Source organism: Silene latifolia, chromosome 11 (genome assembly GCF_048544455.1).
Source record: "Silene latifolia isolate original U9 population chromosome 11, ASM4854445v1, whole genome shotgun sequence".
NCBI lineage: Eukaryota > Viridiplantae > Streptophyta > Magnoliopsida > Caryophyllales > Caryophyllaceae > Silene > Silene latifolia.
In genome coordinates this window covers 18,394,187-18,538,365 of record NC_133536.1, presented here as the reverse complement: position 1 = coordinate 18,538,365, position 144,179 = coordinate 18,394,187, and the positions used below count along the sequence as shown (strand labels likewise).

The 144,179-nt window shown below is 39.1% G+C and overlaps 7 protein-coding genes, 12 non-coding genes and 6 pseudogenes across 20 annotated transcripts; 7 read left to right on the top strand and 18 right to left on the bottom strand.

The window, feature by feature from the left end:
- Window positions 1-13,253: 13,253 nt before the first annotated feature.
- On the bottom strand, window positions 13,254-13,360 carry LOC141615459 (small nucleolar RNA R71). Its single transcript, XR_012529881.1, has one exon. It is a non-coding gene; the product is annotated as a small nucleolar RNA R71 (small nucleolar RNA).
- Window positions 13,361-35,013: 21,653 nt separating this feature from the next.
- On the top strand, window positions 35,014-38,483 carry LOC141611281 (SNW/SKI-interacting protein A-like). Of its 2 annotated transcripts, XM_074429786.1 has the most exons (3): window positions 35,015-35,148; window positions 35,737-37,357; window positions 38,187-38,483. In XM_074429786.1, the coding sequence occupies exons 2-3, from the start codon at window positions 35,767-35,769 to the stop codon at window positions 38,324-38,326; spliced, it is 1,731 nt and encodes a 576-aa protein (XP_074285887.1). In that variant the 5' UTR covers window positions 35,015-35,148; window positions 35,737-35,766; the 3' UTR covers window positions 38,327-38,483. The 2 variants fall into 2 exon arrangements, with proteins under 2 accessions (XP_074285888.1, XP_074285887.1); XM_074429787.1 differs by lacking the exon at window positions 38,187-38,483 and having other exon boundaries at window positions 35,014-35,144; window positions 35,715-37,638.
- A 3,282-nt stretch (window positions 38,484-41,765) lies between these two features.
- LOC141611279 (uncharacterized) lies at window positions 41,766-43,758 on the top strand. Its single transcript, XM_074429785.1, has 3 exons — window positions 41,766-42,269; window positions 42,505-42,638; window positions 43,364-43,758. Exons 1-3 carry the CDS (start codon window positions 42,060-42,062, stop codon window positions 43,527-43,529), a joined length of 510 nt encoding a protein of 169 aa, XP_074285886.1. The 5' UTR covers window positions 41,766-42,059; the 3' UTR covers window positions 43,530-43,758.
- A 356-nt stretch (window positions 43,759-44,114) lies between these two features.
- LOC141616440 (U1 spliceosomal RNA) lies at window positions 44,115-44,275 on the top strand. The gene has a single exon (XR_012530788.1). It is a non-coding gene; the product is annotated as a U1 spliceosomal RNA (small nuclear RNA).
- Window positions 44,276-48,290: 4,015 nt separating this feature from the next.
- LOC141616463 (U1 spliceosomal RNA) lies at window positions 48,291-48,452 on the top strand. The gene has a single exon (XR_012530810.1). It is a non-coding gene; the product is annotated as a U1 spliceosomal RNA (small nuclear RNA).
- A 3,085-nt stretch (window positions 48,453-51,537) lies between these two features.
- On the bottom strand, window positions 51,538-52,651 carry LOC141611278 (stress-response A/B barrel domain-containing protein UP3-like). The gene has a single exon (XM_074429784.1). The coding sequence runs from the start codon at window positions 52,489-52,491 to the stop codon at window positions 51,760-51,762; it is 732 nt and encodes a 243-aa protein (XP_074285885.1). The 5' UTR covers window positions 52,492-52,651; the 3' UTR covers window positions 51,538-51,759.
- Window positions 52,652-62,717: 10,066 nt separating this feature from the next.
- On the top strand, window positions 62,718-66,136 carry LOC141611277 (uncharacterized). Its single transcript, XM_074429783.1, has 6 exons — window positions 62,718-62,726; window positions 64,380-64,436; window positions 64,531-64,610; window positions 64,820-64,965; window positions 65,064-65,145; window positions 65,642-66,136. The coding sequence occupies exons 2-6, from the start codon at window positions 64,400-64,402 to the stop codon at window positions 65,753-65,755; spliced, it is 459 nt and encodes a 152-aa protein (XP_074285884.1). The 5' UTR covers window positions 62,718-62,726; window positions 64,380-64,399; the 3' UTR covers window positions 65,756-66,136.
- A 1,682-nt stretch (window positions 66,137-67,818) lies between these two features.
- Window positions 67,819-70,935, bottom strand: LOC141611276 (protein EIN6 ENHANCER). Its single transcript, XM_074429782.1, has 3 exons — window positions 70,691-70,935; window positions 70,048-70,115; window positions 67,819-68,461 (listed from the first exon to the last, which is right to left on the bottom strand). The coding sequence occupies exons 1-3, from the start codon at window positions 70,860-70,862 to the stop codon at window positions 68,330-68,332; spliced, it is 372 nt and encodes a 123-aa protein (XP_074285883.1). The 5' UTR covers window positions 70,863-70,935; the 3' UTR covers window positions 67,819-68,329.
- Window positions 70,936-74,158: 3,223 nt separating this feature from the next.
- LOC141615492 (U5 spliceosomal RNA) lies at window positions 74,159-74,276 on the bottom strand. The gene has a single exon (XR_012529912.1). It is a non-coding gene; the product is annotated as a U5 spliceosomal RNA (small nuclear RNA).
- Window positions 74,277-75,889: 1,613 nt separating this feature from the next.
- Window positions 75,890-76,031, bottom strand: LOC141616588 (U4 spliceosomal RNA). Its single transcript, XR_012530925.1, has one exon. It is a non-coding gene; the product is annotated as a U4 spliceosomal RNA (small nuclear RNA).
- Window positions 76,032-78,772: 2,741 nt separating this feature from the next.
- LOC141616623 (U4 spliceosomal RNA) lies at window positions 78,773-78,914 on the bottom strand. The gene has a single exon (XR_012530957.1). It is a non-coding gene; the product is annotated as a U4 spliceosomal RNA (small nuclear RNA).
- Window positions 78,915-79,822: 908 nt separating this feature from the next.
- LOC141616657 (U5 spliceosomal RNA) lies at window positions 79,823-79,940 on the bottom strand. The gene has a single exon (XR_012530989.1). It is a non-coding gene; the product is annotated as a U5 spliceosomal RNA (small nuclear RNA).
- A 1,766-nt stretch (window positions 79,941-81,706) lies between these two features.
- LOC141616519 (U4 spliceosomal RNA) lies at window positions 81,707-81,861 on the bottom strand (annotated as a pseudogene).
- A 7,657-nt stretch (window positions 81,862-89,518) lies between these two features.
- On the top strand, window positions 89,519-91,788 carry LOC141613021 (uncharacterized). The gene is made up of 5 exons (XM_074431762.1): window positions 89,519-89,666; window positions 89,814-90,304; window positions 90,365-90,661; window positions 90,722-91,411; window positions 91,606-91,788. The coding sequence occupies exons 1-5, from the start codon at window positions 89,519-89,521 to the stop codon at window positions 91,786-91,788; spliced, it is 1,809 nt and encodes a 602-aa protein (XP_074287863.1).
- Window positions 91,789-91,839: 51 nt separating this feature from the next.
- Window positions 91,840-92,775, top strand: LOC141613020 (uncharacterized). The gene has a single exon (XM_074431761.1). The coding sequence runs from the start codon at window positions 91,840-91,842 to the stop codon at window positions 92,773-92,775; it is 936 nt and encodes a 311-aa protein (XP_074287862.1).
- Window positions 92,776-96,356: 3,581 nt separating this feature from the next.
- LOC141616577 (U4 spliceosomal RNA) lies at window positions 96,357-96,510 on the bottom strand (annotated as a pseudogene).
- Window positions 96,511-97,334: 824 nt separating this feature from the next.
- LOC141615669 (U5 spliceosomal RNA) lies at window positions 97,335-97,452 on the bottom strand. Its single transcript, XR_012530077.1, has one exon. It is a non-coding gene; the product is annotated as a U5 spliceosomal RNA (small nuclear RNA).
- A 1,276-nt stretch (window positions 97,453-98,728) lies between these two features.
- On the bottom strand, window positions 98,729-98,883 carry LOC141616553 (U4 spliceosomal RNA; annotated as a pseudogene).
- A 2,489-nt stretch (window positions 98,884-101,372) lies between these two features.
- On the bottom strand, window positions 101,373-101,488 carry LOC141615704 (U5 spliceosomal RNA). The gene has a single exon (XR_012530109.1). It is a non-coding gene; the product is annotated as a U5 spliceosomal RNA (small nuclear RNA).
- Window positions 101,489-130,163: 28,675 nt separating this feature from the next.
- Window positions 130,164-130,318, bottom strand: LOC141616530 (U4 spliceosomal RNA; annotated as a pseudogene).
- A 765-nt stretch (window positions 130,319-131,083) lies between these two features.
- On the bottom strand, window positions 131,084-131,201 carry LOC141615727 (U5 spliceosomal RNA). Its single transcript, XR_012530130.1, has one exon. It is a non-coding gene; the product is annotated as a U5 spliceosomal RNA (small nuclear RNA).
- An 818-nt stretch (window positions 131,202-132,019) lies between these two features.
- Window positions 132,020-132,173, bottom strand: LOC141616635 (U4 spliceosomal RNA; annotated as a pseudogene).
- Window positions 132,174-133,264: 1,091 nt separating this feature from the next.
- LOC141615796 (U5 spliceosomal RNA) lies at window positions 133,265-133,445 on the bottom strand (annotated as a pseudogene).
- Window positions 133,446-138,312: 4,867 nt separating this feature from the next.
- On the bottom strand, window positions 138,313-138,454 carry LOC141616612 (U4 spliceosomal RNA). The gene has a single exon (XR_012530946.1). It is a non-coding gene; the product is annotated as a U4 spliceosomal RNA (small nuclear RNA).
- A 2,489-nt stretch (window positions 138,455-140,943) lies between these two features.
- On the bottom strand, window positions 140,944-141,059 carry LOC141615457 (U5 spliceosomal RNA). Its single transcript, XR_012529879.1, has one exon. It is a non-coding gene; the product is annotated as a U5 spliceosomal RNA (small nuclear RNA).
- Window positions 141,060-144,179: the final 3,120 nt, after the last annotated feature.

Sequence of the window (144,179 nt, the reverse complement as noted above, 5' to 3'; positions counted from 1 at the left end):
TCATGCATCATTGATAGTTTGATACTATGTGATCTAGAAGATTTGATTCAGTAACACCGGTATACCTAAAATTTCTACTAACAACAAGATCAAGTATCATGATCCGCATAAAAGATCATGCTATCAATAACTTTGGAATTAAGTTTGATCTTCATTCAAACTGCATGCACTAGCACTACTAGAAATGTTTTAATTTAGGGTTAATCATTATAATTAGGTAAACAGTCCATTCTTAATCATTCATTCACATCAATCTCATGATTAATTCCACCAAATCATCCTCTCTAACAATAATAATACACAACTGTATGTACAACAAGTTAAGGTAGTTACAACAAAATAAAGTCCATTATAAGCAAGGAAGACTAAGTATGTAATCTATTTTAGGGTGCTATGCCCTAATCATTAATCTTAATCATAAGGGTTGAATTTGTACACTTTTATCCTGGAAATGAATTAAATTTGCCAGCCATATATTTTGAGACAAATTCTGGTTCAAGATAGGTGTATCCGTTTATGATTAAAACGGGTCAAACAGCAATGGATAAGACAAAAGCAGGAGGCATAGGAAAAACAAAAAAAATGTCTTAAATTCTCAAATCGAATAATATTTGACCCGTTTTAATGTTAAGATGAAATCTCAGTCGTAAGGGAGACTACTGATTATTTCTTAGAAGCAATGATTCAATTTAATTTGCCATGTATTTTGAGCAAATTTTCATTTCAGAGGAGTGGTATTCTTCTGAAATTAGGACGGATAAATGTGACCATTTTAACATTTCCTGATAAATAGTTATCTTCAGCTACAATTTTACTTATAACTTTTTAACATTAAATGATCACTTTTTACTATAAAATGATGACATTTTTCTTGATGTTAAGACTGTCATAAGAGAGACTTTTTTATTATTTCTTAGAAGCAATGATTAATATAGGGTATCTGATATGAACATGAAATAAGGACACAAGTCGTAGTCTATACAGATTGCACCATGTTACCTGGAACTACTAGTTTATAAAAATGTCAAGCTAAAGTCGTATGACTTGAAATCTTGAATTGCGTGTGAGGACTTATTGTATTGTACCAGCTTGTTATTGAAATTAGAAAATCTAATGTTTACATCAATTGGTATAGCCTATAGCTAGGGTTGTTATAACTACAACAAATATTATTTCGAGTTTAAGGCATTGAGTAATAAAATAATCGAAGGGGTGCCTTGTGTGGTTGTGCCTCATCTTACACCAAAAAAATAAGACGTTGAATTAGATAATAATAAGTCGTATGTATGAGATAACTGTATAAATAAAAAGTACTCTGTAATTCAAGTAAACATACAACGTAATATTATAGTGTCTCGTTTAATTAATAACATGGTTAATTCGGTATTGACTACTACTGAGTAATAAATATTGTAATATACGGAGTAACATTTTTCATGTAAGATTTACCAATGATAAATGGTTGATATTAGATACACTAATAGTTTCTTATTTGTCTTGAAATCAAACTTTGATGTGGGTAGCTTTGCTCCTTCAACCCGAATTTTGAGCTATTTCCGCCTCACTAGTCAAAAAATTCGAGCTAAGTTATTGATAATCATACTTAATTAACTCGATCTATTATACTTAACTCTATGACGGGAAATGTCACACACATTGTTAATCGCATGAATCGACTAAAATTCAAAATAAATCAAGTTGTGCAACAAAAAATATGAAGGAGAAAAATTGAAATAACTACTCCGTATATAATAAAGTTTTAATCATTGTTCATAAAAGTCATACCTTACGCGTTCAATTCAAGTGTACCTTGCTATAACATGTGAGAATGGCGTTCATAATAAGTCATGTGCAAGTGCAACAGAGCAAGAATCTAAGAACATGGAAACATGCAGCTATACTTAGACAACTTTATCTTTATTGTGTATAATTGATTAATTATGAGTGTAATTATCAACCTCGAGTGATCACAAGGATAACATAGATGCTCATTTCAGATGGTCTAAACTTAAATCGAGAAAAATATCACTATTTTACATAATATAATAAAAAGTGATCATTGAATAATAAATAGTCATAGCTGATGATGGGGCATATTCTGCACCGCCGACCAAGTCAACATATTGAGCAAGGTCAAGGATATCCACAGCAAAGTCAACGACTTAGGCACTCTAGCTGATGCAACCCATCGGCATGTCACCTGGGTCTCGGCCTGGCAATCAGCCAGCCGGGACACATATCCGCGTACTCATATCCAAGACCATCGGCCGGCCTGCCATGGGTCCGTCGGCCGAGGGTAGAACGGTCTTTCCACTTGCTAGCCACTTGGCCACTTGGCCACTACGTGACAAAAGGTGAAAGCCTATAAATACTCCTCAACCTTCATTGAGGAAAGGATCCATAAATTAACCTAAGAATCACTATTCATCTGGTAATATCTTCCTTATCCCTCTATAATACATCCTTGGCCAAGGATTAACAACTTATCCCTCTAAGTTTACTGACTTGAGCGTCGGAGTGAGTACGCTTGGCACAAAGCCAAGCCCTCAGTTCGTTCATTGTTGCAGGAGGGGCCGAGAGGAACGATAGAGACGAGGAATCCAACTCAAGACATCATTCTACAAGCCACGGGTGGTAACAATACTTGCTCTGGAATTACACCCGGAACAATTGGCGCCGTCTGTGGGGAAAGACACTAGAAGCTAGTCACATTCATTCCCAAACAAAATATACACACAAAAAACCCACCCCAAAAGCCAAGAAGATGTCGAAACAACAAGAGGCATTCGTGACTGACGAAACCGAATTCTACCAAGATGATACCGTCCACAAATCTGGAGTTGTGCAACCCTCCGTCGGTCAAGTGATTCAACCGGAGTACGGGATGCCAATAATACCAGACACTCCGCTGCCTGCCGACCAGGTCACCATCATGGGACATGTGGTTGACGCAGCGAAACTGAAGATGCTCCTGGACCTAATTGGGAGTACGTCGGCTCACACTGTCACACCGACAAGAGCGGCGGAAACCGTCCAGGAGACCAGGGCCCAAAACGTGACCCCAAGAAACTTAAACGGAGCATTAGGAGAAGCTGACCCTGTCAAGACACCGGAGGAGCCCAAAGTGGTCGTGGTAGACCTAAGTCCTTCTCGCACTCGTGAGAAGACTGCGTCGCCGCGACACGAACGAGGCACACCCCGGAGGAGTGAAAGAAGCCCAACTCGTCAGAGTTGGAGAAGAAGCCCGACTCACCAGAGTCGGAGGAGAAGTCCTTCTCACTACGAGGAGAGAAGCCGGACTAGGAATGCGAGGAGCCGATCGCCGCGTGTCGTTCGACATGTGGTCAGACAGCCCCCTCGGCGCCTACGTCCTAGATACCCGGTCCGACTAAAGTGAAGTTACCACCCATAGCATACAAAGGGGAAGGAGACCCGACCGACCACGTCGAGGCTTACGAGTCTCACATGTCGGTATGGGAGCAACCTGATGAGGTTTGGTGCCGAATCTTCCCAACGACACTGCATGGGATGGCACAGAGTTGGTACAAGGGGCTACCCGACGGGTCGTTATACTGTTACGCCGACCTAAAGGACGCATTCCTAGCCCAGTATTCCTGCAACAAGAGGAGGGCCGTGGAGACATCGGACCTCCTGACTATCAGACAGGAGGGAGGCGAGTCTCTCCGAAATTATGTGAAGAGGTTCGACGCCAAGGTTCAGCAAATTCGTGAGCTGAACAGCGAACTGGCAGCCTTCGCGCTGATGAAAGGCCTCCCAAGGGGAGACCTAAAAAACGAGCTCATCAAATGCGGCGGCCTGACCTTTGATGCCGCTTTAAAATGGCCGATCAAGCCATTAAAGTGGAGGACTACCACAAAACCTGGGTAGGCCCCAGCGAGGCCGACCACTCAGAGAAGAAGAGCCACCGGGAGAACAACCCGAATGAAGAACGTCGTGACAATAATAGGTCACGGTCTGGCCAGCCTGCCAGGAAACAGAACTCGGCGGGCGCCCGGGGGAGTTCGGCATCATACTACCGGAAGCAGTACAATAATCACACCCCTCTGGTCGTATCTGCCGCCGAGGTCTTCGCCCTGAGCAAAAGCGAAGGTCAAAAGTGGGAAAGGCCCCCTAGGGCGAGGAGTGACGGTGACACGAGTCGATCGTGAGTACCACGGCCACGCCGGCCACTTAACAAACGACTGCCGGCATTTGAAAAACGCCATTGAAGATCTAATCCGAACGGGAAGTCTCGGCAAATACGTCGCCGGAGGCCAAAAAACAGATGCCGACAGGTCAAATAAGAAATCCGTTTCTGAGCGAGTAGGAGTAGTCAATGTCGTCATCAGGGACAACGAGAACGGTGGGTCCGCTCATGGGCATAAACGGCACCTGAATGAACTATGTCAGGCCATCAACTTTGTGCCCAACACAGCAACCCCCGCTTCCAACATCCCCGATATGACCATTGGGAAGAAAGATTACGAGGGAGTCATCGCTTCTCACAGCGACCCACTTGTGGTCCACCTGGATGTAGCCAACCACTTGATGAAGAGATGCCTGATTGACACGGGCGCCTACACAAACATTATGTACAGAGAATGTTTCCTCAGCCTCGGTCTGAAAGTTGAAGACTTGAGCCCCTACACCAAACCGTTGTACAGTTTTTCTGGGGCCGGCCTGGTACCCCTGGGATCAATCAAGCTGCCAGTAATGTTCGGCGAGGGAAGTGCGGCCAAGAATGTTATGTCCGAGTTCGTGGTTATTGACGGCTCGTCTGCCTACAACGTCCTCATAGGCCGGGTCACTTTGAGCGAAGCCGACGCTGTGATGTCCATCCGGGCCCTGACATTAATGTATGTCTCGGACCGGGGGGAAGCGCATAAACTCGTCTCGAAGAACGAGGAGTATCCTGGCGTATGGGAGGTTCACACTAACGGCCCTTCCACGACGAATAGCTCGAAGGCCGGCATCGTTATTATCAGCCCAAACGGAGACGTGTTTGAGCACGCCTTGAAGCTTACCTCATTGGCCCCAAACAATGAATCCAAGTACGAGGCGGTGATAACCGGAGTTGAGCTAGCTAAAGCCGCCAGGGCAGAGCGTGTCATGGTGAAAACAGATTCACTCTTAGTGGCCAACCAGATCAGAGGAGAGTACGAGGCTCGGGACTACGGGACGATAAAGTATCTAGAGAGGGTGAGAGCTGGCGCTTCAAAATTAAGATCCTTCCAGATACAGTACACCCCCAGATCCGGAAACGACCGGACAATCGGCATGGTCGAAGGAGCAGAGACCGAGGAGGTAGAGATTGATCCGGCCGCACCGAAATCGCGTCGGTGTCAACTGGAACCAAAATTGAGCCGACCTCCTAGACCGCTAAGGAAGAATAAAGATGTTTTCGCCTACTCGGCGGCCGAGATGCCAGGCGTAAGCCGGGAGGTGATTGTTCACAAGTCGAACGTACTCTCCACCGCTCGCCCGATCAAGCGAGAGAATGAGGAACTCCTCGGCCGAGAAGGATGAGGCCATCAAAGCCGAAGTAGATAAATTACTAGCGGCGGGTTTCATCATGCCTTGTACTTATCCTGAGTGGTTAGCCAATGTTGTAATGGTGAAGAAGTCATCGGGGGCATGGAGAATGTGTGTAGACTTTACCAACCTTAATAAAGCATGCCCCAAAGATTGTTATCCCTTGCCTCGAATAGATAGTTTAATTGACGCCACGGCAGCTACACCATCGAGCCTGCTGGACGCCTTCTCAGGGTATCACCAGGTATTCATGGCCGAGGAAGACATGCCTAAATGCGCATTTATCACTGCTAACGGCACATACATGTACAAAATGATGCCGTTTGGTTTGAAGAACGCCGGAGCAACGTACACAAGGCTGGTGGACAAAGTGTTCCAAAATCAAAAAGGACGGAACATTGAGGCTTACGTCGACGATGCTATTGTAAAAAGCAAGTCTGACAGCGAGCACTTAGCCGATTTACACGAAACATTTTGTTCACTAAGGAAATACAAGATGAAGCTCAACCCAATGAAATGCAACTTCGGTGTCCGGGCAGGTAAATTCCTGGGTGTACTTGTCAGTGCCAGAGGCATAGATGCCAATCCAGACAAAGTCCGAGCAATCCTAGATCTGCCGGAACCAAGGAATCGAAAAGAGGTTATGATGCTGACCGGGAGAATGGCGGCTCTCGCCCGCTTCATCTCTCGGTCAGCCGACAAAAGCACCTCATTCTTCAAAGTGTTGAAGGGGAACAAAGACTTCAGCTGGGGGGAGGAACAGAGCACAACTTTCAAACAACTGAAAGCTCATCTTCAGACTCTCCCAACTCGTCTGTGCCGATCATGGGGAGACGCTATACCTATATATATAGCAGATTACCTCGGCCACGGTCGATCTTTGTGATTATCGGGAAGAGGACAAACAAAGAACACCCAATCTACTTTGTCAGCCATACGCTGTTGCCCGCCGAGAGAAATTACCCACTAATTGAAAAAGCAGCTTTCGCCGTCGTCGTTGCCGCGAGGAAGTTAAAACCCTACTTCAACGCACATCCCGTGACGGTCCTAACCGGTCAGCCATTGGAGAAAGCTTTGGAAAAATTCGAACAATCCGGTAGGCTCATCAAATGGGCAGTGGAACTCTCTGCCTTCGGCATTCAGTACAAACCAAGGCCTTCGATAAAAGGGCAAGCACTTGCAGATTTCCTGGCCGAATGCACATATCAAGAAAAGCCAAACCCAGGTGTATGGGAGGTTTACACCGACGGCTCCTCCACGACGAACAACTCAGGAGCCGGCATCCTTATCATCAGCCCAAACGGGGACGAGTTTGAGTATGCCTTGAAATTCACCTTCTCGGCCTCAAACAACGAATCCGAATACGAGGCGGTGATAACCGGAGTCGAACTAGCTAGGGCTGCTGGAGCAGAACACATTGTGTTGAAGACAGACTCACTGTTGGTTACTAACCAAATCAGAGGGGAGTTTGAGGCTCGGGACGACGGAATGGTAAGGTACCTAGAAAGGGTAAAAGCCGACATAGCGAAGTTGAAATCTTTCCAAATCCAATGCGTTCCCAGATCTGAGAACAACCGGGCCGACGCTCTCTCAAAACTTGCCAGTTCGACCATCAAGAATATCAGCCGAACCGTGCTAGTGGATATCAGGACCGCTAAAAGCATCACTGACGCACTCTGCACGGTGGGCAACATCGAGGCCGTGACAACGTGGATGACTCCCATAATGAAATACAAACTTGCAAATGAGTTGCCGGAGGACCGCAATCTCTCGGCCAAGATAAAGAGGATCGCCGCCAGGTACTTGTTGTTTGAAGGAGAATTATACAGAAGGTCCGTAATAAGACCACTCTTGAAATGCGTCGGCCCAGTCGACGCAGAGCTAATTTTGACAGAAATTCACGAAGGCATCTGTGGTCATCACATGGGGGCAAGAACGCTGGCCCACAAAGCTCTCCGAGCCGGCTACTTTTGGCCCACCATGCTTGCGGATTCCAAGGCTAAAACCAAGAAGTGCACGAACTGTCAAATGCATGCTCCGGTGATACACGCTCCTTCCCGGGACCTACAACAGGTGCTTAATCCCCTCCCTTTCGCACAGTGGGGGATGGATATGCTAGGGCCATTTCCAACGGCCTCCGGAGGAAGGAAGTTCTTGATCGTCGCCGTTGACTACTTCACCAAATGGGTTGAAGTCAGCGATGCGGCGAAAACCACGGTGGCCGTCGAAAGGTAATCTGGGAAAATGTTATAACTCGTTTGGATTACCCCAAGTTATGGTATTTGACCACGGCCGAGAGTTTTGGAGTGACCTGATAATGAACTGGTTAGAAGAGCTTGGCATCAAGTTTGCATACTCCTCCGTCTCTGTCACCCACCCAGAGCAACGGGCGGCGGAGGCGGCCAACAAAACAATCCTCAACGGTTTGAAAAAGACAGTTGAAGACCTTAAGGAAGGTGGGCGATGAACTACCCGGTGTCTGTGGTCCCGGACCACGGAGAAAGAAGCAACGGGTACACCCCTTCCACTTAGTCTACGGTTCCGGCGATCCCCGCTAATTAATCGATTGAAGCGCGGTGCCAACATTCGTAACGGCTACCTTTAACCCTTGATTGAAAACGAGGAAGGCCCGAGAGCCTCCCTAGACCTGGTCGAAGAAAGCCGAGATACGGCACGCCTCAACTTGGCAGTATACCAAAACCGGATGAAAAGAGCCTACAACCGAAGAGTCCACAAAAGGGACTTAAAAATAGGAGATCTAGTCCTAAGAAAGCCACGCCACCAACAAAGGAAATATTCATGGTAAATTAACGGCCAATTGGGAGGGACCCTACAAAGTAGTTGAAGAGATGAGGCCGGGCACATACCGGCTGACAGACATGGGGGGCGTGCCTCTGATGAGCCACTGGAACACTGACAACCTAAGAAAGTACTTTGTATAAGCGGCGGAGGTGTCCAAAACCATTGTCGGCACCCCGACGCGTGTTTTATCTAATGAAGAAACATCCAAGTTTTCCATCAAAATGTTTATCCCCTCCGTGGTTGAGACGCAAGAAGAAACGTATACTCAGTGCAGTTGAGACGCAAATCTAGCGATCAATATGCCTACACGCGATTCTGACGCTGTCGAGCCGCAACCCCGATTACCTCGGCCAAAGCCGAGAGCGACGGGGATACGTCGGTCGATACGCTAGAAGAAACGTATACTCAGTGCAGTTGAGACGCAAATCTAGCAATCAATATGCCTACACGATTCTTTAACGAATTTGTCGAGCCGCAACCCCGATTACCTCGGCCAAAGCCGAGAGCGACGGGGATACGTCGGTCGATACGCTAGAAGAAACGTATACTCAGTGCAGTTGAGACGCAAATCTAGCGATCAATATGCCTACACAGTTACGAACGCTGTCGAGCCGCAACCCCGATTACCTCGGCCAAAGCCGAGAGCGACGGGGATACGTCGGTCGATACGCTAGAAGAAACGTATACTCAATATAGTTGAGACGCAAATCTAGCGATCAATATGCCTACACGATTCTGACATTTGTCGAGCCGCAACCCCGATTACCTCGGCCAAAGCCGAGAGCGACGGGAATACGTCGGTCGATACGCTAGAAGAAACGTATACTCGGTGCAATTGAGACGCAAATCTAGCGATCAATATGCCTACACGATTCTGATTTAACGTCGAGCCGAGCCGCAACCCGATTACCTCGGCCAAAGCCGAGAGCGACGGGGATACGTCGGTCGATACGCTAGAAGAAACGTATACTCAGTGCAGTTGAGACGCAAATCTAGCGACCAATATGCCTACACAGTTACGAACGCCGTCGAAACCGCAAAGCCGAGAGCGACGGGGACACGCCGGTCGACACACTAAAGACGTTAAACACAGTTGGGACATGCATTCAAACTGCCTCGGTCATACCGAAGGTAAAAACAAAGGCACTCAATTAATAACGCAAAAAGACAAGTGAGGGATTGTGATCAAAGCCCCGGCCAAGCCAAAGGCCAATAAAGACGAACTTTATTGAAAACAATTACAAAGAGAGTACAAACGACGGCCGTCCCCATAGGGATAAGCCTAAACACAACCTACCAAGAGTTTTACTAACAAAACACGGGAAAGAAAAGCAAAAGATTACAAACATATCATTTGAAGCGCCAAAAGTGGCAGGGAGGAAAGGCTCAATAGTTGGCCCCCGAACAGCTAAAGCTATCCGAGATGCCGGGTGAGTCTGGTGACAACCGCCCGTCTCCCTATGCCCTGTTCTTTGCCCTCCATCCCGCAAAGAAGCATCTTCGGTGGCCGGCTCGAGAAGAGGGCTCGACATTTTCAAGTGACTTTAGCCTCTCACCCTCCTTCACCTTTGCATCGTAGGCCGCCTTGGCCTCGCCTATCTCGAGCCGCCTTCGCCGCCTCCGCTTCTCCGCAGCCGGCGCTTCCGCCGCAGCATCAGCCATCTCATCCAGAAGCTGGTCAAATTTATCCCACGGGAAGGAGCCGTCAGGGATGAGCTTTTTGATTGCCTCCCTGGTCGCCTCCTCGGCCTGGTCCCGGAATTGGGCGCACATTTTAGGGAGGAGATCATCTTGAAGCATTTCAATATCCTTCTCCTTTTGAGCAAGGGAGGCCTGCGTGTCCCTGAGCGCCTCCGCCTGGTTATGGAACAGATCCTTCCACTCTTCCCTCTTGGCAACCACGGCGTCATAAGCGCCCTTATACCTGTCCCGCTCCTCCATCATCTTGGCAATGGCGACATCAGCATCCTCAACTTTGGCCCTCTCGGCCGCCAGCAGCTTCTCAGCTTCCTCCACACGCTTCTTGGCAGCAAAGAGGTCCAGCTTAGCCTTCCCGGCTTCCCCCCTTGCAGCGGAGAGATCAAGCTTAAGCTTTGCGATCAGCGGCGCAGTCTGGGCCGCGGCTTTTTCCTGCTCCATGATGTGGGAGCCGGCTAGACGGGTCCTGATATACGATTAATTTACCTCTAATTCCCTCTTTCTTTTATGCATACCGACTCTTATCGAGTCGGTTTCGGGTGTTTTTCCTTGCATATTGTGCCCAATACCCGTACTTGTTACCGTGTGTGTCCTTTTGTAGGAAACGACCTAAGTATGGAGAAATTGGGGCAAGAAATACACCCCATTGCCTTTACATGAAGAAGAGGGGAAGAAATGGTGAAGAGTGTGTTTTCGGCAGAGGCCGGCGGCCCGGCCCGGCCACCGCAAAAACACACCCAGAGAATCACTTAAGATTTTGAAGAAAAGCTGAGGAATGTGCTTTTGCGGCAGCCGGCAACCGGTCCACCGGTAAAGCACGCGAATGGAATTAATTGAAGATTTTGGTGAAAAACAAGCTTGGCCTCGCGCTGGTAGGAGCACCGGCGTGGGGTCAACCGGCATTACGCACCATAAAGAAGAAGTAGAAGTCTGAAAGAGTGTTTTTTTGCGGCAGCGCAAGAACCGCCCACCACCAAAAACACAGATGCCAGCTATTTTTAAATCTTTGCACGGTTTTGCCGGTAGGATCACCGGCTGCCGGTGCACCGGCAAAACGCAGCAGACGGGATTTGGGCTTTTCTTCCTTTTTTCTTCCTAATCTTGTACAAGCCTATAAATACCCCCTCCTAAAACCCTTTGACACACAACCCTAGATCCAGAATTTTTACCCTTTCAAGCTTTAAACTTTCTTAATCTCTTTGTTAATCTTTCCTTAATTAGAGAAGTTCTTCAATCAATTAGTGATTGAATTTGGGTTTGTAAGAAGATTGAAGGATTTCCTTCTTTATTATTTCTATCCAAATTCCTCTTTCACTATTTTGTTGGTATTAATTCTCTCCCTATTTTCATTTGTTTACATTTTTATTCTTCTTTTATGTTTGTTTGATTGTTTATGTTAAGATTGTTGGTGTTGTTTGTTTGTTGTTGTTAATTTCATCATTGTTTATCTTTTCATTGTTCATCTTTCCTTTGTTTCTCTTTCATTTGTTCTTCCTTGGGTAGTTGTCCTCAAAGACTTAATCTTTGAGTTGATTTGGTTAAATATTGTGTCTTTAGGTTTAATCACTCTTGTTATTAGATTAAATCATCTTTCCTTTACACCTATTGTTAGATTGTTGCATGTTTAGAAGTGAATTTCATCTTCCCACCATGTTTGTGACCAAAGTTTCCATCTTTATTGTCTATTTTACAATTAGGACCATGATTAGTGAGTAGTCTCCCACTAGGGCTCGGTTTGACCCAACATGAGTAATTTCACTAATTGAATTTCATATAGGCTAATTATTTGGGGAAATTGGTGAGGGTAGGTTAGAGGATTGACTTTGTTTAAGGGTTGACTTTTGGGTAGTGTTGACTTACGACCCTTGACCACCAACGAGAGTTGGTTAGGTTGTGATTTGGATACCCGTGATTTGACCCTATTGTTAACCTTGGTTGAGACCGAAAGGGAGAACCGGGGTAGAACACCTCTATTCTAGCGTTTGAAATCGACCCTCGAGAGAGGGAGTGGGATGACCCGGGAATTGACGGGGCTTAATGACCTTAGCAAATATTGGAATACCTTGGGAATAATGCATGTTTTTGGGGTAGTCGGGTATTGAGTTAGGGATTCCGACCTTCGAACCCGAGAGGGGGGTTGGTGGGTAGTGCTAGTGTCCTATTTCGAACCCGAGAGGGGGGTCTTAGGCGAATTAGAGCCGTCACCTCCTCACCTAACTACCCTTGTGATTAGCCTAGAGATTTAACTATGTGGAATTGCGAATTGTTGGGGAAGAACCGAGTCTTAGGCCGTTTAATCATTTGAATTACAACTTGTCCCTCGTTCTTGCTTATTTTCCTTGCTTTTGTTAAGTTTGCATTTCATTTTGTCTTAGGTAGCATTAGTACAACAACCATCATCTTTTATTTTCGACTTAGCTAAACGATCGGATTAGAACAATTAGTAATCTTTTCAACTCCTTGTGGGATCGACCCTTAATAGTGTACAACGATAAAATCGTGCACTTGCGAGGTATAGCTTGATACCATCAAGTTTTTGGCGCCGTTGCTGGGGAGTTTGGCTAGATATTAATTGTTTTCGTTCTTGTTTAGACTAAGTCTTTTGTTTCTAATCCCTCTCTTGAGTGTGTAGGATTTCTTGCATGGTTAGGAGAGCTCGAAGAGGTCAACCAATACGTCCGATTGACCACGAGATCGAAGCAACCGCGAGAAGACTAAATTCACTCCGTAGAAGAGGGCTTATAGAAACACCGATTCCTCAAGAAAATCCAGTAATTGAGAACCTTCAAGAAGGACCACGGGTCTTTGAAACTTTCGAAAATCCTTTTGCAACACCGGAAACGGAAGTAACAATGGCCGCGGTTCCTATGAGAGATAACTTGGCTCCGAAAAAGGTGGTGAATCCAAGTATTGTGAAGCCACCCATTCAAGCCAACAATTTTGATGTGAAAGCCACCTTGCTACAACTTGTCCAAGGGAACCAATTCGGAGGGGGAGCCACCGAAAACCCCAACGAGCATCTCAACGAGTTCTTGGATAGTTGTGACATGTTCAAGGCCAATGGAGTGACGGAGGATGCCGTACGCCTTAGGCTTTTCCCTTACTCTTTGAGGGGAAGTGCCAAGGAATGGCTTAAAAGTTGTGAACCCGACTCTCTTCGGACTTGGGATGATGTCTCTAAGGCTTTTCTCAACAAGTATTTCCCACCCCAACGAACCGCAAGAATCAAGAGTGAGCTCCAAGGGTTCACCCAACAAGAAGATGAGACCCTTTATGAAGCATGGGAGAGGTACAAGGGCCTCCAAAGGCTATGTCCTCACCACGGTATTGGAGATGATGAGCTCATCAACAATTTCTATGAAGGGTTAAACAATGAGATGAAGATGAACCTTGATTCCGGCTCGGGGAAGGGAGCTTTGGATAAGATAGACCACAAGACGGCGAAAGAGCTTATTGAAGAAATGGCTTCTCGTACCTTTCATTGGAACAATGATAGGCACAAGAGAAAGGGGAAGTCAACGGTCGAGTCGGCCAACAATGTGGAAGTGAAAGAGATGATAGAAGAGCTTAAGCAACAAGTAGCCTTGATGAGCTCAAGCAAGACATCTAGCAATTCTTCTATGAGGAACCAAGTCTATAGTTGTGAGCTTTGTGGAGACCAAGGACACCCACCCAATGAGTGTCCTTTGGTGGTTGGAGATGGAAGTTGTATGGAGCAAGTGAACGGGATATGGGAGTCTAGTCCGGCCAAGCAAGCATTTAACAACAACCAATATCACCCCGGATTGAGAGCCCACCCAAACTTCTCCTATGGCTCTCAAAATGTCCAAAACCCAACCTTCCAACAAAAGTCACAACAACCAAACTTCCAAACTCAAAAACAAAACACAACATTCAATCAAGGTCCACCGGGTTTCCAAGGAAGAACTTTCCAACCTAGACAACAATTCCAATCACTTAACCCACCAACCATCCAACCATTTCAACAAACCACCCAACCTTTCCAACAAAATTTCCAACCATTCCAACAACCCACCCAACCAAAGTCAAACATGGAACTCATGATGGAGCAAATGATGAATCATCAAACACAATTCATCAACCATACCACCCAAAAACAAGAAGAGACAACCACATCCATCAACCAACTTAGAACCCAAATGCAAGCCTCTCAACGAATGACGGACAACCAAATCTCCCAATTGGCTACCCAAATGAGCCAACTACAAGCCTCCCAAGGTAAATTCCCGGGTAAAACCGAGGAAAATCCGAAAACCATGAATGCTATTCATTTGAGGAGTGGTAGAGATTTGGAAGACAGGGAATTTGTCAAGAAAAGGAAGAGTAGTAGACCGGGTAATGTCATTGAACCTCAAATTTTGGTTGAACCTCCTAAGGTAATTGAAGAAAAGGAGGGAAAAGATGAGCTTGTGGAAATTGTTGTGGAAACTCCAAGAGTGATTGATGAACCAACAAGGGTAGTTGAAGAGCCTCAACAACAAGTGGTACGAACTTATGTACCACCGGTTCCCTTTCCACAAAGGTTGGCAAGAGCCAAACTTGAACAAAAGTATGGGAAGTTCATGGATATGATGAAGGGTATCAACATTACTATGCCTTTCATTGATGCCGTAAAGGAGATTCCAAGCTATGGCAAGTTCTTGAAGGAGCTCATCTCTAACAAAAACTCCTTGAGCCCGACAACCACGGTGAACTTATCCAAGGAGTGTAGTGCAATTCTCATGAATGAGGCTCCTCAAAAGCTTGAAGACCCGGGGAGTTTCTCCATTCCTTGTAAGATTGGGACCGTGCACATTGAGAGGGCTTTGTGTGATTTGGGGGCTAGCATTAGTCTTATGCCCCTCAAAATTTTCAAGAAGTTGAAAGGTTATGAGCTTTCACCAACAAGGGTTTCTCTCCAACTTGCCGATAGGTCGGTAAGATACCCGATTGGTCTTGTGGAGGATGTCCCGCTCAAGGTGGGGAAACTTGCATTTCCATGTGATTTCTATGTTATGGACATCCCCGAAGACTCAAATATTCCCATCATATTGGGGCGCCCATGCCTTGCTACGGGGGTGCCATGATTGATGTGAAGAATGGGAAGCTTTCTTTGCAAGTGGGTGAAGATAAGGTTGAATTCTCCTTGAACAAGGCTATGAAAGAGCCTTCGGAAGAAAAGTCTTGTTATATGATTGATGTGGTCGAAGAATGGGTTGATATGAAGAAGTTTGATGAAGACAAGGGTTTGCAAGGGTTCCTTGAGGGCAAGGTAAAGGATTGCAAGGAGCACCGGGAGTATGCTTTAGCTATGGAAGCAACAATTGAAGAAGACCCGGACAAAGAATTTGAAAGCTTGAGAGGAGATGGTAAAAAGGAGGAGAGATCCACGCCTCCTCAAGTGGAGTTGAAACCTCTTCCCTCTACTCTTAAACATGCTTTCCTTGGCCCTAATGATACTTACCCTATTATTGTCAATAGTGCACTCAATGACACCGAACTTCAAAAATTACTTGATGTTGTGAGAAAGTACAAGGATGTCATTGGGTACTCAATTGATGATATTAAGGGGATTAGCCCTTCTTTTTGCACCCATCGCATTCACTTGGAGGATGAGAGTGCATCTTCCATTGAGCCTCAACGCCGCCTTAACCCCGCTATGAAAGAAGTGGTTAGGAAGGAGGTGTTGAAGCTCTATGATGCAAGCATAATTTACCCTATCTCCGATAGTGCATGGGTGAGCCCGGTGCATGTTGTGCCAAAGAAGGGCGGGGTCACGGTAGTCACCAATGATAAGAATGAACTAATTCCAACAAGAGTCACAACCGGGTGGAGAATGTGTATAGACTATAGGCGCCTCAACAAGGCAACTAGGAAAGACCATTTCCCCCTCCCTTTCCTTGACCAAATGTTGGAAAGACTTGCCCAACATTCTCATTTTTGCTACCTTGATGGGTTTTCGGGGTTTTTCCAAATCCCGATTCACCCTAATGACCAAGAAAAGACCACATTCACGTGCCCATTTGGCACCTTTGCTTATAGGCGCATGCCCTTTGGGCTTTGCAATGCGCCGGCCACATTTCAAAGATGCATGCTAGCTATATTTTCCGAATATGTTGAGAATATCATGGAGGTGTTTATGGACGACTTCTCGGTCGTAGGCACCTCATTTGATGGATGTCTAGCTAATTTGGGTAAGGTCTTGAAGAGATGTCAAGAGAGTGGTCTAGTCTTGAATTGGGAGAAATGTCACTTCATGGTGACATCCGGGGTTGTTTTGGGTCATGTAGTGTCAAGTAAGGGCTTGGAAGTTGATCAAGCCAAGATTGAAGTGATCAAAACTCTACCCCCTCCCACTAATGTTAAAGGAATTAGGAGTTTTCTTGGGCATGCCGGTTTTTACCGGAGATTCATTAAGGATTTTTCTTTGATTGCCCGTCCCTTAACATTGTTGCTTGGAAAAGATGTGCCATTTGAATTTACTAATGAGTGTTTGGATGCTTTCAATAGGTTGAAGGAAGCTCTCATCACCGCTCCAATTATGCAACCTCCCACTTGGGGAGAACCTTTTGAATTGATGTGCGATGCTAGTGATGTAGCGGTGGGAGCGGTGCTTGGACAAAAGAAGAATGGTAAACTCCATGCCATATATTATGCAAGCAAGACTTTGGATGAAGCTCAATCACACTACACCACCACCGAAAAGGAGCTTTTGGCGGTCATATATGCCATGAACAAGTTTCGTTCCTATTTGGTGGGTTCTAAGGTAATTGTGCACACCGATCACACGGCGTTGAGGCACTTGCTAATCAAGAAGGAGTCAAAACCACGCTTGATTCGGTGGATTCTATTGTTACAAGAGTTCGATATCGAGATTAGAGACAAGAAAGGTGTAGAAAATGTGGTAGCCGATCATCTTTCTCGGCTACTCCATGTCAAGGATAAAGATGGATTGCCAATTGATGACACATTACCGGATGATCAACTATTTGCACTTGCTTTGATGGATACCCCGTGGTACGCGGACTATGTAAATTATTTGGTATCCGGGGTCATCCCACACGGTTATGATTCCCATAAGAAAAAGAGATTCTTCCATGACCTTAAGCAATATTTTTGGGAAGAACCGTGCCTCTACAAAGCTTGTGCCGACGGGATAATTAGAAGATGCATCCCCAATGAAGAAGTCCAACCCATAATCTCTCATTGCCATGACATGCCAAGTGGAGGGCATGGTAGTTCACGGAAAACCGCCGCGAGGGTGCTCCAATGTGGATTCTTTTGGCCTTCCCTATTTCACGATGTGGCCACCTACGTCAAGAAGTGTGACAAATGCCAAAGAAGTGGCAACATTTCAAAGAGGCATGAAATGCCAATGAACTACATACTTGAAGTGGAAGTATTCGATGTATGGGGCATTGACTATCAAGGCCCTTTTCCCTCATCAAATGGGAATGAGTATATCCTTGTAGCGGTGGACTACGTGAGCAAATGGGTTGAAGCAATTCCAACAAAGACTTGTGACGCAAAATCGGTGACCAAACTCATGGAGACAATCATATTCCCACGGTTTGGAGTTCCACGAATTGTGATTAGTGACCGTGGAACTCATTTCTGGGAAAGGACTCTTGATGCTCTACTCAAGAAGCATGGGGTGCAACATAGGCGGAGCCTTGCCTATCACCCACAAGCTAACGGCCAAGCCGAAATCTCTAACCGTGAAATCAAGATGATCCTTGAAAAGACCGTGAGCCGGTCAAGGAAAGATTGGTCTACCAAGCTCAATGATGCATTGTGGGCTTACCGGACCGCTTTCAAAACACCAATAGGAACTTCACCATTCCGGTTGGTGTATGGGAAGCCTTGCCATTTGCCGGTTGAGTTGGAGCACAAGGCTCATTGGGCCATCCGACTCCTTAACTTTGACTTGAAAAGCGCCGGGGAGAAGCGGCTACTTGACCTCAATGAGCTTGAAGAATTTAGACTAGAGGCTTATGAGAGCTCTAGGTTGTATAAGGAAAGGACCAAGCGATTCCATGACAAGGCTATTATAAGGAGGGAATTCAAGGAGGGGGATTTGGTTCTCCTCTTTAACTCGAGGTTCAAGCTATTTTCGGGAAAACTAAAGTCAAAGTGGTCGGGGCCTTTCACCGTGGTCCGAGCTTTTCCCCATGGAGCGGTTGAAGTATCCGATGGAGACCAAACATTCAAAGTAAATGGACAACGGCTAAAGCACTACATCGCCGGAACCCCTATCATCAAGAACATGAGCTCCATTGCTACCTACCTTCAAAATTATTGATTGTCGTTCATAACTCCGTCGAGCCTACGACATAAAACAAGGGCGCTTCATGGGAGGCAACCCATGCATCTTTGTATATAACTTGCATTCTAGACTAGTAGTGAGAGATTTGGAGTCGTATTTTGTCTATTTGGATTGGTGACGGAGGTCACTTTTGAAGAACACAAGCATTATTTTCATTGACCCGAAATCCCGACATCATGCGTCGAAGTAATTGAGGAAAACAAGAATCCCGTGGTCAATGAAAAAGCTCAAAGTTGAGTTGAAGAAAAATTGAGCAAATTTGAAGAACACAACGAAAAATAGCTGTGTATTGTGTTTTGCCGGTGGACCGGCAGCCGGTTGGTCCACCGGCAGCGAGGCCAAAACAAAATCTTTGGAAATTGAAGAAGCGGTGTGTTTTGCCGGTAGGCCGGCAGCCGGCTCACCGGCATAACACACCTGGCAAGTTGAAAACACGAAGAATTGATGATTGGGAGTGTTTTTTGCCGGCAGGCCGGCAGCCGGCTCACCGGCAGAACACACATGGTTTATAGGAAAAATTCTTGAGGAGAGTGTTTTGCCGGTGGACCGGCAGCCGGTTGGTCCACCGGCAGCGAGGCCAAAAATTTTGGGGGAAAAATTCGAAAATAGGAGATTTGGGAAGTGCGTTTTACCGGCAGACCGGCTGCCGGTTCGCCAACCGGCAAAACGCACAAGCAGAACGCAAAATATAATCCGTGATTCCCCCTTTCTTCATTTCATTTCATCTTCCTTCCTCCTTCACTCCTCCATTATTTTTCCCCCTTTTCAACCCTAACTCCATTAAAACTCAATCAAACTTCCTCCTACCTTCACCAATCTCCTCCAATCATCAAAATGGCCGGAAGAAGAACAAGGGCCGATATAGCAAGGGACCAAGCGGCATTGATTGCTCAAGCGGCGACCGATACATACCCCGATCCGGACTTCCCTACAGTCGAGTTTGCCACACCAACTCAGAAGGGTAAGTTTATTCTCTTTAAAAATCGCCCCCTCACCCCTACTAAGTTTCTTCATCATCCATCTTTGTCTACCCTTGGGATTGCTAGGGAGACGGAAGCTTTATTTACGGGGTGTGGTATGAGGGGGATATTTACCATGCATGAGTATACTTACCCTCGGATCACATGGGAATTTTTGAGTAGTCTTAAGATTACCAAACACCGGCAAACAAACATGGTGGCTACCCTTAGCTTTAGACTCATGAACCGGGAACATAACATCACTTTGGGTCGGTTGGCTCAAATCTTTGGGCTGGAAAATGCGACATCGCACACCCCGCCCATTGACTTTCACTATTCCCGTGTATGGAATGCGATTTCGGGCCTTGATGATCATCTCGGGGTAAAAAGGCCCGCGATGAGTTGCCACAATCCCGTCATTCGGGTGTGGCATAGATGTATGGGGTGCACCGTTCTTGCGGTAGATGAGCCATGGGTGTTTAGGACCCACGAGCTTGAAATTTTGGGGTCCTACTTGTTCACGAAACCCACCCCCTTCCGAATTAATGTGGCTCACTACCTAGCCCTTAATCTATCCAAGATTGCTAGTCCTCCGGGGCATAGAACCCCGATACATGTGGGTGGCATGATCACCCGAATTGCCCGCAACATGGACCGTCCGGTTGACCTTTCCACGATGAATTGGATACCCGGGGACACTCACTTGACAAAGCACTACTTAACTACAAAGCTTGAGTGGCTCAAAGAGAACCCCAATGACGGCCTTGAATATTGGCAAATCAATCACAAAAACTCCATCCGGCTTCCAAATGTTACCGCGGTAAAAATTGAAAAGGACAAGGAGTCCTATCTCCTTGATATTGAAGAAGACCCTCCCGCCGACCAACCTCCTCCCAATATTCCACGGGTTTATTCTAGGGACCGTAGACGCGACACTCCCTCCTCCTTACGATACGCCGCGCCTCAAACTCACCAACCACCACCATGGCAATTTCAACAAGGGGAGGCCTCCTCCTCGGGTCAACCTACTTATCCACCCTTACCTCCGTCTCTCACCGAATGGATGGAGAGGATGGACATTGCCACGGCGAAGGCCGCTAGTGAGAGGGACGTGTTGGGGAGAAAGTTGGACCGGATATACTATGATCAAGCTACCGGTACTTATCCCATCTATGATGATTTTTGTCGACGGGAATACGTGGGTTATGAGCACCCTCACCCCTCCTACTTCACTTGGCCCGATGGGAACTACTCGAGAGAGGATGGGAGTATGGTCCGCGGAGGTCTTAACCTCCAACCGGACTACTTTGCGCGACCCGTTTTCCCGCCTATGCCCGAGTCTAGACCGGAGGGGCATGAGGCCCAATGGTTTGGGGGAGTTCGGCCCTATTTTGCTAGTGATGCGGGTGCGTCGGGATCCGGTGGTGGTTTCACGGGAGGTGATGGAGGTGTGATGAACATGAGTGGAGACTTCACGGGAGGTCTTATGGGTGCCGGCGGTAGTGGAGGTAACTTCACCTTCAACCCCGAGGATTTAGTCCAAGGCTCCGATTTAAATACCGGAGATGATATCAATGATGAAGATTTTGATGATGTGATGGGGTCTTAGTCCCAAGAGGCCGAGTTGATGGCCTATTATTACTCCCTTTTCAAATCCAAAGCCTTTGGTATGCTCCTTACAATCAATCCAAATGACAAGTATGATCTCTCCCTTTTATCCAAATTTCTCATTCATGTTTAAATTTTTCGCATGCATTTAGTTGATAATTCATTTAGTTGCATCATCATATAGGATTGCATTAGATTTCAATTTTGTAATATATCGTCACATTTAGTAATTGCATTCACTTAGCATAATTTGCATTGTCATTTCAATTTTGCATATAGAATAGAGCATGCATTGCATTTTCAAAATAAAATAAAAAAAAAAGGAAAAAAAGACAAAAACCACCAAAAACATGTTATTTTATTTCACTAAAATGCCCTCCCATGTCTATAAATAAGTGTGGGGAGGGCCTAAAAAAAAGAAACAAAAACATGCTTTTAATTTGAATTCCCTCCACACATTTATTTCCATTTGGAAGTAATGTAAATAAATAAGTGTGGGGAGGGAGTTCTCATATCAAAAACCCAAAAATATGTCCTTTTAATTTTTCAAAACCAAAAATCACAAAAATATGTTATTTTCCCTTTGAAAAATCAAAAATCAAAAAAAAATATGTTCGTTTCTTTTTCCTATTCACTCCCTATGCTTTTGTCCATTGAGGACAATGTACATCTCAAGTGTGGGGAGGGAAATATCACTCTTGTGAATATTAGTATATATATGTGAATGCTTGTAAATTTAAGAGAATTCAAGAAAATGCCTAAAAATTGAAAAATTTCTGAAAAATTCAAAAAAAAATTGCATTGTATATATATGTTTTGTCTAATCTTTTGGCTTGGCGCATTGACCACTTGAGGCAAAAGGGAGCTAGAAGACCGCTTGGTATAATCCTTCCTATCTCTTGCTCCTTTTACTATTCTTTCTTTTTGGTATCTTGCATACTTTGAAGGAGAATGGGAATTTTGTTGCTTTGGGTGTCTCCTTGGGAGACCGTTTGGAATTTTGGTGTTGATGTCTTTGCTAGCTTTAGCCAATTTGTTGCACGTTTCATTTCATGTTTGTTTAAATTTCCGCATGCATTTGTTCACATGTAAATACTTGTTGCATTTCTTTCTTTTGCATTTGAGTTTGTAAATAAGCTTTTAAGGAAGAGCATGGTCAAAGGAAGGGAACCAAGTACCCCCATGATGAACTAATGTGCCCAATTGTGCCTTTCCCCTCCTCGTGACTCGCGCCCGTGGCCTCTTAGTTAGCCGAGGAAGGAGGGCTTGACCAACGAGTTTAGACCGATCTTGTGAGACCTAGGGCCGTAGACTAGACCTTTGGCTCGACTCAGCTACTCAAAGGTAAGGGTAGAGCCTCCTAGGGCGGGTACATTCATACCCCGCCCTCATCTAGGTTCGAGAGTAGGTCTCCTCGCAAGGCGTGTCACATCATTACGCATAAGTGTGTCGCATCGTCCTTAGATCATGAAATTGCATTACATTTTTGTGTATATGATATGAAGCAAAAATCAGTTTATATGAACCTCACATAGCCAAATAGCCTTGTTTTATTCCCTACATTGTTTCCGTTTTTGATTCACCCCCTTGAGCTTAGCCCTTTTCATTTGGCAAACCCACCTAGATAACTACATTCCCATAACCACCCTTCCTTAATCGAGAATTGGTCGGTTTTTGTAGTTGTGTTGTAGGAGGTGATTTGGGACATAGTGATGGATAGTATACATATCCATTTGGGTCGGAATTTGGTATGATTTGGCTTTATATACAAATAAGAGGTTTTGAAAAAAAAAAAAAAAAAAAAAAAAAAAAAAAAAAAAAAAAAAAAAAAGAAATGAAAAAAAAAAAAATAGAAAAGTGAAAAAGTCATGAAAAATCAAAAAATGAGTTATGTTGTATATATTTGTTTGTTGTCAAGAAAAGGAAAAAGGCAAGCAACACCCCTACTCATCATTTAAAGAGGTAGAAAAAGCCGTTGCTAAATAAAAAGGGGCAAATTGATGTTTTTCCAAAGATGAGTCGGGTTTACACATTTTTTGCATGGCTTGGAAACCGAGTCGGTGTTACGGTGTAGACGTTACCATTTGTTGAAATAAAAGGAGTTTTAGCGAATTTTTCCTACTTGAGTTGGGTTTATGCAATTTTTGCATAGTTTTGGTCATCATTGCTATGTTAGGGCATAGACGTGTCTCATGTGTTGCAATAAGAGATGGGATGTGATGTGTCGACGATTCTTGATTTGAGCCCCACATATCCAAACGGTGCTTGCACCAATCCCATTTCGACCTTCTCCTTAGCCCCGTTGTAACCCTTGCTTCATGTTTTGTGCATTTTCCCGTTGTTTGCATTTCATAGGACATAGGACGGTGTTACACATTAGATTGCGGGCACGTTTTCGCTAGCCGAGTTAGTTGAGTGATTTTGGTTACTTTTGGTCACAAAAATCACCTTGTTCTTTCATTGAGTGACGAGTGAAAACCGTGAGGATGTCGTTGCCTTGGTCTCCTTAGTCATGGGTCCTTTGGTTGAATCTTGTGTCGGTTTTGTAATTCTCGGCGGACTTGTCATTTCTTCCCTTTCCCCGCTCTTGAATTAGTTTCTTGAGCATTGGCCACACAAGGGTTGCTTTTGTCACAATTAGGGGGTTGGCACCTCAATTGGCACTTCTGAGACGGTACTCCCGACTGAGACCATGTTTTGTTGTTTGAAAAATCCGACCACTTAGATGAGGAAAGTGGATCATTTTGTTAGATGCATTCTATTTGTTGATTACGTGCTTTCATGATGAATGTGTCGAAAGTTTTGTAGCAAGACCCAACTTGCCTTGCAATAGGGCGCTCTCCCCTCATGAGTGTCAAATTGTGAGTTGAAGGGGCGTTGAGTGCGCTAATACTCGATCGGCTTAAGTAGTAGTTTAGTTGGGTGATGCTTATATTGTGCATCCACTCTTCATATCCATCATAATAATGCTTTGTACATTTGGTTTTGGGACTTACTCGGGGACGAGTAAGGCTTAAGTGTGGGGAGGTTTGATATACGATTAATTTACCTCTAATTCCCTCTTTCTTTTATGCATACCGACTCTTATCGAGTCGGTGCGGTTTCGGTGTTTTTCCTTGCATATTGTGCCCAATACCCGTACTTGTTACCGTGTGTGTCCTTTTGTAGGAAACGACCTAAGTATGGAGAAATTGGGGCAAGAAATACACCCCATTGCCTTTACATGAAGAAGAGGGGAAGAAATGGTGAAGAGTGTGTTTTTTGACGAGACCGGCCGGTCCTGCCACCCGCAAAACACACCCCAGAGAATCACTTAAGATTTTGAAGAAAAGCTGAGGAATGTGCTTTGCCGGCAGGCCGGCAACCGGTCCACCGGTAAAGCACAGCGAATGGAAATAATTGAAGATTTTGGTGAAAAACAAGCTTGGCCTCGCTGCCGGTAGGAGCACCGGCAGCCGGTCAACCGGCATTACGCACCATAAAGAAGAAGTAGAAGTCCTGAAGAGTGTGTTTTGCCGGCAGGCCAGCAACCGGCCCACCGGCAAAACACAGATGCCAGCTATTTTTAAATCTTTGCACGGTTTTGCCGGTAGGATCACCGGCTGCCGGTGCACCGGCAAAACGCAGCAGACGGGATTTGGGCTTTTCTTCCTTTTTTCTTCCTAATCTTGTACAAGCCTATAAATACCCCCTCCTAAAACCCTTTGACACACAACCCTAGATCCAGAATTTTTACCCTTTCAAGCTTTAAACTTTCTTATTCTCTTTGTTAATCTTTCCTTAATTAGAGAAGTTCTTCAATCAATTAGTGATTGAATTTGGGTTTGTAAGAAGATTGAAGGATTTCCTTCTTTATTATTTCTATCCAAATTCCTCTTTCACTATTTTGTTGGTATTAATTCTCTCCCTATTTTCATTTGTTTACATTTTTATTCTTCTTTTATGTTTGTTTGATTGTTTATGTTAAGATTGTTGGTGTTGTTTGTTTGTTGTTGTTAATTTCATCATTGTTTATCTTTTCATTGTTCATCTTTCCTTTGTTTCTCTTTCATTTGTTCTTCCTTGGGTAGTTGTCCTCAAAGACTTAATCTTTGAGTTGATTTGGTTAAAGATTGTGTCTTTAGGTTTAATCACTCTTGTTATTAGATTAAATCATCTTTCCTTTACACCTATTGTTAGATTGTTGCATGTTTAGAAGTGAATTTCATCTTCCCACCATGTTTGTGACCAAAGTTTCCATCTTTATTGTCTATTTTACAATTAGGACCATGATTAGTGAGTAGTCTCCCACTGGGGCTCGGTTTGACCCAACATGAGTAATTTCACTAATTGAATTTCATATAGGCTAATTATTTGGGGAAATTGGTGAGGGTAGGTTAGAGGATTGACTTTGTTTAAGGGTTGACTTTTGGGTAGTGTTGACTTACGACCCTTGACCACCAACGAGAGTTGGTTAGGTTGTGATTTGGATACCCGTGATTTGACCCTATTGTTAACCTTGGTTGAGACCGAAAGGGAGAACCGGGGTAGAACACCTCTATTCTAGCGTTTGAAATCGACCCTCGAGAGAGGGAGTGGGATGACCCGGGAATTGACGGGGCTTAATGACCTTAGCAAATATTGGACTACCTTGGGATTAATGCATGTTTTTGGGGTAGTCGGGTATTGAGTTAGGGATTCCGACCTTCGAACCCGAGAGGGGGGTTGGTGGGTAGTGCTAGTGTCCTATTTCGAACCCGAGAGGGGGGTCTTAGGCGAATTAGAGCCGTCACCTCCTCACCTAACTACCCTTGTGATTAGCCTAGAGATTTAACTATGTGGAATTGCGAATTGTTGGGGAAGAACCGAGTCTTAGGCCGTTTAATCATTTGAATTACAACTTGTCCCTCGTTATTGCTTATTTTCCTTGCTTTTGTTAAGTTTGCATTTCATTTTGTCTTAGGTAGCATTAGTACAACAACCATCATCTTTTATTTTCGACTTAGCTAAACGATCGGATTAGAACAATTAGTAATCTTTTCAACTCCTTGTGGGATCGACCCTTAATAGTGTACAACGATAAAATCGTGCACTTGCGAGGTATAGCTTGATACCATCAGGTCCACTTGGCCAGCCTCTTATATATCTTCTCACCCTCCGCCACGAGCTCGGTGGAAGAAATCTTCTGAACTGAGGAGTCAACGGTGACATTTCTATCACCCATCTTCTCAGGCTGCTTCTCGAGCTGCCGCTCAGTGAGAACGACAGCTGCCGACGGCGGATCTACAAAAAATTTACACAGAGCATCCACATCAACATGCATCGACACATCAGAAAGTCGGTCATCGGGAATGTCCAACGAACCAGCTAGGTCTGAACCGCAAGTTAGGTCCGTACCAGTCTGGACCCTCTTAGTCGGAGGGTCGGTTGGGGCAGTCTTCTCCCCGGCGACGGTGGAAGCAGACGGTGGCACTTTTCTCTTCTTCGGAGGAGAAAGGACCTTAGCAACGGTCACCACCCCGTCAGTAGTATCGATGACCTCCAAATGATCCTTCTGGACCACTGGGGTCGAAGAGGGGGTTAGCACTGACGCCGCCGCCATTTTGGACGCTGCCTTCTTCGTTCTCTTCGGCACGCCTCCGAGAACCCGTGCCTGGGTCGCCTCCGGATCCAAAGCCTTCAGCTGCTTGTCCATCAGCTCGTTGGGAGCCAGTCTGCGATCAAGCTTGTTAGCCGTAGGATGCCGTTCAACAACCTCCCCGTCCTTGTCAAGCCCCAACCTCTTTAAGGTCCTCTCGGACAGATCCTGGCCAAACCGGTCTGCAAGAAATCAAACAAGAGTTACGTAAAGGAAGCAAAACAAAGCTCTAAAACAGGAATGCAACAGGCAAAGATGGGCCTCACACCGACCCCACTCACCCTGATTGAGGGCCGGTATGAGGCCGACGCGGCAAAGTACTCATCCCCGAAGGATAATCGAGTCGGGGCAGCCATCCCTTCTCAAAGATCAAACAACTGCAGACGCCCGTTTCTCCTCCGCAGAAGAGGGACCATCGAAGCGTCCATCTTAACCTTACCCCGGAAGATACATTTCTCATACTCTTCCGGTTCTCACACCGCAAGTAAACGTGGCTCTGGAAGGACCGAGGCAATGGGTAGTCCTCCAAGCACTTGGACGTACACCCACCGTTGCGGTCCTTACAAGAAGTAAGCTTGACACGGAGACGAAGCCTCGGCTCCGTCTCGCACGCCGTACCACCCCACTTTACCGGCGATTGATTACCGTAGATGATGAAGGCGGCGGAATAAGTTAACGTTGGGATCTCCCCTAAAGAGACAGAGAGCCACACAAAGCCGACTATCGTCCTCATGGCCAACGGATGCGGTTGGGCCCGGCGACGTTCATAGTTTTGATGATAGCCATGACGTATTCATTCAAAGGAAACCGAGAGCCCATACTCCGGTGCTCGATATACACGCCCGATGTGACCGGGGGAGGGCAACAGACCGCCGACCCTCCTTAGGGATAACGATCTTGTACCCATTACCGAAGGAGAAATGGCCTTCGAAAAGAGTCCCACCGAACATTTGGCGAATTTATTAGTCCAGGCACGATCAAGACCGGTTGTGCAGCAGCCTCGCCATGATCCGGGATAGACGGCCTCTCAACAAATGAAGGAGTCCTCTCACCATCGAAGGAGTCCTCTCATCATCGTCGACATCATCATCCTCATCCTCCCACTCCTCCAAAATTGGTGGATCAACTACGGGAGAGGGAGACCTAGGACCCCCAAACCTTATCGGGATGGCATCTAGTATCCCCTCCCCATCAAGACGCGACGGGAACCCCGGCGCCGAAGCGCTAGTCCCAGTCGTCAAAGCAGAAGACATGATAGCAATGTATTTAACAAAATAAGAAAGGAAATTTGTTTGTTTACCTTGAAGAAAAACACTCACGGAGTAACAACTCGAAAATTAGAAGACAAAGAAGCCCTTGAAAGATTAGAGAGAAGAAAATTTTGGTGAAAGAAGTTGGTGGCCAATTTCACGGAATAATCGCCTATTTATAGGGAAAAGCCCATGAAGAAGGACCAATCGGAGAATGACCCCCATGAAGCACCAGCCAATCAAAGAAACAGACACGTGTCGGACATGCAACCATGGAAAGTCAATCGTCGCAAATCAAACGTCAATCAACGCAAGCGGTGATCAAGCGTCTTCAACACGCCCTTTCATATCTCGCCTTTTCATCTTCCTCAACAAATTCCTAGGTATCGCGCTCGCCCGCCACGTGATCAACCATGCTAGAGAGCACCTACTGGGGCAATCAAAAACAACCAAGCACTCTCAACCCTGGTCTCGGCCGGCGTCACTTTCTCTTCCACATCGGATGCCCTTTACACATCCATGCGGAGGGGGATATATATGGTACGGCCTAATAAGAACCAGGCCGAGATAGAAGAAGCCGTCTGGGGAAAAGTTTGTAAATTACTTTCGCAGAATATACGCTCGCAAAGATACATCGGAGCCCATACCACGGCATAGACTACGCTGGGGGCAAATTGATGGGGCATATTCTGCACCGCCGACCAAGTCAACATATTGAGCAAGGTCAAGGATATCCACAGCAAAGTCAACGACTTAGGCACTCTAGCTGATGCAACCCATCGGCATGTCACCTGGGTCTCGGCCTGGCAATCAGCCAGCCGGGACACATATCCGCGTACTCATATCCAAGACCATCGGCCGGCCTGCCATGGGTCCGTCGGCCGAGGGTAGAACGGTCTTTCCACTTGCTAGCCACTTGGCCACTTGGCCACTACGTGACAAAAGGTGAAAGCCTATAAATACTCCTCAACCTTCATTGAGGAAAGGATCCATAAATTAACCTAAGAATCACTATTCATCTGGTAATATCTTCCTTATCCCTCTATAATACATCCTTGGCCAAGGATTAACAACTTATCCCTCTAAGTTTACTGACTTGAGCGTCGGAGTGAGTACGCTTGGCACAAAGCCAAGCCCTCAGTTCGTTCATTGTTGCAGGAGGGGCCGAGAGGAACGATAGAGACGAGGAATCCAACTCAAGACATCATTCTACAAGCCACGGGTGGTAACAATACTTGCTCTGGAATTACACCCGGAACAGCTGAAATTGTCACTTTTTTTAATAATAAACTTCTGGTAATGTTTTATCAAAAATATTCACATTTTATCATAAAACAATCGCATTTTATCGAAAAGTGATCACATTTTCTCCGTCGTAATTTAAAACGGATACCACCCTTTGAAATGAGTCTTGATGTAAGTATAATGATCAATTAAGGAGCTAGGCATTATGTACATAAAATGTACGTACGTACATACATAATGATACGTGTATATGCGGGAGGCCAGATTATTATTCTCAAAGTACATAAATGATGATTATCCAAAAAAAAAAGTACATACTGACATACAGATATAATAAATAAGATAAGTAGTGCATACAAGATAAATTATTAAGCTAATTACGTTGTTAATTAATGATTTAAATTATTATTATTATTGCTCCGAATAATTTCCCTATAGCCAATCTTAGTTCTGAGAATAATTTCAAAGACGAATATAGGTTTCGTGATGAACGACAACCAAAACCGTGTTCTTATACAAGTTTTTCCACTCTATATTCTTATATATCACGTCATATCAATCGTATACTAAATAGGAACATACATCGGATGTAGTACTTCATACCTCATTTGTTGTTGAGCTTATGTGTATTTTTTCTGAGCTTTATAAAGTTTATAAGTTACATTTTTATTATTTGCCATCAAAACTCAAATTTAACTGATCTTAAATATAATGTTTTTGAGTTATATTGTAATTTTTTGAGCTTAATGTTTAAGTGAATGAACTGATCATAACTCGAAAACTTTATTATATTGCTCAAAAACTACAAAATTGGTGGTAATAAATCGGATGTATAATCCACTTACTGGTAAAATACGAGTAGGTTTTTATTTGATTCTCGTATTTATAACTTATGTTATGTTGGTTTAATTTTACGTCCTATACTATGCGAAAAAAGTTATTTTAAATAATTTGAAAAATATGAAAATTTTAATTTTTGAAATTACTGTGTTTAGATTTGTATAAAAAAAAAACATTCACAAATTTATATTTTTAACCCAGAAAAAAAGTCGTGCAATAATGAAGAAATGATTATTTTACATCAATTTATAGTTTGACTCACTCATTATCCGAAAACCAATTAAATGATCCTATTGGCAATAATAAAGATAAACAAATTATTCGAATAAATTAGTTGTTTTTAAGGTCAAGATCGCCATGTGGAATGTTAGAACCATTTGACAATCTAATGGTGATGAAATGGAAAGAGTAACTAATTTGGGACCAAATTAATTAGTTATGTACCTTTAAAAAATACGGTAATGATAAATACAGCCCTTAGGGCTGTATTTAAGAACTAAATTACTTTCCAAAATAGAATTAAATTAGGAATTTATGACACAATTACGCGTAAATTGATGTCATTAATGCTTGATTTAAAGTTTTCATTCCTTTTTTGGCACCTTAAATACAGCCTTTAGGACTGTATTTATCATTTTCCTAAAAAATATTATAAAATAGGATTAAGGAATAAATAAATGGATTTATGAGCCGGAGATACGAAAGGAAGAATAAAATGTGGTGTCCTTCACTTCTACAAAAGTCTTTTGGCTGCTAATAATATGATACGAGTATGATACTACATTACTACCTATCCTTTTCATACGAGATAGCGTGGTGGAGGTTAAGTTAGTTGAAACACATCTATTGCGGCAGAGAAACTAAGCTGTGCAATGAAATTTAGCTGACAGGCTGTATACCTAATTAGCTAATTGTCATAATATAACACTACAAAATAACATGGGTTTGGTTGACAATTTTCAAATATTTAGTAGTAGTTCTAGCGGTGAATCGGGTTGGATTAGTTCGTGACGGGTTAATTTCGAACTTGCAAAAGTTCCGGTCGAGACGGATTATTTGGGATTCGGGTCATTTTAAGGTCAATTATTATCAAACAATTTATAGATAATACACAGTATACAACAATAACATTTAGGTCTGCCTATGTTGGGTCAGGTCAAACTCGAGTCTTGAGTTCGATTGTTAGGTCAGATTATTTAGATCAAGTTATTCAATTCGGGTCAGTCAGTTTTGCCAAGTCTATGTAGGAGTAGAGCATTTTACACAAGCATTTTATTTAGCATTTTACGCTGGAGAAAGATATCCGTAGAAAAGGAGAATCACCCACTTATTATAAATTGAAAAGTTGCACCATTTATTACGATTTATTTCAAAATATAATCCTTTTGCGTTACTGAAATTCCTCTCCCAGTTAATGTAGTGGCCTATGCAACTTTTTTGTAATTAATTATTTCCTTATTAATTCACTAATTGAAACTCCGTATAACCCTCATATACAATACTTATACTTACGGTTCATGCAAATGATGAATCTCACATAAGGACATTTGTGAGGGCGAGTGGGTATTAGTAATATTCATAACCTGGATGCAAACCCGTCAACATCACATTCGACTCCCCTTACACCAAGAAAACTAATATAAGAACGAACATTAAAAAACAACGTATTTGATGAGTAGTTAACACTTGAAGTAATTAAGTTAGCAACTAATATAGGTACATAGATAGCGAAGATAGGTTTTGCAAGTCACCAAAAACGCACTAATAACAACAAATATACCCGATTCTCATAATTTAGCTGGACGTACGCGTCCTTGCATTTCTTTTTCTTTCCTTTTTGCGAGACAATCGCCCTATTTCATGTGAGGAGTCGCCGTGTTTTTTACGTTAACGTATAATTCCAAGCAAAGGAATTAAGGAAGTCAGTTGACTTGGTTAATTACAAAAGGATGTCTTAAATATTATTTAAATACACTATTTATTTATTTGTAGATGGTATTTAATTTAGTTTGTAAAATTATAAGACGTATAATTTATAATTCGAGTTTAAATATTCCGTCAACAATGTTGTAGTTGTCTTGTAGCGTATCTTACACAAAACATTATATATACGGGTATTCGTTTATGGTTCATCTTTTTATGAGCATGGATCCTCAATGGCTATATATGTCAATTATGAAAAAAAAAAAAAAAAAACCCGATTCAAACTCTTTTCAGACGACAAAACACTTTATAAATGGTGGCAAACACAAGAGAGTGTTAGGCTCGACAAACGACGAGGAAGAGAGATAGAAAAGGTGGAAACTGCCCTGTTAGCCATAACTCTAAGGAGAGGGCCGACCATTGACCTCTTTAAGGTTTTACAACAATATTTACAGATTGCCTACCAACTTAGTTACATTTTAAATTTTAATACTGTAGGAGTCGAACTTCTAAATTCAAAGCCAGAAATTGAACTCTTTACAGACTTGCGAAAGTAGAATCCGATTCACTCAATTTGGTAGAGCCATATGCTTGGCTCTAAAAATAGTGTATTTGTTGTATAAACCATTTGGTCCATTTGTTTGTATTATTGATGGTGTTACGGTTACAACTAGTTGCATTATTTATATTCACCCACTCTAGTTTAATTTAATACCCAAGATTAGGTACCACCCATCACCGTCTCTATATATAAGGGTATATGATCATTAACATTCACATAACAAAACCAAAATCATACAATCATACACACCTCACTAAACCATTATTACTATTATTCCTATTTCTTTCGAAAAAAGAAGAGGGCTAAAATGGCTGTTATGGTTGAAGAAATAAAATCATGTCCTAAGAAAGATATCCGTCGTTCTTCAAAGAATAATAAGAACAATCACCAACAAAAAATTACCAAAAATACCCTTTTCGAGGCGATTTCTCAAGGAGGAAATATAACTTCCTACAAAGCTGAAGATGGTTCAGTAAGGATGAAAATCTTGGTGAAAAAACAAGATTTGAAACAAATTCTAGGTGCTATGAATAATGCCGGGATACGAGACCGGCCTAGGGTTTCCTCGGTTCCAATATCGGCTTCTTCGGCCATTGAAAGGCGGTTATTCGAGCTCATGAGAAAGAAGAAGGCAAATGCTCAAGCAAAGGGTGTTAACTTGAGTTCTTGGAGACCACATCTTCAAAGCATTCCAGAGGAGCATTGATATTTATTTGAAATACGGTGCAAACTATCCTGTTTAGACCGAATTTGAGTTAGGTAGGAGAATTCTGAGTTTTAACACCGTTGCATTCTCGGATTCTCGATCATTTCCCCAAGTGATATTATTGAGCTTGGAGTTTGTACCATATATATTATATGGCTTAACATAATTTGGTAGGTTATGCGACAAGATTAATTGATTAAACATAGTAATCATTATTATAGATTACTAATCAAGTTCTTTTGATGATTGTTTTTCTTCTAATTCTATGTGAGGCTGTAATACTAATTTTTTATTTTTCTGGAACATGTCAACTTGGGGTCCTTGCCCTGTTTTTTCTTAATGTAAATTAAACTTCTCATTTTTTTAATAGATAATAATTATTATAAATAATAGGGAGGAAGTATTTGATTACATCGAATTACAAGTTTTTTAATGATTAGAAGAGAACAATCCTTTGGCATGATCACCCCAGATACTTCGGTTAATACAGATGTCAACTAACTTAATAGGTAAAGTCATGAATGGTGGTATTTATGATTTGGATTCGAACCCATCAATATAATAATCGCCCTTTATGACTCCCTTTACCCATCAATATAATAATCGCCTTTATGACTCCCTTTACCCAAAAAATACTTTAATTAGTTATTTTTTTAAAATTTTAAGCCATTTGATTTAGCCGTAATTTAGTGGTGTTATTATAGCTTAGAGGAATCCATACTTTTGCATACAAGTTAACTTCACCACCCAATTGTATTGCCGGTTGTCCTTAATAGTTTTTAACTCGGGTCATAAACACCGATAACAAATAATTTTCCATGCTAAACTAATTGATATGAAAGTTTAGAACATATTATTAGCAAATTTTAAATATTGCTTTACAAGTTGTTATTAGAAGTACAAAGGAAGCTTTACAGAAGACAAAGCACTCTATAATTTAAAGTACATGGGTCTATCTGTCCGATGTGGGATTAGTTCCCTTCCAGAGTTCCAGTCATGTTCCGATGCATACATCCAATTGTTGTCGTCCATTCCTGAGCTATAACATTCAAACATTGGATTAATTGATTAGATCATTAGACAATAACAGAACCAAACTAAAACTATAAACTGTAATCAAGTATTAATTCGAGTCCAAACCAGGATAGCACGGATTACCTTTCTTGTTTAGCGGTACTTCTTTACACGAAAGTGGTAAATAACAACGTTAATAATCACACACGATGAATATATGAAGTTTGGTATATCTAGAATGTATGCATATTTTTTTTGTATACAAAGTAGAATGGTTACGCCTCTTATTTATAGAACATAAAAGTGTAAGAGGGAAGAGTCATGAGTGAAAATCACGATGATTTACTTAGTATATGGCGCCAAAACACGACTTTGCAATGCAATAATAATACACTTAATTGAATTGGATAACCCGATCCATTACATATCCTAAAACATCTCCGTCGCATATACCTATGTACTCCAAATTCTAAAGCTCCCTTAGCGGCTTAGCCACCCTCCCCGTATTTCGCTTTACCAGATTATATCTTCATCTTTGTTAATATACGACACAAAATTGTTATATGAACACAATGCGATATACGTTTCTTATCATACGGAGTTCCGTATATACAATACGTTTTTAGAAAAGTTGTATATTGTTTTCGACTCTATTTATTCAATTAAAAAAACCTAAACTGATGAGACGAAGCTCTCAAATCTGAAATACACATTACCCTCAAATCCTCAAAAACATGTGGGAGATAATTCCTAAATTAAGTCGGTTTTCGTCTTGTTAATTAAACTCTCCTAATGTCTTACACTTTTTAATGGTGAATATTTATATTGAATTAGAAAAACGATTATTATGTGAATATTGTATGAATATTTCCTTAAGATAGATTAGGAAACTAAAACGCATATAAATAGACATCTTATGCCATACGATTATTATTCATGCAATTTATCGGTTAAACCTAACTTTCCAATACAACGAACAAACCTAATTCCGAAATCAATAAACCCTAATTTCGAAACAACCCAATTCCCGCGACTGCAATTTGATTGCTTTTCATATCAATTGTAAGTTCTTCATGGCATCCCCTTTCCGATTTCCTTATTTCTGTTGCTATACAATTATACATATGTTCAATTATTTGTTTTCCTGCGTTTAATTTTTAGTTTCTTGTACCCAGAAAAGTAAAGCCATTAAAATTTATGTTGGGTTTTGCTTAAATTGGTTGAGGATTAAACATACTCCCTATTTCCTAGATTATTATCAAAAAAATTGTATTCGTTGAATACCCAATTAGGTTTGCTTCATGATTTTCCTTTTCAATTGATTTTGTTTTACTGTTACTGCAATCTATTGGAAATTATATGGTAAATTGGTAATTTCTGCATGATATTATGCCCTAGTTTAACAACAATATACTCGTGCAACGCGGTTTTACACAAAATCGTAAGACGGGATCTTTTAGTAACCACTTTTACCCATTATTAAGGTTTTGTTTGAATCTGTTTTACAATTATATTACTGTAATAAAACCACCTTACAAAAACTAACTCAAATACATCAGCTAATTTTTTGTTTTCAAGGTTATTGCTTTTAATATTTTGGTTATTTATTTTTTTGTTTGTGTTTTTTGGCAGGCAAAGTTTAATCTGAGGTTAGGGAGTTGGAGATTGCTGTATTTTGTGAGCTATGGTGGCTCCTCTGAGAGAACTATTACCGCCTGCAAAATCGTCGAAATCTACTCAGTATGATCACACAAATGATCCCTGGTTTAAGAATCGTTTTACTGCTGAAGAGGTAGAAAAGGTCTCAGTTAGTTCTGTAGACATACCATCTTATTTGAATAGACATCGTGTTATTCCTCGTAAGCCTGAGGATTTTGGTGATGGAGGTGCGTTTCCAGAGATTCATGTGGCCCAATATCCGCTGGGGATGGGAACGAAAGACTCTAAACCAGGTTCAGAGATATTGCCTGTGACGGTGGATAGTAATGGGAATGTTGCTTTTGATGCTGTAGTTAGGCAGAATGAGAACGCGTCTAAGATTGTGTTTTCTCAATATCGGGATCTTGTCCCCAAGATTTTGAAGGGTGAGGAGGCGGAGGAGGAAGAATTGCAAACGAAGATTGAAGAGACGAGGGAAGCTACTCAAGCGGCTGTTGAGGAGATCGTTAATGTAAAATTGAGTGTTGCTCAACCTAAAAATGTGCCCAAACAATCAACCGACTCCAAATTCATCAAGTACCAACCATCCCAACAATCGGCTGCCTTTAATTCCGGGGCAAAACAGAGAATTATTAGATTGGTAGAGATGCCGGTAGATCCTCTTGAGCCGCCTAAGTTCAAGCATAAGAAAGTTCCAAAGGCTTATGGCTCACCACCTGTTCCGGTTATGCATTCTCCGCCTCGACCTGTGACGGTCAAAGATCAACAGGATTGGAAAATTCCACCTTGCATATCAAACTGGAAGAACTCGAAAGGGTACACCATTCCTCTTGATAAGAGGCTTGCAGCTGACGGAAGAGGTCTTCAGGAAGTTCAGATCAATGATAACTTTGCGGAACTGTCTGAGTCTCTCTATGTGGCAGAGCAAAAGGCTAGAGAAGCTGTGTCAATGCGATCCAAGGTTCAAAAGGAAATGTTCAAGAAAGACAAGGAGAAGAAAGAGGCCGAGCTTCGTGCTTTGGCTGCTAAAGCACGCTCTGAGAGGACATGTGTTACTGCCTCGGTGGCTATAGATGATTCAAGAGCGGATATATTGCAGCGTGAGAAAATTCGTGAGGATAGAGGAAAGGAGAGGAAGCGAGAGAGGCGGTTGGAAGCAAAGAGTGAGTCAATGAGGAAGAAGAGTAAGATTACACGAGATAGAGATCGGGACATTAGTGAGAAAGTTGCTCTCGGCATGGCATCAGTTGGGGACGGAAGAGGAGAGGTTATGTATGATCAGAGGTTGTTCAACCAGGAGAAAGGGATGGACTCGGGTTTTGCAACAGATGATCAATACAATGTATATGACAAGAGCTTGTTCACTGCTCAAGCTACTCTTTCAACACTCTACCAGCCTAAAAAAGATGTGGATTCTGACGTGTATGGTGCGGCTGATAAACAGCTTGAGAAAATTAAAAATACGGAAAGGTTCAAACCCAACAAGGCGTTCACTGGAACATCAGAGAGAGCTGCTACGAGGGGTAGGCCTCTCGAGTTTGAGCAAGAGGAAGAGGCTCCTGCTGTGGAGACTGATCTATTTGGGCTTGACCGAATTCAGGCAGAAATGACGAAGGGTCTGCAAGCCATGGATGGAGTTGGTGGTGGTTCCTCGAGAGAAGGTTACGACGGATCTTCCAGTAGGAGCCGGATCAAATTCGAAAGAGGGAGCTAAACCCTGTGCTTTTCAGGTTTTTGTTAAGAGGTTTTACCCTTGATGGATTTTTTTTTTTAAATTCGGTACCATTAGAGATACCGGTTCCTCGAGCGAACTTTATCATGAATATTTATTTCTGTAGGTTTTTTTTGTAATGATGTAAATATTTAGAGCGATTTGAATAAAAGACGTTCTTAAAAACTGAAGCTTAAAAAACATCATTGCTCTTTCGTAATTTGCTTAATCATGGAGAGTTTTTCATAATGTTTCCTTACACTACCCTTCCCTCGACAAAGAGAGAAAAACCAAAATTTCCTCTTCTCCTCCCCAACACATAATCTAATTTCTTCTGCAACTTGTAATTATTAATCTCGATTATCATATTGAACAATAAATTACTTCCTTTTATTTATTAACTACTTTAATGTTTAGATTAATTGATTTACAAGTTATATTTTCCGATTAATTTTGATTTTTTTTAATTAGGATTTGTGAGAAAAGGGTGGTGGTAGGCAAGAGGTGGTCGTGGCGCGGGGAAATGCGCGACTTCTGGGCGGTAGACGGTGGTGACACGGGGGTGGGAGACACGGGAGGGGCGTCAAGAGAGAGCATAATTCGTATAATTCGACAATTTTTTTTCGTTTTATTCATCATAGACAGTACAATGGTGGGTGAGGATCTAACGAGGAGAGGCGGGTAGAGGGGATGCGGTGGCAGTGGTTGTCCGGCGAGGGAAGGGGCGGTGGTAGCAGAGGTAGGCTGGCGTGGGTTCTCAGATGGTAGTCGTGTCAAGCAAGGAGCGGGAGTCCGAGACATCCAAAATAGATCGATGGACCACCTAATGCCACCGCCGTCATGGTGGTCGGCCTGCAGTGCAGTGATCATTTAGGTCAAGGGAGGGCGGTTGGTCGCGGCAAGCAGAGGCGGGGAAGGGTGGTGGCAGAGGTGGAAAAGGGAGGGTGGTGGCATTCAAAAGGGAAAATTAAACATGAGAAAACTGAAAATTTAAGAGTTGTAATGAAAAGGGTAAATAACTGAGATTATGAGACCATCCCCAAGCAAGGTCACGAGGGGGGTCGCGACCTTGTTAGGTCGCCTTAACCAACAATTAAGCATGAGATTAGCGTGACCTTTTGGTTGCTCTTGACCTTATAAGGTCAATTTGTGACCTCTTTGGTTGCTCTTGACCTTATTAGGTCAATTGGTGACCCAATAGGTGTCAAATTATCATTGGTCGTAAACAAAACAAAAAGGGTTGGAAGGTGAAAAATAATTGGGTTGATGACCTAGGTCGCGACCTTCTGCTTGGGAGGTGAAAATGGGTCAAGGTTAATAAGGTGAGATTAAGAGTAAAATCGGGTCGCGACCTAATTAGCGCGACCACTGCTTGGGGATGGTCTGAAGAAAAAAGTCTAATTAAGTCATACTCCCTTCTAATCTCTAAGATCTTCCACATTTCCTAAAATGACAAATTCACAAAGATTTTCCATTTTCCTTATTTGTTTAATATTTGTGGTTATAATAACTTATAACCCCACAATCTCTCATTTACTTTCACTTACATCAGTTAATAACACGGTTACGACTTACGATATGACTTAGATGAAGTACTACTTACTAGGGCTAGGGATGTCAATTTCACCCGCACCCGATAAAAATTTGATCCCACCCGATTCTAAAAGACGGACGAAAACCCGACCTAAATGGATGACGGATGGATGATGGATGAAACAGATGACGGATGACGGATGGATTGGATGAAGAAATTTCACCCGTCATCCATCCACCACCCAATTTATTAGTTCTGATTTTGAAAAAAAATATATGTATTACATTTTTAAGATATAAAATATTCAATTTCTCTTATTTTTCTACCCTCATTATATATATTTGGTGAAAATACACACTAAAAAGTTGCATTAAAATGATTATATAACTTAATTTTTCCATCCGTTTCATCCATGGATGATGGATGGGTGGATGACAGATGCTAATTTTAATGGGTGGCAGATGGGTTGGGTGGATGACGGATGCTAATTTTAATGGATGGCAGATGGGTAGGATGAGATTTTAATGTGACAGATGGACGACGGATGAGGCTTTACCCGACCCGAACCCGATTTATTGACATCCCTAACTAGGGCTGGAGAAATGTATTCTGAAATTTGGCCCAATTGAGTGCGTTATAATGGTCCATAGATATGTAGTTTGAGCTGTCGGCCCAGTTTTATAAATAGTCATTACTCGTCTAGTACTTCTGTAAGTTGGCCTGGTTGGGTAAGCAGTTTGATGCCCACTATATTAGACTTAATTAACACTATTTTTTTAATAAAACGGTCTCACGATAATCTTAGTGTGGCTACTTCTTTAAATAGTTGTTAATGTAAATTCAAGTGATATTTTACCTAAGTAATTCCACGAAAAATAATTTCCATTAACCACCACCTTCATGAGAAGCACATCAAGATCTTTGTAGTATGGTTTTACAATTCTTATTATAAAAACCGTTTTACAGAATCCTTTTAATTAGTTGTTACTTTGTTTCAGTGGGTTTTTTGTTTGTCTCATATTATTTATATGACACCGTCTTCTAGAAACTTGCTCACTAAAACTTAAATATAATAATAATTACTCCCTCTGTCCCGGTCATTTGTTGTCCTTTTCCATTTTTGGGTGTCTCAGTCATTTGTTGTCCTTTCTATTTTAAGAATGAATTTGATGAGTAATTTGATCATTTACCCTCAATTTGTTCCACTTGTCATTTAGTAATTGCCCTCTCCTCTTTTCTTGGTCTTTGTGCCAAAATCAGGACAACAAATGAGCCGACGGAGGGAGTATAATTTTTTTATATAAAAGAAAAAGGACAGTTATGGTGTCTCTTCACTCCATCAAAAACTCTCGTATTGGATGAGAATCTGCTATACAACATTAAATCAGTGAACACTACACGACAATTGTAGTGGGAAACACTTGATTAAGAAAATCACACCCGCAATTGATTTTTATATTTAGTGAACAAGAAAATACTACACCGCACTCCATCTACTAACCTTTAATAAATGATTCTTGGTCTCCCATATCGAAGAAGGAAAAGAAAGTAATTTACTTTATACTCAGTAAGAGCATCCACAATGATAAGCTAGTTGGTATTATCTTACTTTTATCACATCATTTTTTTGAGCAACAATAATTTCAAGCTACAAGTTACTCCAATAGTAAATCCTATTTAGTATTAGCTTGATGAGACCTAACTAACACACTTTTTTATTAATTTATTTAATTCTTAATTACTAAATAAAAAATAAATGAAACAACTATTTTTTTATTGGTTATATTTTCTTGTGGGACCATTTGAGCTACTAGCTCTAAGGAGCTACTAGCTCAATTTAAGCTAGTTGATGTGGAGTGCTCCAATGGTTAACCAAGTAGCTTGAAATTTTTTTTATTTGCAAGCAAGTCCTTTTAAGTAACCATTGGAGATGCTCTAAGATAAAGAGTTACTTTATCAATTGCCATTTGGTTTTATTTAACAGAAATTTTTCATGGTAGTCTTGAATTATGGCAGATTACACATGATACTCCTGTGTTTATTTCCCAGAATACCATTTGACAAATTTCCGTCATAACGCCATTACTCGTATGACTTGTTACGCCTTCTTTTTGTTATCTAATACACTAATACTTCGCCATCTAATACCCAAATCCTTATTTTATCTAATAAAACATTTAATACCTAAATAACAAAACACAAATAACATAACATACTAAATTACTCATCTAATTACTCATATGTAATCTGCCAAAATTCGAGGGTACCATAAGAAATTTCCATTTATTTAATGTGACAATTCAATCTTTATATTTTTACTCCATTTGAGAATGTAATTCAAATTACATTTCACTCCTCGATTTACTAGTACACGATATTTTTTTTATTATTAGTGTTAGTTACGTCTACATGGCAATATGGAGGAGAATTTTATTAATATTGAGGAGATTACAGATTTCCAAATTCGGATTTAAATTATTATGATATGCATAACAGTGCAACATAGGGAATTTATATAGTACTCTTTAAGACCAATATAAAATGACTTAAATTAAAAAATCTCGATACAAAAAATCCATCGTAATTTCTCGGAGCAGCGACTACCAGATAAATACACAAAACTAACCGTTAGTGGAGCTAAAAGAATCCTAAAAGTAATGCAAAGGATATCAACTGCTCCCAATTTTCCATTGAAAATAAAATAAGTGTAATCTATTGACCGGGACGAAGGGAGTAATCCGTATTATATCAGGTTGCCCACTCTATAATTTACGGAATATTAATCATTTTAGAGTTCTTTGGACACACTTCACGTAAATGATGTCACATAAAATTATATCCATCAGTCAACTTCACATTTCATTTACTCAACAAATTCTTAGTATATACTTGAAATTCATCAACTAAAAACTGTAGGGAAAGTTAGATTGGAATGGTAGTTTTCTATCCAAGATTCTAACATCCAACTAATATTCAACCCTCCTACAAAACCTTAGTAATCCCAACATACTACAAATAAATAAGCTACTGTTTATTTCAAGATTATTTGCTGAAAACATTAGCACAAAAAATTATGGGAAAAGGAAACACGGGGGAATTAATGAATTTGGCAAAACAACAAACATCACCACCGTCACCGCCACCACCACCGCCTCGGTCGATGTGGAGTAGCTATACAAGGAGGGAGATTGAAAGGTTTTGGAGGAAGAAGCGGTTGGTGGAAGAGGAACATCTGCTTGCTGCTATCAAAGCTGCTGCCCGTCTAAGGGCTACCCACCTCTCTGTATTGTCTTTTATCCCTTTAATCGAGTTTTGTTTTTGATCGTATTTGGAGTATTAATGAAAAATCCTCAACATGTTAATTATCGTATATCCTAACTAATGAGAATATATATTTTTTTGTTGAATTATTTTTGGAGTACTTATTTTATGGTATTTTTTATGTTCGGTCACTTTATTTAATATGATATCGTCTCATAAAAGACTTAACGACAAATATGTGCTATTGTTTGATACAGAAAGACGATTATAGGCGATTTTTAGAATCCCTGGAAGAAATTGAAATCATGGAAGAAGATATTGCTAGTAACAAGAGGGAGACCAAGAATTATTATGGTAATAATCAAGAAATCCGTGTGGGGATCAAGGACTGGTTAGTCATCTATCACTCTAATTATTATTATTATCATGTATATATACGACTATACGAGTAATTCTGTAAATCTGATTAGCCAACCCTTACTGACCTTCCATATTAATCACATGTATGTGATCGAGCGAGTACGTAGTTATTGTCGATCAGTCTTAGGATGAGTAATCTCGCGTCTACATTTTCCATGAAACGGGGGTTTAATTTGAATTGGCCTTAGATTTAGATAGTTGCGTATACGGTATATGGTTTGGTAAAGAAATACTCGTATATTATTATTTATAGTCAACTCACTTCGTTTTTGATAGACCTTGATCACCAACTTCGCTACTATGCTATGGATTGCCTTAAAGGGACTCTAATTCGTAATCACCAACTAACCATAAATAATTTCAGATTCAATAATTGTGACATTTAATTAGAACCGTCACTCTTATCAATCACACCACAAATTAAAATAGACATGTATTGTTTCAATTATTATTCGATATTAACTACCGTATTTCATTACCAACCACAATAACAACTGTTACCTAGTAGCTCACTCTTACAAATTAATTATGGCATATCCGTCACAAGGCAACAATTAATTGATGCGAATTAGTTTCAGATTGTGGTGACGGATACGTGATAGTGAAAGACATTAACAAAAAGGGTTTCGGTCTCTAGTCAGTATTTTCAATGTCGGAATAATTTATTCATATGATTTCTACCTTTGATGATGATAGGTGGACAAAGAGCAAATATGCATACTTGAATGAACCGGCAGTTGGGACAATGAAACCAAGTAGACGATCAAATTACAAACCAAACAATATGTTCATGTGCAACTACAAGTTGAGTTCCCCAGTAACAAATTCCTCATCAAAAGCTCCTTATCTTGGGATCTTCTAATTCATTCTCATTCCGATTATGATTCTGATTCGATAAACATCACTTTCAGTTATGCCTTCGATGATTTCGACATCACCAAGCTATGAATATATGTTGGCAGGCTAAATATTTACTTATCGTTTTTTAAATTAAATGTATGTATGTTGTGCATACCAATTCATGTTAATGTAAATTTGTGACTCTGTGAGTGGAACGGTGAATAAATGATTTATTTGCGTAGTTATACAAATGATTATATGGTGTTCGGTATTCCGATACTTTACTTGACACTTTATTTTAGACCATAAAATAGTTGTATCTGATATTCTAACACTTGTTTCGTGACCGACACTTATTTCACTGATATGAATCATGATTCCTTTACCTTGACATCAATTCACTCATTAATTGGGTAAGAGAGTGTCTTACAAAAGATAAAACTATTCTATCTACCGAAAAAAAAAAAAAGATAAAACTATTCTTCTAACAAAACCGTAAGTCTATGATATCAAGGAGGATCTACCTTGTCCCACATCGTTACTGAGAGTGAAAGACGAGAAAAGACGGTAGTATAAGAAAAGGATTAGATTCGTGATATAGGTAAAAAAACTTACCTTGGCGGGGTCTATAGGTAATCAAGAAGGCCTATGGCCTAGGAAGGTGTTCTCCATTGCACTTTGGAAGTGCGCCTGCCTAACTTCTCCTCGATGTGGGAGAGTGTACGCCATTATTTGTGTAAGTGGGGCCAGCGTTCGCGCGGCCTCCATTCAATTACAAATCGAATATTCATTGTTTGTTTACACCATTTAATTACGCAAAATCTCATTGAATAAGACGGGCGATATCCATCATGTTTCGCGATGAGATACCGCTTTCCTCTCACAAAACGCCATGAAAGGTGAGTGGGAAGACATAAAGATTCCCACCTTGTCCTCTCCCTTTTTGTGAGTCACATGTCGTGACGCGGACGGACGGGATTAGCCCGCCACAAGCAAGACTAGCTGTTGGACAAAAGGAGTAGTACATATGAATATACCCTCCTCGTCTCGATCATTCGTTATCTATTCATTTAAATATACTCTCTCCGTCTCGATCATTCGTTATCTATTCATTTCAGCATAGAGATCAAGGAAATGACAAAAGTAGAGAAAAATAATACTCCCTCCTATTCACTATATTCTTCCCCTTTCCTTTTTGCACAAGAAATAAGAAAGTGAATTTTGACCACATAAAATACACTACCCCACATGCAATTTAATTTGGACCACACAAATCAAAAGGAAATAGGGAAGAAAACCCGAATAATCCGAATAAGGAAATAGGGAAGAATATAGTGAATAAGAGGGAGTAAAAAGTAGAGAAAAATAATAATAAATCGTTATCTATTCATTTCAGCACAGAGATAAAGGAAATGACAAAAGTAGAGAAAAATAATACTCTCTCCAATTTCATTTATTGTTCCCCTTTCCTTTTCCATCCATTTTCCTTATTGTTCCCTCTTCCCTTTTTTGGACAACTTTGTGTGGTCCAAAATCAATTTGATATGAGGTCATGTGTATTGTGTAGTTCAAATTGATTCCCTTATTTCTTATGTCAAAAAGAAACGGGAACAATAAATGAAATTGGAGGGAGTGATAAATTAAGGTGTTTTCTCACATCTACACTTACCCACATCACACATCTCGTATCAAATTGATTTTGGATAACAATTGACCGGGACGGAGGGAGTATGATATGATTATCATCAAGGTTCGTATCATTGGTACAGAGGAAGTAAGGTTCTTCTAATCCCGTAATAAGTAATAGTCGCCTCCCATCTCGTACCAGGTCGTAATACTAATAGCTACTAGTCACCTCACGTTTAGAGTTTTACTCTTAATATGAATAATTACAATGGTTTGCATCTCATATACCAAGTCGTAACAACTAATAGTCCCTCATGTTTATAGTTCACTATTTATCCAAATAAGTACTAGAATCATTTTCAAACTATCATTCTATTTATCAAAGAGTTTTGTTAAGATTGGTTTCACCAAATGGGAAACGTGTCGAACGACATCCAGATAATCGCAAGGATTATCTCTCCTGCATGACCGATCAATTTACTTGACAACCAATCAGAACCGACGTTAGATATTATTTTGCAACATCTGCAACGACTGCCTACTATTAATACGCGAGTAACTAATGAAATTATGAATTTTTCTCCCATTGCATATATCCTAACAACCTACTTTTAAAATTAAATAGGTTGTTTTTAAGAACGTCCTTTACGAAATATCATAGTAGTTTGAGACCATCTCTCTTAAAAATTTATTCACCCACCAAAACGAAGGGAATATAACAATTGTTTTGATTCATTTTCACCGAAGGATGACGCCAATGGCACCAAGAGATTAGCATTACATTATTGGGACTTATTTTAATCTTAATCTTAATCTTAGTCAATGTCTATAGATTAGAACCAATTATAGAGACGTATTTTCTAGTTATGGCGGGTCCCATGCCGTAGAAAAGTAGAGCTCGTTTACCACCTTCAAATTTCGTTATCTTCTAATGGCCTTAATTAAGGTGTTTAATCAAGCTAATCAAGCGATTAGGTTGTACTTATTCAATGAACAGCAAAATAATTAAGGACCGAATTAGATATTTGATTTTTTTTTTTTTTTTTTTTTTTTTTTTTTGTGAAAGGGAATTAGATATTTGATTTTCAATTTTTTAAAAATGTGTTGTAAGGACATATTTTAAAAAGACTAAAATGAAAAGTTGATGCTAAACATGGTATTGGAATCTAAATGTGTTCTATTACTTTAATTTAAACATGGCAAACAGATCGGGTCGTGTCGGGTTCGTGTTCATGTCACATGTAAACGGGTCACGAACCCTTAAACCAAAACCCGGCCCAATTAAATTTCGTGTCGTGTTCGTGTCGACCCACTTACTTAAATGGGTCATCAATTCTCAACCCTAACCCATTAATTTCGTGTCGGGTTCGTGTCGGGTTTTCGTGTTTTGTCTATATTTGGAAAGTGTAAGTATATTTATGCGATGAAAAATCAAGAAAATTAAAATTAATTTAGTAAATAGGTAATTCGCGTCAGATTCATGTTTAGAAAGCTCAACCCAAACCCGACCCAATTAAATCCCGTATCGTGTTCGTGTCAACCCACTTACATAAATGGGTCATCAAGCTTCAACCCAAACCCATTAATTTTGTGTCGGGTTCGTGTCGTGTTTTCGTGGCATGTCATGTTTTGTCGCCTCTACTTTAATTTTCCTGATATTTATTGTCAAACTTTCTATTTAAGTTTTCTTAACATGTGTTCTTAAGGATCTATAAAACATTAAAACATATATTCTTATGGCACATTTTAGAAATTTTAAATCGATTTTAATTCAAATATTCACCAGTTGATCAATATAATTACATCAACGTAAAGTTTGGGACTAGTTCAATTTTTACTGTATTTGACTCACAACATTTTGATAGTAAGGTTTGAAAAGGTGGTTCTATCTATTCTACAAAATCGTAGAAACGTCTAAATATTGTGGGTTATTATGTGTGATTATTTGTGGAAATTATTATAAGATTGCAAGTTGGGGTAGTATATGAGGCATCAGTATGTCATTATCCTAATCCATAATTGTTCATGAATTTTATCAAACTGATTAATATGTATCATCAAACTGATTCGGATTATTACGATTTTGTATTCAACGTGTTGTTAATTGTTATTGAGTCATTGTTAATTGTTATTGAGTCATTTTATCTAAATGTAACTTTAAATCAGATCATTTTCGAGTATAATTAGTTCTAATAGTATCTCAAATCGTCTTATCAATTGGGATCATTTAAATGTCAATTGATAAGTGTGAAGAAATAAGTCAACCCAATAAGTGCACATGTAAGTGTGGAAGTAACCTACTCCGTATATTATAAACCAAAGAACATAATCCACCCATTGTCAATTGGTTTGGGGATGAAGCCTTCTTAAACTTATAAATGGAGAGTATCTCTTTTTCAATGGGCGCGTCGCAGTCCCTATAGCAAATCTAACAATAAGACTATACGAAACCAACAATTGCAGTCATAATGGTCATAATTTGGTATTCCCTCCGATCCAGACCAAATGTAACATTGACTTCTTCACACTTGTCGAAACACATTTTGCAACGTAAATATCTTTAGTTACACATTATTAAAAATTATAAAAATTTGATATTCTTATAGCATTCATGACAATGAATCAAACAAGATCTCACATGAATATATTTTATCTTATAAATTAAGAATAATATCGAAGATTCTCTACGACCATGAATGGTGCCAAAAAATCAATGTTACTTTTGGTCTGGATCGGAGGAGTACATGAAAATATGAGATCATCTTGGCCAGCTTGTTGATCTATTTACAACGCCACTAAGATCATCCTCATTTACTTGTTCGAGAACCCGAATTGCTCTTTTTTTGTGAAACCCCTTTCTTGAATTATGATTGGTCTAATTATGTTCTTTTCACTGCTTAAAGTGATTGTTACGATCATACCGCACCATGGGCTAGCCCATAGACTGGATGCACCCTTTTACGAGAGAATTACGGGAAAGGATCTAAATAAATAGTTCAAAAACCATTTGCTTGTCCCTGTTACTCGAGGTCAGTATCACTTGATCACTTTCACTTTATCGTATTCTTTAACTCCATGTCCCACATCGTTACTAAGAGTGAAGATAAGGAAATCCGGTAGTATAAGAAAAAGATTAAATTAAAGTTATAGGTAAAAAAAACTTACCTAGGCGGGGTCTATAGGTAATCAAGAAGGCTTATGGCCTAGGTGGGTGTTCTCCATTGCACTTTGGATATGCGCTTGCCTAACCTCTCCTCAATGTGGGAAAGTGTACGCCATTATTTGTGTAAGTGGTGGCCTGCGTTCGCGCGGCCTCCATTCAATTACTATTAATTACTATTAATAGTTGTTTATGTTGGTTTGTAGGAAGGGAGCTCTTAGATAACTAGGAATACAAATTCTCACTTAAGACGGGTAATATTTGTCTCAAGTTAAAATATGAATTCTTAAAACAAAAATACAGGGCCCTTAAAACATGAGAGAATATGAATTAATACCGTGCAAAGATATTTGTTTGTCAATGGCACTGCTAGTTAAAGCCATAGTCACTTTATCATATTCTTTAAATCCATGTAGAATCATGTTAAAGTTATGATTGACATATTCTTTAAATCCATGTAGAATCATGTTAAAGTTATGATTGACATTTTTATGTACAAGATACCCGTTTCACGTGAATTAATCAAAGTCTTCTCGTTCATATCTGAGAAAAGGAAACTAGTTTACCAAATTTTAAAACGATGAGGTTTTATATCTGTGGGTAATGTGGTTTCTTTTTGGGTTTGTATATCCTAGAGACTAGAGTCCCTTATTGTGCAGAAATTGATGGGCCTATATTTGGACAATGATATGGAACTACCCGTCCGTACCCAATCTCAATATCACCTTCTCATATTTAAATATAGTGATATGTACCAAAAAAAAAAAAACCTTTAAATATAGTGATTAGGAGTTTTAGGACTAAGCAAACTATTCAATTATTCGAAGGATTTCGACCTGTTAGTAACTTTTAAAATAAAACTTAGTAAGTCTTACTTAAAACGAATATATCCATTTTACTTTAAAATGGATCTTAATATTATCTGTTGATAGTAGGGACAATTGTTTTCGCGTTTCCTAGGCAAATGGCCTGAAGTACCGATTTAACCCTTTTTTTAAAAGAAGAAAACAACTTCGTTTATTCGAAAGAAGAATTTGTGTTAAAATGATACGGAGCACACCTTACATAAATTTTTGAGTATGGAAAATTGTGGTATCGAGACTTTATACTCCTCGATGACGTTTTATCAATTTTCTTCTTGTACCAATGGAATAACTACTTAATATTGAAGGTATCAAACTTTCAAGATATAGCCCAGCCATTTCTCATTTATTATACGCTGACGATTCTCTTTTGTGCTTCCGCTTATCTTCGTTTAGCTGTGAATCCTTAAGACATATCTGGTCTCCTTCAGTGCTATGTCAGGCCAGATGATTAACCATCAGAAATCCTATATTAAGTTTAGTTCCAACACCTGATGATTTCAGAGACCATATTACAAATCTTTTAAAAGTTCCTTCTCAACAGAATTTTGGTGTTTACCTGGGTGTTCCAATTGATCTCGGGAGAAGAAAAACCGGAGCTTTTCAGTTTCTTTTAGATAAGATCTCAACAAAAATTCTATCTTGGGGTGCTGCTAATTTTTCACAACCTTCTAAGCTGCTGCTTATAAACTCTATTCTCATTGCATCGGTTGCGCATGTGGCCTCGGTTGCGCATGTGGCCTCTATTCTTCCGGTCCCTCTTCAGGTTACTACCAAAATAAACTACTTACTTGATCTTTTTTGGTGGAAACACTCTAAAAACAAGCGTGCCCAGCATTGGTTGTTTCCGGATATTTTGCAGCTGCCAAAGTCGGAGGGGGGGTCTTGGTATTAAAAATGCCCGTATTTTTAGCCAAGCTTTGTTAGCCAAGACTTTCTGGCGCTGCCATCATCAGCATTCCTCCCTTATTTCTTCTGTCCTACGAGCAAAATACCATAAAGACTTTCCTATACCGGAAAAAGTTTCAAAATACTTGGCTGCGTCTTTTGCATGGAAAGGTGTTATTAAATATACTTATCTTCTTCGGGATGGTTTTGCTTGGAAATTTGGTAACGGAAACTCGATTAATATCCGGAATGACGCTTGGATTCTTGGAACAAAGCCGTGTCTTAAGTCTACGTTCCAAACTCACACTATCAGTTTTGCATACCTTATTCTTCCTTCGTCTCAGTGGAATAAGCAGAATGTTTTTAAGTTTTTTGACACGGTCACCGCTAGAAATATTTGTGCACTAGAACTTCCACCTGAACCTGTGGACGACTTCATTTATTGGAAATTCACTGAAGATAGAAGATACTCATCTAGGTCTGGTTACTCGTTCTTTCTACACAACTGCTCATCCTCTCCTGGCTCTCAACTTTCACGTGCTAAAAGAGATTTTAACTGGTCTTTGATTTGGCGCCTTCCCTGTCAAACACATATTAAGCTTTTTCTATGGAAGATTGCTCATGGTATCTTACCTACTGCTGATGTTTTAATTCGCAGAGGTATGCTTGTTACTCCAAACTGTTCTTTTTGTCTTAAAGACCCTGAAACTTTGGGTCACTTGTTCCGTGACTGTCCTTTTGTCAAACGCATTTGGGCTGCCAGTCTTCTTGGAATTCGTGCAGAAGTAAGCTCTCATACCTCTTTTTCTGACTGGTTTCAATTTTTCCTGAGCTACCTCACTTGCTTTTCAGACGGTAATGTCTTCCTACTTTTACAATTTCCTCTTACTTTGTTTGCAATCTGGAAGCATCGGAATAATGTGATTTTCAGGGAGAATTGTGTTTGTCCTGCCGAGATTTTTTCCGAGTCTACTTTTCTGTCCCAGCAACAACGTCATTTCACTTCTCGCTCAAAAGCCTATGATCATTCTGCTTGTTTATCTGAAGTTGTTACCCCTGTTTTATCTAGCCCACAAAAATTTGTTTATTACTTTAGGATGGAGGTGGTTTTCCACAAGAAAACTTTGATTGGTTCATTTAAAGTTTTCTGTAACGACCACATCACACGAGGTTCTACAATGCTTTTGCTCTTCCCATCTTCAAATCAACATTTTAGCTCTGATTGAGGCTATGACTTTTGCCTCTGATTTCAGACTCCAAGACGTCCTTTTCCAAACCAGTAGCATCCGACTTCTTCGTCTGATGCAAGACTGCAACAGGTCGTCTGCTCCAGTTTCTTTGTCTAATAGTTTTAGCCGTATCAAGTTTTTTCTAAGTTGTAATGTCACTTGGGTTTGTAATGGATTCTTGTAGCTACTCTTTATATTTCTATATATATAGTACACTGTTGTCTAAAAAAAAAAAAAAAAAAAACTACTTAATATCTCACATACACAAAAAGAACAATTCAAACAAGAAATTGAATAAAAAATTAGCTAAGGACATTTGTGCACAATAAACACCTCAAGTCCTCAACCAACCTCAAGTTCTATAGATTAGATGAGCCGATAATATACTAACAAATAATCAAAAAAAAAAAAAAAATATTTTTAATCATAAAACATCAAGGGGCCCACATGACAAGCTGTAATACAAAAGAAGAATAAGACAAAAGTTTACAACTCTACAGTAGAATCGACATTAACAAGACGTGGAACAACATAATCAACGGCTATAACATCATCATCACCTCCTTTAACCTTATGAATCAACGACCTCATTTGATCTTCATATTCTTCACACGCATCCAATTCGTTTAGATCGGAAAATACAGCAAGTGCGGCCACACTGAACCCCTTTCCTCTTTCGGAAAAGTTCTTCCCGTAACTTATTTGCTCATACGTCCCCTGGACGCTCTCCTTGATTTTCTTGACCCCCTCGAGGGCGTCATTTATTGCGTCATCGTCCTCGACCGCTAGGAACGTGATCCGCAGAGCGGATCCCGGTCGAGGGACGAGGACACGTCCTGCTCCCGGGTTGGAGGAGGACGTGTCCTCGTCCTGGTCCTCCAGGAGGCTGGAGGACCAGTCGACAGCCATGACGTCCTCGCACAGAGGACGGACATGGTTGTCTACGACGGATATGTGGGCCGGGTGGAGGGTGTAGTCGTGGAGGTCGGATAAGGTGCGGTAGCGTGCATGGAGCATGTGGGTGTACTTGAGAGGGGATGATCGGGTGCGGTAGATGGGGCCCGCTGTAAGGTAGATGACTGAAGCAAGGGAGTTTAAGGAGTTGAGGGAGTTGACCATGTCGTTGACTTTTGTCGAGTAGTCGTCGTCTTCTTCTTCTTTGACGTTGAAGAGGACTACGTGTTCGATGATGTCATGGTTTTCCGGTGATGATGTCATGGTTTTCAGGTTGAAGATGGGAGGAAGGGTAAGGTTGTTAGATATAGAAGGGTGTGGAGACGTGGAGTAGTGAGAATGTTAGAATTTTTATGAAGGGTGGGTTGGTTTTTAAGGGACAAGGCATATGCTTTGCCTGTTTGATTCTCATTCTTATCCCGTTTTATATCACAAATCCTCATTTATGCGTCACAAGCTTTTAACGTATTAGAATCGATTAAAGTAATGTTGAAAAAATCGAGTAGTTGTGATGGCCACTTTTTGTCCAACCAAGAACTCTTGTTTTATTTATATTATGTCCATCCCGATCGTTTATTTACCCATTTTAATTCTTTATAAGGTGTAATAACGGAGACAAAATTAGTATCTCAAATCAATTAGTCACTTGTAAATTCGTTTTACAATAATGTTACCTTAACACACATTCCAAAAAGAAAAAACATAATCATATTGGTTTAAATGAAAAACAAATACTAAAAAATGGTTGTAAAAAATTTGTTTGGATAAATTCAAAATCTTGTTTACAACTACTTTATGCAAAAATCTATGATAAGGAATCAACTTGAGTCGTTTGATTTAATAGCATGGAATGGAATGCATTGGAATATGAATTCGTAGAGGTATAAGGTTCTAAATCTATTCCCTCTTAAACTTGTTTGGTTGGAATGAAGTTTGATACTAATGGACTAATGGAGGGAGGTAGGTATGAGATTCTAAGGGGTTAGAATGGAGTTAGAATTTATTGGGTATCTAACTCCATTCCAAAATACTCCAACCAAACATTGGAATGACGCAAATCCATTTCAATCCATTCTAAGAGAACCAACCAAACACCCCCTTAGATTATTGGTATATGATTACTATTATAATTATAGGCTAAAAGATTGAAATAAAAATAAACATAGGCCAAATTATATCGCTTTTATTAATTTAAGTTTACAATGTATACTAAATAGTCTAAAGTTACTCCACTAGTTATAATATATTTACAATATTAATTATTGAAATGGGGGTGTTGATTTTAGAATAATATTATTAAATCAATAGTGTGATATATTCCAGTCAATTTCTCTTGGAAAAAATCAAATTAGTTGAAAGTGTCTAAAAAAAGAAAAAAAAAAACTAGTTAAAAACTATAAATGAAAATACAAATACGAATATTAACAAAAAGTTTAACTATATCGACAATAAAAAAGGATCCGAGGAATTATAATCAAGACAAGTTAGTTTTTTTATTACAATCAAATATAACAATTTTTTTGTAAAGCTGTCCTTGTTGCTTATGATAAAAACATGACGATGAATGTTACTTGTAATGTTGTACATAGAGTAATTTAAGAAGATTTCACCCTAAATAATATGACAATTTATAGAATAACCATACCGTTATATAATGATAAATTTTCTTCCTAATTTTGTAGCATGATGTGCTTCCATCACAAAATCTAATCTAATAGAGACAATAAGAAAGGATAAGATTGTATTTGAGTATGTAACAACTAACAAGTTTGATTGGAGCTCAACACTTACAACTTACAAGCATGTGCCATTTATGTATATATAATTTCCTTTGGCCGGGACAAAAGTAGAAAAGGACGGGACAAAAGTATCAAACCTAAATGTTTAGTGGCGGAATTAGAAATTGACCTTAAAAGAGCGAACAAATTTAAAAAAGGCGGATGATGAGTAATAATATAAGGTACACTAGAAAAGATTCTGAAAAATTTAACAAGAACTTCAAAAATTTCAACCGTCCGAGCAAAAGTCCCTAGACTCCCTACTAATCCCCACTAGCAAGTGTTGAATTTACATCAAACTCTTATGCCCTCGTTTATTATGCTTAAGCTTGTGCTATCACCTTTACTCTTTCCTTATATTCTTAATTTGTTTGATTGGCTCTTTAAGAAAGTGCAAAGATCGAATCAGTGTCTCGGTCTGTTTAAATATGGATTACTTTATTGCATAACTTGATGAAAAGGTTTTTAAACACCTTTATAATATTCACATTTATGAAACACTCGTATTTAAATCAGTGTTTTCTTTTAGTAAGGAGTGATGATATAAGGATATCGGAGATAATCTTACACTTGAGTTAGGGCAGAAAATTAACTTTTTCACCGAAGAGTGGACAAGAGCATTTAACGTAAAAATTGAAAACTGTTTTTAAATAAACAAGAAGTATTTTATTTAAGGCGAGTGTTTCACAAATACAAGTATTGTGGTAGAAGTCAAATTCCTAAAGTTGATTTTGTTATAAGAAATATATATACTTACCTGTCCTAGTGGATAGTTGATATTTACTTTATTTCGTGAGCGAAATAAAGTGTATATCATGATGGGACCGTGGGAGTATCCAATAATTCTAGCCAATAATCTCTAAATACAATGAACCAATTTGTTAAGTTCTCGTCTCGTCTCTTAAACTAGTAAGGATCATCTGTCCCAAAATGGGACATAGGATCTTCATTGCTCCTAAACGTGACAATTAAAGTCAACATATGCTATATTAGAACAGAGGATCTTCATTGCTCCTAAATGTGATAATTGGAGTCAACATTGTCAACATATGCTATACTCCTATTTGCCAAGACATTATCATACACCTAGCTAATTAAAATATTAAATTTATAAACCATCTTCTATAAATAATTAAATAGAAAAACAATAACGAAGATTTCTAATTAGAAAGGGTGCACAATATTTCCGACTAAAACTAATCTACAAAACACTCCATCATTGTTGATCCTTTGCCCGATCTAATAGGAATATTTATAATAGTTGGGCCTCAACCATCACCTTAACCATCACCTTAAGGTTTTGGTTGAGTTGGTTCATCTATTACGATCAATAATATGATCCCAACTTTCAACACTCGAATTATTCGACATATTTTTACCCGGCATTGACTCTTCTTGACTATTTTCACGTTCGATCAACATTCCATCGGTCTCTTCAGAGTCTTCACAGCCAACCTGTTTAGTCGAACCAAAGAATCCCATTATAGGACTAAAAACAACGTCGCAAACAAAATTAATGTAAGAACAACACGTAATTCGCAAACAATTAGTCTCGGTCTTTGGTGGTCTAGACTTGGGTGACAAGTACGCTTTTGCGGCATGCTTAACCAATGGATTTCTTATAGTTATATCACAGTCGCTACCTTCTCGTGAGGTAGCGTCTTTTTTTGTGATCACGTCCTTTAAACTTATATATATCTCCGGGATTATTTCCGAATTCTCCATGTTATTGACTGTTGCTATTAGATGTGTTGTTGTTGTTGTTTGAGGTGCTTGTTCCGGTGACGAATTGAAAATTTCTGTTGAATTCATCATGTTTATAAATAAATTAGATGTTTAAGGTTTTTGGAAGAAAATAGGAAGAGATACGGAATTTATAATTTGGAGATAAAATTAATGAATAATGGGTAGACATTTATAGTTTTTATTAGAAGGGAATTTGGGTTTAGAGTTGGAGAAGGATTAACAATTTGGTTGTTATTAAAATTGTTTAGAAGATTACTGGATTAGAATTAGAAACGTAGTTAATCAAGGAGATTCTAGTTGTGTTAGTTAAAACTTAAAAGTTATCCAAATTGTTGTAGAAGATTATTTTTAGAGATGTCAGTAATTCCGTTAATTTCCTCCAAAAAAAATTGAACAATAATTAAGACGTAGAGAGTAAAACGGACTAGATATTAATCCAATTAGTCTCATTGTAGACAGGTATATCCATTTAAAGATGTACACGAGTCAAATATGTTACCACTTTCATAATAAGACAACCCCGCCATCGCACTTGTTATTTGTCTTATTATGGAAGTGGTGACATATTTGATCCGCCTACAACTTTAGACGGATAGTGTCCATCTAAAGTAAGATTTTGTGTAATGTTAGAGCTTGCTTGGATTGAGGGTAAAAAGAGGGAAATGAATAGAGCAGTGATAAGTAAGGTGCATTTCCCATGTTTGGTACTCCGTATTAGAGTAATTATTTACCTCCCGAATTTATTACCCTCATGAAAGGGTAATACATTACTCACCCTCCCCCCGGGTAATGATTATGGGAGTAAAACATCTCCTCAGTAATCATTATTTTATATGTCAAACCTATCATCAAGTAACTTATTACCCGAGTAATTAACTTACCTAGTAATTATAATAAATAGGGGAGTGATATGTAAGGTGCATTTTATTTGTTTGGCATGGGAGTAATTATTCACCTCCCGAAACTATTACCCTCACAAAAGGGTAATACATTACCCACCCTCCCTTCGGGTAATGATTAAGGGAGTAAAACATCTACTCAGTAATCATTACCCTTATATGCCAAACCTATCATCAAGGAACTAATTACTCAAGTAATTAACTTCCCCAATAATTATCACCCAATTAAAATTTACCCCCGAACTATTCTACGCATTTCAGACAAGCCCTTAGAGGTAATAGAAGGAAATGAATACTTCATATTTTTTAGGATATCGTGGAATGAATACGATATATTCCTTACCATATGTACTATTTGGATAAGTATTTACGAAGACAACCAAAGTGACTTGAGTGTAGTGGAGTGCGGGAGTGCCTGAAAGCGTTGCAATGGCAACGAATTGAGAGGTCCCGGATTCGACTCCCTACACGGGAGTGCTGCGGTTACCTGTCATCCTAAAGGATGTCTTACATGGCACACGTAGTTTGCAGGGTATTGCATGTGCCCGGGGGGATTCAACCCCTCGTCACCAAAAAAAAAAAAAAAAAAAAAAAAGTATTTACGAAGACAGTTTTATGATCAGATATAGTAGGGTTTAGCAAGTGCAATTATATTAGTGCAAAATAATTTTATATGTACAAATTTTTGTTTAAGACAAATATATCAGGTTAAATAAGTTAGATAAGACAAAAACATAATGCATAGAGACTAACAAAACGCGTGTTCTATATTCAAGTGTCAGGTGAGGTGTTATTAATAAACCTGGCAAAAACTGACCTGGCCCGAATAACTTGACCTGTGCTCGAATTTAGGACCCGAATCTAACATGAACTACCTATTCAACCTAACCCGAATATTTATTATCGCATACTAGCCATTATTTTTAATAACCTAATAACCGTCCACCCGAAAATTATCCAAACTCGAAATTGCCTCAACCGACCTGACTCAAATTCTTGCAAACCCGCACTCGAATTGATACGACCCGAATTCGACTCGATTGACTCTTTTTCCAAATTTAGCCATTTAATACTTTTCAGTGTTATGCCTGGCTTAAGTGAGACTAGCAGTCTTATATGATCCTAAGTTCCTAACACTCTAGAACTAACCTCAATTCTTGGGCAAACTCACAAGTAGACCTGACAAATCTGACTCAACCCAAATGACCCAACCTAATAAAGTTGTCCTGACACCCATAGTTGCTTGATCCAAGTATGACCTGAAACCCGTCGTGACGCGACCCGATTTTTTACTAACCTAATGTTGGCCCGACCCAAAACCATTCAATCTGTAATTGATCTGATCCGAACTCCGGAGTGACCCAAAATGACCAGTAATTACAAGTATTAAGTCTTATCATATATTATATTAAAGTTGAAGTCGTCTACCTCTTTGCCGCCATGTGGCATAGCCATGAGAAACACTTTGTATTAAAATATTTTATTATATTATATTATATTATATTATATTATATTATATTATATTGTTAATTATTAGTTATTAATTAGGTTAAAGAATCATTTTAAAAAATCCATAGTTGACTTCATCTAATTAAGGTTAGTAAATATGTTTGCTCAAATTTCTATTTTTTCTTGATTTATCTAAAAAATATTGTTACCATATTTACCAAATTTCAAAACTTTCCCCCCATAATCCTCATAAAATATTGTGAAAGAATGTGATAAAGAGGAAAACAAGACTAATTCAAAGAGGAAAAATGGGAATAAGTGAGAATGGCACCATGAACAGTAAGCATAGAAAATGTCAAATTCTTCAATGATAGTTTCATATTTTCTCAGCGTAGATTTGCCTTTCTTTGTAATTCATTGTAGTCACGTACGTAACCTTGCTTCGGACTAAATCTCTTGTATGTTTTATCACACCATTGTACGAACTTTTGATTGGATTTTACTCTAAATCGAGGATTATTTCTGTAGCGGAAATGTATTGTTTACTTAATTGGTACAACGAGAGTATCAGAAAGCAAAATACTTTGTATGTCATGTTGTTTTGTATTAGCTTGTGCGTAGTGAGAATAGATATTTGAGTGATAATTTGAGTGTATGTGCTTTTGATGAGTGATGATAGTCTTATTTATGTTACAAAGGCCAAGTGTGAAGTAACATAGTAACAACGTACTTTATGTTGTCTCCATTTACACTAATTTAGATTTAGAAGGCGTTGTTTAAGGCATAGAAAGCGTATTACGATCTTTATTTTTTTTACACTAATTTAGATTTAGAAGGCATTATTTAAGGCATAGAAAACGTATTACAATCTTTATTTTTCCAAAAAATACGAGAATTGATTGTGCGTGAATTCAAGTCACTGGTGATAGTGTCCATTTTAGTGCTTTATGGAACAAAAATTGCTCCGTAGTACAGTACAGAAAAACGAGTGGCTTAGCTTGGTGGATTAGTTAGTATTCCGTAAGACAGAGATATTCATTTTAACAGTAAAACGGGTTAAGTATGAAAACAAATTTTATATTTCCGAATTCCGCCCTTAAACAAGATATTGTGTTGGACGATGAAGCAGACATTAATTAACTCTCATGTTAAGAGTTATGAGTTTTTTTGTAATCATTTTATTATTGATCGTGGCTCATATTAAATCTTTTGTTAATAACAATAGCATGTTATCAGGTGGTAAGTGGTAACCGTGTCGCAAAAGTTTAATAACGTAGTTACGCACTTCATCGGTAGATGCCTAGACGGTAGTGGAGTTAGGATTTGATGTCAGGGAGATGGAGAATTTCAGGGGGCTAATTACTTATAGAATAAGGTAATCTCGAGAAAAAAAATCGAAAATTTAAACTGCAATTTGCAAATTCATTTTTTCAACGGGAAAGCTGGCCTCTATTATCCCCTTAGCTCTACCACTGCATTTTGTAATCTTACCAAAAAATGGTCTTTTGTTTAGTTCAAAACTGTAAAATGAAAATCTATAATCGAACAATGAAAGAGTTTATCTGGATGAGATTATAATATCAAAAAGTCCTAATAACAATAGTTTACACAAATCTATAAACTATTATTAAAAGGCTAGCCTAAAAATGTCACGTAGACAATGTCACATAGGATGAAAAAAATCACGTACACAATAACAATGTGACTTGGCAAACTAATATGACATTGATTATCAATTTATTATTATTATTATTATTATTATTATATTGCATTAATTTAATTCACTTATTTCCTTTAAAAATCCACCAATATTCCATTAGCTTTAAACTTAATTAAATTAAAAAAACTACAATAAAAAAAATACGCATTAACTATAAGTTAATAATTTCAAGATATTTCATATGGAGTAGTATTATATGTATTCGGAAAAAAAAACTGAATACATAAGAAATTAAGAACGAAGAAAAATAAATGAAATTAAAAACAAACAAAAAATTGTATCGTCACTAATTCACTACTTTTTTTTAAAGGCACTAATTCACTATTGTTGTTACTATAAAAAATATATATATATATATATATTATAACTTTGTTGTATATAGAAGATGTTTTATAAAACTAATTAATCGAGAAATGAGTATTAAAGATCATATAAAATATTTTCTTAGGAAAATATAAAATATAGGGAAAAGAAATATTTATTTAATTTAAGTAATTTACAAACAAATTTTGTAAATACTTAGGTGAAATTAAACAATAATAATAAAATTTTAAAAGGGTAGTAATACCATGTATAGAATAAGGTTTCACGTGAAGGATAAGGTTTTGTAAAAAAAATGGCATTATTTAGTAATATATTTAGTAAGTAAAACTAAAATAATTATATTTATAATTTTGTGGTCATGGTGAATTTAGATGAGACCTTCTCCATTCCACTTTTATTGTTTAATTATCCTTTAAAATTTATTCCAAATTAATTATTTTTTCTCGAAATTTAGTATGATAAATGACTTAACTATCAGTATTTACACAATATAATAAAAAGGCAAGATGAGTAGTTTATTATTTGGCGTGTGTCATGTTAAGCAATTTTAAGTGTCATATTTTATGTTATTTTTCTTTGCATTTTATTAGGAATAGTATGAGACTATGAGTTGGTATGTATAAATTATGACACAATGAATTATCATAATTAAGTTTATTAGTGAAATTATGATACAATGAATTTGCATAATTATAAGTGTATTAGTGGTGACTTTTCAGTTGCTCATTGAATTTGTATAAATACCTCCTCATAGAAAAATAAGAGAACCAAACAAATACAAAATTAATATTGTAACTCTCTAAAGTAAAACACATTTTTATATCACTCATCCTTAATTCTCCATGGGTCATGTGAAATGTACAAATTATACATTGAAGACAAACATTCCATCCGCCCCCGTTTTATTGTGCTTTGAAAATCAATGGTTCAATTTCATATAAATTTTGTCAAAGGCGCTACATTAAGTTTAAACTTTTTAGTTTGTTTGCATGTTGATTTCTCCTGATTGTTCATTGCTTTCATAGTATAAAGCTACAAATTTAAAAAAACTAATACTCTCTCCATACCACACCAATGGTAAGATTGAGAATCTCGGCACTATTCATGGTCGTAAGGAATCTTCGATATCATTTTTAATCTATAAGACAAAATATAGTCATGTGAGATCTTGTTTGATTTATCGTCATAAATGCTATAAGAATATCAAATTTTTATAATTTTTAATAATGTGTAACTAAAGAAATTCACGTTGCAAAACGTGTTTCGAAAAGTGTGAAAAAGTCAATGTTACCATTCGTGTGGTATGGAGGGAGTATTTAAGTTCTGCGTAAAATAAAAAGTTCAACTTCACATTTATGAAGTCAAATAACCAACTTTGGTTCCTTCCTTGCTAATCTTTAAATCACGTGATTTGTATTTGTAATCTGCTTATGAGGTCATTAACTTGCTTACATGTATTTTGTTTTTGACATGCAGGTAGTACGTATAGATTATGTAATTGAACATGCCAATATGGAAGATGTTGTGCATTTATTAAGTAGTTTGATTTACATTGCTAAGACAAATTCGTCCTATTTCAAGATTCCGACATATTTGCAGTATGTGATTAGTCACAAAAATTGTTTGGTTCGAAATGTTAAGTAGAATATTCTGTTGTTACCCTACAAAGTAATTAAATACAATGAAAATTGATTTTGTATATGACTTGAGGAAACAAGTTACATCATCATGTTTAGAATGCTACGTAAATTATAACTGTAGTACAACTTAAATTCACACCACTAAAACGAATTTAACTTTGCATACTTTGTCATTAACATAAGAATTTTCACGTAAATAAAACTATGCGTTCCTTCTTTGTTTTTAATGTCATCACATTAAGTACACGTCAACTTACTAACAAAAAACTATATTTCGACTTCACAACCCACCTTAAACAAACATATTCATAAATAAGTTTTAAGAAAGATTATACTCTGTATTAACTACCCATTTCTCAAACTAAATTCTTCCCTATTTTAAATCTTACCACAACATGGATTATTTTACAACATGTGTCAATCATTTTACATTTTATCTGAAAATCTTTTATTTATAGTTAAAAAAAAATTGGCCTCCATTTTCCTTCCCCTTCATTAAATTTTCGTATCAGGACAAAGTTTCAAGGAAGCGTCTTGGTAAAACCCGTGCATTGTACGGGCCATAAAACTAGTTAATATTATTTACATTAAAATAAAGGGTTCATTGATTTGAACCGCTCCATAATAAATAACCAATTTTATAAGATAGTCTTAGTTAGTCACATTAGTACTAATTAAAGTGTTTTAACCAATGATCCCAGTAAAATTGACTCATACCAAAAAACGACCTGACCTAAAATGACTCAACCCGAAGTTGCGCAAACCTGAATTGACCCAAAACCCAATAGACCAACCCGACCAGAAACAAAGTGTATGCCTGAAATAACCCGACCCCAATCAACCCGGCCCAACCCGATTTGGTTAACCCATTTACCACATCCACTCACACAAACTCACCAAAAATTCTTCTTACGAAAATTCTTCTTATATCGTTCTTCCTTGTGTAAGATTGTCTCTCTTGCTGAGTGAAGTGTATTTTAAGGACCTGAAATATGGAGAAAGAGAGAAATGAGGACCTAAAATATTAATGCATAGCTACAAGGACCTCATGTGTACTCCCGTCAAACTACCGTTATCCAATCCCCCTTTTTTTTTTCTTTAAAACGAACTAATTCTTTGCCTACATGAACTTGCCAGTTGCCACATATTAATACTATGATTGAACACAAATTCTCATAGAAGACGGACACTATCCGTCACAAGTTGAAGACGGATAGTGCCCTCTCACAATATGCAAGTGGCACTATTTATAGGGTGCTCTATTTTCCTCCCACTTACACATTCCATTTGCCTTATTGTAAGAGGGACACTATCCGTCTTCAGCTTGTGACGGATAGTGTCCGTCACACGCAAGACTTATTGATGATTGAAACATGTAAATCAATTTGCCTCACGCTTTTCTTGGCAAATTAATTTTTCTTTTCTATATCTACTGCACAATTCATTTATGATTTTATGGGGTACGTACATGTAATGCATGCATTATACAAGCGAGTAAAGGTGGTAGTCGGATCACTTGGATCGGATCTAGTTTAGGTCAGGCCGGGTTCGGGTTATTATTACGTTTGGGTCGAGTTCAGGCCGCAAACGGGTCAGGTTAGTCGGTTCAATTATTAGCTCGGATTTTGGTTAGATTCGGGTCATTGTCGAGTCAGGTCATTTATATAGATTTGCCAGGTCGATTCGGGTTTTGGTTGGATCGGGTCGTCATTGTCGGGTCGAGTCATTGTCAGGCTCATTTCTAGGTCGGATAATTATGATAATTTTTCGGGTCTAATCGGGTTTGGGTCGATTTTTGCTTGGTTGGCTTGTCAATTTAATATCCGGTCACTTTTTTCCCAATAATTTTTCTAGTTTAAGTTGAGTTATGATCATTATTTAATAAAATTATAAGGTTAGTTAATACTGTATTAAATACTTTATAAAAGCTGTTGATAATGTCTTTTTAATTTCATTTTTATTGCCTCGATTTTTCGTTCATGTAGTGGATATTTTTCCGAGTTAATGTCGGATTATCTTTTGGATCAGTCAACTTCCGGGGATAATTTTCGGGTCAAGTCAGTTATCGGATCAAGTCGAATCGCGTTGAACTCATTTTGGGAGAGTATTTTAATAAAAATAAGATGGGTGTACCATTTCCTCAAAAAAAATAAGAATTTGGGAAGTAGAAAAATTGGAAAACTAGGATAATTAATTCTTATTTTTCTAACTTGTGTCACTTTGTGAGTGCAGTGTGCAACTGTGCATAACAATTTGTGATTAACATGTGTGACTCTGCATGTGCATCTTGGACTATAGACAGAGTTAGTAACAGACGTTACAATAGGTCCTTAAAGCTTCCTAAAGAAAATTGAGGTCCTTAAACTTCCAAAATTCAATAATTTGGGTCCTTATACTATGGTTTACTCCTCTCTTGCTCCCTCTACTCACTCTCACAGCCCCACCCCTTTTAGCATCTACTAACCTTTAATTCATCTTTTAAATTCTGCTAAATTCTCATCCCAGAAATTCCCAATTAGGTTTCATATACCTCATAAACCTTAATTAGGTTTTCATTCAGTTTTGATTAAAAAAAAATTGCTATTTGTTTTTACAGGGGTATCCTCTTTTGCAAACATGATTGCTTCTTCTGGGTTGCTCTCTAATTCTTCAGGTTTCCTACTTTTCATACAATATTTAGATTTTATTTGTTTATATTTCTCATTTCTTAATTCTAATTATTTCTATTGCTTTTTTGTACACTGTAGTTTTGGTTTATAATAATGTCAAACCAGTTATAGCAGCCAACACCAAGGAATTGATTAATTGTAACTTTATGCCAAAATGGGTATGCAGTTCTCGACGCAATTTTTTAATTTTCATCTTGGGTCATTCGGAAATAGCCTTTTTGTGTTGCTGCTAAAACAAGGGTAAGGCTATGTACATCCGACCCCCTCTCCTGCAATTTGCGGGAACCATTGAGGCACTGGGGAAATGTTGTTGATGACGTATGTATTCTATGTAGATTTGACATTTGCCCATGTTACATTTTGCTAGACTCCAAGGGTAAAGATGCAATCTTTTCGGGTCAAAAGGGTTCGACCGGGTTTTGCCATGTCTAGAGGAGGAAATTACGGGTTAAAGTTTGATGATGAATACCAGGAAGACCCATATTGGTTGCATTTGTGTAAGGAATCAGTGAGGTAGTATAGCTTGAGCTAATTTTAACTACATTTTTGGGTAACAAAGAATTGCACCTTGTATATCGACTGTGTTTTTTTGATGAGGAAATTTGTTGCAGGGTTTGGAAAGTGTTGTTTACTTTCCTCATTCAGCAGCCTGGACAATTGAAGTACATAGAATGGCCGAGTTTTAAGGATACGGTATGTGTTTAAGCTTGAGTTATTTGTTGATAAACCTTCTACACATAGTTTGCTTACTGTACTGCTGCGAAGTATTTGGTTCTATCTCCAAGTAAATTAAATGTCCTACTGTCTGAAGGCATGCTAGAGTAGTTTTGATTTCTCCATTTGCAATGGTCAGACTTGATATTGTTTGTCCTTGCAGTATGACGGATAAAGCAAAATGACTAATTAAGCTAGTTGCCATTCGTAAACTGTAGAGCAGCAGACAAACAATGTACTTCTCGACCCAATTATCATTTCGGGTCATTTGAAACACAGTATCTGTGTTTTTCGTATTAGAGGTTAGGTTGTGTACCTCCGATCCCATTTGGCCAGCCTTAGTCGAGAGAACATTCGAGGCAATGGGTTAACATTGCTGTTGTTGAAATGCCACTTGGTGTCTTGTCATCACATTCTTTCTGATTGGTTTCATAAAAGTCGGAAGTCTTAGCTCTTTCTTTTTTATCTGTTTCAGCTGAGGACGGCCAGCCTTACACTCGTACTTGTAGCGGTGCTTATAGTCGCATTGTCTTCAATTGATTCAGCACTCTCCTTCATCTTGGCATTGCTTCTACGAAAACCTGCATGATGCTCTTGGTTGCAGTTTTCAGCCCTTGTATATGACAGTCTCCTAAGAAGGAAAGTACTTCAAGACCAGAATGAATCCGACATCGTGAGATTCTCGTCATTTGGTTTTTTGATTCCAGTGTGTAATGATACCTGATCGAAAAGAATGGGCCTGATATATTTCAAGCATTGCATAGTTTAAAGGTAAAATCTGGCTTATTCACGTCCTTTTCGTTTCTCAAGGAATGTATACAGTTACCCTATAAGGCATACATTTCTTTTTGGATAAATAATTAGGCTGAAGGCCAAGGGGCTTGAGTTTTAAGAACAAAACAGAAAGTACAATGTTTTGCAAGCTTCCTGCATGTTTATTCCAGTTTATATGAATATTTAATTACTTCCACAAGAATACAAGATTACTAATGCGAATCTTGATGTTGACAAAGGGTATATTGGTATCACATGTACAAATGCAAACAATGCGTTAATTTGTTGATGTGTTAAATTGGGACATTGGATCCTTAATTTTTGACATATACTCTCTACTTCTCAGTCGTTTGTTTACCTTTTATTAAAATACCCCTCACAAAGAATCTACAAGGTAAACAAACGACTAATGACTGAGACAAAGGGAGTACGGGAGAAGCCAAAATTTCCTTAAGTAGCAACATACAGTACTTGAGAGTTGAGACACAGACAAGGAAACTAGAATCATGGTTCTGTTTATAGGCTTGTTTGGCTGATGTCTTTGGACTGAGTTTTGAGCCTTTTTCTCCGAAAGGTAGACTCGGGATTGTGTAGTGGCCTATTTCTGAGAGTAGAGATCTAAGATTTGAGGAGAGTACTAAATCTTCAGAAAAATTATTTGGACAAAAAGGTATTGGAGCTAGTTTGAACTTTGAAGGTGTGTGCAAACTGCAAAGGGGATGACTGCGGAAAGTTAAAGAAGTGGTGGATTTAATGACACGGTTAAATGAACTTTTTAAGCTGAATTATGTTCATCCTGTGTTCGACTGGTACTGTGCTCGTCTGTAGGTATGAAAGAACAAGCAGTGCACATGAAATGCCAATTGCCAGTGTCATCATGCATTAGCTATTCAGCCCCGCTGTTTTGCCATGTTGAAGGCAACTTCACTGTACCATTCTGGTGCAGGAAAAATTGGTTCAAAACAGTGAACTTTTTTCGGAATGTTTTGGAATGCAAGAATTAGGTATGTATGACCAATGCTAAGGAGTAAGGCCCGAAACACTTCCCTTTGGTAACTGCATGAGCATCAGTGCATAACCTTAGGCGCAAAACTTGTAGTACTTGTGGTTAGGCTCGAAGATTTCTGGAATCAGTCAATGCCGAAATATGTGACTGATTAGCTTTGAAGCTGACAGTACCCTTAGTCTACCTCGACTTCAGGCAAGAAATTACAAGACATGGCAAAATGTGTGGATAGCTAATTTAGGGTTATAGATCTTAGGTTAAAAGCTCAGTCAGGTTTTGATGCCATTAACCTCGCCAGGAAGGCCACATGTATCTTTGAAATGACATTACTTGCGAGTTACAACGGAAGTGTTGTTTTTTGTACGCTACTAATCATAGAACAGTTTTTGCATAATGAAACTAGCTCCAATTGAGGCAATCGGATTGCTCTTATTTGGAGGGTATTTTACATTATGAGCTCAAATGTGACACTTCCCCATTTCATTCATTTGTTTACCTTTTTTTTTCTTTGTGACTGGCTAATTTAAATTTTTAATCATAAGTAAACAAATGATTGAGACAGAAGAAGTATATAACTTCATGACATGCGCTTAGGTCCTTACTAAGCAATTTTCATTTGATTCCGCCATAGTGACTCCAAAGTTAGTCACGTGAATTATGGTCTTCAAATTCCGCATTTTGGAACCATCTCTTCCGTCTGTGTCATAATTCGCTGAGAATTAAGCTCAACATCAACTTATAATCACCTTAGTACCATATTGGTCGTCGGTGTAGCGGCCTAGCCTTCTTAACAACACATTATACCCCTCCATCGGGGATATCGAAAATGTCTTCATCCACCACTTTATTATCTAATTTTAGATCAATTGTTACCATCAAAATCAATTCATGAATCAATTAAGGTTTGGCTTTACCAGTACGCATGTCTATGGGCTTATTTACACATAAAATCAATTTTCTTCCCCTAGCCCGCTAACTAGCAGGGTAGATGGAAGGAGACGGTTCGTTTCACCCATGACCATTTACACGTAAAACATACCTTTTTTTTAGCGGCTGCACGATTCTTTCAGAAATAAACGAGTTTCTAGTCTAGATACTAACTGGAAAGGAAACGAAGCAGGAATAATGTCGACATTGTTGTTACCCATGTAGTCTACTCCATGTTGCTTCCTTTTAACAAAATCTAACTGGATAATAACAGCAGTGAGCTAAGCAAATGTAAAGGCAGGAAAACTAAACTAAGACCATCCAAATTTCATATGCACCTGGCTCATTCCTGAATCTCAGATTACAGCGTCAATGTGTCATAGATTGATATACAACTTTAAATGCCTCTTCATTAACCACTGACAACTTTAGAGCGGTGTTGACAGAGGATTGAGACTATCGAAGGACAACAGCAGCGTTTCTCAGAGCAAGATATCGCTGGACGTAGTCATTAGGAAGTGCCCTGATGAGCTTAAAGACTTCAGCATTGGCATACCGCAGTTTGGTCCTTGGATCTTGGTAATGTGCCTGCGTTAAAAAACAAAGAAACTTGAGCGATTAATAGCTTCGAAACCAGAGCTATTTGCAAATCCAGACTAGCAAACTAGTAAGGACAGTTCATCCATCTCATTTTTACAAATGAGTAATCACAGAAGTTCTACTACTCTGTGTTTTATCAGAGGCAACAAGAGGACACCATTAATAGCCAATGTTAGCATCCAAAGAAAATAAAATTTTGCCACCTCGAAATCTGGTTAACGTTTGTGTGGCTATATCAGATAGTATTAAGTACTAATGATTATGATTGAGTTACTAGATATGCTCGGACCGCCCTTTCCGCTTCACTGTAATTGCATATATAGTAACTCAAGCCTCAAGGCTCACCACTATCTGTAATAAAGGCTACATCAGGTAGTCATTCGGCTCACATTTCATAACGAAAAAGACCACGATTGTAAAATCTTACCCTGAGGCTCACCAATAATCTGTAATAGAGGTTAATTGCAAGTTTGGAATTCAATGATAGCCCAGCAACTGATCAAATGACTACTTAAGTATAGCCGTACAGATAACAATGTGATATTCTTCACTCAATCCTTAAACACTTTAGTTAATCTCTCAATTGATACAAAAATGGCACATTTAAAAGATAATAGAAGTCCACAAGTGTTTCTAGAGCTACAATTATCCTCCGACACTTCACTTTGGTCATATGTCGTGTGTTCGAAACTTAAGTGTCCGACACGGCACTTCATTTTAGACCAAAAAATCAAAAAACACGGAAATAACCGTATCCAAGAATCTGATACATGTCAGACGCGATACTTCTCAGACGAGTCAAAGTAAGTAGTAACATAGCTCTAAAGGCATTCGACACGAGAAAACCAAACCAACTCATTTATATTGTCATTAACTGATTTCAAACTTCTGACTTCTAAGTACAGTTAATCCTACTGAATGAGGATTAAGGAAACGCAAAATGGAGAAAAACAAAAAAAAAAAGTAAGAGCTTTCTTCCTAGGCAACGTAAGATCGAAATAAAGATTAAAATAAACAAAATAGAAGTGTAACAAACTGGGGCCTCTCAAGTCTCAACTACTGCTGCTCTGATTTTGAGCAAACCTCTTCCCCATTTCAGTCAATATCAATGTCCACACAAAGAAAGGGTGTCTGCGATTTACTGACTGAAATGGGGGGCAGGGGGAGGGGTTGATTGTTAGCAAGGGCCTTCCAAAGATACAAGTCATACAACAAAGCATCCGAAAACAAATGAATAATATAGTGATTTCTATGATACTCCAATACTCCATTCCAGCATTCATGTCTGTCGTATTAAGCTGTGTGCATTTTTACCCCGACATCAAATATTAAACCCCCTATTCTCAAACACACAAATAAATAATATGAGAAACAGTGGCTCTCAGCATTAGAGAATATCAGCACAACGATAAATGCCATTATCGTCCAAAAATGTCTTAACAGACGACAAATGGCAAAGCACTTAAAATCAGCAAACCATGCTTAGTTTGATACATCCTGAACCAAGGAGATCAGGAAGCATCCTTCATACCTAAAACATACAAAATTTTTCAAAGAAATGAAAACAAACTCACCTCATATCCTGTAATGTCACAAAGTCTCTTGGGTGGATGCATAGACGGCGGTGTCTCAATATTGACATCTGCAATCAGAACACGAAGAAAGACAGAAAACAAATTTCTCATCAATCACCCAACAAAGGCAGATAAGCTGCGACAACGACAAAAACGACATTACTCATGCACCTCAATGACTCCCACAAATTGCGCGGTTTAGGGGGATAGCAATTAATCATTTCCCACTGAAATAATCCCAAAGATTCAAAACATCCACCCAAAACTACATTGAAATCCCCCAAAACAAAAAAGATCCCTTATTTTTCCAAATTCTTCCCCTTAAACACAATCCAAACTTCAATTCCACATAAATAAGAACATAAACAAGAATTGCAGTGAAATCCAGTTCACAAATTCTAAAAATCACTAAACCCTAATCTCCAAACTCTATTTTTTCAAATTAATCAGGAAAGTATCGATTTCAACATAACCCCAATACGTCAATTGCTCCCACAAATTGCGAGGTAAGTGGGGTTCGGATTTACAACTAAAAAGTTCACTTCTTTGGCATTGAATCAAACGAATACCCATCATATGAACATAAAATAGATGAATTAATAATGCAATTAATAAAAAGAGATAAAAAGAAAAGAAAGCATACAATTAGGTTCATCAGGAGGGAAATTTATGTAATTTTCAGCTTGAAGAATTTGTTTGAGATGTTTCCATCTACCTCTGGGTTGACCCTTTGGATATTTGTCGAAAATTTGAATCTTTTTGAATTTGAAATAAGTTGGTAATACAAGTTCTGATTCTATCACTTCTCTCTCCATCTTCTTCTTCTTCTCCAAAACTTCTTCACCAAATTATGATGTTCATTGTTCAGTATGTAAATTTTAGAGTCAAAGTTCGAGATTGCCCCATTATGTGATGCATTCGAATGGGCCCAATACACATTTTGGACTATGAACGCATAAATTTTGACCCATATTTAGGGGTGAGCATTTGTCCAACACGGGACCGGATCAAACTGGACCGCACTGAAGATCGAAAATAACAATTTGGTGGATCGAAGATCCGGATCTAGAAATTGCAGTCTAAGATCGGACCAAATCTGAAATATTTGGTCTTCAGTCTAAGATAGAAATGACCAATTATTTTTTTCCACAGTAGTCCCTCCTATCAACTATTTTTTCTCACTTGTATTTGCATGAAAGATATTTTTACAATAAATTTAAATATTTGAAATTTATGTAATAATATTATGTATTTTTTTATTTATTTTCGGTCAAAGTTGAAATCAAAAAAGTGAAATGGAAAGAAAAAAGAAGAATTGGATGGAGTACAGGTGATAATTACATTTTAATTCCCGAAAATCAAATGCGTTGTATAATTAGATGATTGTTTTTTGAAGATAAAATGTTCATTTGCTTCTTACTATTTAATGATTAATCTTTAAAACAGGAAATTCAATCTCTGAACCTAGATTAATCGAACTTGAACCGAAACGAATCAAATACCGAAACTTGAAAAACTGATAACAAAGGACCGTGCCTAAATAAATTCGGCCCACAATTGACCAAATCAAAAGGTCCGGTTTGTATATCTTTCAGTGATTTAGGCTATGTTCTTTTGGAGTTTAAATTGCTGAACTGAACTGAACTTATAGGAGCTGAACTGAACTTATATGAACTGAACTGAACTGAACTTATAAGAGCTGAACTGAACTTATATAAGTTGAACTTAAAGAAGTCGAACTAAACTTATAAAAATTTTGCGTTTTATATAAGTTATTTTTTATACAAGTACTACAATACATTACAATAAAAAATAAATTACATATTATATTTTTTTCTAACCAACTATTTCCATATCATCATCCTCCTCGTCACTTTCATCTTCATCTTCATTTTCATTGACCCCATCAAATTCATTGTTTCGCCAAATATTTTTACTATGTTATTTCATACCTTGTACATAGCTTCCTTACGCTTTGTTTCAGACATGTCTCAATCTGTTGAGATTAATGAGGTATAGGTGAAATAAGGGTAAAAATTAATGAGATAGGTGGGCTTGTGAATAAGTAACGAGTAGGCGGTTTAGCATAAACAAATTATAAGGGTCATTTTTTTTGTTTATTTGTTTTTTATTTATAATGTGTATTGGATAATTTTAATATTGGATTTTTTTTTTGTATTGATTTAAATGAAAAGCGTACATTTTTTTTCAGTTTGTCAATATTAGAAAACGGTTATGAATTTTTAGTTAATATAAGTTGTATGAACTTGTCTAAATTGAGCTTATAGGAGATGAACTGAACTTATAGGAACTTAACTTGTAGGAACTGAACTGAACTTAAAAAGGCAAATAAAAGTCCAAAAGAACAGGGCCTTAGTGAAGAAATAATCTCCTTGTCCCGGTGCCTCAACCATCGAGAGTAATTATGGGTTCAAAACTTAATTCTTAGAGGGGTGCTACCAACATTCTCTCCAACCTTCTCCCTTCACCCTCTCACAACCAACTTAATTAATACTCCCTCTTATTCATTCATTTTCCCCTCTTCCATTTTGCACAAGAAATAAGAAAATGATTTTGGACCACAAAAAACACTCTACTTCACATGTAGTAGAATTTGGACCACACAACACTTTCCAAAAAAAAAAAAAGAGTGAAGAAAATCCAACTACAACAAATAAGGAAAGAGGGAGGAAATGGGTGAATAAGAGGGAGTATATATCAAGTGGGGTCATAAGACAAGTAGAACAAGGAAGATAATATTAGAAGGTAGAAGAGAAAATTGGAAGGAGAAGGTAAATACTCTCTCATATTTACCATTTTCTTCCCCTTTCCTTTTTGCACAAGAAATAAGAAATTGAATTTGGACCACACAAAACACACTACCCCACATGTTATTGAATTTGAACCACACAAATCAAACAAAAAAAAATAAGGAAGAAAACATGAATAATCCGTTTAAGAAAATAGGGAAGAAAAAGGTGAATATGAGGGAGTAGTATTTCTCTAATTCTTTAACACCTTAATTTTTATTTCAAAATTAGTCAGTGCTTTACAAGACTACCATTTTCAAGTTTCACGGCCAAAAGCTATTGTCCTATGAAAAAGATTGTAATCCAACAAATCAGTAAACCTATTATTCCAAATGCAATTATGTTGAGAAATTACACAATTTTATACTCACTAGTATTCGTATCAAGTAATGTTATCAAGAAGTCAAATCTACTTCTTAATGACTAACTTAATTAACTTGAACAAGAGTAATAGGGGAGTTGAGCTATAAACAAAAAGTATTCTCAACCAACAGTAGTTTTCTTCTTCTCATTACCCACATCTTCCATCTATTTAACCCTTCTCAATACTACACTAATTCCGAAATCAACAAACAACTAAACAAGTGTATATTAATTAGCCATGGGATCAAGACACTACCACCCATCCTTGGCATTAACCATTTTACTAATTACATTATCACTAATGAGCCATCACCGGATCAATGTTGTCGCGCGCAATCTACTATCCGATGTCTCAGGAGATGATCTTCCTGATCCTGAGACTCCTGATACTGCGACACCTGATGATCCTGACTATGATAACGCTCCTGACTATTCAGATGACCCTGTAGATGACACCCCTGTTCCTCCTGTCACAACTGGAGTACCTGCATTGCCTGAGCCTGCTTATCCACAGGCGCCTGATGAAGTGCCTTCCACAGTCGAGTTACCACAGCCTGCGTTTCCAGTCTATCCATCACCAGGGATTGCCACGACTCCTTAAACTCGTTTATGTATAAGTTTATGCTATATTTATTTTGTGATGTCTGGCTATTATATGTAATATGTAATATAACTTGTTATTCACTCATCTATTTATCTATCTATGCAAAGGTTTCTTGTCTTCAATAATTATAGAACTGATATTTAATTTAACAAAAATATAAAATTTACGTACAAATGAAAAATGAATTTTAAAGAAACATGAGATGAATCATCAGGAAAAAAATGAATTTCGGGAGCTCCATTAACGGAACCCCTCCAAAAATAAACGTACGCCACTTAAAAGTCGGGATGAAAGTGAATTATAATTTATAAAGAAACTTGGGATGAATTGTCGGGAGCTCCGTTAAAGGAGCCCCTCCAAAAATAAACGTATGCCACTTAGAAGTAACAAGCACACGGTATTCTTTAGTAAAAGGCGAAAGAATAGTTCGCTTTGTGCTTACTACATGGCTGCGTGAGTTTAACAGTAGAGAACGATAGCATTTTATGTAGTTCTCCTTAATTTGTCATGTCTCTTCTCCAATGTGGGATTAATATCCTCTCTTATATGCACTCCTATAATTGGTGAAGGGTGATAGGGTGAATGTTACAGAATATTATTTGATCCAGTTTTGTTTCAAATAGTTTATAACAAAAACCATTATTCTGCAACATAACTAAGACATAGGGAATTAAAAGGTTAGTTATCAAAAATTCGGTTTCAAAAACTAGTGTAAGACCGACTTGTTACAAAACTAAGGAATCGATACCATATGGTAACCAAGTTACAAAAGTTTTGAAGGTTACTGCTACAATATATTCGGGTTATGCGGTCGCAATGGTGACACAATGACGAAGATCATGACATGATGACTAATTATGGGATCAGGTCTTAAAACAATGGGGGTAAAAATGGTGTATTGAGACGCTGCCATTGATGAACAAAACAAAATTTAAAAGAACAAAATTTTGTGAAAGAAGACTAAATAGAACAAACAATAGTTTATTGGGTAGTTGTTTTCATATTTGTCATTTTTAGAGATGGAAGTGGGTTGTATTGGGTCGTGCTTCGTGCCAGCACACCGTGCTTAGATGAGAAAATGACACCGTACACAGGAAGGTGAACTTTGTGTCGTGCCAGTTCAATGGAAATGGCAGCTTACGCACGGCCCATGACCCATGGCCTGTCGTGCCTTGCTTGGGCATTCCTCGTCATTTTCTATTCACATATTTTACCCATGCTTACCCACCCTCGCTCAAAACCACGCACATACATAAACTTACCTTCCCCACCCTTTGGCCTACCCCATACTCCGCCGAGTCAATCCCTACCAGTCCCCTGTCCAGCGTTAATTGCTCTAATGTCAATTTTGTTGGATGTAAATCCATTGAGGGTCGCGGCCTTATGAAAAGCAGGTGAAGGAAATTAATAATGGTGACCCAATATTGTGACAGATCACCAAAAACTCTAGCATAAGGCTAGAGGATGAACAACCAATCGCGGAGTAGCAATATCCATTCATTATGATTCGCATTCAACAAGGCAAGGGATTGAGCTTAATGCTGCAAATCATTATAATGCAAAACTCAATTGTCGTACTATAGATTGTAATATGCGAACTTCAATTGATCTTTTGTATTTCAAATTGAAAAAAAAGTAATGATTTGGAATCATGCAATTTTGGCTAATCCAATTTTGTTAACCCTTGTTTTGAATAATTTAACTCCCATCAAGTTGAAGAATTATCATAAATATGATTAATTACCAACTTCTTCTCCACCAGCCACCACGCAAGCCACCGCGAACCACCAACGTCCCTAATTTGATTAATCGACAAGCTTTCGGATTAGGATCCATTGTTCAATTCCTTAAATCAATTGTATGTGAAAAAAATGTTACTCGTATAAGAGTTAATTTTCTTAGGTTTTAGGTGGTAAGGGTATTATATGGAACGATAATGAAAAATTGTATGTGAAAAAATAATTCCGTTAAATATAATATCAGCAATGTAGTCGTAAAATTTTGAAATCTAAAGAAGGTGAAGAAAAAAAAAGATTAAGCTTAGAATTGTAGGGCATTACCCTCTAACGAGGGAGCCCTTCCAGAAATTCTCAACGGCCAAGGACAAGCCAAGGCCGAAGAGGGGGTTTGGAAATAGTTTTCAACCAGCAATTGACGCGCCTCGGTTAATACCTCACTAGCTGCGTCATTGCCCCAAGCGCAAAGATGTGCTTTACAATAACAAAACGACAATTATATATTGCCTTCTCACAAGCTCCACTTCTCAATCTATTCATGTGGGATATTGCACACGGTATGCATTACTTTATCAAGTACTTGTTACTTCCTCTCGATTTTTTGCACTTCTATATATTGCACATGGTATGCATTAGTTTTCTTCTTCTCATTACCCACATCTTCCATCTATTTAACCCTTCTCAATACTACACGAATTCTGAAATAAACAAACAACTAAACAAATGTTAGTTACTAAGCCATGGGATCAAGACACTACCACCCATCCTTGGCATTAACCATTTTACTAATTACATTATCACTAATGAGCCATCACCGGATCAATGTTGTCGCGCGCAATCTACTTTCATATGTCTAAAGAGACGATCTTCCTGGCCCCAAGACTCCTGATACTGCGACACCTGATGATGATCCTGACTATGATAACGCTCCTGGCTATTTAGATGATCCTGTAGACGACACCTTGTTCCTCATGTCACAATTGGGGTACATGTATTACCTGAGCCTGCTTATCCCCAGGCGCCTGATGAAGTGCCTTCCACAACCGAGTTACCACAGCCCGTGTTTCCTATTTATCCATCACTAGCTAGGGATTGCCATGGCTCCTTAAACTCGTGTACTATAAGTTTATGTGTCGTCTGGCTATTATATGTAATATAACTTGTTATTTACTCATCGATTTATCTATCTACACAAAGGTTTCTTGTAGATAGATTTGATATTTAATTTAACAATATGCGACTTATTATCTTAAAATTGATTAACAAAAACATAAAATTTAACTACAAAAGAAAAATGAATTTTAAATAAACTTGAGTATTCTTTAGTAAAAGGTAAAAGAATAGTTCACTTTGTGGTCAATGCATGGCTGCGTGATTTTTTCAAGGTTGAAGAATCCTACTTTATACTTAGCTCTTACCTTGTCCTCTTTAATATCCCTTATTCGTTGTAAAAAACTATTTCAAGCATAGTTAAGATATTGATCAATGAACACTACAAGGAAAAGGCTAGTTAGCGACCAACTTAGTTAGTCGCTAATGTTCATAAATTAGTCGCTAAAGCCAATTAGCGACCAAATTTCATAGCCTCCATCTAACAAATGAAACACGCCTTCTTACGGCTTTCTTCTTCGCATTGATCATAGCCTTGTTGCAACTTCCTCTTCACCATCTCCGCCCTTTCAGCGTACGACAATTTGTATACTTCATTCAATCTCCTCTTTTCATTCAATTCATCCCGTTTCTTCGACAACTCAAAAGTTCCATTGTTACCCTTGATGCCGCCATACCCTTGAGAATTTCTTCTTATGCCTCCATCTTTGACACAACTTGAGGTACGCTTTACGTTAGACACCGGTGGCTTTCTAACGCCATTAGGTAATAACTTCTTGACCATAGTCTCACCACGACCACGTGGGTTAGGCGCATCATTCAACCCGATCACGCATATCTTTTGCCGGCTATCTTTAGCTTGATTGTACCTTTCTTGCATCTTTCGGGTTGAATTCTCCAATCGTTGAGCGTACGATGATTGCACCTTAGTATCTTCATTATCTTTGAGCTTCATTAATCTCTTATTAGTAGTATTATTATTCATGTTTAGGTTGTCTTTTTCTTTCACTTTATCCATGACGATTTTGATGAAATTCTCTGATTTTAGTGTTGTTTATTATGTATAATTTGCAATTGTTTTTAAGTGAAAGATTATGAAATTATGTATGGTACATGTCTATATATATATATATATATATATATATATATGCTTTGTTACTTGGGTGAGGAGTTCTCGTTACTGACAACAATAAGGAAGTCCTAAAGCAACTAGGTAAGTAAATCAGTAGAAATTTTTTTTTTGGAAATTATTGAGGTATAATTTGTTGGCGCGAATAAAATAATTACGAAAACCTGGTTACTCTAACCACAAGTCAGGCCTCTAATTTTTTTCCCACTTTTTCGGGCTTAACTCGTCCACTCCACTCCCAGTGCTCAGACATCAAATTAAGCAACAAGAGTACATTATTTAATCCAGTAAAAGGCGAAAGAATAGTTCGCTTTGTGCTTACTACATGGCTGCGTGGGTTTTACAGTAGAGAAGGATAGCATTTTATGCAATGCTATTTGCTTTATTGTGTCTCTTCCCCAGTGTGGGATTAATATCCATTCCTATATGCCGCATTATTTAATCCAGTTTTGTTTTTTCAAATAGCTGATAAGAAAAAGCATTATTTTCTAACCGAAAGAGTCTAATATATTTGTAGACGGATGTTCTTATGTAAGGTTGTTTTATACAGAAGGGCCCTATTAAACTAATATCATGACTCGTTACAGTAAAAGGGTAGTTATACAAAAATCGACTTTAGAAAAATGTTGTGTACGGCCACCTTACTGTCAAAAGGGGATTTCGACAACATATTGTGACCGAGTTACATAGTGTTAGAAGGTTAACGCTACAATATATTGAGTAGTCGAAATGGTAGCACAATTACGAAGATCATGACACTATGACTAGTTATGGGATCAACTCTCAAGACAATGAGGGTAAAAATGGTGTATGGGACGCCATTGATGACAAAGGTAAGCTTAAAAGAAGAAAAATTCGAGATAAACAAACTAAATAAAAGGAACAACACAAATCCTCACCCTAAACACTAAACCCTTCCCAAAAGCAACTACAAGAATTTAACTCAACCGTAGATTGTAGGGCTTTACCCTCCGACGAAGGAGACCTTCGAATAATTCCAAACGGCCCGGGACAAGCCTAGGCCAAAGAGGGGGTTTGAAAATAGTTTTCAACCATCAATTGACGCGCCTCGGTTATTACCTCACTAGCTGCGTCATTGCCCCAAGCGTAAAGAGAGTTTTTACGATGATCAATACATTGGTTATATACCGTCTTCTCACAAGCTCATCATCCGAATTTACTCATGTAGGATACAAATACGTGGTATATTGGATACAATATGCAGTACCACATGGAGTACCTATTACTTCCTCTATTCAATTGGACTCTTACTCTTTGTATTTAACCGATTTCGTAGTTGTACAAATATAGAGCCACTTGCTTGGACGGAGCTGTTGGTCAAAAACGAGTAAAGAAACCGATATAACAACTTATAGGAAAATTGAATTAACGCTATTCAGATGACCCTGTATGTTGACACCCCTGTGGCCTTGTTCCTCCTCTCACAACCGGGGTACCTGCATTGCCAGAGTCTGCTTATCCGCAGGCGCTTGATGAAGTGCCTTCCACAGCCGAGGTACCACAGTCCCGCTTTTCCGGTTTATCCATCACCGGGGATTGCCACAACTCCTTAAACTCATCTATGTATAAGTTTCTGCTATATACAGTCATACGGAGTATGTATTATGACTTCTTACTATGCGACTAACTATAGGCTTATTGTCTTCAACAATTGTAGAATGAACATTTATGCATTAAGTTTGTTTCTTATCTACAAGACTACAAGAATTAAGGACTAACATTAAATTTTAAAAAATGCAACCTATCAAGGAGCACTCCCTCCGTACCTATCATTTGTAAACAAACTTTATCCCTCCGGTACCAATCATTTGTAAAAAAAATTTATGTAAACAAACTTTATCCCTCCGGTACCAATCATTTGTAAAAAAAAATTATTTTGCAATGGGACAAACTTTTTCTATAAGTTCTTATTTAAAAGCCCGAGACAAACAACCTCTCATTGCAATTGCTCTAAAATTGTAAGTAGAAAACAAGTTATACAAAAATTTTAGTTGGATTGTCGAGAGCTCCACTAAGGAAGCCCCTCCAAAAATAAACGTATGCCACTTAGAAGTAGCAAGCACACGGTATTCTTTAGTAAAAGGCGAAAGAATAGTTCGCTTTGTGCTTACTACATGGCTGCGTGAGTTTATCAGTAGAGGAGGATCACATTTTAAACAAGGCTCCTTAGTTTGTTGTGCCTCTTCTCTGATGTGGGACTAATATCCTGATCTCCTATATGCACTCCTATAATTGGTGAAGGGTGATAGGACTAATTTCATATCAGTTTTAATTTACATAAATATTGTGTAAAACAGGTCCTATTATACTAATATCATGACTAAGTGAATTAAAAGGTTGGTAATCAGAATTTCGGTTTAAGAAACTAGTGTAAGACCGACATATTACAAATTTAAGGAATCGACACCATATGGTAACCAAGTTACAAAAGTTTTGAAGGTTACTGCTACAATATATTGAGGTTCTGTGGTCGCAATGGTAGCACAATGACGACGATCATGACACGATGACTAATTATGGGATCAGGTCTCCAAGCAATGGGGTTAAAAATGATGTATTGAGACGTTGCCATTGATGAACAAAACACAATTTAGAAGAAGAAAAGTTTGCGAAACAAGACTAAAAATAGAACAAACAATAGTTTATTGGGTAGCTGTTTTCATATTTGCCATTTTTAGTGATGGAAGTGGGTCGTATAAGGTTGTACTTCGTGCCGGCACACCGTGCTTAGATGAGAAAATGATACCGTGCACAAGAAGGTGAACTTTGTGTCGTGCAAGTTAAATGGAATTGGCGGCTTACGCACGGCCCATGGAGTGGCCACAACCCATGGCTTGTCGTCCTTGCTTGGGCATTCCTCCACTATTTCTTTGCTTTTTCGGTGTGGGTGTGTGGCCAAGCGTGTTTTGCCTGGGTTGGTAGTGCTTTGCCTGAGTAGACATAGTGATACAAGTATAATGGATGACGTAGTTATTAACTGAATGTTGGAGCAGGGGTTGAACCCGAGACCTGTTGATATGGTTGCATTTGTTGGAGCTGGGTTACATTCGGGTTCTGGTGAAGTGTGTTTGTTGATGAATGGAGGCCCAACGACAGGTTGAGAGAAGTGGATTCGATTAGGAAAGATTATTATAGTCGGAATAAAATATCCTAAGATTAGCTTGGTGATTAAGTTAGGAATATATTTATTTATTCAGCTTGGTGAATAAGTTAGAGATATTAATCATAGTTTTTAGTTAATATATAAGGAACTTTTGTGTTAGTTTTTATTCATTCAACGTTTAATAAAAATCCGATCAAAGTTTTGATCACAGACCCGATTTGAGATTGTAATTCAAATCTTCGTCTAACAAACAAAGGAGGTAGTTTGTTCGTTGGACACCATTAGCTTGTATTCAAGGCCGAATAACAAGCTAATTATCCGTTACAAGTTTGTTAAATTCTGTTCACACGTCGCGCTTACTACGTGACGATTCTAAGTTCGTTAAAAGTTCGTTAAAGCTTCCGCCTTTATATCACATATAGACTTATTTCTCAAATTTTCACCCAGGCATGACATGTCGTGTCGTGCTGAGCAGCATCAATCTTGTGTCGTGTTAAAATAGGCTATTCCCGTGTCGAGTGAAAATAGGCCATTGGTCGTGCGAGCCCACGTGCCCACTTCCACTCTACTTTTATTTTCCTCCATATGTTATTTAATTTCTCAATTTTTGTACAATGAATTGACAATTTTTGTTTTTGTCAAATATAGAGAAAAAAAATTCACTTTACAAGTCCCCAATGAAAAATGAAATAGAATTAACTAGAAATTGTGAAATACTTTGCAAAAATATTTATTCGAGGGGATTTTTTGGTAAAGAAAAAAAGTTTAAACTCAGAATTGTAGGGCTTTACCCTCTAACGAGGGAGCCCTTCCAGAAATTCTCAACGGCCCAGGACAAGACAAGGCCGAAGAGGGGGTTTGGAAATAGTTTTCAACCAGCAATTGACGCGCCTCGGTTAATACCTCACTAGCTGCGTCATTGCCCCAAGCGCAAAGATAAGTTTTACACTGAACAATGCGACAATTATATATTGCCTTTTCACAAGCTCATCATCTTAATCTATTTATGTGGGATAAAAAAAATGTGGGATATTGCACACGGTATATGCATTACTTTATCAAGTACTTGTTACTTCCTTTGTGCTGGACTATTTACATTTCATACTTGCATGAGTATAAAGCTACTTGCTTGGACGAAACTACGTACTATTTGTTAAAAGCGAGTAAAGAAATTGATAGATTAACTTTTTTTTTTTTTGTCAGTAAGAGAAAGGGAATTATAGTACCCCAAATGTTACACAACAAACTAACGGACTAAGTTGCACTAGAAGTCCGACTAGCAAATTTAGTACAACGAACTCAAGCATAAAGATTACATAAACATTAATTAAAATTAGAACTAAAACAAAGTAAACTGAAGTAACGAGGGCAGGACGATGAAGAATAGGTTGAACACGAGCAGTGTCGTCCACATCAACAAGTATTACTAACAATTCCTTGAACCCAACGGGACAGACCAGGTGCACTTACGCCACACGAGCGTAGAAAGAAAAGGGGAAGAACGAGCCGAACAAGCTTGTCTTCAGCGGAGAAAAAACTTCTACGTCCAACCGTTATTTTATTGCTTGTTTAGAAATTTACTCAAACTTATTAAACCCCTTACAATGAAAACAACTCGCCAACCTACTCCGGTTGCACTTAAACTTAAAGCTACTCCACTTCAAGAGTTTATAGGTTCTATCTCAAGGTGTTACAAATTCTTGAATCTCAAGAGTTCACTAAATGAACATGGAGATCACAATTAAGATCTAACACGAAAATCATGGAACAAACTCATTATGTCACAGTACAGCGAACTGATACTCGGAGGTTTTACAGCTTTTTCGAAAACAAATGAAGACTTTAAAATCTGAAAAAACGTTTTGCAAACACTTGAAGAACAAAGCTTTAAATGCACAAATGATTTGCAATGTTTTACAATGAATGCTTTGGAAAGTCTTGAGAAATAAATGAGACTAAGACACTCTATTTATAGTGGATTTAATCTTAGGTAAGTACAACTTAGGAAAATTAAATCCAATATTAAAATAGTAGCTTTGAGTGATGGTAAGTGTTAAACTATAGGCTTGGGGCTTAAGAAATCAGAAAACTTAAGTTACTACACTCAACATGTGACCTTTTACCAAAATGGCAAAAAACTTTTCTCACTTTAGAAGTTTGACAAGTCTTCCTTACTATTTAAGTAAAAGGTGTTTGCACAAATCTAGAGGCTTAGTCAAGTGGATTTGTGACTCAAGAATTTCAGATTGTTTTCAAGCTTTTGAAAATTCAAATGTTTAAGATTTGAAATTTGCAAAGTTTTAACACTTAAAACATTTTGTCGAAAGACATCCTCCATACGGTAGTACCAGAAACCACAGTAGAACCTACTGTTGCATGGTTTTGCCATAACTTGACTTAAACGAGAATGTTACACTTACTCTTACATTTTTCGACTAAGGCTTAGAAAATATCATTTTCTTGACTTTCTTGATTATCTTGATCATCTTGAATCATTGTTAAAAGTCCATTTGATTGCTTCAATCACTAATCATTCAACTAAAAGCAAACAATCAAATAACAAAGGGGACTTGTCATCATCAACTTAATGTGTTCTAACAAATTCTCCCTTTGATGATGACAAGTCCAAACATGTGTGATTTTTCCCCTTAGCCCATGATTAGTCGTCTTTGGTCATTTCAACATAAACATAATTCATAAACATGATCAAGGTAATCGAAGGGTGCAACATGCTTGGCCAAAGTAAAACATCTAATCATGGAAGCTAAGACATAATTACGGTGAACGTTAGCCTAAGAGTTAAAAGATCACACATAAGCATAGTTTGAACTACTTCCCTCTTGACATCATCAAGGGAGGATAAAACATGTTCAAGCATAGGTAAATCTGTCAAAACACACGCAAATAAGTTCAAGCATAAAATAAAAACATCCAAGAGTTTCAAAATAAGTTCTTAAAGCAAAGATCCGAAAAGCTTAAGGAGAAAGAGGGTTAGAAAGGCAACTTTAAAGTTACGAGGATGGCTTCTTCTTGTCAAGACGTTCAAAAAGATCCTCATTCATGGTACGAAGATCACCCATCTCATCCCGTAGTTTGACATTCTCCTTGACCAAGCGATTAACCATCCCCATAAGTTGATCTAACTTACTAATCACAACCCCTAGATCAACAGTAGCGTGGACTGTGGCATCACCTTTGCCCTGATTTTTCTTTGTCAGTTTCCCATTTTGGATCTCCATGTTCATTCGAGAAAGGAGGCCCGAAGTCATCTCATCACTTAGCTTCTCAACAGCGGGAATCCCTTTCAACACTAAACCTTCCTTATCAAAAATTAGAGAAAGCCATATCCCATAAGGAACCACTATGTTCTTATCATAGTTCCCGTCTTGAAATTTTGCAGCTATCTCATTAATGCGATGGAACATGAGACGAGGAAGGTTAATGGGAATGTGTTTGACAATATGGTGGATCAGGAGCATGTCGAGGAGAGAGCATCTCCCCCGACTGTTGTTGCTAGGGACAAGGTTCCTATAGACCAGATTGAAGATAAATCGGATTGGGGCTGAGAGTTCAAGAGCATAGATATTTGTAGGACCATGTTCATCATGAGGTCTAAGAACTTTCACAACCTCGGTAGATGTGACTTCCTCAACCTCACCCCAGTCACGTTTTGGAAATGTGGTTAACCCTACATCATTAATCTCCAAATGGGCCGCAAGTTGTTCGGTTGTAAGGACAAATGGTTTTTGATTGATGTAGGTCGAGAGGGTACCAGATGCAACATTAACCTTGACAGTAGCATAGAATTGAATAATCTCGGACAAGAGTACATAGGGCTATACTTGTCCAACAGATTTACCCAACCCTGAGCTACCATGGCCTCTTTGAAATACTTAAAGGCGGGAAAAGAATCATACCAAGATGTTTTGTAACGCCTGCCACTTATTATCTTAAAATTTATCTATCTACACAAAGGTCTCTTATCTTCAAGAGTTATAGATTTGATATTTAATTTAACAATATGCAACTTATTATCTTAAAATTGATTTAACAAAAACATACTCCCTCCCAGTCACTATATTGTTCCCATTTGATATGGGCACAATACTTAAGGAAAAATATTAAAATAAAAGTAAAAGAGTTGTGTGGGGTTGATGATAGGAGAGATGGATGAATTATTAGTAGTTAAATAAAGAATTGTGGGGCCAAAACATAAAGGAAAGTAATAAAATAGGAGTAAAAGAGTTGTGTGGGTTTGGTGATAGGAGAGAGGAATGAATATAAAATAAGAGTAAAATTTTCTAAAAATAGAAAAGGGAACATTAGTTGAATAATCCGTTTCGAAAAAAAAAAGAACATTATAGTGACTGGGAGGGAGTAAAATTTAACTAAAAAAGAAAAATGAATTTTAAAGAAACTTGAGATGAATTTTTGGGAGCTCCGCTAAGGGAACCCCTCCACAAATATACATATGCCACTTAGCTCTTACCTTGATCTATGTTTCTTCGTCAATGTGGGATTAATATCCTATATCTATCTTACTCCCCTTGATCTATGTTTCTTTATACTCATTTTTGTCCTCTTTAATATCCCTTATAGACTTGGGTTTATCGCTCGAAGGAGATGAGCGGGGCTTAGGTGGAAACGGCTGCGGTCCCCCACTGGCGGCGAGGAGTAACCTGTTGCGATGGATACTCTGGCAGGGCTACACACTTTAGTGTGTAGCCGGTTATGAGGAGTTGATTATGGAGACTGGGGTTGATGTGACGATGGAGCTGTTTGTGTACTTGTTCCATTGTGGCATTGTTATTGTGTAATTAGTAATGATCCCGTTAAATGTTTTAAAAACTGTGGTGATCCACTCGGGGGTGGTGAGCAGTTATTGAGCAGGTATGAGCAGATGCGTATGGGATAACTGGGAGGGTCACCACGACGCAGTTTAGAAGTCTTCCGCTGTGTTTGATAGTTTTATAGTCTTTTGATAGTAGACAGTTTTGGAGAACTTGTACCTCTTTATCAGTTTTGGTTTTTGGCATGTAATAACATTAAACGTTATTTACTATTTAAATATGTTTCTTTATTGTCTGATGATTATCATTGCCTCGGGTAACCGAGATGGTAGCACTTTCATGCCTTAAGTGGTCCTGGTAAGGCACTTGGAGTATGAGGGTGTTACAGCTATTTTTTCGAAGGTAAAATGATGAAAAAAAAAAACAAATACCAAAATAAAATATACATTTGAAAAAAAAGAAAATAAAAACTATTAGTCATTTACGTTGATGTCGTCAATCTTGTAATTAGTCTCCAATATATAGTTATTTAAGCTATTCTAGTATTTTACTTCTCCATATAGTCTTGTTTTTCCAACGAATCGACCCTATAATAAAAAAAGTAACTCAGTAATTAGTCTGAATTAACCAACAAAATAGTGAAATTTGTTTTATGCAATATTATCGTTGTTAACTTAAGTTTCCTCTTAAATAGTGAAAGAAAAAGGGAATGAGAATGAAGTCGTAGAGATGTAAGTATATTACCTTTGAATAGCTCAACACCACAAATCTTGATAGCCCCTAAATGAGAACAAAACAAACACAAACGATGAAATTGAAAATGTGATGAACATTTCATGACCCAATGGAACTTACATAAAAAGTAAATAAATTAGTTAAGAATTTTAAAACCTTAATACACTTGGCTTGATGTTAATAGAATGATAGGAAAGTTTAGTGATACATTTAGTTATACTGACGATAAAGATAAGAAAAATTTTGGCTTATAAATTTTGTCTTCCATCAAAAATATATAAAGAATTGAGATGCGTTTTATGACTTTTGAGCATCCTTTTTTCATTATTATCAAAATTAATATAGGTAAAAATATGAATCAAGGTTCACGACTTTTGAGCATCATTTTTCATTATTATGAAATTTAATATAAACATTAATAAGGAATAAAGAGAAATGGAATGTATAAGTTTTGCTTTATTATTATTATTATTATTATTATTATTATTATTATTATTATTATTATTATTATTATTATTATTATTATTATTATTATTATTATTATTATTATTATTATTATTATTATTATTATTATTATTATTATTATTATTATTATTATTATTATATTTTTTTTACAAGATCCACTTTACAGGAGATTGATTTAAGATGTTGTCTTATTATGTAATTAAAATATGACATGTAAATGATAATAGTTAGTTTTGCTTGCCTTTTAATTAGATTTATATATTTTATATTTAGATTATTGAATTATAGATTTTTATCATTATTATGAAATTTAATATATACATAAATATGGAGCAAAGGAGAAATGGAATGTAAAAGATTTGCTTTATTATTATTCTTATTTTTTTTTATTTTTACAAAATCCACTTTGCATAAGAGTGGTTTAGAAATTATCTTATGAAATTTAAAATATGACATTCAGATAATGGTAGATAATTTGGCTTACTTTTTATTTATAGATTATAGTTTTATAAATTCAATTATTATTCCATGCATGTCATATTGTCAATATAATTAAATAATCAATTAAAATGAATAAGAATTAATGGGGTGTGAAAATCTCATGTGAAGTGAAATTGAATGTTCTAAGCTACCCTTTTAATTAGATAGTATAGATTTCATGCAATGTTATTGATAATTGAGTATGTCATCTTCCTGCAATTTCAATATAAACACAAAAACAATAACTAAATAATATTCTTACTATTAATAAATTTAAAACATAATAAGGATAAAAAGCAAAAGAATTCATTTAATTATCTATGTATGTATACTTTACCTACCAATTTTTTGAATAAAAATGAAAATTAGGTTTGTTATAATAGTTATATAGGAGACTTTTTGTTATTAATTATTGATTAATTTTAACAATTTATTTGAGGGAAGAGGAACGATTTTGTGAATTAAAAGGGAGATAAAAAAATTATGATAACTACAAATTATAATGATGGTGAGAGAAAACCAAAAAACCATCCTATTAAATAAAAGAAATTAAAGGTTAAATAAATAAGTATATTAATAATCAAATTTATGAGAGGAAAATAAAGAGTTTGTATTAATTTATTTTTTGTGTTTGCAGTTAATATTTTTTTAAATTTTTTTGTACTTATAAGCATGTGACAATTTTAAAGATAACTTTTTAATACATAATCTAGACTTTTATAATATTGTATAAATAAATAATCAAGTAATCAATATAGATGAATTAGTATTTACTTATAAAAAATTGACATGTGGATTAAAATTAAATGTTTTAAGTAGCCTTTTAACTATATTGTATAGATACAATTTTTTTTTTCAACTTCATTTATTCATCTTCGTTCTTAGTTTCATGTATTCGTTTTTTTATTTTGAATACATATAATACTACTCCATATGAAATATCTTGAAATTATTAACTTATAGTTAATGCGTATTTTTTTATTGTAGTTTTTTTGGAGTTAATTAAGTTTAAAGCTAATGGAATATGGATGGATTTTTGAAGGAAATAAGTGAATTAAATTAATGCAATATAATAATAAATTGATAATCCATGTCATATTAGTTTGCCAAGTCACATTATTATTGCGTACGTGGTTTTTTTTCATCTCATGTGGCATTGTCTACGTGGCTTTTTTAGGCTACCCTTTTAATAATGTTTTATAGATAGGCAAGATTTGGTATTTTCGTCACATTGGATACACATTAGCAAGTGTGTTGTATTGTGTTCTCTTGGAATATAGCAAGTTTTGAATAAGGCGGTTTTACACTAACACAATTGTAAAACGGATTTGTACATAGCCCAATTAATGGGTAAAAATGGTTAATAAAGGATTCCGTTTTACCATAAATTTGTGTAAAACCGTTTTACACTAGTATTCTACTTGTAATATTCACGTCTTTTCGATATTTTATCGCTTTCTATATATGCATTCAGTTATTAGGGTAAACCATTTTCCAAAACAACTTTCCTAACCATTCTTTCACGATATAATTAGAGAAAGGTGAAAATCACGCATTTTTTCCGACAGTTCATAGCCAAACTTTGTGAATTAGAGGACTGCTGCTGATGCTCTTCATCAAGAAAGGATAGCTTCCTGTGCAAGACATCGAAGATATTTTGGAAGAAGCTAGAAGACTTGACAGCTGGACTTGTAACAAACTTTGACTGCTGTAACAAACTTTGACTGAAGAATTAGTTAGTCTATACTTGTTTATAAACCAACACATTGTAACAGATTCATTAAGTTAATATATAACAAACTTTATTTACATCTTTTGCATATTTCTCTGAGTAATTGAGAAGTTCAAGCTCAAGCTTTCATCCATGGCTTCCTGTCACATTATCTGCGTTGTTACTCTGATTACTCTTCTACCATTTCACATGGTATCAGAGCAGGATTAAGATCCTGTTTCTGTTTACCTGTTCATCATTCTTCCGCATTTTTCTTAATTTTCCAGATTTTAATTCACACAAAACACAAAAACATACAGATTCATTCTTTTTCTTTTCAAAATTCCTTGAAATCTCTCATTTTACATCATATTTCCGCGTTTGTTTTTTATTTCTTTACTTAAAATCATCGAAATGACGCATGCTACTGAAACTTCTGCTGGTGATGCATCATACAACAATCCGTATGATGATCCTCTTTTCCTATCCAATTCTGATCACGCAAACATGACTTTAACATCTACGCCATTTTCTGGCAAGAATTTCTTATCTTGGAGTCGAGGTGTGATGATGGCGTTGAATACAAAGAATTAGCGCGGTTTTATCACTGGAACTGTTGCTGTACCTGCAATTGATTCTCCAAAGCATTCTCAGTGGATGCGTTGTGATAATATGGTGAGGTGTTGGCTTGTCAACTCCATTGATTCAGAGATTAAGGAAGGTTTCTTATCGTGCAAATCAGCGAAATTGCTGTGGACTGACATATGTGAAAGATATGGCCAGTCCAATGCACCACTGTTGTATCAGCTGAAGAAAGAGTTGAAGAACATCTCGCAAGAGAATTCTACTGTTGTTGAGTATTTCAACAAGCTGAAGAGACATTGGGATGATGTCGAGGAGTTAGAGGAGATACCTGAGTGCAGTTGTGGTGCTATGGATAAATGCACTTGTAATTTGTACAAGAAGTTGTTGGAGATTGCTTCAAGAGAAAAAGTAATCAATTTTCTCATGGGATTAGGTGATGCCTATGAGAATCTAAGGACTAATATTCTGGCCATGGATCCTATGCCTATGATTAACAAGGCATATTCAATTGTGCAGCAAGTAGAAAGTCAGAAGATGATAACAAATGTGATCAATTCTGGTCAAGAAGCAAGTACTATGAATGCAACAAATTCTGCTGGTAAACAACCCTGGAATGTGTGAAAAAGAGATCCAAAGAAAGCCAAAGTTGATGATCGTTTGTGTTCTGAGTGTCAGAAGAAAGGTCACACACTTGAGACATGTTTTGTGAAGAATCCTGAACTGAGGAAGAAGTTTTTAGCTCGTTTTTCTGGTAATACAACGAGTTCTCCTGCAACAGTTCACTCTAGTTCGAATCCTGGCGTTTTTCCTGGTTATAATTCGTATTCTGGTTATAACAAGGCTGCTGGACCTTCTGCACCTCCTGGTTATGTATCTCAAGCTGCACCCCCTGGTTATGGATCTCAAGCACCTCCATGTTATGTTCCTAATGCACCTGGTCCTTCTGGTTATGCTCATAATGCAGTTGCACCAGTTCAGTTTGATCCTCAGCTATTGACAACATTCTACAATCAAATGATGCATCTTGCTTAGGCTAAGCAGGATAATCCTTTTCATAGCTCAGATGTATCTGTTAACTTTGCAGGTATATCCTTAGCTAATCATTCTCACACTGCTTTATCTAGCACTGAATGGATTATAGACTCAGGTGCTTCTGATCATATGTGTGGCAATCCTGCGTTATTTACTACTTTGCATAGATTATCTGTGCCTTTACAAGTAGGTTTACCTGATGGATCTATTCAAAATGTTGCTTACACTGAAGATATTAGACTACCTAATGGCATAGTCTTAGTTAAGACACTATTTGTGCCAGCTTTTAGGCATAATCTTCTGTCTGTAAGCAAGTTGCTAATTACTACTGGATTACTAATACAGTTTTCTGTGGGTCATTGCATTATCCAGGACCCTGTTTCTAGCTGTCCTATGGCAGTTGGTATACAAGAAAAGGGGCTGTACAAGTTGAGACACACTGCACAGAGAGCTTCTGGTTCCCAAACTATGTCTGTTGCTCATAATAAGATTGATAATAAAGCTGTTCATAATGTTCTTAGTAGTGACTGTTCTTCATCAAATATGTCTAACTGTAATAGTGATCCTATTCATTCTACTGCTTGTAATAGTCATGCTGTTGTTGAACTTTTACATGCCAGATTAGGACACGCTTCCTTAGTTAAAATGCAATGTATTGATCCATCTGAATGTAATAAGTTGAAGAATTATGTGTGTGACACATGCTTGCAAGCAAAATTACATAGATTTCCTTTCATGAGAAGTTCTAGTAGAGCAAATAAATGTTTTTTTTTATTCATGTCGATCTTTGGGGACCTTATAAGACTCCCTGTATTACTTGAGCCTACTATTTCTTTACCATTGTTGATGATCACTCAAGAGTGACATGGAATTTTTTGCTAAAGTTTAAGACCCAAGTTGCTTCAGTTTTTGAAGGTTTTTTGGCTCAAGTTGAGAATTTGTACCACTCTAGTGTCAAGGTTGTTAAAAGTGACAATGGTACTGAAATAGTACAAGAGTTTTGCCTTGGTTTAATGAATACCAAGGGTATACTACATCAAAAGAGCATACCAGGAACTCCACAATAGAATGGCAGAGTGGAGAGGAAGCATAGACATTTAGTTGAGACTGCAAGGGCTATGTTATTGCATGCTAGGCTGCCTAAGAAGTTCTGGGGGGAAAGTTTGTTGACAGCCACTCATATCATCAATAAGCTACCATCTGCTGTATTAGGTTGGAAGTCTCCATATGAAATTCTTTTTGATAAGACACCAGATTACACAGAATTAAGAGTATTTGGCTGTCAATATTATGCCTTGCAATATACTCCAAGTAAGGACAAGTTTGCCTCTAAGGGCAAGAAGTGCATATTCATTGGCTATCCTTTTGGCCAAAAGGCTTTCAAGCTATATGATCTGGACACTCACAAGATCTTTGTTAGCAAAGATGTTGTTTTTCAAGAATCTATTTTTCCTTTTAAATCTCAAACTTCCAATTCTACCACAAATACTACCCATTCTCCTCTTGAGTTTCCTATTTTGCATCCTGAAATTCTTGATGATGGTACTGATCATCCTCATGTTTCAGATAATCCAGTCTCATCAAATCCACACACTCAATCAATTCAAAATCCTGCTGAAACCATTGAAAATAATGACTTCATCTCTTCTTTGTTCTTTCAAAATTCTACTTCACAGACAAATAGCCCTGGACCTGTACTCACCTCTACTGGTAGTGCACCTGCAGTGTCCAGACAGTCCATCAGAACTAGACAAGTTTCTTCTAGACTCAAGGATTTCATTGTTCCTCCCAAAATACAATCTATTCTTCCTCCTACTCCCAACTCACCAAATTCTCTTTCTTTTTCTGTTTTCAATACTTCCACTCACTCACCTTCTTGGTCTGTGTCTTTGAATGCTGTTTTGAACACCTCTGAACCATCTACCTATTCTCAAGCTAAGTATGATCCTCAGTGGGTGGCAGCTATGAATAAGGAGATCCAAGCCCTTGAGGAGAATGATACCTGGGAATTAGTGTCCTTACCCTCAGGATTTAAGGCTATAAGATCCAAATAGGTGTATAAAGTCAAGTTTAACCCAGATGGTTTTGTAGAGAGATATAAAGCAAGGTTAGTTGCAAAAGGATATAGTCAGGTGGAAGGGAAAGATTACAAGCACACTTTTTCACATGTGGCAAAATTTGTGACAATTAGAATCTTATTAGCTGTTGCAGCTCCAAACAATGGCAAATTCATCAATTGGATATTAATAATGCCTTCTTATATGGCTTCTTAGATGAGGTGGTATATATGAAACCACCAGAGGGATACAGTAAAGCTTCACCAGGGCAATTTTGCAGATTGAAAAGATCTCTATATGGCTTAAAACGAGCATCTCGACAGTGAAATAAGGAACTGACTAAACTATTGCTTAGTCATGGTTTTGTACAGTCCAAAAGTGATTACTCCTTATTTGTAAGGAAGATAGAGGATTTGGTTACCATTGTTCTTGTATATGTGGATGATCTATTGATTACAGGGAATCATACTTCCTTTATACCAGTGTTAAAGAAGGCTCTTGATCAAGCTTTTACTATAAAGGATCTTGGTCTTATTAGATATTTTTTGTGATTAGAAGTCATGCAATCTGCAGAGGGAATTCTGGCTAATCAGAGTAAGTATGTGATGGATATCCTCAAAGATACTAAGATGCAAGATGCTAAGGCAACACCATTTCCCTTACCTAAGGGTTTGCATCTGTCCACTGATACATGTACTGTTTTACCTGATCCTGAAGTGTTCAGGAGACTGATAGGCAAGCTGATGTACCTAAACCTTACATGACCAGATCTTTCCTATGCTGTACAACATCTAAGCCAGTTCTTGCATACACCACGGGAGCCACACTTACAGGCAACTCTCCATGTGGTAAAATACCTCAAAGGAACCATTGATGCTGCCCTATTCTACCCTGCCAACATCAGTCTGCAACTTAAAGCTTTTTGTGATGCAGACTGGGGCTCATGTGCCTACAACTGTAGGTCTATAACAGGGCATTGTGTGCTCTTAGGAGAGTCACTCATCTCATGGAAAACGAAAAAACAAAAAAACAGTATCAAAAAATTCAGCAGAATCTGAATATAGAGCCATGTCATATACTACTTCAGAAATTGTTTGGATACATAGTTTATTACAGGATTTTCAAGTTACAGTTCCTTTGTCAATACATTTACATTGTGACAACAAAGCTGCTATACATATAGCAGCTAATCCTGTGTTTCACGAAAGAACCAAGCACATCAATGTTGATTTTCATCACATCAGAGAAAGAATAGAAGAAGGGTTCTTAAGCACTGATCATGTGAAGTCCAGTCTTCAATTAGCTGACCTAATGACCAAGCTACTGGGTCAACAGCAGCATAATTTTCTTTCTTCCAAGTTAGGATTGTTCAGCAAGGATAGCTTCATGTGCAAGACATCGAAGATATTTTGGAAGAAGCTAGAAGACTTGACAGCTGGACTTGTAACAAACTTTAACTGCTGTAACAAACTTTGACTGAAGAATTAGTTAGTCTATACTTGTTTATAAACCAACACATTGTAACAGATTCATTAAGTTAATACATAACAAACTTTATTTACATCTTTTGCATATTTCTCTGAGTAATTGAGAAGTTTAAGCTCAAACTTTCATCCATGGCTTCCTGTCACATTATCTGCGTTGTTACTCTGATTATTCTTCTACCATTTCACAAACTTTCAAAGGTTTCTCATAAGTCACCATATCCCACTACTTAAACTTACAACAATTGTTAATGTATGTGAAGACTTATTCTTAGAAGGAACATTCTCATTTAAGACGGGCCTTTTCTAACTGAAATTAAGACGAATAAAATGTGACCACTTCACGATGAAATGTAAATATTTTCTCATAAAATGCATGTTACCATCGGTTTATTTTTAAAAGTAACAATTTTAATTATATTATTTTTATCGTTAAATGGTCAACTTTTATTATAAATGTTGACATTATCGTCTTAAAGAAGACTTAACCGTCATGGAATGACATTACTGTCTTAAAGAAGACTTTTTTTTTATTAAGAAGGGGTAAAACCCGGCGACCTACAACGAGTAGAATCCCAAACAAAAGTTCACAAGAAATCCGAAAAATATCAAGACAACTAAAACATTGAATCCTTTCCAAAAAAAGATAGAAGCCTTGCATATTGGGTTCAAGCACCAACCTTCGAAGCCCTTCTTTCCATAATCCTTTGTTCCTTCCACGATCGCAGCGATTTCTAATTGCTCAACCATTCCTCCAACGTATAAGGTATATTTTCCTTTTATGATTTGCACCACACACCAACCCTTAAAAGCAATTTATCCATCATGTAAGGCCAGCAAGACATCCTTTTCTTAAAAATAGCTTCATCTGTCACCTCCCATATAATCGTCACTATAGCAATGAAAAATGCTTCCCATAGTCGTTTCTCAAATCTAACAAAGTGAGAGTTATTCCATACAAGAAAAGTATCATCAATCTCTAAGGGACAAATCCAAGTCAACTCCCACACATTACAAGTATCAGTCCATAGTTGCCACGAGAATTTACAATGCAAGAATAGGTGACAGACGGTCTCCAAGCACTCACCGCAAAAAATACATTTACTTTCATCCCAATTCATTACTTTCCACTTCAGTATCCTATATCTTGTGTTCACCCTTTTCCACATTATTGCCCATAAAAGTATTTCATACCTTGGTGGTTTGAGTCCTTTCCAAACTTGGTTGAACCAAATCCTCTGATCTAGTGAGCTATACTTCAATTTGTAGTAGGCATCGACGAAAGACTTAGATGCGTAGTAACCTGACTTCTCAAAGTACTAGAATTGTCTATCGTCTTTATCTCTTAGAGGTTTGAAATCGTCAATAATTAAAATTAGTTGGTCAACCAGTAGCAATTCCCATTAAAACAGTCATCTTCTCCATTGCAGTTGCCAAACCCATTCGTCTCCTTGCCAAGTACCCATGTCATTCACCTTGTCGTTTTTCTGAACTAAAACACTAAAGAGTCAGGGAAGTCCTTCTTTGAGTGTTACATTGCCAATACAGAGATCCTCCCAAAATTTGACTTTATTCCTTCGCTCGACTTGTAATTTGATACCTTGTTTTGTGCTTGTTCAATGTGTAGATTCCAGTTACTAGTAGAGCATATAGACTTCCATAAGCCATATTTAGCAACTTTACCATCACTTCTAAACACTCCATTTGTTTGAGCTCATGTATTGAACAAATAATTCTTTTTCAAAGTGACTCGTGTTCCATTGAAAAACGTCACCACCACTTAAAGAGCACGCTTGCATATTTTTATCTGCAAATCCGCTACACCTAATCCTCCCACTATCTTTGGCCTTTGAATAATACTCCAGTTGATCAGATGGACAGCTTTCTTAAAGAAGACTTAGCCATCATGGAATATGTGATTCAGTTTTCTGTATCCTTTGCATGGTGAACAACAAGATTCAAAAACCTATTCTAACCGTTAAACCATATAATAATCTTGGGTTTAGACATTACATAGAAATCGAACTTATAGGGGTTAACTGCTTGACGCTATACAGGAAGAGTAAAGCCTAAACTTGAACTTAAGAATTGTAGAGCTTTCCCTCTGATGACGGAGCTCTTCTAGAAATTCTCGACGGCCCAGGGCAAGCCCTAGGCCGAAGAGGGGGTTTGGAAATAGTTTTCAACCAGCAATTGACGCGCCTCGGTTAGTACCTCACTAGCTGCGTCATTGCCCAAGCGCAAAGTTAGTTTTACGCTGATCAATAAATTGATAATATATCACCTTCTCACAAGCTCATCCTCTAAATTTACTCATGTGGGATACAAATATGGTATATATTGCATAACGATATGCAGTACTACATCTACATGGAGTACCTATTACCTCCTCTCATCTATATGTAGAAGTACAAATATAGAGCCACTTGCTTGGACAGAGTTGTTTGTCAAAAAACGAGTAAAGAAACCGATATAACAACTTATATGAAAATTGAATTAACGCTATTCAGGTCATCCTGTATAATGACACCCTTGTGGCCCTGTTCCTCCTCTCACAGCTAGGGTACCTGCATTGCCATAGTCTGCTTATCCGCAGGCGCTTGATGAAGTGCCTTCCACAACCAAGGTACCACAACTCGCTTTTCCTGTTTATCCATCACCATGGATTGCCACAACTCCTTAAACTCGTCTATGTATAAGTTTCTGCTATATCTACATGTGGTATATGGTTGTTATATACGAGAGTATGTATTATGACTTCTTATTTCCTTCATCTATATATTTGTCTATGCGACTATGCATAGGCTTCTTGTCTTTATTAAGTTTGTTTCTTATCTCTACAAGACTAGAATAATCAAGGACTGAACATTAAATTTTAAAAAATGCAACTTACTCCGTATCAAAGAGTTGCCGATTTTAAAATACCCCTCACAAAGAATAAAAAAGCTAAACAAATGAATGGAACAAAGAGAATATTATAATTATGAAATTAAATAACATCCAAAAACTTAAATGTATGTAGAAAATAAATTAAAGGGTTAAATAGTACAAAAATTTGAGTTGGATTGTCGGGAGCTCCACTAGGGAAGCCCCTCCAAAAATAAACGTATGCCACTAAGAAGTAGCAAGCACACGGTATTCTTTAGTAAAAGGCGAAAGAATAGTTCGCTTTGTGCTTACTACATGACTGCGGGAGTTTTTCAGTAGAGGAGGATCACATTTTAAACAAGGCTCCTTAGTTTGTTGTGCCTCTTCTCTGATGTGGGACTAATATCCTGATCTCCTATAAACGTATGCACTCCTATAATTGGTGAAGGGTGATTGGACTAGCTTCATATCAGTTTTAATTTACATAAATATTGGGTAAAACAGGTCCTATTATACTAATATCGTGACTAAGTGAATTATAAGGCTGGTTATCAGAATTTCGGTTTCAGAAACTAGTGTAAGACCGATATATTACAAATCTAAGGAATCGACACCATATGGCATATGGGTAACCAAGTTACAAAAGTTTTGTAGGTTACTGCTACAATATATTAAGTTTATGTGGTCGCCATGGTAGCACAATGACGACGATCGTGACACGATGACTAATTATGGGATAAGGTCTCCAAGCAATGGGGTTTAAAAATGGTGTATTGAGACGTTGCCATTGATGAACAGAAAATTTAAAAGAAGAAAATTTTGCGAAAGAAGACTAAATAGAACAAACAATAGTTTATTGGGCAGCTGTTTTCATATTTGCCATTTTTAGAGATGGAAGTGGGTCCGTATGAGGCCGTGCTTCGTGTCAGCACACCGTGCTTAGATGAGAAAATGACATCGTGCACAGGAAAGTGAACTTCGTGTCGTGCAACTTAAATGGAAATGGCGGCTTACGCACGGCCCACGACCCATGGCTTGTCGTGCCTTGCTTGGGCATTTCTCCACTGTTTCTTTGCTTTTTCGGTGCGGGCGTGTGGCCAAGCGTGTCTTGCCCGGGTTGGTAGTGCTTTGCCTGATTATACATAAAACTTCTTTCTCAAATTTTAGCCGAGGCAGCGAGCAGCATCAATCTCGTGTCGTGTTAAAATAACTTATTCCCGTGTCGAGTTAAAATAGGCTATTGGTCGTGCCAGCCCACGTGCCTACTTCCACTTTACTCTACTTTTATTTTTCTCCATATGTAATTTAATTTCTCAATTTTTGTACAATGAATTGATAGTTTTCTTTTTGTTAAATAATTTATCAGGAGAAAAAAATTTCACTTTAGAAGTCCCCAATATTTTTTTCTAGAGGTATAAAATTTAAGTCCCCAATATTTTTTTCTCGAGGTATAAAATTTAAAGCGATCAGATGCTTAATCTGAAAAATGAAATTGAATTAACTAAAAATTGTGAAACACTTGCCAAGAGTAACTATAACACTTTAGATATCAACAACAAGAAGGTAAAGAAAAAAAAAAGTTTAACTCACAATTGTAGGGCTTTACCCTCTAACGAGGGAGCCCTTCCAGAAATTCTCAATGGCCTAGGACAAGCCAAGGCCAAAGAGGGGGTTTGGAAATAGTTTTCAACCAGCAATTGACGCGCCTCGGTTATTACCTCACTAGCTGCATCATTGCCCCAAGCGCAAAGATAAGTTTCACATTGAACAATAGGACAATTATATATCGCCTTCTCATAAGCTCATCTTCTTAATCTATTCATGTGGGTTACAAATATGTGGGATATTGCATACGGTATGCATTACTTTATCGAGTACTTGTTACTTCCTCTGGATTCTTTACACTTCATATTTGCATGAGTATAAAGTTACTTGCTTGGATGAAACTATTTGTTAAAAGCGAGTAAAGAAATCGATAGAATAACTTGGGAAAAGTGACTTAACATAATCTTTTTTTTTTGCAGCCGTAAATAACGAGTTCTTATACAGATGACATTTGACTCATTTGATCAAATGTACTTATTTTAGTACCATAAACTAAAACAACAAGGTAACTACATCGGGTAACATAAGTGTGTTGATGGCGAACAGATGGCTGGAAACGATAATCAACTTCAATATCCAGAGCATTCTTGAAGTGACGATCAAAGGTGGCCAACAAATCAAACCAATCTTTATTCATCGTAGTCACTTGAGCTTCGGAGAAATACCGAAACAAGACACAAAAATGTGTCTCAGAGATTCATCTTCTTGGTTGTGATACACGAACTCTGGAAACAAACGAGACTCTTAACCCATCGAGATTGAACAAAGTGCATTTACGCCACAAGGACGTAGAAAGGAAAGGCGGAAAGTAGGCCATGAAAGCATACCTCCAGAGGAGATAAATCTCCTACACTTTGAATAACAACAGTTCATACGCACAAGAAACTCGTAGCCAGGAAAAGTGAGTAAAAAAATAGGGAGCAAAAGAAAGAGCCACGTGATCAGCCCCCAAACCAAAACCAACTTAGTAGGACGGAGGAAGATGGACCCAACACACACCGGATGTAAAGTTAGTAACTTCCTTATTAACACAACTAAACTTATTGACACAACTAAAACTAGGAAAATAAAAATAAGGAAAGCTTTTATTTGGGAAAACGCTAAACACGATAAATGAAAAACAAACATCGACAAGAAGCAGAAACCACCACCTCCGACCCAACCAACAACACTACAAAATACCCGATTCCTCCCCTACCAGGCACATCTAAAAAAGGAAGACCCATCCACCATGACCTCACACCATCCTAAGAAAACGACGACGCAACAAACACAAATTGGAAGTCGTAATGTCCAGCAAGCACCAAGAAAACCAGCAAAGGACACCCATTGCACTAAGCGAATCCTCCCAGGCCCACCGCCTTACATGCAAAAAACAACCTACACAGACACACAGGAGAAAGGACCGATTGGTGGAGGAAATGAGGGGATCACCAACCGGTCCCAAAACTGACCCGATGAGCTATGCTCATTTAACAAACACAACAAGGACTGAGGACCGATTGGTGGGGGAAATGTGGGGGATCACCAATCGGTCCCTAACCTAACCGATGAGCTAAGCTCATTGACAGACACAACAAGAAACAGCCCGACACAAACGGCACCAGGCTGACCGAAAACAAAGACATCGGAAAAATCCGTCAGAAAAAAGACCGCGACAAAACCCGTGACAACGATTCAACACCTAAGAAACTAATTTACGGCCTGAAAACTAGTGACATACTAGGGGTGGGGGGTGGGGAGGAGGAGGGGCACACCCTTGGGTTGCATACAAGGTCTTCAGCGACAGGACGAGGAATCAGAGGGACAAGTGCCCCATGGTTGAAGCGGCAACCACGAATAGTTCGACTAACAGAGGAACCCAAACTGAGATCAAAATGGGTGAGGTAAAAAACGGGTCATACGAGGGGGGAGATGTAGGGGGTCGTCATAGAAGAGCCATGGGAAGGACCCATCACCGGCGGTCGGGTAGGGGAAGAAGGGGGAGTGTGTGGTTAGTGGAAGCGGCAGATCAACTTTAGACTAGGGTTTTTTGTTTTTTAGAGAGAGGGGAGATGAAGGCTATTTAGAGAGAGATTATCTTCGACTTAACATAATCAAATGAACCGTATTATAAACTAGATAGCTTCAAACCGGACACAGACACGACATGGACTCATGACATGTGACACGACATTCATGAAATTTAGGACACGATACACATTATTTAAACTTAATAAAATATACTTGATTTTATAATAATAATTAACGCACCATTTTATTTTTGTAAATGTATTTGATAATAAATTTAAATAATTGAAGGTAAAATTTGACTTTGACTATAACTTATTGTCATTTCCCACTCAAATTCGTTTCTAATCAATCGATCTCTTTCGGTCTTTCGACATCTCATTCCTCATTTATAGGTATCTTACACATTTAGGTGTGTCCGCGTGTCGGATGCAGGATGACTAGTTAGGAGGAGTGACCGTGCTAGCTAAATTATAATTGACTTGTTTTTTTACAAATGCATCCTTTTCTTTCGTGACTTGTTGTCATACACACTTTCACAAATGCATTCCATTAAAATGTAATCAACAAAAAATACATATAAATGCAGAATATAATTATCAGGAAAATTTCAATTGAATTGTTGGGAGCTCCAATACTAGAGCCCCTCCAAAAATAAACGTATGCCACTTAAAAGTAGCAAGCACACGGTATTCTTTAGTAAAAGGCGAAAGAATAGTTCGCTTTGTGGTTATTACATGGCTGCGTGAGATTCACAGTATAGAGGGATAGCATTTTATCCAATGCTCCGTACTTTGTTGCGTCTCTTCTCCAATGTGGGATTAATATCCTCTCCTATATATGCACTCCTATAGGACTAGCTTCATATCAATAATAAAAATAGGGTGAATGTTACAGAATATTATTTGATCCAGTTTTGTTTCAAATAGTTTATAACAAAAACCATTATTCTGCAACATAACTAAGACATAGGGAATTAAAAGGTTGGTTATGAAAAATTCGGTTTCAGAAACTAGTGTAAGACCGACTTAATGCAAAACTAAGGAATCGACACCATATGGGTAACCAAGTTACAAAAGTTTTGAAGGTTACTGTTACAATATATTGAGTTTATGTGGTCGCAATGGCATAGCACAATGACGAAGGTCATGACACGATGATTAATTATGGGAACAGGTCTCCAAGCAATGGGGTTAAAAATGGTGTATTGAGACGCCGTTGATGAACAAAGCAAACCTTAAAAGAAGACAAATTAGCGAAAAATGACTAAATAGTGCTGCCAAAACAAAAACAAAAAAAACAAATGACTAAATAGAAGAAATTGTTGGGTTAAAACATCCAACATACGGTATTCAATTTGCTAAGTGTTATATGTTACATAAAATTAATAATGTACATGTAATTTAGGTAGTGTTAAATGAGTGTCAATGCATTAGTTTAACATTGCGTGAAAATTGCATTAGCACTTGGTGAAACGAATGAATTGTATTAATTCATTTGTATCATAACGTGAAGTGATTTTATGTTATAAAATCTAACGTCATTTCATGTTGCTATATAAAGGATTGTAAATCCTTTGGAAAATGCATCTCACAACAAAATATCAAACAAGGTGACTTAGCTTGGTAAATAGCAAGTCGGGTTTGAGGGTGAGAGGCAGTATAATGGGTATTTTATACAATAATTTAGGAGATTACTCTAGGGGTAATATTAGTGGCATTGACTAATATTACAGGAGGGCTAAAGGTTGTTATCTTATATTATTGTGGGTTTCGAATTGGTATTAATTCAGGACGGTTACGTTGTACCGGTACTATATTATTATAGTGGATTCTAGTCGATTTGGCTAGTGGATTTTACTTCCGGTTTGGAAGGTTTTGCCCTGAGTTTGACCCTAAAATATTGTCTCATCTTATTATTGCTTACATTTATTTACTTTTACGGTTTACTTGTCGATTGGTTGCTTCCGTTGCGCATGGGAGATTGACGCTAATTTCCCAACAGTGGTATCAGAGCCACTAGGCTCGGTCTGGTGGCTAGTTTAATGGGCAAGGATGTCAAATATGGAGTCTCAATTTGCAGTACGAAAATTTGATGGTAAAAGTAGTTTCACCCTTTGGCAAAGAAGGATGAAGGATCTCCTGGTTCATCTTGGCGTGGCTAGAGCCTTGAAAGGAGTTGACGGTAAGCCGGAGAAGATGAGTGATGCCGACTCCGAAGAGGTTTGCATTAAGTGTGCAAGTACTGTTAGGTTGTGCATCTCAGATTTAGTCATCAATTCTGTTCTTGGTGACGACTCTCCATCAGTGATATGAGAAAAGTTGGAGAAGCTCTATATGTGTAGATACCTCATTTATGCACTTCCCGCAAACCACCCGGTGATGAATGGGCCGCATGTTTGGTACGCGGAACGATTTGTGACAGTTCATAAGTTTATCGTCAAGTGATTGCTCAAACACTGATGTCTACCTCTTAGTTGTCATCTACGCGCCGATACGGTCGTTTTGACAGTAATTAGAGTACATTTGGAGTCCGGGCCTAAAGCCGTCTTCATTTTCTGATAATCGCTAAATCCCGAGTCAGAATGTTCTGGAATGTTCCGGATATTTCTATTCCATATTTTGTAAATCTTTCACAATCTTTTATTCTTTGGTAAACAATTTCCCGTAATATTCATACAAAATATTAAGGAAAATAAGATTATCCCGTCATTCCATAAACCAAACACGGAAATCTTTCTTCCGCAGGAGGAAACCAATTGGGAACAGACGCGGCAGGTGTTGCGCCTCTTCCAAGAGACGCACTGACTGTTGCGCCTCTTCCCAGGTCCTTTTTTGCGTATTTTTCGTATCTTTTTCATATCTTTTCGAGATTCACTTCCGAAGTCTCTCCGAAAACCCTATTCCTTCACGTGATTAGTATAAATAGGAGCCTTCGCTCCTCATATTCATCACGCGAGTGTCCGCCCTTCTCTTCTCCATTTGCATTCTAGACCACGTTCTTACCTTTTAATTTGGCGTCTACGTGCTTGAACATTCGACCACGTAAGCTCGGATCCTTCTGAGTACCAGCCTCGTTTGCATGATCGACCAATTTGACCAACTCCACAATCAATCAACTTAATTAATCTTAATCGTTTTCCTCTTACGAGGGCACTTTCGTTACATTCGAGTCGAGCATCACTAATCGTAAACTTAGTTCATCTCGTTTCGTCAAACATGTAAGTCTGAGGGTGTAAATCTCTCTTTTATTTATTGTTATTTACTTTTTGTATCATTAATGTAAGGTTTATGTCGAAAATACTTCTTAAAACCGATTTCTAAAACCGTGCTTTAAAACCCTTTTTACGGATTACCAGAAGATAACCGTCGAGAAAGGACGCAAAGAATCGCTGCGCGCCTCTTGAAGGAGCGCAGACCGCCTGCTGCGCCTCTTGAAGGAGCGCAGACTGGGCTGCGCCTCTTCGTGAGGCTGCCGCAATTCCTGCTTCCTTTCTTCTTCCTTCGTCCTCTGTAAATTCGTTAACTTTTATTTGTTTTCGTTTTCGTCAATTCTTTGATACAATCACAATAATTTCACATGTATATTATTTATCATCATTAATACGTTTAATTCATCATTAAATTCGACTTAAATCCCAAATAATCCAATATTTGCGGGTTTTCGTCATTAAACTCAATCCGGGTTGTAGAGATTCAATTCTTTCATATTGAGTTTCTGGAATTCGACCTTTGATATATTTCCATCTGTCTATTCATCATTAATTCGTCATTAATTTGTCATATTTAACCTATTTAGTTCACCTATGTCACTAATCAATCTTTCATTAATTCGTTTACGTTCGTCTCATCCATGTTTTATTGCTTTTATGACTCATTCATATGTAATTAAATCCATTAAATCACTTTCATCCGAGTAAATATCATAATTAATCCTTAAATCATCAATTAACATTAACGATTTGCAGTTCCGGCTTCAGAGCCAGAACTCACCCTTGGAACAGACGCAACAACTGTTGCGCTTCTTTCAAAGGGCGCAGTCCTGCTGCGCCTGTTCCAGGTTGATTTATGCCTCTGAACTTCCGTTCTGCCTTGACCTGATTAATTAGTTTACGTATAATTAACTATTAACCGTATTATCACCTACTGATTTGTTCGTTAATTTGTTTATTTATTCTCTTTCTCAAATTATCCGTTTTAAAGGTATTTTCGACATAAATCAATTGAACCCGATGTAATTATTGTAATTTTTTATTGTAATTTCCTTTATTGTATTTCTCGTTGTTTTTCATCATTTGTATGTTTTCACAAGTAATTGAACCTTAATTCCAACTTCGACCCAATTATTTGTTAAATTAATTGTTTCACCGACTTAGTCTAATCTCACATGCTAGGATTAAAACTTGGATGTTGCATTGCATGCATATAATCGACGATATATCGAGTACGAATAACTTCCATAATCATTAGTAGAGGCCGCTATCGAGGCGGGCGGGATTAGGTGTTCGATCAAAAGAGCTTCCTAATATGTACCCTCACCCCTTACTCCAGATCTCTGTGAACATCCGTGTTCATTGGCATTCACGAAAGTCATTCTAGACATAGAATGCTAAGGGTAACGAGTTCTTGGTGTTCATGTCACTACTTTGTGTCTTGACATGACACGAGGTATTCGAACGGTTCCAATTTCCCATAAAAATTGGTGGCGACTCCACAAATGCAAACGCTTGTTTCCCAAGCGCCCTCGTGGCCTCATGTCCACAGTTTGGCGACTCCGCTGGGGATAATACACTTACGTGTAGCCAAAAAGGGTGAAACTTGAACAAGGTTAGGGAATAGTTTGTACGAGACAATTGTCGATTTTCATAACTCGGTCTTCCTAGATCGTTTATTCGGCCTTCCTAGGCCCAACCCAACCCGTTCGACCAATCGTCCCGTCTAAACGATCCTAATTCTTATTTGGGCCTAAGGATGGATAGCGATTGACGTCAAACATACCATGATGCTTACTCTTGTTTGTATCAAGGACCTTCACTACTTGAGGAAATGGACTAGGAATCGGCCTTACTCTTGTTTTGTACGAGCCTCTCCACAGACTTCGGGTTTGATTGTTCGGTATGGCAACCCACCCTTTAAACCAAAACCCTTTTAAATGCACTCAGCATCCCATTATAATGCTTGTATAAATGTTTGTACCTTACGTGATCACCATTTCTAAACAAAACCATGACGATTTTTGTAAAATCAAAACCCCTTTTAAAGTGTAAATTTCGAAAAAAGGCCCATCATTAGCGCAAAACCAAGTCGAAACTCTGTCGAGTCAAATTTCGGGCCCAAGCCCATTTCAAAAACCTCACTTCGAGTCCACTCCTACAACTACACTATAGTTGACTAGGACACATATTTTCAAACTTGGTCTTTTCTTCAAAAGCTCACTGACACAAGTGGCACACACCCACTTCACGAGTCAAAACTTTTCTTTCTTAGTAAGTGTGCTAGAATGGTCGATCGTGTTTTGATTTGTCGTCGATCTCTTATCCAATTTCCAAGATGCCTGAAACAAGCGACGCGAACTTCAATCAACTCCAGGATAGTAATGATCGAATCCTAGCCGCGCTGGCTCAAATCCAAGTTACTCAAGACCAAGTGCATGATCGCCTTGACACCATCGAGGGCCGGATCTATACCGTAGAAACGAGGATTGCTCCTCGAGAAAGTGAAGTCGTTGATGACTTCGTGAATGATTTTAGGGACGACAGCCCTCCCATGGGTGTGACTGCAGCTGAAAAACGACTCCAATACTTAGAGGAGCAATTGATGTACCTCAAAGGGGATGACATTTATAGGGAGAATAATCGCAAGTATGAGGCCGTAAATTCCAAGTTGCCAACCAACTTCAACATGACGGATATCCCTAAATTCAAGGGGCATGAGAACCCTTTGAACCATATACGTGCCTTCAAGGATTACATGTCTATCAAAGGCATCAAACCCGAGATGTTCTTAAGGATCTTTCCTTCATCTCTTGACACCATCCCAAAGCAATGGTTCTACTCTCTAGAACACAAGAATATCGCTACTTGGGAAGATGCCGCGATCGAGTTTGCTAAGCAATATGCGGATAATGCTGAGATCCAAGTTAACATGCGCACTCTAGAGGTTCTTACCCAAAATGACAAAGAAGGTTTCACCGACTTTCTAAGTAGGTGGAGGAAGACTAGTACCCAACTAGTTGAACGCCCGGATGAGGCTACCCTTATGGAGAAATTTGTGGACAACTTAAAGCCCATCTATGCCAATCATTTGAGGTACCAAAACATTAAAACTTTCAAGGACTTAACCGTACTAGGAACAAGGATCGAAGATGACATCCGTAAAGGGCTCTTGTCCAAAACGGTAGGTCGAGGATATCAAGGCTCAACAAGTCGTTCTTGCGGCTCCACTAGCAAGACCGATGAAGTTAACCTCCTCGAGCCATCCAAGAAGAGTGCCCCATCAAGGAAATTTACAAATCTTGGGGACACATATTCCAATGCTCTAAAAAGGCTAATGAAACAAGGCAAACTCCAACCCATAGGACCTACTCCCGAACCCGAAAAGAAGTCCAAGTTCTGCGACGAGAACTCATACTGTGAATATCATAGGGGTAAGGGGCACGATACAGAAAAATGCTACAAATTGAAAATGTGCTTCAAGACATGATAGAGGATGGTCGACTACCAATACCGCCGGGAGGTAAGCCCAATAACACTCAGAATCCTCTTGGAATTCTAGTGATCACAAGTGAAGAATCTACCTTAGATTATTCACACCTCATTTCTCCAGTTGAAAATGAAATCCAGGCAATCGAGAATGAAGGGTTTTACTCTACCATTTCCCCTACCATCACCGACTTCATTACATGGGCAAGAAGTGTGGATAGACAAGTTTGGGAATTAGAAAATGTGGTGACAACTTTACATGACCCCAATGCGACACCCAAAGAACATGCGCCATTAATCTTTTCTCAAAATGCCACTATGCAAGAAATAGACACTGTGGTTGATAAACTAGTCGACCAAATCACACGACTAGAAGACGAGATCATGAGAATGAGGGAACTAGCTACAATCAATGGAGTATGGGCCGATGATGATGAGGACGAGTATCTCATTGAACACTCCCTAGTCAAGGAAATAGTCCAAAATGGTGAAGACCAAGATGTGGACCACCTAACCCATTCGGGGCGTCCATATCAAAGTACTACTCAAAATGGTCCAACCAACGTTGTCACATCAAACGATAACGAAGATGACTCCACTGATCATTTGCTCAAGAAATTACAGAAGACAAAGGTTGATCTTTCAGACTGGCAATTAGTAGCAAGCTCATTCCCACATCGCCAAGCTTTACTGCAAGCTTTGGCCAAGCTAAATGTAGCACATAACTCCACACCCGACGATGTAGTGAACTTGGTCTTCCAAGAATCATCGAAGCTAAGTAATCATATTACTTTCTCAGACGAAGATTTGCCACCCTTTGGCGATAGTCACAATTTGGCTCTTTACATCACCGTTGTTTGTCTAAAGAATAATGTGCCAAATGACCCTGGTTGATGATGGCTCCGCGTTCAACGTCATACCCCTCAAAACGGCATACAAACTAGGCATGAAAGAGTCGGATTGGACCCATACCAATCAAGGTGTCCGTGCATATGATGGAACACGGCGAAAGGTCGTAGGACTCGTTAACCTAACCATAGCCACATGGCCAATTGAGCGAAAGGTTAACTTCCAAATAGTGGACATCGAAGCTTCCTTCAACATACTTCTAGGAAGACCTTGGATTCACGCTTCCAAAGCGGTAACATCCACCCTTCATTAAAAGATCAAAATTCCACTAAATGGCAAAGTGGTGACGATCACTTCGTCACCCATTAAGGCGATAATTGAAAAGAAGTCGAATAATCAAGTCCTTGCGGATCCAGTATATGAACTTGGGGGCTTTCAAAGCATAAGTGTCATAGAAAGTGAATTGGCACCCCTATACTACGATCCCTATTCCAACTTGGTGGTCAACCATATACTCAAATCCCAGGGATACTTCCCTGGAATGCCTTTGAACCCTATCCGAAGAAACACCTTCGCACCCTACAAGGAAGGCAACTAAAAAAGAATACCACTTGGACTAGGGTACAAACCCACTAAAGAGGAAGTTCTCGAGATGCTTGCTCAAGTTCAAAACCGTAAGTACGTAGGAGTCCAAATGCGACCCTATCTCCCTACCCTAAATGGATACTTTGTTAAGGAAGGAAGTCTAGAACTCTTTCACGGATTTCCTGAACCTTGGCACTATCTCGAAAGGAAGCTAGTCGGAATCGAGATCTTTCACGATTGCTACTTCATTCCTCCAGAAACGGTTCCTACCGTCAAAGCTCGTCAAACACCTTGCTTAGACGAACAAGTTGTTAGTCTATTGTTTAGAGAAGATCGATTTGTTAGAGCCGCGCAGGATGAGATCATTACTGTGATACTGCAAGACGACCACTTCAACCCTACCGCGTTAATCACAGAAACAAACGTGAATCAGCAAAAAGGATGGAGAAAGTCAATCAAGTGGACCAACAATCAAGGAAGACTCTTTAAGCTCACCACTGGAGAAGGAGAGATGTTCAAAGGAGAACCAGAAGACGATGAATTCGGTTAGAGTCGGAATCGGAGTCAGAGTGAGAGTCTAGAGAAGTCACTAAGGAGTCTCCTCCTGTCGTCATCCCCATTCCCTTTGTTTCTCCTAGCTTAGTCTTAAATAGCAACAGGAGTTCGGGAAATGTCCCAACAACTGTCCCTTTACCGCCGCTGACCACAGATCAGATGGCTTCCTTGTTTCAACTTTTCTCAAACTTTAATATGAATAAATCAGGTTCTGCTTACTCTTTGTGTTATCTTGAGTGCAATTCTGTTTACGATGATACTGAGGATGACCCAAATCCAGACTCAATTGATATACCTCCCTACATATCCAAAGAAATTAGGATAGGGACTACCTTGAGCCCCACCGAACCCATCAATGTAGGAACTGAACTAGAACCCCAAGAAATTAGGATAGGGACTACCTTGAGCCCCACCGAAAGGGCCAGTTTCATAGACCTCATAAACGAGTTCAAAGACGTTTTCGCTTGGTCCTAAAAAGACATGCCAGGGATCGACAGGGATATCGCTGAACATAGAATCCCAATTAGGCCAGGTTTCAAGCCCGTAAAACAGAAGCTTCGTCGAATGAGGACAGAATGGGCTCTCAAAATCAAGGAAGAAGTCGATAAGCAATTCAAAGCTGGGTTCATCAAAGTTTCCGAGTACTCTGATTGGGTAGCCAACATAGTACCTGTACCCAAAAAGGACGGGAGAATCCGTGTTTGTGTTGATTTTAGAGACTTAAACAAAGCAAGTCCTAAAGATGACTTTCCTCTACCACATATCGACATATTGGTGGACAATACCGCAGACCACGCGTTACTATCCTTCATGGATGGGTACACGGGCTATAACCAAATCAAAATGGCCATAGAAGACATGCATAAGACCGCCTTTGTCACTCAATGGGGAGCCTATTGCTATACGGTCATGCCGTTTGGGTTAATCAATGTCGGAGCTATATATCAACGCACCGCGACCACACTCCTACATGATATGATGCATAAAGAAGTTGAGGTATATGTAGACGACATGATTGTCAAGTCCAAGGATAGAGAAGGGCATATTGCGAACCTTCGTAAATTCTTCTTAAGGTTACGAAAGTACAACATGAGACTCAATCCTCAGAAGTGCACATTCGGAGTAACATCTGGCAAACTCCTGGGATACGTTGTAAGCCAACGAGGTATAGAAATAGACCCTTCCAAAATTAAGGCTCTGATCGAAATGCCACAACCTCAAACAGAAAAAGAAGTCAGAGGATTCCTGGGTAAAGTACAATACATAAGTCGATTCATATCGAAACTCACCATGATTTGTGAACCTATCTTCAAGAAGCTAAAGAAAACAGATCACACCATGTGGGATGATGACTGTCAGAAGGCATTTGACCGAATCAAGGAAATATTAGCTAAACCACCCGTGCTCATGACACCTCAACGAGATCAACCTCTTGGTCTGTATCTCACAGTGACTGAAACAACCATGGGCGCCATGCTAGCTCAAACCGTAGGAAAGGAAGAAAGGGCTATTTACTACCTTAGTAAGAAGTTCTTGGAGTACGAGTAAAAATATTCACAACTTGAAAAGACATGCCTCGCTCTTTTGTGGGAAACGAAGAAGCTACGACATTACATGCTTAGCTACTCCGTCAAAATATACTCCAAAATGGATCCAGTCAAGTACCTCTTCGAGAAACCCGTCCTCAACGGACGATTAACAAGATGGACTTTGATGCTCTCAGAGTTCGATCTCAAGTACGTGCCCCTGAAAGTTATAAAAGGGCGCGCCGTTGCCGAATTCTTTGCAGAAAATCCCATCAATGTTGCACAAACAATAGATATTTGGTCATTTCCAGACGAGGATATACTCCAAACTGATGTAGACTCCTGGGACCTTTACTTTGATGGAGCATCAAACTTAAGAGGATTTGGAATAGGAGTGTTGCTCATTTCTCCTGAAGGCGAGCATACACCGATCTCTGTCAAACTCGACTTCGAGGTGACAAATAATGCTGCAGAATACGAAGCTTGTCTCATTGGACTACAAGCAGTAGTGAGTTTAGGCATTAAAAACCTCCGAGTACATGGGATTCATCCCTGATCATCAATCAAGTTACGGGATCTTGGAAAATCCGAAGCGAAAGCTTAGCACCTTATCAAGCCAGAATAGACCAAGTTGCCCAATTCTTTGATCACGTGACCTATCTACACCAACCTGGGAAGAAAATCAATTTGCGGATGCTCTTGCAAAACTCGCATCTTTGATTAATATGCCAGATGACATGGCAGAAATGCCTTTATGTATCGAACGACGATCAGAGCCAGCTTATGTCCACCAAATCACCGACGAAGAGGAAGTCACAGAGGAGCCTTGGTTTCAAGCAATCCTAAATTTCAAGCTCAACGGTACCTATCCACCAGATATGGACAAAAGGGGATAACGTGCTATACGTCTACTAGCTTCCCAATACGTTCTCATGCAAGGAGAACTATACAAAAGAACACCTCTTGGTGTAATCCTACGTTGCCTTGATCATTCACAGGCGCGTAAAGTGATGGAAGAAGTTCACGATGGAGAGTGCGGTCCTCACATGAGTGGGCCCATGATGGCAAAGAAAATCACACGTTTGGGGTACTATTGGACCACAATGGAATCCGATTGCATCAAATACGTAAGGTATTGTCACAACTGCCAAATCTTCGGGAATGTACAGCATGTCCCTCCTTCATTGCTCTATACAATGACATCTCCTTGGCCATTTTCTGCCTGTGGAGTTGACATAATCGGGAAGATAACCCCAGCCGGAAATGGAGGTCACTGTTTCATCCTAGTGGCAATCGACTATTTCACCAAATGGGTAGAAGCGGCTTCCTACACTAGTCTCATGGCTAAAAACGTGGCAAAGTTCATACAGAACAACATCATCTGTCTATACGGTTGCCCACATGAGATCATTAGTGATAATGGATCACATTTCCAAGCTGAAACTGAGCAATTGCTAGCCAAGTACAAAATTAGGCATCACCACTCTTCGCCATATAGACCACAGACTAATGGCGCGGTAGAGGCGGCAAACAAGAACGTTGTCATAATTATCAAGAAAATGATTGACAACTATCGAGATTGGCCAAGCAAAATACCCTTTGATTTATGGGGATATCGCACATCAGTTAGGACGCCCACTGGGGCCACCCCTTTCTATTTGACCTATGGCATGGAAGCTGTACAGCCAGTCGAGCTAGAAATACCATCCTTGTGTATCTTACTCGAAAGTCAAATCCCGGAAGCCGATTGGAAGAGGGATAGATATGAAGAACTCATCCTCTTGGATGAACGTAGGCTACGCGCATTGCATAATGTCCAAACCTATCAAGCACGTATCAAACGAGCCTTCAACAAAAAGGTCAAGCCAAGGAACATCAAGGAAGGAGACCTAGTACTCAAGTCGGTTAGAGCTCTTTTACCTGTCGATCCACGGAGAAAATTCAAACCTAATTGGGCCGGGCCATTTCTAGTTAAGTCCATACTTCCAGAGGGTGCAGTTAGAATTACAGACCTAGATGGGAATGAATTTGCCAACCCGACAAACCTTGACCAACTAAAACGATATTATGCCTAGAATAGGAACAAAAACGCGCCTCGCGTAACCTCACGTGTCGCTCTTGTGGCACTAAATAAACGGCCCTTGGCCAAGCTGAAATAAGCCAATGTCACTCTGCTCTTGCATTTTGACAATTCGTCATCCTCATATCATCAAATAAACTAAATTTGCACCTTAAGAGTAAGTAAAAAGCTCATGCTTATCTCCTAAGTTCATTACAAGCTCTTGCTTCGAACAATTATTCTTTTACATTTACTCGAACTACGCGCAAGGGTTTGATTTCATTTTTAAATGAATACGTAGGCAATCCTTCACAGGATACAACCCGTTAATTTCAAAATGTAAATAGAAGGACATCTGCAATTGCATTTGGAATTCGACAAGAATAATAAATGGAAAGTCACAACGGTTTCATAACCAATTAACCTCTTTATTCATTTCTAATAATAATACGTTACATAATAAATAATAATGCCAAGTAAAAAATAAAAATAAGCTAAGATTCTAAAAACCCCCAACTTCTTATTACAATAATAATAATAATAAATAATAATAAAGACATGGGCTATTCCTCCATCTTCCCTTTGCCCTTGTCATTTTTGTCATACTTCTTGTCACGACCTCGAGCCGGACGCTCTTGCGCCACTTCGGACCTAATCACCAACGGTCTTTCTCGAGGCCTAGTCTTACCATGCTTATCAACCACTTTGTCCACGACAGGAGAGGTCTTCGGTTTGTTCGAAGGATGAACAACTCGAAACCCGACTTCTTCCTCTCCCTCAGTCAGATGCTTCTCTTTCTCCTTTTCCACTTCGCGCACCTTGTAGTCAACGGGCCCGCGCTTCCTCAATCTCTCACGCTCCTCTGGAGTAGTAGCTTTCCTCCACCGCAGATAGGAGTCCGACACCCATAAGGCACTAACAGAAGAGTTCAAGAACCACACGTTTCTTTGAGCCCATTTAATGGCCCACTCCCTTCGACTCTCAGTAGTAAGCTCCACGGCGATCATGGGAGTGTCAAGCTTCGGGATCATCTGCTTCATTCCAACTTGTCTCATCAACCTCTCCGAGAAGATGCATACCATGAATTCCAAGCCAGGAATGCGCACAGATCGGGTAAGATCCAAGGAAGATACTCCAGTGACAAATTTGAGATGCCACCATGGTACAACCCATCTAATCAAAGGGCCATCATCACTCTTCAGTTTGTTTTCCCAGTAATTGCAGACCCGAGTGAAGTCTACCATGTAAAGCCTAGTCCTCATTGTAATCGAACGAGCATGATAAGAAGGAACATGAACTTGGGGCTCGATCAATCGAAGGCGCTCCATAAGCCAGACCTACCAAAAGCGGGTATTAGACTTCAAAAAAAAAAAAGAAAAAAAAAACAACGAAAAAAAAACGAAACAAAAAAAAAAGAAAGAAAAAAAGAAAAAAGTGTTCTTTTACCTGCAAAATAATGGGACTTCCCAAATACGGTAGGTCGCGATTGGATTTCCTATTATCCAAGTCCAATAGGATCTTTCCTAAACATAAACAAGCTGGGCTCCTGCGCAGCTCCATTTGCTCAACTAGGCCCAGGAGACGGGGATCACCTCTCAAGTCTTCATCAACATGCCCTTGAAGGACATATACATGCAACAAGCAAAACCCAAATGCCCTTCGCCTGGCAACATAAGAAACAGTGGGGCTGGCCTTGTTAATGAATCGATCAATAAAGTCCAACATCCGCACTCCTTTCGAGGTCACTAGACGGTCCACCTCAATTCTAGACAATCCAAGCAAATCTCTAAATTTGTTTTTATACCCTTGTGAAGTAGAAGGAATAACAGGCAAGTGTTCTGGGTCCCACCCACCAATCACAACAATTTTTTCAGGAAATGGGCAAATGTCACCTCCGGGGAACGCAAAAACATGATAATTCGGGTCCCAATAATCAAGACAAGCATCTAGGAATGGTTTGACAATGCAACCTTGATAAGCTTCAAACTCAACAAAGATCCGAGATTATAAGCACCCATATCGTGCTTCTCTATGTTGGAAAACTCGTTGGTCCACTCTTTTAGACGAATCTCCAAAGTATTCATGATGAGTGAGAATTTTATGTAATAAGACGAAGAAGAGACGGAAGAATTGTGTGAATAAAACCTCCATCGACGTCTCTATTTATACTAAAATCTGTTTCCAAAAATCCGCCAGAACGGATACACTTGGGAACAGGCGCAGCACCTGCTGCGCCTCTTCAAAGGGACGCAGCTCCTGTTGCGCCTCTTCCTCAACTTTGTTTCTGTGAATTTCCGCGTTGGATCTTTCCTAAATCCTTTAACGAATAATTTTCTATTCCTACGGGTTATTGTTTTGGTAAACACGTCAAAATTGCCATATTTCGTGTTTCCTAATTTCGCGGATGCGCATTTCGAGGCAATATCAGCATTTTCGTCATTTTAGCACACTTACATAGTTATTTCTATTTTTCTTTTTCGGGGAATCATTTCTCCAATTTAATGTAATCTATTTGTAGATACCCGTATCCGTCGATATTGGAATTTATAGAGAACCCGACAAACACCCGATGATGATAGGACACATGTATTCTTTAGTTGTCATTGTTATTATTTGGGCTCGTTTTACGATGTAGAATGACCGTTGTCGACGAAGTATTTTATTAATTTAAATGATATTTAAATTAATGTTTGTTTTTTTTAAAAGTGAATTCATTTTATTGTTTTAATTTGAATTTATTTTCTTAAATTTATTTTATTGAAAATAAAATATATTTTTGATTTGAAAAATCATTCTTTAGTTATTTGATTTGAAAAATCAATTTATATCGTTTATAAACCGTATTTGAAGAACTCGATTTTTTACGATGGTTTTATACGCGATTTTTGAGCTCGTTTTCTACTTGATTTGGGCTCGATTTTCGACGCATTTTCGGCCCAATCCCCTCTCCTCCAACCCGTGTTCAAATCCCAGCCAAAACCCACCACAAAACCCTGGCTTAGCCCTCCCAAATCACGTCCCAAACAGCCCAACACCAACTTCGTTGCTCTGTTTTGCAGCGCCAAATCCGACACCAAAACTGCCCCGTATTCGACTCCAATGCAACCCATATCTCACCTCCCACCTAGCCCACATATCAAGCTATAATTCTAAGCCCTTTCCCATGCGACCCACGTCCAAACTCCTTCACAAACCTCACGCAACAAGCAGCCCCCCTGTTTTCGTTCTCCAAACCCGAGCCCAATCAAACACTTCCAAACCCGCTCCAAACGGCTACCAAACCCGTGCCCATGACCACCCATCCACACCTGACTATCCTAAACATATTACCATGCCTTGCCCACCAAGAAACACCCCTCAAAAACCCTACACGAGCTCATGAAAGCTGCTGGACAGCAGCAGCGAAACAGGGAGCCCGACTGCTTGTTGCTCTCTTTTACCCTACTTTAACTCCCTATAAATACCTCCCCTCTGCCATACTTTCATTCCTCTAAGTTCTCCATACATACTACCGTCACTTACAAGCTTTAAACTCCAGAAACAAACCCTAATTGCCTCTCAAAAACCCTCGACAAAACCGACATACAAAACTGAGAATCAGTTTGTGTGTCCTCTTTGGAACCCTTCGTTCAACCCTCAAACCTCCATCAAAATTCGAGTTTCTTGTTCCTAATTAACCACACAACATCCATCTACATCTTAGACAAAGATTCACGAGCCAAATTGACCTTGAGAGTACATGAATCCCCTCGAAAAACAGAGTGACATACACTCTGTTTTCGCGGCTTTTCCTGTCTGTCCAGTTCTGTTTGTGCTCGTTTTTCGTGCCCAATAATTCAAAAAGAGCATGGTTTGTTTTAAGATCTCTGTTCTCCTCTCTTTATAGTTTTCAAAACATCTTTTAAATCTAATTTTGACCGTGAAACGAGTGAGAAATTGCAGTTTGAAAGTTGCTGTCCAGATTTGCAAAAAAACGTGTTATTGCTTTGTTCCTTCGTCGACGACGGCCTCTCGAGATAAAATCTACGATCGATTATGACCCAAGACGGTGTCAACGATACATGTAGGTTGAGGGTGCATCAAATCCTCCTCTTCTCCCTTTTATTTCGTTCTTTTTTATGTTTGTTTTTTATTGTTTCGTTTTATTTTGTTTATCGTTTTTTTATCGTTTGATATCGATTAACTATGAAACTAGTTTAGTCCGAGTATGAGTTAAAGTACCACCACGAACACCCGCGTTGACTTGAGATGGGAAAGAAATCCGCCACATCGGTCGGTCGTACACCCCGTCTCATTTACATATCCTCGTGTTCAAGGTAGGGCATTAATAAAACGATTTCTAACTTCGTTCCTTGCTTTTGGTCCCTCGTTTGTTTCGACCAATTCGACCTACCATAGGACCCTTCGCATGTTAGTTCGACCTCTGATTGTTAACATATGACTCATTTAGACGACATTAGATCAATTTAATAACCTAATTAGACATATTAGGTGGCATCGACATAGCTTTAAAAATCAACTAACAATTCTATAACTTAATTGAACGCATCTCTCTTTTCACTCGATTTCTCGCTAGCATAGGAGAGCGTGATTAGCACCTTCCTATTAACACTCGATGAGTAGCGTTAATATCGTAACTTTGTGACCTAATTCGACCCCTTTTAGGCCGTGTAGAATACACATTCGCGTGACATCTTCTCAATCGATCAACGTCGTTTCTAACTTGTTTTCTAGCCCGCTTTCGAAATCGTTTCGCAATTATTTGATCTAACTAATGAACTTGACCTAGGAACTAGGATGGCCGTGGTTTGGCCGTAAGGTTGGCCGATTTCTTTGCCCTTCTTGCTTCGTTTTTTGTACCGATTGTTCTTTGTTGTTTCGTTGCTTGTAATTTATAATTTGTCCATCGAGTTGTAACTTTCAAGTTTGTTTTACTTTTATCGAGTCAAAAGCTTCTTCAAAAACCTTAGTCTTGTTTGGTTAGATGGTTGTGCTCCAATTCATGTAAGAGCGTAGTAAATCGCATGTTGTTTAAAGCAACATGGCCCGATTTATGCTAATGCATGCTTTGGTGTGTGGCCCTATGTCTAATTCGATAAGATTAAGTGAAAGCACGCATTACGAGGAGTGACCTAAGGCCGTGAGTCATGTAAGCCGTGGGCCACCCCCCTTGTGCACGTTTTCCTAGGCCGAATTGGCCGTGTAGTGTGTCGTGTATGGTTTTGTGTATAGCGTTGTATTTTAGATCGAGTTGTATCTTTAATTTCTTGTTGTGTCGCCATGAAATGCCTGGGTTGTAATAGGATAGATCCCAACGGCTCCCCCATTCCCCTTAAGCCTTGTTTGCTTTGTTTTGTATGTTGTTAGATCAATCAACCCACATGCTAAATTACAACTTTGACAAAGTTAGTTTAGTTGCATCTAAATCAACATAGAAACTTCGCATGTTAGGGTTTTAAAACGATGTTTGCATATCATATATCGTAGTAGCTATGACCTTGTTTGAAATCCGACACTTGACTTAGTAGAGGCCGTTATTGACGGGCGGGGTTAGGTGTCCTTATGGGCTTCCTAACACGTACCCTCACCCCTTACTCAAGATCTATGGTTTGTGGATCCGTCTAAATACCATTGGATTACGAGAGTCATTCCAATCGAGTGATATAGGGTACAAGTCTTTATCTTTAATCACTCGTAGTCGATTGGCTTTATGCTTTTCGATGAAAGGTGTAAAGTTGACTTGAACGGTTCCAAGTTCCCATAAAACTTGGTGGCGACTCTAATTTGTCTTAATTCGATTCGAAAGAACCTCGAGTCGATAATGCCTAGTGTGGATCCCGCGGACGCAGTTCCCGAGGGCCTTGTCCACACTATTTCAAACTTATATATTTCTTTTATTTATTTTTTTTCTGGCGAATCAGTTCGCTCCCGTCCTATACTACATTTCTAACTTATAGATTTCTATTTTTTATTTTTTTAAGGGGTAACCCTCCCTACCGTCCGGTCATTTCCGGTAAAATTTTTGCATTTTTCCACATTTTTAGTACTTTTGAGTCATTTGTTTCGCACTAATTTAGGCCATATGTATATACAAATGTATGTTTTGCGTGATTTCTATGTAAATTTCGGCAGCATGACGGCGTAAACCGTCATCTACCAAACCTGTCCAAAGCTAACCTGCAGGTACATGCAACACAATCCAGCAGCAAAGGCACTCAGGCCGTCATATATACAGTCAAAAAGGAAATGTACAACAAACTGGGGGCTCGAGCCCCAAGCAAAATCCAAAATGTCCAAAAATGTAGGTCCTAAAATGTACAAATGTGCAAGATACAAACAACAACAAAACGAGGCTACTGCCAGTCGCCCTCTAACTCCGCAACTCTCGCCTCGAGAGCGGCAACCTCGGCGTCACGAACCTCGAGCTCCCTCAACAAGTGAGCCGTCTCCTCCCGAGACTGGGCCAACTCTCGCTCCAGCTCACTCCTCCCCTGCAAGCAACAAAATTAGCTCATGTCAATCATTTCAAACAATTACAAGAAAAGTTGGAAAATCAAAATTAGGAAGAAAAGACATAAACTAAAGGTTCATACCTGACGACCTCGACCGCCGACAAGTGCCTCGATGGCAGTAGCTCTCAACCGGTTGGTCACCCTTCATAACGCCACAAACCGGGACGGCGCAACCTGCATTTTCAAAAAGAGGTCCTCAATAATTGGATAAATGCAATCAAACGTGTTCTTACACAAAAAACCATGCAAATTGGAGGCTCACCCTCCGAATCAGATGCTGCCAGTCGTCCAGGCCAGCATCTGTCACAGCTACGTCAAAGTCACGCAGCTCGGAGATCGTCGTCCTCCCGGTCGCGTCAGTGTACTCAAGGGTCTCGGGGTACTCTGGGGGCTCGATGCCCGCCGCCTCGACCTCCTGCAAAATCAAATGATTCCCATTAATCGATGATCTTTCATTGTATTCTCAAAATCAGCAAAAATAAAGAAGGATAAAGTACTTACCACAACCGGCCAGTACGCGAACCTCCCGTAGAGGAACGCCGAGTAGTCTTCGCAAGGAAGAAGGAGGGCGTCACCACCAACGTCAGCCAAGTCAGCCTCCCTCTCAGCCTCAGAAGGCTCCCTGAACATTGTCCTAGGAGGATCGATGGGAACCGTCAAAACATCCCGAGAGCACTGACGAGCCAAGCGGAATGTGAAAAGTGGAACCGTCAAAACATCCCGAGAACATTGTCCTCATCGCAGTCTCCGGTCACTCCACCTCCTCAGTCCCACACGGCAGACCAGAGGTCATGCCGTAGTCCTCCAACGTGACTCCCACCTCACCAAAAGGAATGTGAAAAGTGGAAGTCGTATCCCAGAATCGGTCCAAGAAAGCGCGGACCAGGCTAAGGTTAGCCCGCAGCTTCCTCTTCGCGATATCCCTCCAAGCCTGCACCAGGGCACCAAACGCTCCCCGCTCGATCATGGCGCGCTCCTCCGCCGACAGCCTCTCGTTGCACTCCATCGCCGTCGTGTAGCCCGAGAACGATCTGATGTTTCCGGCCTCCTATTGTGATTTGAAACAAAAGCTAACTTTAGTTTGAATGAAATTGGAAGAAATTGGAGTGAATGAAACGAAAGAATGTGAGTGATGAGTAATGAATTCAAGATTACCAAGCTCTTCACCGTCCTATAGGACAGGTGACCCTCCGCAGCCCAAAGCAAGTGCCTGCTGTACCAGGTCTCAGCCCACGCGGGTGCTCCCCTCAGCTGACGACCTCCTCGTCCCACGTTGGCCCGTCTCGGGGCCTCCTCCTCCTAAGCAACCTGCTCCTCGAGGATCTCATCCTCAGCAACCTCCCCGGCTGCCCTAGTCGCAGCAAAAGCCTCCTCGAGAGCACGAGAAGCATCAACAGCAGTGTCTATCTCCATGGGAGCTCTCCCAGAAGTAGAAGCCTCGTCACCTGTAAAATTAAAGTGAATTTAGGCCACGTCAAGTGACGACGAGCCTTGATTAGGGATTTTCGAGCTTTCGGAACCCCTGAAATCGCTCTTTTCTCGCCATCTTTGGCCGTATTCCCACAAACCCGATCAATCATTTGGTAATTTGGGTCGAGTCAAGCCTAAGTTGAGGCCTAGTCATGGGTTCAAGTCGAAATTTCGGCAGCATTTTGTTATAACGGCGATTATGCCCTAGAAAAGTGTCCTAAAAAAGCCGTCACAAACCAAAATTTCGAGATGGTAGAAAGTTTACCCATCATCCAAGGATTCCAAATATCAAGTTTCATCGCAAATGGGCAATCCTAAGGCCATTTTCGAAGCAATTTACGGTTTAGCTGTGAAACCGACTCAATTTCACTCAAATGCTCAAAACTCAACGAATATTCGAAACAAATACATGGTTATGATCCTTATACTACCAATTAGCCATTTACATGATCAATTTTACAAGCCAAGATCATTTGGGGGAAAAGCCCCAAATTTTCGACATTTTAGGGTTGGGAACCCTAATTTTGTCGATCCAATTCGTCCTTTATAGAAGATTAATGCAAGAATGATATACATACCTCGATTAGTCATGGTGAATGCAAGCTTTTAGATCAAATTTTGGCGGAAATGGTTGAAGTTTGAGAGAGAAATGGATGAATTTGTATTTCGAACAAATGAATGAAACCCTCTGTTTATCGCGTTTTTACGCAGGAAAGACACACTAAGGAACAGACGCAGCAGGTGCTGCGCCTATTCCAAGAGACGCAGCTCTTGCTGCGCCTGTTCCTTAGCTTCCCTCCATTCGAGTTTTCAAAAATTCGTTATGAGTTCGTTATTTGTGGGCCCATCTTTGGTGCGCCTCTTCCCCGATGTCATTTTTCTTTTTGGTCCGTTTGACGATAATTCTTCGTTCAGACCCGCACTTCTAAGCCAACTACAGACTATTACACATTATTTATCGCTCCCAAGACCTTGCTTGTCACAACGAGCAGGTATTCCTCCACAGGTGTTTCGACACGCCTTCATTATATTCCCCCAGCGAGAGTAAGCGGATCGACAATCCCTCTCGAGACATGGAGATACATTCCTGATAAGGTTTCCCAACACGAGAGTTCACGACATACAATCGTCCTTCTCGAGTTCTTCTGAAGTTTGTTTGAAGACTACCCAAGCAGATTTCTCCCAGCAGTTCCCGCCTGTGTCCTGCTACCCACAATATTTCCTGTTTCCCCACGGAGTGTGATAAAGGTGTCGTTCTCCAGAGGTTCCCAGACCGGCAGGGTTCTTACACTCAAGCCTTAGTTACCCCTCAGTTTGAAATTATATTTTGGGCCTCCTTCCCGTTGATGCTTTCCTTTAGGGTCCCACACCCTAGCACAATCCTTACTTATCCTTTAGGTCTTACCCTTAGCTCCCACGCTTACCCTTAGCTCCTATGCACCTCCGGAAGCATCTCGAGAAAGAAGTTTCAGGTATGATCGCTTCTTATGGCTGTCGAGCCTCTTTACGTAGTCTAATGGACTTTAAACGACCCTCCCCGATAGTCGACATACTTTAATGTTCCGGACGACAGGTCCTTGGCTCAGACCCCTTGAGCCGCCTCGCGTCGCCATAGTCGTCAGGTTGTAATCTTCGATTGACCTGATGGCTATACTTTGACTTTCGCCTTGTCCAAGCCTCAGTCCAAGAGACGCAGTGACTGTTGCGCCTCTTCCCAGGTCCTTTTCTGCGTATTTTTCGTATCCTTTTCATATCTTTTCGAGATTCACTTCCAAAGTCTCTCCGAAAACCCTATTCCTTCACGTGATTAGTATAAATAGGAGCCTTCGCTCCTCATATTCTTCACGCGAGTGTCCGCCCTTCTCTTCTCCCTTTGCATTCTAGACCACGTTCTTACCTTTTAATTTGGCGTCTACGTGGTTGAACATTCGACCACGTAAGCTCGGATCCTTCTGAGTACCAGCCTCGTTTGCATGACCGACCAATTTGACCAACTCCACAATCAATCAACTTAATTAATCTTAATCGTTTTCCTCTTACGAGGGCACTTTCGTTACATTCGAGTCGAGCATCACTAATCGTAAACTTAGTTCATCTCGTTTCGTCAAACATGTAAGTCTGAGGGTGTAAATCTCTCTTTTATTTATTGTTATTTACTTTTTGTATCATTAATGTAATGTTTATGTCGGAAAAACTTCTTAAAACCGATTTCTAAAACCGTGCTTTAAAACCCTTTTTACGGATTACCAGAAGATAACTGTCGAGAAAGGACGCAGCAACTGCTGCGCTTCTTCGAAGGAGCGCAGTACCTGCTGTGCCTCTTCATGAGGCTGCCGCAGTTCCTGTTTCCTTTCTTCTTCCTTCGTCCTCTGTAAATTCGTTAACTTTTATTTGTTTTCGTTTTCGTCAATTCTTTGATACAATCACAATAATTTCACATGTATATTATTTATCATCATTAATACGTTTAATTCATCATTAAATTCGACTTAAATCCAAAATAATCCAATATTTGCGGGTTTTCGTCATTAAACTCAATCCGGGTTGTAGAGATTCAATTCTTTCATATTGAGTTTCTGGAATTCGACCTTTGATATATTTCCATCTGTCTATTCATCATTAATTCGTCATTAATTTGTCATATTTAACCTATTTAGTTCACCTATGTCACTAATCAATCTTTCATTAATTCGTTTACGTTCGTCTCATCCATGTTTTATTGCTTTTATGACTCATTCATATGTAATTAAATCCATTACATCACTTTCATCCGAGTAAATATCATAATTAATCCTTAAATCATCAATTAACATTAACGATTTGCAGTTCCGGCTTCACAGCCAGAACTCACCCTTGGAACAGACGCATCAACTGTTGCGCCTCTTCCAAAGGGCGCAGTCCTGCTGCGCCTGTTCCAGGTTGATTTCTGCCTCTGAACTTCCGTTCTGCCTTGACCTGATTAATTAGTTTACGTATAATTAACTATTAACCGTATTATCACCTACTGATTTGTTCGTTAATTTGTTTATTTATTCTCTTTCTCAAATTATCCGTTTTAAAGGTATTTTCGACATAAATCAATTGAACCCGATGTAATTATTTTAATTTTTTATTGTAATTTCCTTTATTGTATTTCTCGTTGTTTTTCATCATTTGTATGTTTTCACATGTAATTGAACCTTAATTCCAACTTCGACCCAATTGTTTGTTAAATTAATTGTTTCACCGACTTAGTCTAATCTCACATGCTAGGATTAAAACTTGGATGTTGCATTGCATGCATATAATCGACGATATATCGAGTACGAATAACTTCCCTAATCATTATTAGAGGCCGCTATCGAGGCGGGCGGGATTAGGTGTTCGATCAAAAGAGCTTCCTAATACGTACCCTTACCCCTTACTCCAAATCTCTGTGAACATCCGTGTTCATTGGCATCCACGAGAGTCATTCTAGACATAGAATGCTAAGGGTAACGTGTTCTTGGTGTTCATGTCACTACTTTGTGTCTTGACATGACACGAGGTATTCAAACGGTTCCAATTTCCCATAAAAATTGGTGGCGACTCCACAAATGCAAACGCTTGTTTCCCAAGCGCCCCCGTGGCCCCATGTCCACAATATGGCGAAGAGTTTGACCAACAAGTTGTTTTTGAAGCGACGGTTGTATCGGTTAAGGATGGAGGAGGATGAAAATATAATTGGGAACGTAAATGTGTTCAATGGACTGTTAGACGAGTTAAAGAAGATCGAGGTGAAGCTTGAGGAGGAATCTAAGGTGTTACTACTCCTCAATTCTCTCCCGGACACATATGAGACTTATGTGGATACTATTCTGTGCGGGAAAGACACCATCACTATGGAGCAAGCACAAACAGCTTTATTGTCCTTTGATGCGAGGAAGAAGGACAAGGCTGGAATACGGAGCGACAGCACGGGTACAATTGCAGTTGCTCGGGATGGGAGAGGTCGATCGTTTAACATGGAGGATGGATCGAAGCATGGCAGGTCTCGGTCCAGGAACGCTTCTAGAAATAATAATGTGAAGTGTTTCAAGTGTGGTGAACTTGGGCATATTAGGCGGTTCTGTCCGAACAAATGCGGGAATGAAGAAAACAAGGGCGACACCAACTTGGTTGCCGGTGAAGGAAGTAGTGGTTGTTTCATTACTGATGATAGTGACATATTGTAACGCCCCCGAAAAGCAGACAAGTAGCTCAAAATAGCTCTTTTTATTCATAATATACAGCAGCGGAATAACAAGGCGTCACCGCCGTATTTCCCATCCGGAAAATACAAGACTTTTACAAGAATAAGATAAATACAAAGTTAAAGTTATAAACTAATAACTCTATAGCATATATATCTTATTAGGTCATTGATCCTATCTGAAATCCTCATACTTGTCCTTCCCCGACACTTGTACCTGAAAAAGAATGAAAGTAACGGAATCAGCCAACCACATGCTGAGTATGACTCCAGTCACCTCCAGCGGCCCTACTTACTTCCATTTTAATATTTATACTTCTTCCTCGTCGAACAAGGACTAAAAATAGGTCAATCGAATAATAATTATTAAATCGATATGCACAATCTGTCATTTCAGCATGTAATAACTCACTATACAATTATATCGATCTACCATTACTGAATAGAGAGACATTACGGAGTAGAAATGTGACACCCCCATACTCCAAGTGCCTTACCAGGACCACTCAGGTATAGAAACGTCACCATCTCGGTTACCCGAGGCGATGATAACCAAATGACAATGAAGAAACATAATTTAAATAATAATATAGTTTAAAGTGATTACATGTTCAAAACCAAAACTGTTAAACTGAAATACAAGGTTCTCAGACGGTCTACTGATAAAACTGTCAAAACTATAAAACTTCGTCTGACACAGCGAAAGACTTCTAACTGCCACGTGATGACTCGTTCCAGCTATCCCATACGCGTTATAACATACCTGCTCAATAACTGCTCACCATCCCCGAATGGATCACCATAGTTTTTAAAACATTTAAACGGGGTCACTACTAATTACACAATCAAAGCCACACTGAAACAATCATACAAACAGCTCACACACAATCCCAGTCTCCATCTCCAATCACCTCATAACTGACTACACACTAAAGTGTGTAGCCCTGCCAGAGTACCCATCGCAACAGATACTCCTCGCCGCCAGTGGGGGGGACCGCAGCCGTTCCCACCTAAGCCCCACTCATCTCCATCGAGCGATAAACCCATGTTCATTAATGTGCACATCCCTCTTGTGGCGGGTTCCACAGGAGGCGAATCAAGGGCGTGAAGCCACTACCGCAAGTGACTCCACGCAGCCAGGGACGCACCCCGAAGAACACAGATAGATAAACAGCAATCACAATACAACCTCAACAACCGTCTGAAACATTCAACAATATGAAATCACAACCGTCTGAAACAATCAACAATTACTAACTACAGCACAATCACCACAATCATGTAATTAATACCGAGTAGGGAAACCCTACCTGGAACAGCAATCACCAAGATCGTCACAACCAGCTAATCAACATCGCCTTCACTGAAATTACTTCATATCAAACATACAATCATACAATCACAATCTAACATCAACAATACTCCCCAAAACCCCCAAATCACCCAATTAGGGTTTAACCAACTTTAACAAAACAGTATAAAAATTATATGTAAAGCTTACCCTCAACACAAGGATCACAACGGTTTAAAGAACAATGAAATCCGACACCTCTAGCTCCGGGATTTGCTAATGATGCGATGACAAACAAACTACGTAACTCCTTTTCTCCTCACTTAGGTTTTAAAATAGATAAAATAAACTAAGAAAAGTGACGGACAACCTTTTATACTTATCTCGCATCATTAACAAAACTCGTCAAACTCAGCCCGCAAAACTCACTTACTCGATCGAGTAAGACACTTAATCGATCGAGTGCCCCCTACTCGATAGAGTACCCATAGACTCATAAAACCGTAGTATTACAAGAAACTCCCCTGGGCTGAGCTCTCCTCCATATACACAGGATCCCAGGTCTAAGACCCGTGTAAACCCCTTGGCACTTTCACCAGTAATAATCAGAACCGTAGTTCACATGAGGACGTTCCCCCTTCCATGTACATAGTATAAATTTATAATGTCATCTCTCCCCCTTAATCGTATCCCGAATGCTACAATTGGCCAATAATACATTATAATAGAAGTACTGACATGACAGTCGTATGTTCATACAAAGACAGTTAATATAACATGTGAGTAACATAATGATAATATAACATTATACGGTCGATAATACTATACAATAGTCACTACTTATTATTACTTATTTCTACGACGAAGGGTCCCGAAATCATACCGGTATAAAGATTAGTAGAGATAGACGAAGTTAGGAAAACATATGGATTATGCAAGTTTCTCGTCGTCCCTCTCATTTTTGTTTTTGTTTTTCTTCTCAACCTTGAATGCCATGCTTTTATAGCCAAATATATGTCGGCTAATCCTTAAGTGCTCAAGTCCATTTTTGCTTCTTATTTCTTAATTATGAAGAAATGTAAACTTTTGCACAAATCCTACTATTGGATAAATATGACAATAATTAGCCTTATGTAAAAATATAAATATCTTAACTAAATATCATTATTATAATACTCGAAATTATTTAGTAAAATATATATTTTCCGGGTATTACACATATTTGCAGTCACGGATGTGAACGACGTGTTTTCCAAGGAAGAATGAATATTAAATTCTAGTTGTGTCAACCATGTTTGCACCCGGAAAGATAATTTTGATGAGCTCCAAGAAGGCGTGGCTAGGAAGTTGAGTTTGGCTGATAACTCAACAGTTAATGTCATGGGTGTTGGGGTGGTAAAAATCAAATTGTCAAATGGGGTGGTGCACACTTTGGACAAGGTTGCATATGTTCCAAAGTTGCGGCAGAATTTAATTTCACTTAGTGAACTAGACTCCGAGGGTTATGGGTGTAAAGCTCATGGGGGAGTAATAAAAGTTACTAAGGGTTCTATGGTCCTCATGAAGGGAGAGCTACGCCATGGTTTATACCGTCTGGATGCATATGCAGTAAAAACCTCAAAGGATAGCCGGAAACGGAAAAGTCGTGCATGTGTTGCGTTCGCGGAAGAGGCGACGAAGGTAGATTGTTTTCAGGTTACAGACGGGCGCAAAGGTAAAATTCCTGGTGGTAGAAAGGTGGAGAGCAAGAGTTTTCTCTCCGGAGTCAGGTAACGTCATTGACTTGGTTTAGGCTGTACACAGTGCATTGGCCGTGATATTGAGTTAGGGGTGGGGACCAGATACTAACTCGGGTATGCAGCTGGTGATTACATAAGGCCAATGGTTGATTCCTCGGTGGTTGTCACTTGTGTTGGAGGGGGAGATTTGTTGGGTTAAAACATCCAACACAAGGTATTAAATTTGCTAAGTATTACATGTTACATAAAATTAATAATGTACATGTAACTTAGGTAGTGTTAAATGAGTGTCAATGCATTAGCTTAACATTGCGTGAAAATTGCATTAGCACTTGGTGAAACGAATGAATTGTATTAATTCATTTGTATCATAACATGAAGTGATTTTATGGTGTAAAATCTAACGTCATTTCATGTTGCTATATAAGGGATTGTAAATCCTTGGAAAATGCATCTCACAACAAAATATCAAATAAGGTGATTTAGCTTGGTAAATAGCAAGTCGGGTTTGAGGGTGAGAGGCAGTATAATGGGTGTTATTATATAATAATTTAGGAGATTACTCTAGGGGTAATATTAGTGGCATTGACTAATATTACTAGAGGGTTAGAAGTTGTTATCTTATATTATTGCGGGTTTCGAGTTGGTATTAATTCGGGACGGTTACGTTGTACTGGTACTATATTATTATAGTGGATCCTAGTCGATTTGAGTGGGTTTTACTTCCGGTTTGGAAGGTTTTGCCCTGGGTTTGACCCTAAAATATTGTCTCATCTTATTATTGCTTATATTTATTTACTTTTACGGTTTACTTGTTGATTGGTTACTTTCGTTGCGCATGAAAGATTGATGCTAATTTCCCAACAGAAATAATGGTTTATCGGGTAGCTATTTTCATCTTTGCCATTTTTATTCTGTTTTTGGATTACCTATTGTTCTTTGTATGGTACTGGTGTTGTTTTTTTGGTATTGTTTCATAATACTCCTCTTCTTAGACATCTACCACGTCCCATAAAATTGCAAATTCATAAAAAGATTCCACTTTTCGTATTCGTCTGTAATTTGTGACCCTACCTCACGTCTCTTTTTTAGAGATGGAAGTGAGTCGTGTCGGATTCGTGTTGTGTGCTGGGCCACCATGCCTAGAGAAAAAAATCACACGGATCAGGCACGAAATGTTGGCTTCGTGCCATGCCGGTGAAATAGAAATGGTCCCAGACACTGGCCACAACCCATGGCGTGTCGTTCCGTATCGCGCTTGGACATTCCTCCACTTTAACCTTATTTTTTTGTATTTTTTGGCGTACACAAGCATGTCGTGTCCTGATGTCCAGGTGAACAATGCCATATATGGACCTACTGGCTACGGCTCATGGCGTGTAGTACCGTGCGGATCCGTGTCAATCTCGTGTCGTGTTAAAAATGGGCTATGAACCGTGCTCGAGCACGTTAACCCAATGATCCAAGTGCCCATGTTTATCTCTATTCTACTTTTATCTTCCTTCACATACCATTTAACTTCTTAATTTTTATGCAGCATGAAAGTAGATCAATAGTTAATTTTTTGTGCGAAATAAAAGTGGAAGATTACCAAAAAAACAAAGGGAAGGGAGTATTTCATTGACAGTACCCTTTTGCTATAAAAATTATCAGGAAAAAAACTTCTCAATTTACAAGTTCCATTATTTTCTCTCAAGGGATAAAATTACAAGCGATCATCAGAAGATTACTTTGAAAAATGAAATAGAATTTCCCTCGAAAAAAAAAAGAAAAAAGAAATAGAATTTTAAATACTAAAAATTCTGATATACATACTTGCCATAACTACAAGATTTTAATTTAACAATGTAGTCATACAGCTTGAACATCTTAATAATTAATCTACAGAAGGTATAGCAAAAAGTTTAAATTCACAATTGTAGGGCTTTACCCTCTGACGAGGGAGCCCTTCCAGAAATTCTCGACGGCCAAGGACAAGCCCAGGCCGAAGAGGGGGTTTGGAAATAGTTTTCAACCAGCAATTGACGCGCCTCGGTTAATACCTCACTAGCTGCGTCATTGCCCCAAGCGCAAAGATAAGTTTTACATTGGACAATACGACAACTATATATCGCCTTTTCAGAAGCTCATCTTCTTAATTTATTCATGTGGGATACAAATATGTGGGATATTGCACACGATATGCATTACTTTATCAAGTACTTGTTACTTCCTCTGGATTCCTTACACTTCATATTTGCAAGAGTATAAAGCTACTTGCTTGGACGAAGCTATTTGTTAAAAGCGAGTAAAGAAATCGATAGAATAACATAGGAAAATCAACTTAACATAATCAAATACACCGTATTATAATCTAGGTACCACCAAAACGGACACGGACACGTAACACGTGATACGACATCCCATAAAATTTAAGACATGGGACACGTTATTTAAATTTAATAAAATAAAGATTGAAAGAGATTGATTAGAATAACTTAGGAAAACCGACATCTCTTTACTCGTTTATAGGTATCTAAAAACCGACTTAACACAATTCTAAGTTATTCTAAGCAATCTCTTTCAATCTTTTGACATCTCATTTCTCGTTTATAGGTATCTGACACATTTAGGCCTGTGTCCGACAAGTGTCGTGTCAGACAACAGATGACTGATTAGGAGTGTCCGTGCTACCTAAAAATTATAATTTACTTGTTTTTTTTTTTTTTTTTTTTTTTTTTTTTACAAATGCATTCTTTTCTTTCCTGACTTGTTATCATTACATTCACAAATGCATTCTATTAAAATGGAATCACCAAAAAAATTACATACAAATCCAAAATCTAATTATCGGGAAACTTGGGAGCTCCATTTATGGAGTCCCTCCAAAAATAAACGTATGCCACTTAGAAGTAGCAAGCACACGGTATTCTTTAGTAAAAGGCGAAAGAATAGTTCGCTTTGTGCTTAATACTTGGCTGCGTAACCAAGTGATGCGAGTCTAGTGGCATCGGGTTTAACCTTCAAAGCTTGCCAATGGGCAGGAGTTGAGAGGTCCCGTGTTCGAACCCTAGGCTGCGCAAATCATGCGGTTATCGGTCCACCGGGGACTTTAAAAATGCCGGTCCTTCGTACACCAAAAAAAAAAAAATACTTGGCTGCGTGAGTTTTACAGTAGAGAAGGATAGCATTTTATGCAATGCTATTTGCTTTATTGTGTCTCTTCCCCAGTGTGGGATTAATATCCATTCCTGTATGCCGCATTATTTAATCCAGTTTTGTTTTTTCAAATAGCTGATAAGAAAAAGCATTATTTTCTAACCGAAAGAGTCAAATATATTTGTAGACGGATGTTCTTATGTAAGGTTGTTTTATACATAAGGGTCCTATTAAACTAATATCATGAGTCGTTACAGTAAAAGGGTAGTTATACAAAAATCGACTTTAGAAAAATGTTGTGTACGGCCACCTTACTGTCAAAAGGGGAATTCAACAACATATAGTGACTGAGTTACACAATATTACAAGGTTAATGCTACAATATATTGAGGTTATGTAGTCACAATGGTAGCACAATGACTAATTATGGGATCGACTCTCGAGACAATGAGGGTAGAAATGGTGTATGGGACGCCATTAATGACAAAGTAAAGCTTAAAAGAATAAAAATTCGAGATAAAAAAAACTAAATAAAAGGAACAATGGCTTCCCAAAAGCAACTACAAGATTTCAACTCAACCGTAGAGCTTTAACATCTAAAGAAGAAGGCATAGCAAAAAGATAATTCTAAGAATTGTAGGGCTTTACCCTCTGACGAGGGAGCCTTTTCAGAAATTCTCAACGGCCAGGAGATGCCTAGGCCAAAGAGGGTGTTTGGAAATAGTTCTCAACCAGCAATTGACGCGCCTCGGTTAGTGCCTCACTAGCCGTGTCATTGTCCCAAGCGCAAAAATAGTTTTTACTATGATCAATACATGATAGTATGATACCACCTTCTCACAATCTCATCCTCTAAATTTACTCGTGTGGGATACAAATGTGGTACAAATATAGAGCCACTTGCTTGGACGGAGCTGTTTGTCAAAAACGAGTAAAGAAATCGATAGACAAATGCTCTTACTATAATTGATTGGTTACTGGTTATTGTTATTCACTCATTTATGTTCTCATTACCCACAGTTTGCGTCTATTTAACCCTTCTCAATACCACGCTAATTAAACAAACAACTAAATAAGTGTTCCTAAGCCATGGGATCAAGGCTCTATCACCCATCCTTAGCATTACCCGTTTTGCTAATTACATTATTTGTAATGAGCCATAACCGTTGTGCGCAATCTACTTTCAGATGTCTTAGGAGACGATCTTCCTGATCCCAAGGCTCCTGATACCGCGACAACTAATGATGATCCTGACTATGATACCGCTTATGACTATTCAGATGACCATGTAGATGACACCCTTGTTCCTCCTCTCAGAGCTGGGGGTACCTGCATTGCCTGAGTCGGCTTATCCGCATGCGCCTTATGAAGTTCCTTCCACAACCGAGATACTACAGCGCGTTTTTCCTGTTCATCCATCACCGAGGATTTCCACAACTCCTTAAACTCATCTATGTATAGTTTATGCTATATTTATATATGATATATGGTTGTTATATACGGAGTGTGTATTATGATTTATGAGTTCTTATTTCCCTCATCTATATGGAGTATCTGTCTATGCGACTATGCATAGGCATCTTGTCTTCAACAATTATAGAATGAACATTTATGCATTAAGTTTGTTTCTTATCTACAAGACTACAATAATCAAGGATTCAACATTAAATTTTAAAAAATGCAACCTACTCCTATCAAGGAGTACTCCCTCCGTACCAATTGTTTGTTTACTTGATTAAAATATCCCTCGCACAATTAAAAAAAAAGGTAAATAAAATGAGGAGAAAAAATTATAATTATCAAATTAATTTAAACATCAGATCAGAAACTTTAATGTATGTAAAAAGTAAATTAACGAGTACAAAAATTTGAGTTGGATTGTCAGAAGCTCCAATTAGGGAGCCCCTCCAAAAATAAACGTATGCCACTTATAAGTAGCAAGCACACGGTATTCTTTAGTAAAACAATTAGTCTTGCTGAAGACGGGTCGGAGCAAGTGACGGATAATGCCACTCACAAAACGGACAATGCGAAAGAATAGTTCGCTTTGTGCTTACTACATGGCTGCGTGAGTGTCTTGGTAGAGGAGGATCACATTTTATACAAGGCTCCTTAGTTTGTTGTCCCTCTTCTCTGATGTGGGACTAATATCCTGATCTCCTATATGAACTCCAATAATTGGTGAAGGGTGATAGGACTAGCTTCATATCAGTTTTAATTTACATAAATATTGTGTAAAACAGGTCTTATTATACTAATATCATGACTAAGTGAATTAAAAGATTGGTTATCAGAATTTCGGTTTCAGAAACTAGTGTAAGACCGGCATATTACAAATCTAAGGAATCGACACCATATGGTAACCAAGTTACAAAAGTTTTGAAGGTTACTGCTACAATATACTATAATGAGGTTATGTGGTCGCAATGGTAGCACAATGACGACGATCATGACACGATGACTAATTATGGGATCAGGTCTCCAAGCAATGGGGTTAAAAATGGTGTATTGAGACGTTGCCATTGATGAACAAAACACAACTTAGAAGAAGAAAAGTTTGCGAAAGAAGACTAAAAATAGAACAAACAATAATTTATTGGGTAGCTGTTTTCATATTTGCCATTTTTAGAGATGGAAGTGGGTCGTATGAGGCCGTGTCTCGTGCCAGTACGGTAGAAAATGACACCGTGCACAGGAAGGTGAACTTTGTGTCGTGCAACTTAAATGGAAATGGCGACTTATGCACGGCCCACGACCCATGGCTTGTCGTGCCTTGTGTGACGATCCGCACACTTGAACCCTTAGATTTATTTTATACTTATGTAATTTCATTTCCCTTGTACATTTGTAGTAAGTATTTTCTTAGTAGTTTTAGAATAGGTTTCCATAAATAGGTATATCGCTATTCTGAACTAAACTTGTAAATTCAATGTATCCTGCTACCAGGACCAAACTATCAAATTTCCCTCTTTGAGAGGTGCTAGTCAATGAAAAACCGCTTCTCATCCAAAAGCTTGTTGTTGCTTGTTGCTTGCTTTCAATAATCGTATTGCTTACTTTTATTGCTTTCGTGTGTCGGACTTGATAATCGTGACTAGGATTCCCGACACACACCGACCCGAGACCCGAGTATCGTGCTAGCGGGCGATCCCTCACTAGTACGAAGATCCTTGTCGCTTGCATCTTGCCTTGAGACGGGCAAGGGTGCGCGCCACGGTCCGGCAAAAGTAGCGGACCGTGACATTTGGTATCGAGCCGGTCTTCGGACGGGTTTACGCAAGCCGCATTTGTTCATCGAGATCGAGAAAATGGGCGAAACAATCGAGGACCGAGTGGATGCCTTAATGGACACAATCGACGTCAAGCTTCCCAAACTCGAGAGCATCGTTATGCGGATGGCTGCGAGCCTCGAGGAGTTGCAAAAGACGGTTTGTGACCTTGAGACGAAGGTGGACGGGATGGATTCCCGCATCCAAGCGATCAGTGGTGCGATCCCCGACGATCGGGAGGAAGAGATCAATCATCTGCATCGAAAGGTTGAGATGTTAGAGAATACGTGTGCCACGCTCGTGAAAGCGGTGGCCAATGACGGGAAATCTGTGGGGAGCCATAAGGTGAAGGCACCTCCACCTCGTGCCTACGATGGGGCGAGGGATTCGAAAGCGGTGGATAACTTTATCTTCGATATGGAGCAATACTTCCGAGTAAGTGGGCTCGACGAAGACGCGGAAGTTGTCACGGCAAGCATGTATCTAGTCGACGATGCCAAGATGTGGTGGAGGGCTAGGTACAAGGAAATCGATGCGGGCACGATTACGGTGACATCGTGGGCCGACTTCAAGAAGATCTTGAAGGATCACTTCTACCCCGAGAACACGGAGTTTGTTGCTCGGAAGAAGTTGAAGGAAATCAAACACACCAAATCAATCCGAGAATATGTGAGGGAATTCTCAGCGTGCATGCTCGAGATTAGCGAAATGTCCGAGACGGATAGGACATTCGAGTTCATTGACGGGTTGAAGAGGTGGGCGCAACAAGAGGTCATGAGGCAGAATCCCAAAACTCTGTCTTCGGCCATATCGGCTGCAGAGCGCCTACTCGACTTTCACGGAGAGCGAGAGGCACCAAGAGTTGTGGCGCCAACGGGGAATATGGGTGCATCACAAAGTGGATACAATGGACAAAGGCCACAAAACAGCGCCATTTCAGTTGGGAACGGTCGGTTCCGCTCACAAGGAAGTCAAGCCCAATCGGCGAGCACTACAAACTCGCCCTCAAGCTCGTCTTCTAAGGCGGGAAACTCTACTGCTTCCACAACAAAGAGACCGTTTGCGTGTTTTGTGTGCAAGGGTCCTCACAAGATGGTCGATTGTCTGAACCAAGCGGAATTCAATGCCATGTTCAAGAAGATGCCGAAGGGGGCTCAAGAACGTCTTGATGGGGCGTTGGCCGACTATCACCAAGAGTGTAACGAAGACTCGAGTGATGGTGAAGACCAACCACGGATGGGCTCCCTTCAAAGGATCAGCGCGATGGGGAAGTACGAAGATTCCTCCGCCAAGAAATCTGACGGGCTCATGTACGTGGACTTGATGGTGAATGGGAAACAAGCACGAGCCTTGATCGACTCGGGCGCCTCCCATAACTTTGTTACGAAAGAGGAAGCGGATCGGTTGGGGCTAGTTATGCGGGATGCTAATAGCTGCCTGAAGCCGGTCAATGGGAAAATGAGACGCGTCCAAGGGGTGGCTAAGAAGGTCGTGGTCCACGTGGGTGAGTGGGCAGGGGAGCTCGACTTCACCACCGTTCCGCTGGATGACTTCAAGTTAGTACTCGGGATGCAGTTCTTTCAGAAAGCATTGGTAGTATTGAAACCAAGTGACGGATCGATGCTACTAATGGGGTCTATCGTAGTGAATACGGTAGATGGCGACGAAGACAAGGGGCAGCATCGAATTTCAGCTATGAGGGTGATACCGATGCCGAAACAAGGGATGCGACCTTGGAATATGCCTAAAGGTTCGGTGGAGCCGAGGGCGAACAAGACCCAGGCTAACTACGATGCTAAGTGGCCTGGGGGACGAAAGAAGAGTCTACCCCCTCACCGAGGAGTAGACAATGAGGGCCGAGATGCCCAAAGAAGTAGGCCTCGTACCATCAGGGGGCCGCGTCGATGTCTTTGAATCGACGTCCTGGTTTGCGGGTCGGTCGACCCAAGAGATAAGGCCTCGTACCATCGGGGGCGCGTCGATGTCTTGAATCGACGTCCTGGTTTTTGCGGGTCGGTCGACCCAAGAGAAAAGGCCTCGTACCATCAGGGGGGCCGCGCCGAAATGCTGATTCGGCGTCCTGGAGATCTCAAATTCCCTTGAATGCAGGTGCAGAAGTGACGAGAGACAAGGTGAAGATCCGCTGGAGCCAGTACTTGGAGAAAGCCCGAGAGAGATCTTTTCAAGCAGCGGCAAAGTGGACTTTCCCGAAACACAAGGAGCACGTGGTGGACTTGGAGAACATGATGTTCGGCAGCTTCTATGTCAAGGAACTCCAGCCTATCTTTGAAGGGACGAAGAGGCCAGTCATTGTTTGGGACGAAGCGCACATTCATGCCGAGTTGTACAAGCCAATCCCCAACACTGCATGGACAGTCAGAGCTCACCGAGGATGTCTCACTGAAGCACCGTTCAAGATTTTTTGTGTTGCCGAGGGCGGCAACAGATTAGGTGGGGGAGAGTGTGACGATCCGCACACTTGAACCCTTAGATTTATTTTATGCTTATGTAATTTCATTTCCCTTGTACATTTGTAGTAAGTATTTTCTTAGTAGTTTTAGAATAGGTTTCCATAAATAGGTATATCGCTATTCTGAACTAAACTTGTAAATTCAATGTATCCTGCTACCAGGACCAAACTATCAAATTTCCCTCTTTGAGAGGTGCTAGTCAATGAAAAACCGCTTCTCATCCAAAAGCTTGTTGTTGCTTGTTGCTTGCTTTCAATAATCGTATTGCTTACTTTTATTGCTTTCGTGTGTCGGACTTGATAATCGTGACTAGGATTCCCGACACACACCGACCCGAGACCCGAATATCGTGCTAGCGGGCGATCCCTCACTAGTACGAAGATCCTTGTCGCTTGCATCTTGCCTTGAGACGGGCAAGGGTGCGCGCCACGGTCCGGCAAAAGTAGCGGACCGTGACACCTTGCTTGGGCATTCCTCCACTGTTTCTTTGCTTTTTCGGTGTGGGCGTGTGGCCAAGCGTGTCTTGCCCGGGTTGGTAGTGCTTTGCCTGATTATACATAAAACTTCTTTCTCAAATTTTCGCCGAGGCAGCGAGCAGCATCAATCTCGTGTCGTGTTAAAATAGCTTATTCCCGTGTCGAGTTAAAATAGGCTATTGGTCGTGCCAGCCTACGTGCCTACTTCCACTCTACTCTACTTTTATTTTCTACTCTACTTTTATTTTCCTCCATATGTAATTTAATTTCTCAATTTTTGTACAATCAATTAATAGTTTTCTTTTTGTGAAATAATTTATCAGGAGAAAAAAATTCACTTTAGAAGTCCCCAATATTTTTTTCTCGAGGTATAAAATTTAAAGCGATCAGATGCTTAATCTGAAAAATGAAATAGAATTAACTAAAAATTGTGAAATACTTGCCAAGAGTAACTATAACACTTTAAATATCAACAATGTAGTAGTAGAAATCTAAAGAAGAAGGTAAAAAAAAAAAAGTTTAAACTCACAATTGTAGGGCTTTATCCTCTGAAAAATTCTTAGGTCCTCCGGGAGGACAATTAATGTGTCCTCCATAGCCAATAAGAAGTCTTTATGGCTATATTTATCTTATATTTACTTTTATATTTATTGCTTTTAAATAGCCATGAAGGCTTCTTATTGGCTAGAGAGGACCTAAGAATTTTTCTCATCCTCTAACGAGGGAGCCCTTCCAGAAATTCTCAACGGCCTAGGACAAGCCAATGCCGAAGAGGGGGTTTGGAAATAGTTTTCAACCAGCAATTGACGCGCCTCGGTTATTACCTCACTAGCTGCGTCATTGACCCAAGCGCAAAGATAAGTTTTACATTGAACAATACGACAATTATATATCGCCTTCTCATAAGCTCATCTTCTTAATCTATTCATGTGGGTTACAAATATGTGGGATATTGCATATGGTATGCATTACTTTATCGAGTACTTGTTACTTCCTCTGGATTCTTTACACTTCATATTTGCATGAGTATAAAGTTACTTGCTTGGATGAAACTCTTTGTTAAAAGCGAGTAAAGAAATCGATAGAATAACTTGGGAAAAGTGACTTCACATAATTTTTTTGTTGCAGTCGTAAATAACGAGTTCTTATACAGATGACATTTGACTCATTTGATCAAATGTACTTATTTTAGTACCATAAACTAAAACAAGAAAGTAACTACATCGGGTAACATAAGTGTGTTGATGGCGAACAGATGGCTGAAAACGATAATCAACTTCAATATCCAGAGCATTCTTGAAGTGACGATCACAGGTGGCCAACAAATCAAACCAATCTTTACTCATCATAGTCACTTGAGCTTCGGAGAAATACCTGCAGCAAGACACAAAAATGTGTCTCAGAGATTCATCTTCTTGGCTGTGATACACGAACTCTGGAAACAAACGAGACCCTTGACCCATCGAGATTGAACAAAGTGCACTTACGCCACAAGGACGTAGATAGGAAAGGCGGAAAGTAGACCATGAAAGCCTACCTCCAGAGGAGATAAATCTCCTACACTTTGAATAACAACAGTCCCTACGCACAAGAAACTCGTAGCCAAGAAAAGTGAGTAAAAAGATAGGGAGCAAAAGAAAGAGCCACGTGATCAGCCCTCAAACCAAAACCAACTTAGTAGGACGGAGGAAGATGAACCCAACACACACCGGATGTAAAGTTAGTAACTTCCTTATTAACACGACTAAACTTATTGACACAACTAAAACTAGGAAAATAAAGGTAGGGAAAGCTTTTATTTAGGAAAACGCTAAACACGATAAACGAAAAACAAACATTGACAAGAAGCAGAAACCACCACCTCCGACCCAACCAACAACACTATGAAATACCAGATTCCTCCCCTACCAGGCACATCTAAAAAAGGAAGACTCATCCACCATGACCTCACACCATCTTAAGAAAACGACGACGCAACAAACACAAATTGGAAGTCGCAATAGTCCAGCAAGCACCAAGAAAACCAGCAAAGGACACCCATTGCACTAAGCGAATCCTCCCAGGACCACCGCCTTACATGCAAAAACCAACTTACACAGACACACAGGAGAAAGGACCGATTGGTGGAGGAAATGAGGGGATCGCCAACCTGTCCCAAAACTGACCCGACGAGCTATGCTCATTTAACAAACACAACAAGGACTAAGGACCGATTGGTGGGGGAAATGGGGGGATCGCCAATCGGTCCCTAACCTGCCCGATGAGCTAAGCTCATTGACAGACACAACAAGAAACAGCCCGACACAAACGGCACCAGGCTGACTGAAAACAAAGACATCGGAAAAATCCGTCAGAAAAAAAGACCGCGACAAAACCCGTGACAACGATTCAACACCTAAGAAGCCGATTTACGGCCTGAAAACTAGTGACATACCAGGGGTGGGGCTGGGGGGGAGGAGGGGTTCACCCTTGGGTTGCATGCAAGGTCTTCAGCGATAGGACGAGGAATCGGAGGGACAAGTGCCCCATGGTTGAAGCGGCAACCACGAACAGTTCGACTAACAGAGGAACCCAAACTGAGATCAAAAGGGTGAGGTAAAAACCGGGTCATACGAGGGGGAGATGTGGGGGGTCGTCGGAGAAGAGCCACGGGATGGACCCATCACCGGCGATCGGGTAGGGGAAGAAGGGGGAGTATGTGGTTAGTGGAGGCGGCAGATCAACTTTAGACTAGGGTTTTTTGTTTCTTAGAGAGAGGGGAGAGGAAGGCTATTTAGAGAGAGATTATCTTCGACTTAACATAATCAAATGCACCGTATTATAATATAGATAGCATCAAAACGGACACAGACACGACATGGACTCGTGACATGTGACACGACATTCCATGAAATTTAGGACACGGTACACATTATTTAAAGTTAATAAAATATACTTGATTTTATAATTATAATTAACGCACCATTTTATTTTTGTAAATGTATTTGATATAAATTTAAATAATTGAAGGTAAAATTTGACTTTGACTATAACTTATTGTCATTTCCCACTCAAATTCGTTTCTAATCAATCAATCTCTTTCGGTCTTTCGACATCTCATTCCTCGTTTATAGGTATCTTACACATTTAGCTGTGTCCGCGTGTCGGATACAGGATGACTGGTTAGAAGGAGTGACCGTGCTAGCTAAATTATAATTGACTTGTTATTTACAAATGCATCCTTTTCTTTCGTGACTTGTTATCGTACACAAAACTGATGCATTCCATTAAAATGTACTCCTAATCAACAAAAAAATCCATATAAATGCAGAATATAATTATCAGGAAAATTTCAATTGAATTGTTGGGAGCTCCAATACTAGAGCCCCTCCAAAAATAAACGTATGCCACTTAAAAGTAGCAAGCACACGGTATTCTTTAGTAAAAGGCGAAAGAATAGTTCGCTTTGTGCTTACTACATGGCTGCGTGAGTTTCACATTATAGAGGGATAGCATTTTATGCAATGCTCCTTACTTTGTTGCGTCTCTTCTCCAATGTGGGATTAATATCCTCTCCTATATGCACTCCTATAGGACTAGCTTCATCCCCCTTAAACTAAAAGAATAAGAAATCTGTAATTTTTCCCCGCCTAACTTAATGCTGCTGCAAATGGGCTTTCTCTTATGTTATCTTAATTTAATAGATTCAATAGAATAGGTGGGCCAAAGGAAAGCTAAATTTAATGTGTATACCATCTCAGTATAAGATGAAAATATCTGGGCCCAGAACACCGAAGGAAAATACAAAATAGAATCTCATCAAGTATTGAAATAATATTTGCCATAATTTTTTTTCGATCCTACTTTAAAATATGAAAATTTGTGTGTCATCCCTTATATCTACTAAAAAAATAAGTGGATCTAGAGATTTTCCCGCTCAAATTACTGTCCTACAAATTGGGCTTAACATTTTTTGATATTTTATATACTTGGGTTTTTCATATACTCTGCAACTCTTATGTGTCAGCCTTCGTAAAGAAATTTATTCTACCAATTATTTTAGACTACTATTCATTTTACAAATTCTATCATATACTTTCAACTACTATATATTTTACTAATACTCATTTATTATCAATTTTATTTAACTATAAATGTATCTAATATTTAAGAAATATAGACTAGAATATTAATGTAAATTTTACCTCATAATACAACACGAAATTAGAAATTAATGTAATTTTCACCTCTTAATAGTATCATTAATTGTAATTGTAGACTATAATATTAAATTTAAACTTTAATTGCTAAATTTTTTTCTACATATTTACAGTCTAAAAAAACCGTGCATTTGCACGGGATCAAAACGCACATCTTATCTAATTGTATTACAAATGTCATTATTTCACGTTTATATTGCGCCTTTAGTAGATGAAGTATAATATGATATAACAACAATATTTTTTAAAATAAAGTTAATAATAAAACTTCAGTAAAACCGACAATCTTATTTGGAATAAAAGTTTTAAACCTTCACTTTTCTACCTCTTCCTTTATATCTCTATCTAAAAAACCGCGGGATCTATACTAGTATCAATAATAAAAATAGGGTGAATGTTCCAGAATATTATTTGATCCAGTTTTGTTTCAAATAGTTTATAACAAAAACCATTATTCTGCAACATAACTAAGACACAGGGAATTAAAAGGTTGGTTATGAAAAATTCGGTTTCAGAAACTAGTGTAAGACCGACTTAATACAAAACTAAGGAATCGACACCATATGGGTAACCAAGTTTCAAAAGTTTTGAAGGTTACTGCTACAATATATTGAGGTTATGTGGTCGCAATGGTATAGCACAATGCCGAAGATCATGACACGATGATTAATTATGGGAACAGGTCTCCAAGCAATGGGGTTAAAAATGGTGTATTGAGACGCCGTTGATGAACAACGCAAACCTTAAAAGAAGACAAATTAGCGAAAAATGACTAAATAGTGCTGCCAAAAAAAAAACAAAAAAAATGACTAAATAGAAGAAATTGTTGGGTTAAAACATCCAACATGAGATATTCAATTTGCTAAGTGTTACATGTTACATAAAATTAATAATGTACATGTAACTTAGATAGTGTTAAACGAGTGTCAATGCATTAGCTTAATATTGCGTAAAAATTGCATTAGCACTTGGTGAAACGAATGAATTGTATGAATTCATTTGTATCATAACGTGAAGTGATTTTATGGTGTAAAATCTAACGTCATTTCATGTTGCTATATAAAGGATTGTAAATCCTTTGGAAAATGCATCTCACAATAAAATATCAAACAAGGTGACTTAGCTTGGTAAATAACAAGTCGGGTTTGAGGGTGAAAGACAGTATAATGGGTGTTTTTATACAATAATTTAGGAGATTACTCTAGGGGTGATATTAGTGGCATTGACTAATATTACTAGAGGGTTAGAGGTTGTTATCTTATATAATTATGGGTTTCGAATTGGTATTAATTCGGGACGGTTACGTTGTACCGGTACTATATTATTATAGTGGATTCTAGTCGATTTGGCTAGTGGGTTTTACTTCCGGTTTGGAAGGTTTTGTTCTGGGTTTGACCCTAAAATATTGTCTCATCTTATTATTGCTTACATTTATTTACTTTTACGGTTTACTTGTCGATTGGTTGCTTCCGTTGCGCATGGTAGATTGACGCTAATTTCCCAACAGTGGTATCAGAGCCACTAGGCTCGGTCTGGTGGCTGGTTTAATTGGCAAGGATGTCAAATATGGGGTCTCAATTTGCAGTACCAAAGTTTGATGGTAACAGTAGTTTCACTGGCAAAGAAGGATGAAGGATCTTCTGGTTCATCTTGGCGTGGCTAGAGCCTTGAAAGGAGTTGACGGTAAGCCGGATAAGATGAGTGATGCCGACTGGGAAGAGGTTTGCACTAAGTGTGCAAGTACTATTAAGTTGTGCATCTCGGATTCAGTCATCAATTGTGTTCTTGGTGACGACTCTCCATCAGTGGTGATAGGGGAAAAGTTGGAGAAGCTCTATATGGCGAAGAGTTTGAACAACAAGTTGCTTTTGAAGCGACAGTTGTATCGGTTAAGGATGGAGGTGGATGAAAATTTAATTGGGCACGTAAATGTGTTCAATGGACCGTTAGACGAGTTAAAGAAGATCGAGGTGAAGCTTGAGGAGGAAGATAAGGCGTTAATACTCCTCAATTCTCTCCCGGACACATATGAGACTTATGTGGATACTATTCTGTGCGGGAAAGACACCATCACGATGGAGCAAGCACAAACAACTTTATTGTCCTTTGATGCGAGGAAGAAGGACAAGGCTGGAATACGGAGCGACAGTACGGGTACAATTGCAGTTGATCGGGATGGGATAGGTCGATCGTTTAACAGGGAGGATGGATCGAAGCATGGCAGGTCTCGGTCCAGGAACGCTTCTAGGAATAATGATGTGAAGTGTTTCAAGTGTGGTGACCTTGGGCATATTAGGCGGTTTTGTCCTAACAAATGCGGGAATGAAGAAAACAAGGGCGACACCAACTTGGTTGCCGGTGAAGGAAGTAGTGGTTGTTTCCTTA

Bases quoted from the DNA above. Each gene is read 5' to 3' on its own strand.
- LOC141611281 (XM_074429786.1), top strand. From the start codon at position 35,767: ATGGTGGCTCCTCTGAGAGAACTATTACCGCCTGCAAAATCGTCGAAA. The intron at 37,358-38,186 runs GTCTGCAAGCCA...GGGCGGTGGTAG, and splicing joins TCAGGCAGAAATGACGAAGG to CAGAGGTAGGCTGGCGTGGG.
- LOC141611279 (XM_074429785.1), top strand. From the start codon at position 42,060: ATGGGAAAAGGAAACACGGGGGAATTAATGAATTTGGCAAAACAACAA. The intron at 42,270-42,504 runs GTATTGTCTTTT...TGTTTGATACAG, and splicing joins TAAGGGCTACCCACCTCTCT to AAAGACGATTATAGGCGATT. The intron at 42,639-43,363 runs GTTAGTCATCTA...TGATGATGATAG, and splicing joins CGTGTGGGGATCAAGGACTG to GTGGACAAAGAGCAAATATG.
- LOC141611278 (XM_074429784.1), bottom strand. From the start codon at position 52,491: ATGACATCATCACCGGAAAACCATGACATCATCGAACACGTAGTCCTC.
- LOC141611277 (XM_074429783.1), top strand. From the start codon at position 64,400: ATGATTGCTTCTTCTGGGTTGCTCTCTAATTCTTCAG. The intron at 64,437-64,530 runs GTTTCCTACTTT...TGTACACTGTAG, and splicing joins GTTGCTCTCTAATTCTTCAG to TTTTGGTTTATAATAATGTC. The intron at 64,966-65,063 runs GTAGTATAGCTT...AATTTGTTGCAG, and splicing joins TTGTGTAAGGAATCAGTGAG to GGTTTGGAAAGTGTTGTTTA.
- LOC141611276 (XM_074429782.1), bottom strand. From the start codon at position 70,862: ATGGAGAGAGAAGTGATAGAATCAGAACTTGTATTACCAACTTATTTC. The intron at 70,116-70,690 runs GTATGCTTTCTT...TTCTGATTGCAG, and splicing joins CCCTCCTGATGAACCTAATT to ATGTCAATATTGAGACACCG. The intron at 68,462-70,047 runs GTGAGTTTGTTT...TTTTTAACGCAG, and splicing joins GTGACATTACAGGATATGAG to GCACATTACCAAGATCCAAG.
- LOC141613021 (XM_074431762.1), top strand. From the start codon at position 89,519: ATGACGCATGCTACTGAAACTTCTGCTGGTGATGCATCATACAACAAT. The intron at 89,667-89,813 runs GTGTGATGATGG...CCATTGATTCAG, and splicing joins TTTCTTATCTTGGAGTCGAG to AGATTAAGGAAGGTTTCTTA. The intron at 90,662-90,721 runs GTTCAGTTTGAT...CATCTTGCTTAG, and splicing joins CTCATAATGCAGTTGCACCA to GCTAAGCAGGATAATCCTTT.
- LOC141613020 (XM_074431761.1), top strand. From the start codon at position 91,840: ATGTTATTGCATGCTAGGCTGCCTAAGAAGTTCTGGGGGGAAAGTTTG.